At 40.4% G+C, this 144,179-nt stretch overlaps 4 protein-coding genes across 9 annotated transcripts in view; 1 reads left to right on the forward strand and 3 right to left on the reverse strand.

Moving 5' to 3' along the window:
* Positions 1-7,165: 7,165 nt before the first annotated feature.
* Positions 7,166-25,567, forward strand: LOC121372602. Of its 3 annotated transcripts, none has more exons than XM_041499035.1 (11): positions 7,166-7,231; positions 10,514-11,234; positions 13,105-13,333; positions 14,962-15,047; positions 16,928-17,013; positions 18,658-18,741; positions 19,061-19,212; positions 20,458-20,541; positions 21,200-21,344; positions 23,032-23,129; positions 24,438-25,567. In XM_041499035.1, the coding sequence occupies exons 2-11, from the start codon at positions 10,517-10,519 to the stop codon at positions 24,619-24,621; spliced, it is 1,866 nt and encodes a 621-aa protein (XP_041354969.1). In that variant the 5' UTR covers positions 7,166-7,231; positions 10,514-10,516; the 3' UTR covers positions 24,622-25,567. The 3 variants fall into 3 exon arrangements, with proteins under 3 accessions (XP_041354969.1, XP_041354952.1, XP_041354961.1); XM_041499018.1 differs by having other exon boundaries at positions 7,173-7,268; XM_041499027.1 differs by having other exon boundaries at positions 7,190-7,504.
* Positions 25,568-29,340: 3,773 nt separating this feature from the next.
* Positions 29,341-107,070, reverse strand: LOC121372619. Of its 4 annotated transcripts, XM_041499047.1 has the most exons (5): positions 70,709-70,973; positions 67,839-67,956; positions 60,685-60,773; positions 35,096-35,282; positions 29,341-29,987 (listed from the first exon to the last, which is right to left on the reverse strand). In XM_041499047.1, the coding sequence occupies exons 3-5, from the start codon at positions 60,746-60,748 to the stop codon at positions 29,786-29,788; spliced, it is 453 nt and encodes a 150-aa protein (XP_041354981.1). In that variant the 5' UTR covers positions 60,749-60,773; positions 67,839-67,956; positions 70,709-70,973; the 3' UTR covers positions 29,341-29,785. The 4 variants fall into 4 exon arrangements, with proteins under 4 accessions (XP_041354981.1, XP_041355007.1, XP_041354998.1 ...); XM_041499073.1 differs by lacking the exon at positions 67,839-67,956 and having other exon boundaries at positions 70,767-70,973; XM_041499064.1 differs by lacking the exon at positions 67,839-67,956.
* Positions 107,071-113,840: 6,770 nt separating this feature from the next.
* LOC121367392 (ADP-ribosyl cyclase/cyclic ADP-ribose hydrolase-like) lies at positions 113,841-129,815 on the reverse strand. Its single transcript, XM_041491548.1, has 8 exons — positions 129,630-129,815; positions 124,618-124,756; positions 124,243-124,330; positions 123,159-123,301; positions 122,463-122,536; positions 120,923-121,012; positions 119,765-119,851; positions 113,841-114,677 (listed from the first exon to the last, which is right to left on the reverse strand). The coding sequence occupies exons 1-8, from the start codon at positions 129,803-129,805 to the stop codon at positions 114,539-114,541; spliced, it is 936 nt and encodes a 311-aa protein (XP_041347482.1). The 5' UTR covers positions 129,806-129,815; the 3' UTR covers positions 113,841-114,538.
* A 6,053-nt stretch (positions 129,816-135,868) lies between these two features.
* Positions 135,869-144,179, reverse strand: part of LOC121372638 (serine/arginine repetitive matrix protein 2-like) — a 24,672-nt gene continuing 16,361 nt past the window's right edge. The window contains exons 11-15 of the mRNA XM_041499082.1: positions 143,452-143,571; positions 142,970-143,092; positions 142,155-142,269; positions 140,981-141,063; positions 135,869-140,341 (exon numbers count right to left, since the gene is read on the reverse strand). Coding sequence (XP_041355016.1) covers positions 137,095-140,341; positions 140,981-141,063; positions 142,155-142,269; positions 142,970-143,092; positions 143,452-143,571 — 3,688 coding nt within the window. The 3' untranslated portion in view covers positions 135,869-137,094. The remainder of the gene's footprint in view (positions 140,342-140,980; positions 141,064-142,154; positions 142,270-142,969; positions 143,093-143,451; positions 143,572-144,179) is intronic.

Consider the following 144,179-nt stretch of genomic DNA (forward strand, 5'->3'; position numbering starts at 1 on the left):
AATTGAAAAAGAAGCACTCTCTGTAGTTTTTGGCGTTAAAAACTTCAACTCGTATTTGTTCGGTCGTACATTTTGCATTGCAAATGACTATAAGCCACTACAAACACTGTTTGGAGAATCTAAAGGAACTCCAACAGTGACTTCCGCTCGTATACAGAGATGGGCATTAACTCGTTCTGCCTACAACTACACATTCAGGTATGTGTTGGGTAAGGATATTGGGCATGCTGATGTCATGAGCAGACGTCCGCAAGCTTTGAAACCTGAATCTGTGCCTATCCCTGCAGAAAATGTGTTTTTGATTAACTTTTTTTATTCTTCTGCAGTTACAGGTCAGGAATTCGAGAGTGAAACGATTCATTACGAATGGTTGGACGAATTCAGATGAACCTGAATTGAAGCCGTATCATGTTAGAAGAAATTAGCTGAGCTCTCATTGTGGAATTGTAATATGGGGATCAAGAGTAGTCGTACTCCCACAGGGACGTTCACGTGTTCTCACAATGGTACATGATTCTCACCCTGGAATCGTAAAAATAAAGATTCACAAAATAAAAGAATCGCTAAAATCGGTTCGTAAAACAGGGTTCAGCAAGTCCACACAAGCCTGAAAGAATGTCTAGGGTGGGAGTGGCAGTGAACAAAGAATCAAGACTCATTAATATAGAGTATTATGCAGCTAAAAAGGAGCATTTTAAAACTAAAAGGGGCACTTTTTCATTTTTGACAACTGCAGTTCCTCCTAATTGCGTACTCCCCTGCAGAGTGCACAAATCAGCTGGTGTGGTTGTCTCTCCTTCTTCCATCTCTCCCGTTCACGCCCCAGCGGGTCTCAAGAGCAGTAGTCTAGTCAATTTGGGCCATTGCACTACAACTGGTATACCAAAGGCAGTGGCATGTGTTATCCCGCCTATGGGATGGTGCATACAAAAGATCCCTTGCTACTAAATGGAAAAATGTAGCGGGTTTCCTCTCTAAGACTATATGTTATAATTAAGAAATGTTTGACATCCAATACCCGATGATTAATAAATCAATGTGTTTTAGTAGTGTCGTTAAATAAAACAAACGTGTTGTGCGTGTGTGTGTGTGTGTGGGGGGGGGGGGGGGGGGGGGGGGGGTCTAGTTAATTTGGAGCCATATCCACCATAAATTGAAACAGAGGTCGTATTAAAAATGTACCCGAATACACCTTGGGGAAATATGACTAATTTGCATAAATTCAATATGGCTGCCAAACATCCTGGAAACTACCTTTTTGGCCATATAACAATTACTAAGCGAGGTGTTTTAGTGATTATAAAGCTTAAAATGTATTTCTTGAGCATGTTAAATTGTACATGGGCACTCTCCTTGCATACATTCAATATGGCTGCCCAAATCCTTAGAAATTTTACCATATAAAGCATCCAACATGAACAATTTAGTTGGTTTTAAGGTCAAGATTATGCTTTGGAGGCAAGACTTCTCACAAAAATGTTTGTTGATCATAACTGATGTGATAAATTGGTCACAATTGTGTGGCCAATTCACGTCTAATGAAGGTCACTGACCAATAACGAACAGAAGCGGATATGGGGGAGGGGGTGTTCGGGTGGTTCGACACACACACACACCCTCCCTTTCGAACAAGATGCCCTTTTGATTTTTTTTTTTTTTTTTAGCACGACTGTATAATTTAGATCCACCATTTCACCCAACAATTATTCACCATGTTCGAAGCGAGCGGACAACAAAGCGCCTGAGATATAAATAGTTATTTACTAAATTAGTAAAAATAAGCTTTTATTTTGTGATGTGTGAACTGCATGAAAACGTGAAGTATTGGAAGTTGATCGGTTACCACCGGTTTCAAAACAATAAACGAATGTCACAGACTGCAGTCTTATAATGAAATGCTTTCGTTGTTGACTCGAGATAGGTCTACAGGTTTGAAAATTTGACAAAAAGTGCTCTTGGTGCCCCCATGGGCGTACGGGCTCCCATTGTTGGGGTGTGAGGTGTGTGGGGTGGGGGGCAGGCTGGGTTTTGCCCGAATTAAACGAAAATGCCCGAATATGGATAACAACATTTATTTCTATTAGCATTACTACCAAACAGCTATATATGGGTGCAAACTAATCACTACGCATGTTTACATGGATTACAACTAATTTCCCTGGTAGAATGATGGAAATACATGTTGACACATTTTGCCCGAATGTTTATATCGTTTTTGCCCGAATTTGAGGATTTACTCCTGCACTAGGTGGAACCACCCAAGTCTAATACTATACTGTAATAGTATTACCTGTGATGACATTAAAAAACATTATAATGTGTTCACTGAAAACAAAAATAAAAGAGTTTAATATCAAATCTGACAAAGGCAGGGCTTGAAATAAGGAAGTAAAATATGATCCTTGTTTAAATAGCAGGGTAATAAAAAGTATGTCTTGCTAAACAATAAAATATGGCCTTTCTAGAAATAGGAATGTTGGTGTGTGAAATATTAGGACCTCTAAGATGCCAGCATCTACGTGTGATGAACGTGTGGAAATGTTGAAAGAAAGGCACTGTCCAATTGTTTTGTTGCCAAAAAACATTTCCTCAGACCCAAGGCCAAAATCACCTTGCCCTGAATTTTTTTTTTTTTAATTCTACCACTGTTTATCAGGTTAGGGTTGCAAAACGTTTTTTCTTGTTTATAACTGCAAATATGGCCACACAATCACCAATCGCACCCCTGGCTACGCGAGCGGTGGTGTCACAACCAATTAAAGTGGGTTTTCTAACTTATTGCGTTCAACTTGCCACTAAAGCATATTATATTTAATTGGTAAAATTCACAAATTATCACATAAACTGCTCCAAGCAGAACAGTAGCAAAATAATACTATATTGCCTCTATATTTCACAATTTTCCTGAGGAGACATGCCCCTAGACACCTCGCCCCCTTCAGGAGCTAGCTTAGTTTGCCGAAGACAAACTCAAAGTTGCTCTTTTTCATAATTTTGGAACCCCATCCTTTGTTTTTTTTAAATCCTGAATCCGTCCCTGGTGTGGTAATGATGTGGCGAAGGATCAGCTAGCTTGGGTAAACCAGTCTCCATGACAGTTTTCCGTTACAATGATGACCATACTGGATCCCTACGTTCCGCCATATGCTGGTGCTTTAGATCTTGGTTTCATCCACACTGGCCGTCAGTGGGCCCATTGGGCTATTTCTTGCTTCAGTCAGTGCACCACGTCTGGTATATCAAAGGCCGAGGTATGTGTTAACCTGTCTGTGGGATGGTGCATATAAAAGATCCATTGCTGCTAATCGAAAAGAGTAGCCCAAGAAGTGGCGACAGCGGGTTTCCTCTCTCAATATATGTATGGTCTTTAACCATATGTCCGACGCCATATAACCGTAAATAAAATGTGTTGAGTGCGTCGTTAAATAAAACATTTCCTTCCTTCATCCACACTGGGTGCTGGACGTAACCCAGTGGTATAGCGCTCGCCTGATGCGCGGTCAGTTTGGGATCAATCCCCGTCGTCGTTGGGCCCATTTGGGCTATTCCGTATTCCAGCCATGCACTACGACTGGTATATCAAAGGCTCTGGTATGTGCTATCCTGTCTGTGGGATGGTACATATAAAAGATCCCTTGATGCATCAGGAAAAAATGTAGTGGGTTTCCTCTGATGACTACGTGTTAGAATTACAAAATGTTTGACATTCAATACCCGATGATTATTTAATCAATGTGCTCTAGTGGTGGTGTAAAAATTTAAAAAATATATATCTTTTCATCCACACTGGAACGGAATGGCCAGTTCTGTTTTCGGGCCTTATTCCAACTGAACATGTGCAGCACATGATACAGGTAGCCTTTTCAGGTTCAGCCACCGACGCTGCAGGACATAGGAGTTATATTTTTGGGAGGAATGGAACGATCGTCCACATAAGAACGTTCAAGGACCGACTTGCAACCCTGCAATTAAAAAAATGTCCACGGTAAAAAAACAAAAAACAACATGCCGTTGAAAAACAAAAACACCTGAATATAGTTTAAGGCAAAAAAGTGCCGTGGAGAATTAAAAACTCCACGGCAATCTTCACGGCAATCTCCACGGCTATGCCGATTGCCGTGGGCAATTGCAGGGGTTGGACTAGGAACGTAAGACGACGATGCCCGGCTGATATTGTATCAAGAAGTTCTTACACACAATGTTGACATCGTTGTGCATCAGTCGCGGAGTTGTTAAACCATTGGACTACAGGCTGGTAGGTACAGGGTTCGCAGCCCGGTACCGGCTCCAACGGTTCGTAGCCCGGTACCGGCTCCAAAACAGAGCGAGTTCTTACGGGCTCAGTGGGTAGGTGCAAGGCTACTACACCCTCTTCTCTCTCACTAACCACTAAACAACTAACCCACTGTTCTGGACAGACAGCCCAGATAACTGAGGTGTGTGCCCAGGACAGCGTGCTTGAATCTTAATTGGATATAAGCATGAACATAAGTCGAAATGAAATGTATGCGCTTTCCCAGACAGGATAGTACATACCACGGCAATTTGGTGTACCAGTTGTGAGACTGGTTGGGACAGTGGGAAATATAACTCGTAGATAACAGAATATTTTAAAGTACAAATGAGCGCCCTTTTATCTTCGGGACGAGTGGGGATAAAAATGTTGGATTTGTTTTATTATGAACATTTTATATTTCCTATTCACATAAATATTGCTGATTGTGAATGGCCTCCAAGCGTATATATGAAGTTTATGGCACAGGTTTAATACCCTGTTTAATATTATACAGATTTTCATAAAATGGCTAATAATTAATGTTTTATAATGAGCAATATTATAATTCATTACAGTAGGAAGTTTTATTAAGATGCATTCGGGCCATATTGTATTTGTTATGAATTTACGACAGTCCTCCGATACACAAATTCTACTGGGCAGATCCAATACCACTGGTGAATCCAAAAGTGTGTGTGTGTGTGGGGGGGGGGGGGGGGGGGGTCACAGTAGTACCGTGACCCCCTCCAGCTCTTAATAACGACGTTTGGGTTTTTTCTTTGAATGCATCATCCACAATAATGAATATGCACACTAAATTTTAAAATTGCCCTAAAAACGCAACTCTAAGCATCTTTGTTACACAATTTTCCGAGGAGCATGCCCCTGAACCCCCTACAGATCTCGCTCCGTTTAGAAGCTCCCGTCATTTTCCTTGGATAAACTCAAATTGCGCTTTTTAGACATCTCACATCTGGTACCCCTTACAAAATCCTTGATCCGCACCTGAAGACATTTAGAGGGAGTGTATCGTGTGGGAATGGGATGCAACCTACTTCTGTAGCTGAAATGCTAAATATATGAGTAGGCCTACTTAGCGCTTATAATTACTATTAGTCTTGTCTTCAGGTTTAGTCATATTTTTGATACGCGGTCAGTCTGGGATATGTCCTGACGTTACAATCGTACACGCAATATCTGACAAATATTTCATAAGCCAGAAAACAAAACTTTAACAGTTTTTTTTTTTTTTTTTTTAAATAGAGAATAATACATGATGAGTGTGCCGTTAGATAGGCCTACCATTTATCTCAAAACGAGTTGTTTTAAAATGTATCTAACGAGCGAAAGCGAGTTTGATACGTTTTTAAATAACGAATTGTGAGATAAATGGTATCTAACGAACACGAATGTATTATTCTATTTTTACATATCCTCAAAAACCAGGTTTTAAGCGAAATTCAACGGGTGCATGTAAGAAAACATTTATATGAATGTACATATAGATTATACGAAAATCCAGTGTGTGGTGTGGTGTGGTGTGTTGTGTTCTTTTTCTTCTTTTTCTTTTTCAAAATATTATTTTTAGTTATTTATTTATTGATCTATTTAGTTTATTTATTTAGACTATTTATTAATTTATTGAACGTTACCGGCAGCTACTGCCTTTGGGAAATCTTATCATAGAAGAAATGCCTTCTGGTCTCGGCAAAGTATTCACTGTTACTAAGTGTTAGTGTTTGTGGTTTGTTGTAGGCCTATTTCTTCACAGCACTGGTAATGGCGATAGGTCTTTTCGTTTGCAAGATGTTGCATCCTTGTAAAGTTTTCAGCATGTGAAATCAGCATGTGAAATCGGTTGAACGTTATCGTAATTCACATTCCGTGATGTCTACAACAATCACCCGTTCACGTTCAAAAACACTCGGAACGCCCCGACTGATTCCACGAATCAAACCTTAATTAGTATTGTATTCGAAACTACATTCGAGAAAAGGTGAGAACCCGTTCTTAAGCCTCAGACCACTATGCGTGGTAGTGTTGGATTTGAGAACGGGAACACTTTCACGCTTTTTCAAAAGTAAAGTGAAGTAAAGTATGTTTTATTTAACGACGCCACTAGAGCACATTGAGCTTTTTTTCAAAACGTTTAAGAACTATATATATATATATATATATATATATATATATATATATATATATATATATATATATATATATATATATATATAGCCTACAAGTCCGTGTAATGTTTTCAACTGTCGACAGACAGATCCGGGGTGGGGGGGGGGGGGGGGGGGGGGGTCGGGGTGGAATGGAGGGGATGGTTTGTATTTTGTTTGTTTTTTGTTGACGTAGTAGGCCTAAGCAGTACTCACCCCCCCCCCCCCCCATAGTCTGCAGAGGTCCGTCCGTGGATGTGTAAAAAATATATTTGACATATTTTGAGGCAAAGAAACATTTCAAATTTACTTCCCAGAATGCAGGAAAATGCATCTCCTGCATTCTAGATTTTTTAAAAATGCCCCCGGACCCCCCCCCCCCCCCCCCCCCTAGCAACTCCTGTCCTTTGGGCCGTCGATTACGCACCCCCTCACATAAATTTCTGCGTACGGGCCCCGTGCACTAATTCAAATACATGTATTTTAATATTCAATTAGGCCTACGTACAGTTTGATCTTATTAAACTTTCGCTGCGCGTACAGTAAATAACCTTGAACTGATTACTGGATTATTTGGACGTCTGGGACATACTGTATTGGCGTATTAAAAAACAATAATAATAATAATTAAATAATAATAATAATAATAACTTCATACATGGTGGAATCAGTAGCTCCGCGGTGTCCCGAATGAGACCCTGTCCTGTTAGTCACGTGATCGGAAGTGTTGTCATGGGCACGGCTTCAAAATGGCGGAAAGTAGTGGAATCGATTTGTGATTTTTAGCTATCTGGTTAGACTATCTTCGATTTGTAGCAGCATAACTTGAGGTTATTACTTCCTATCGTAATATTCTCTGTGTCCTTCTTATTGTTTGAGAACTAATGTTTGATTTTGCGGCAAACTGAATTTCTGCAATATGATCGAACTTGAAACGTTTTATTTACCATGCATCGACGTCCTGAACTGCGTTCACCTAACGACAAAACCAAGAATACGAAACAACTATTCAACATTTTTTCAGCTACGATACCTGAAGCAAAATTGACATTAAAAAAAAATCCAAGTATGTGGACGTAAAACAAGTTCCATTCTAGTAAACAAAAATAAATTATAAAGCACCCTCAAGTAAACAGGAAAGAGTGCATGCGTTTATGCTCATTAGTTTGCAAAAAAGTTCATACCATGCATGCAGGCATTGAAATAAGCATTGTGTCTGGTAACCCATTTACAGGTTACCACAAAAAATAGCCTGGTAGGCCTAACATATAGGTTACCACACCTATATCATATATGGAAATTAGAATTCAATTCCTGTTACTTTTAACGCGGACATTCTGAAATTATATCGGTGCGTGCGAACATTGGTATGAGAAACGAAATCCGGAAGTAAATTTATCTAGTGGGCGCTGCTTAAACGATGTTTGCCGAAATTACTTTACAACGGCACAATTAAGTGTGCATGAACATCGGTGCAATTTAGTACAAGAAAACGAAACGTAGAAGTAAATTCATCTAGTGGATGCTGATTAAACAAGGAAGGACCATAATTGTTTGCGAGAAAATGAAACGCGCAAGTCTGGAATGCATTGCCTGGTTTACGTTTGGAAACGAAACTACATTTTAACGTTGAAATTTTTGTCGAGAACAAAATGCCGGTCTCGACTTTTCTTACATGTGGTAACCTCTCAGTAACCTGAACGACCGTTCACAACTTGTTTCGATGCCTGTGCATGTGTGGTTTGTCATTTTCCATTTTTAAGGCCACCATATGAAAAAAAAAATGTCTTAACTATGTGCACAGTTGACGAACACTTTGTTTAAATGGAAAAATTCAGTTTGTCATGCGTTCTGGTCTGGTTCACATTTTATCTAGTCCAAACGGACGTAGAAAGAAAGTGTAGTTCTTTTGACGTCCGAAAATTGTTACATTACCCTATATATAGCTGGTATTCAAAACTTGTGGCACGTACCATGTTTCAACCGTTTGTCAACCGAAAATGGTGAAAGAATGTATAACCTACCATACTCACTAAATCCTGATTGAAGTACTTGCATCATTATTAACAAAATAAATCTTCCAATGACAACCTTCAAAACTTTCCTCACCATTTTAAATTTACTAAATAGAGGGAAGCAACTCGTCCTGCACATTAAGAAAAGTATTGACTTAATGTTCGGCTTGCACTATGTTTTACCAACACCCATTGCTAACACTTGATGTCAGTACTGATAGGCATTACATTCATACCAGTGAATAGTTTTTAAAACTGTGAAGAAAAACCTCACAAATGAATGACAAGCAGACAACAACAAATTGGATGTTGATTGCACGATCCGTGCATGAGAAAACAAACTGAATGGAGTTGAAAGCAGTTAGGGACGTTGACAATATTTAAACAGCTTCACATTGGTCAATCGTTTTGATTCTTCTCTAGGACGAGTTTTGAGAAGGGATGTAAATGTACAACAAAGGTTTATTTTGTAATTACTAATTAGCCAGTGTGTTGTTTTATTGTTTAACACAGAATCGCAGCCTCAACACTACTGAAGTATATTGATTTATTAGGGACCATCTCAAAATTTCATCACTTCTTCCTAAACAAATAATCCGCAGAAGGGGGGTGGGGGTGGATAAAAAGTTGAAAATGGAAGTATCAAAAAGTGTGTGTGTTTTATTTTTTTATTATTATTATTATTATTGTTTTTGTACATAAAATTTATTTATAAAGTGAAATTCGAAATCACAGTTAATGGAGAATTACATGAACTACACATGAATAGTATAATTATTAGTCTTGGTAATTACAGTTTGACAAGTCGGAAATTTCCTGTTTCTGAGCACATCCGGATGCAGCATAAGTCTCCAGTGAACTGAATTGACTTTTCATTTTTTTTTTATGAATCAAAATAATAAAAGTCATCTAAATACCTTTGTCATGTGTCTGTTATTTGTTTACTGACTGTAGAAAAATACATCTTGTCAATTTTGTCCTACAACTTTTGTGGCCCAAAAATAAAAATTTTAAAATTTTAAAAATTTCAACACCTTTTTGCTTGACTAAATTCATTTGGAAGGGGGAGTGGGGGTTGATAAGTATTAGAATGTTATTCGTTTAGGGAGAAGTGATGAAATTTTGAGACGGTCCCTTACTCATTGGTTATTGGATGTCAAACATTTGGTCATTTTGACATATAGTCTTAGAGAGGAAAGCCACAAACAGAACAGCACATACCATGGCCTTTTATATACCAGTCATAGTGCACTTGCTCAAATGAGAAATAACTTAATGCGCCAACGCAGTTGATAATTTTTGAGTTTGTCGATAAAAAAATATTTTGCTTATTACCCATCGATACACATACGACAGGAAGAAACCCGTCAGCACGTATTTAACCGAAACATTATTGAAAGTGGGTACTGTCAGGTTTCTTCATGTAATGTGTGTATTAGTGGTTACTATGTAAAATATTTGTTATTCGCAAGCCAAAAAATTATCAGTGTAAATGTATTTACCCCCGTAGTATCAAACTTTGAATTTTTGTCGTATTAGAGCGGAATCTTTGTCTATCACGCAGCCATTGCATGTTTTCACTATAGAGTAATCTCTGACTGAGAGAGCGATCAAATGTCCGTTTAGTTCTTGAAAGGCAGAGTACTCGGGCTATGAAAGTATTTTTACCATTATGGAGTATTTGCTTTGTTATTTTATTTTATGTCAGAATTATTTGCTGTTGCAAGTTGATCTGAATTTCAAGGGTCATTATTGTTTATTTTTATTTTACTTTTTAAAAATTATTATTATATATATTTTTTTTTTCTCCTTTTTTTGTTGACAATTGTGAGGAATCTGAGTGATTAAAATTATGTGCATTTGTTACTATTCATGTTATTTTCACTTGTGTTATGTTATTTGTACATGTAAAATATTTTACTATATTATCTGTCCAAAAAAAATAAATATATATTCATTAATTTCCAAGATTTTATGGTAACTCACATAATTTACTCTTTATATTAATTTATGTTATATTTAATCATGTTTAATATATGTATATGTATTTATATTTTTAGATCATGTCTAACCCAAGCAAAACCCCGACAGTGAAGTTGTTTCGACGACCACTGCCACCAAAAGCACTACCTCCCATTTCAGACCCTGTTGGAAGGTCGCTCATGAAAAGCGATGAATACGTATCACACACCAAACGATCCGACATTTCCAGTGGAGACTCAGCCTTTTACAAACACAGCATCAGTGACGTGCCAGACATGCAACCATATTCCCCCGTCCCGAGCTGGGTACAGAGTATCGTCTCCCCTCCACCTCCTTCTGAATCAGCTCCGACACACCAGACGTTCAACACTGGGGCCAACTTTGGTTCGCCGGTGAATACCGTCATGTCTCGTATTACACGCGATGAAATGAAGTTCATTTTGGACCCGCTCTACAGAGGAAGGACTGCACTGGGTACATACGTTGATGGAAAAGCATTAATCAAGCCGTTCCGTCCAAGAGGCCCCGAGTCGTTTCCTCTGCGTAATTTGCCACCGAATCCCGACTTGGTTCATTATTTTGATACGGACGATATGAGATATTATATACCTCCGGCTTTTACGTTGGAGCATTTTCTTTATAAACTTTCCAAGAATAACAGGATCCCGATGCACGTTGCTAAACAGGCTGTGTATTCACGAGAGAACTACAAAAAATTTACTAAGTTGTTGGCAGAGAACCTGATGGCTGAGAGAGGGGTACAAAATGAAGTTCACAAGGTTCACATGGATCCAAAAGGTAGGTATTTACCACCCCTACTTTATGAGTGAATTCTTCTGTCTCGGCAGGGGCGGGACATAGCCCAGTGGTAAAGCGCTCGCTTGATGCACGGTCTGTCTGTGATCGATCCCTGTCAATAGGGCCCATTGGGCTATTTCTCGTTCCAGCTAGTGCACCACAACTGGCATATCAAAGGCTGTAGTATGTACTACCCTGTCTGTGGGATGATGCATATAAAAGATCCCTTGCTGCTAATCGAAAAGAGTAGCCCATGAAGTGGCAACAGCAGGTTTCCTCTCTCAATATCTGTGTGGTCCTTAACCATATTTCTGACGCCATATTTAACCATAAATAAAACATGTTGAGTGCGTTTTTAAATAAAACATTTCCTTCCTTCTTTGATCTGTCTCAGCATTAAGAGAAAATTGGCTAGCTTTAGTTATTAAATGATTGTGATAGATAGAGCAGGGACCAGTGACATTGTTAGCAGGTGCTTGTAACAAAACTTGTGTACTGAACACGGCCCAGCTATGATTGTGTATTAGTTACATGATGGGGCGGGATGTAACCCAGTTGTAACACACTCACCTGATGTATGGTCAGTCAAGGATCGATCCTCATTGGTGGGCTCATTGTGTTATTTCTCATTCCAGCCAGTGCACCATGACTGGTATGTCATGGTAGGTCAATGTATGTGTTATAATGTCTGTGGGATGGTGCATATAAAATATCCCTTAATGTTAACTAAATGTAACAGGTTTCCTCTCTAAGACTGTGTGTTGGAATTACCAAATGTAATAATTAATGGTTAATCAGTCAATGTGCTCTAGTGGTGTCGGGAAGCTTGCACAGTTGAAGATTATATATATATATATATATATATATATATATATATATATATATATATATATATATATATATATATACACACGCATGCAGCAAGCTTGCACAATTGAAAACATGCATGCAGCAAGTTTGCAGAATTACTGACTAGTTTACATGAGCTAAATATCAGCTTCCAAATATTGCATTGCTTGTACTACCTTGTAACAAGCTTGTAACTACCTTGCGACAACCTAGCTGCAAGCATACATTTTTGTTTGGGTCGTTAAAGAAAACAAACTTCAGTTACATGATATGGTTTGAGGCTGATGGGTGTTTTCCTATATACTTAAAGGAAACTAATATTGAACAGGTAATAACTTTAGGTAAAATTAGTTATTTGTAGAGTATCCCAGTGTAGGCCTACATAAAACTATTATAGGTGCATGGTTCATATATTTCTATTCAGTTGCCTTTAATGGAAAGTTGATCGGTTGGTGTAAATCAATTATAACTGATGACCAAACTTCCAACTGATTCCCAGCACTAAAGCAGCCACATGTGCAGGAATTTTAGCAGGGCAGAGTCAAGACTGTTGCAAGTGAAATTGATAAGGGGGTCGAGACATGCTTCCCCAGAAAATTTGCTGGAGCAGGGAGGGGTTTAGACCCGGCCACCCCCAGCACACACGCCTGTAAAGTCTAAGGCGACTGCAATAGTGTCTTTCACTAAACAACTAAAAATGAATGCTTGCTGTAGACATGACATATGTTACGACAGAACAATGAACATAATATCAGGCCATAGGATTTCAAATTTCATGGGAAACACATTTTCAGTTCCGTGCCTTTGTGATCATGGGAACCCATCAAAAACTCTCTTTAAAAATAATTATAAATGCATGTATATTATTTTAGTTCAGTAGTCGTGCTCGATATAATAATCATGGTAAACGAAATTTTTGTGCTGTGATTTTACCAACATGTTGTGCGGAAACTATTGTTTCCGTGAAATCTAAGTCCTGTAATATCTGTTCTTAATTAATGCATACGTTTGTCCTTTAAAGTTCTTCCGCCCGCTGAGCCTCGGATACCGCAGCATCAGTTGTTGATAGAGATGGCGTCGATGATCAAGACTCACGTGCGCGAGCTGCTCAACACGGACGTGCGGTCAGTGATCAAGCCGATGCCGAAGTACAGTCCGTCGTACCGCGACGAGACCGCGCCGCACACCGAGATCATCCTGTACGAGGACGACCGCGCAGAGAGGCTCACCTTCGAAACAAAGAGCAGGCAGTAAGTGAACTGCAGGCAGTAATAGTGAACTTCAGGCAGTAAGTGAACTCATGTAGTAAGTGAACTTCAGACAGTAAGTGATCTTCAGGCAGTAAGTGATCTCCAGACAGTAAGTGAACTTCAGTCAGTAAGTGATCTTCAGACAGTAAGTGATCTTCAGACAGTAAGTGAACTTCAGTCAGTAAGTAATCTTCAGACAGTAAGTGATCTTCAGGCAGTAAGTGAACTTGGGTAGTAAGTGAACTTCAGACAGTAAGTGATCTTCAGGCAGTAAGTGAACTCGGGTAGTAAGTGAACTCGGGCAGTAAGTGATCTTCAGACAGTAAGTGATCTTCAGGCAGTAAGTGATCTTCAGGCAGTAAGTGAACTTCAGGCAGTAAGTTAACTTAAGGCAGTAAGTTAACTTAAGGCAGTAAACAACTTCAGGCAGTAAGTGAACTTCAGGCAGTAAGTGAACTGCAGGCAGTAAGTGAACTTCAAGCTGTAAATGAACTTCAGGCAGTAAATGAACTGCAGGCAGTAAGTTATCTTCAGACAGTAAGTGAACTCAGTAGTATAGTGAACTTGTGGCAGTAAGTTATCTTGAGGCAGTAAACTTCAGGCAGTAAGTGAACTTGAGCTCAAAGCAGTAAGTGAACTTCAGATGGGTTTGTCCATGCTTTCTAGGCTACGAATGAATAAATGAATATATTAATCAATCAATCAAATGCCCCAAACATGAAAAGTACATTGGCTATTGAGTGTTAGGCTATGTGAAAGTAACAATATTAACTTAGGTGCAGGATCGATCTAGCTTATTTGGCTCGCCTGCGGTGGTCCGTTGCTTCCCAGGATTGAATTACCTCAGTGGACCCATTCTCTCATTGTTTCCTCTCTAAGACTATATAATTATGTAAAAATTACCAAATGTTAGACATCCAATAGCCAGTGATTAATAAACCAATATGCTCCAGTGGTGTCATAAAGAAAACAAACTTTGATATTAACTATATGTACATTGTAACAACCAATACAGATACTTTTCAGAAATGGATCAGGAATTCTTTTTGTTTTGTGGGCGGGGATGGAGCAACGATAACAGTACTTAACTGAAAGTTGTATATTAGTGATAAAAGAAAGACATGTTTTATTTCACGACGCACTCAACACATTTTATTTATGGTTATATGGCGTCAGACACATGGTTAAGGACCACACAGATATAGAGAGAGGAAACCTGCTGTCCCCACTTCATGGGCTACTCTTTCCGATTAGCAGCAAGGGATCTTTTATATGCACCATCCCACAGACAGGGTAGTACATACCACGGCCTTTGATATACCAGTCATGGTGCACTGGCTGAAACGAGAAATAGCCCAATGGGCTCACCGACTTGGATCAATCCCACACCGACCGCACATCGAGCGAGCGCTGTACCACTGGGCTACGTCTCGCCCCCTATTAGTGATGAATGCACTTTAAAATAAGTTCAAAAAAAAACTTTTAATGTTGTGAGCAGGGGGTCAGAAACACAAATAATGTTACACCACAATTAACACATCTAAGTGATAAGTCAGTATTATTACCAATAATAACAAACTGCCATGTATAGCATTGTAATATTCATTTCTATTTTTATTCAAATTCAGATCGTCTGAGCTTCCAGGAAAAGATGCTGTGGTGCAGGCTCCCAAAACGTATTTCCAGGGTTCAGAGAGATCTGCTTCACCATTCAGTAAGTAGTGGAATAAAGTTTGTTTTGTATAACAAAACCACTATAGAGCACATTGATTTATTAATCATTGGCTGTTGGATGTCAGTAGTGGTGTCCACTGATTGATTATAGTTCGAAACTGATAGTCAAGGAAAATGCACATCTCGGACCAGTGTGAAAATTATTTTTTCTCTTTCTTGGCCTGTCCTTGACAGTGTCCGAAATAAGCACATGTCCATTTGTCCTGACGTAAACAATCTGTTTGAACAAGCTTAATATGTACCTCAATGGTTGTCCAGTGGACAGATACAAATGTATAATGCAGTTTTATTTTGTGCAATCAAAAATATTGTCCATGTATTTGAATAAAGCAAACTATTTATTTGAACAAGTAAAAATGTTAGCAGATAAGTAGATTTAACGGGTACTTGTTTGATGGTCTTGTGAAAAATTCTGCTGGTTTTTTTTCTATCTCTGCTTGAACTTCTAATCATCAGACAACTTGGGATGACAATCTAAGACAGAATGATGACAAAGTAAATACCCAATAATGACAAAAATACTGATTAAGAAAGGTGTGAAATTTTGTTTGGGTTTGCTTGTTTACATAAACAAAACAGATAATGAATACATTAATACAAGGTAACATTATGTAACATTTTAGGCACCGCCCTTATGAACACAACAATGGTGCATACATGTGTAGTTCTAATATTTTAAAAACTCATCTTAGGTTAATATACCTGTATTGTCTAATTAGTTTCTTCAGTTGGTGATGAAATTTCCTCAAGTGGATGATGAAATTTTAGTCTGTTCCCAGCACTATCAATAAGTCGTTCTTAAAAACGATTTATTTTAGAATAAAATTATGATTAAAAGTTCTGTTTCAATTTGAAAATTGAAACAATCGTTATTGAGTTCCCAGCTCTGTCAATAAGTCGTTCTTAAAAAGGTTTTATTTCAGAAATAAAATTATGATTAAAAGTTCTGTTTCAATTTGAAAATTGAAACAATCACTGTTAGTTCCATTTTCATCACTCTAGGACAAACAGGGCATCAGCTGTTGCTAGTGAGATAGCTACAAGTGTATATGGACTTTTGTATTCCAGGAGGGGAATCTAGCTCAGTTGGTAGAGCGCTCACCTGAGCTGCTTTGATCATGGGATCAAACCTCCTCAGTGGACTCATTCTCCAATTGGTTTTTCCCCATCTCAACCAGTGCCCTGTGACTGGTACATGTATATCAGAGGTTGTGGTATGTACTGCCCTACCTGTTGGAAAGTGCATACCTTGCTGATAATGGAAATATGTTGTGAGTTTCCTCTTAGACTGTGTATGCCAAAATTATTAACTGTTTAGCACCCTGTAGCCAATGATTAATAAATCAAAAGCAGACTTTAACTTTTGTATTCAAGTGCAGTATTTAAGTGCAGTAAGGGGTGGGTTGTAGCCCAGTGGTAAAGTGTTCGCTTAATGCGCAGTCCGTCTGGGATCGATCCCCGTTGGTGGGCCCATTTGGGCTGTTTCTCACTCCAGCCAGTGCACCACGACTGGTATATCAAAGGCCATATTATCCTGTCTATGGGATGGTGCATATAAAATATCACTTGCTGCTACTCAAAAAGAGTAGCCCATCCAGTGGCGACAACAGGTTTCCTCTCTCAATATCTTTGTGGTCATTAACCATACATGTATGTCCGATGCAATATAACTGTAAATAAAATGTGTTGAGTGCATCGTTAACTAAAACATAATTTCCTTCCTTCAAGTGCAGTGGTAGTACATGGTACATGTATATAGTAGTATATCGCTCTGTATACAAAAATGGTTAAAAAAGAAAACTCACCAGATATTGCAAGTTACAACAAAAACAAAAATGCTGTTGATAAATTATTTTTCAGCGTGTCCCAGTGAAGAAGTGATTAGTCCCTGTGAACTGGCTATACTCGATTCCTTGGCCAACGGTGGGACAGTGCTCAGTCTTAAGGTAAGAATCCCATGGTAAGGGGTGGAACGTAGGTTGATTGCAGAACACACTTCTGGCAATAGTATTGATCCATCTCTTTGGTGAACCCAGTGTGGGTTTTCCCAACACAAGTGCTAGCTCACTTGATGTGTGGTCGGTCTGGGATCGATCCCTGTCGGTGGGCCCATTGGGCTATTTCTTGCTCCAACCAGTGCACGACGATTGGTACATCAAAGGCCATGGTATGTGCTATCCTGTCTATGGGATGGTGCATAAAAAAAGGACAGTTGCTACTAATGGAAAAATGTAGTGGGTCTTCTCTATATGACTATGTCAAAATTACCAAATGTTTGACATCCAATAGCCGATGATTAATAAATCAAAGTAATTAAATAAAAACTGTTAACTTTTTCCCAGGTGCCCCATCCCAACCAGTATCTCCCGTCTAACATATCAAAGGAGCAGAGTCTATACATGTACATGTATATTGTATTTAGGAAAGCATATAATATTATGTAGTTTTAGGTTTTCTGGATTCCTTGCCCAATGTCATTTGCATACTTTATGATGATGAAGATATAGAGTTGGAGCAGTATGATACACATAACAATTACAGACCCATATGTCAACACAATTGTACGAGACGGGAGAGGGCTGTTCCCCTCAGTGTTGGAGCAAATCCTCAAATTTGGTGAAAAACAACAGATATTCTGGCAAAATCATCTGGTTTGAACTCTTTTCACAATGTATTTCCATTGTTCTTTTCCACAGTATTGTTTGTAATCCATGTAAAAATGTGTAGTAATTAATTTACAACCCTATATAGCTGTTTGGCAGTAGTGCTTATATGAATCAATGTTGTTATCCATATTTGGGCTCTCTCATTTAATTCGGGCAAAAATCAGAATCAGACCCCCCCCCCCCCCCCCCCCCCCCACCACCACCACCACCACCACCACCAACAAAATGGGAGCCTGTATGCCTATGGATGTCAGAATACATCAGTCAGTCATGGTGTCTTTGCCACACTCGCCGGACCCTGGCTCGAGTCACCTCCGGTCCTCCCTTTATTGATACTGATATGTAGGGGAAGGCTATAGGAAACTCTGTGTAATGCAAGTCCAGTTATGACATTAAACGTACATGTTGTTAATCAGTACCAATGCTAAACGATGCCCCTATGCGAAATGAACCTGTTGTACTTTCTTGTTTTGACATAGAGCAAAGTGGTTGACAACATGTACATGTAAGTTTAATGTGATGACTGGACTCAAGAATAATCAAACTAAAGCTCTGTGGCATCAGATTTAGGAAAAAACATGTATTTTAGACACAGTAGCTTGCGACCATTTGGTTGTCGACGATTGCCAAAACATTACATAGATTTTCCTCTAGCTGTCCTTGATGAAGATCAAGGTAGTGAGTTAGTAGTATAGCAGCAAGAAAGTTTTGTTTTACACTCTTTACAAGCAGGGTATCACATAATATGGTCTTGCTGTTTTTAGTATTATATATTAGGAATGTTTTGGTACCTTAGGAATTTTACATTAATTTAACTGTATTTGATACAGAATGATTTTGACGTCCAGTTCTGTGGTGTTAAAATTACATGTTTTACATTTGACATACGGTTTTCATTTGACGTAAGATCTTCTTTGCTTACAGGCTCACTTTATTTGCGAGCTGCCGGATATAACACCTCTGTTGAACACCTTGGTATACCTGAATATTTCCTTCAATGACTTTCAGGTGAGTCAGTACTTTCTTTTGGGGATTGTTTTAAAATTACATTTTGTTTTATTATATTTAGGGTTTTTGGAGGGGTTTGGGTTATTTTTTGTAGGGTTGTTTCTTTTGGGTGGGGTTTGTCTTATTTTTTAATATTTCATAATCATTTTAATGCCTATTATGGGTACTTAATAATAGTATGAACAGCAGAAGCAACAGCAGTAAATACATATGTCATGTAAATTATCCAGAAAGTGTAAGTTAATATATAAATTTACCGGTATGTATATCAAATTAATTATTTTATTTATTTATTTATTTAATTATTTCAACAATACAGATTTTGCCACCAGAAATAATGCATATTGAACACTTGGAAGTTCTCAAGTTACGGAACAACCCGCTGAAGGAACTGCCAGACGACATCGGTCGCTTGAAGAACTTACGTCACCTCGTCGTGTCCTTTTGTCTTCTCTCATCCTTTCCTCCTAGGTAAGCATTTATTTATAGGTGGGAGGGGGCGGGATTTAGCTCAGTCGGTTGAGTGTTCACCTGAGATGCTTGTGTCACAGGATCGAACCACCTCAGTGGATCCATTCAAGGGATTGGATTTTTTCTCGTTCCAACCAGTGCACCACAACTGGTCAAAAGTCGTGGTGTGTGCTTTCCTGTCTGTGGGAAACTGCATATAAAAGATCCCTTGCTGCTAATGAAAAAATGTAACGGGTTTCGTTTCTAAGATTATATGTCAGAATTACCTAATGTTTGACATCCAATAGCTGATGCTTAATAAATCAATGTGCTCTAGTGGTGTCGTTAAACAAAACAAACTTTAACAGTTGTCAGACAGCCAGTGAGTGCATTCAGAGCTCTCAATGCCTCCCTGACATTGATATTGATCTGACGATAATAAATTATAAATAAAAAAAATTAAAAATTAAAATTACAAAACATAATGTACACATGTACATCTGTAATTGCAGGGACCGGCCTCGGTGGCATCGTGGTTAGGCCATCGGTCTACAGGCTGGTAGGTACTGGGTTCGGATCCCAGTCGAGGCATGGGATTTTTAATCCAGATACCGACTCCAAACCCTGAGTGAGTGCTCTGCAAAGCTCAATGGGTAGGTGTAAACCACTTGCACCGATCAGTGATCCATAACTGGTTCATTGGTTTGTGCTATCCTGCCTGTGGGGAAGCGCAAATAAAAGATCCCTTGCTGCTAATCGGAAGGGGGCCCATGAAGTGGCGACAGCGGGTTTCCTCTCAAAATCTGTGTGGTCCTTAACCGTACATGTATGTCTGACGCCATATAACCGTAAATAAAATGTGTTGAGTGTGTCGTTAAATAAAACATTTCTTTCTTTCTTTCTGTAATTGCGGTGTTACATAATATGTACATGTGTGTTTTAAAATATTGTTCTTGCATGGCCTTCAAAATAAGTCACAAACAATAGGTCAGGTCCTGTATCGGTTACAACTTATCAACTTATCGACTGAGCAATATCACGTAACCACTAATAGGTTACACTGACAGCTATTTATTTCATGTCCTGTATACTCAATAGCTTATGATACTTTTGTCGTACCCTGTCACATTTTCTCTCCTGAAGATGACTGTTTGTCCCGCAAACCATTGAGACATATTATCTGTGGAGGTTTCTTCTTTTTATTTTCATCTGCATCATTTTAACTAGACTTTCTTATTTTATATCTCTTTTTATCTTTCTTTACAGTCTCTTTGATTTGGAGAAACTGGAGTTTCTAGACTTGTCATACAACAGAATCGCTTCCATCCCCAATGCCATCAGAAGACTTAAGTAAGTACATGAATATCAAACTATCACCAACAATGTTTAACTTTCTTTCTGTCCTAGTCCTTCACATTGTTTTCCCTACTGTACACCACTTAATGAGCCTGATGTAACCCACTCCTTGCCTCACCCGTCAAGTCCATTGGGCTATTTCTCGTTCCATGTTTCTCGTTTTATGTATTGATTCCAGAATATTCTGAATTGTTTCTGCTGATTATGTGGTGCGAGAACTCTGACTACTCTGTGGTTTGGTTGGGACGTAGCTCAGTGGTAAAGCACTCGATTGACTCACGGTCAGTTTTGGATACATCAGTGGGCCCACTGGGCTATTTCTCACTCCAGGCAGTGCACCATGCATGACTAGTACATCAAAGGCCGTGATATGTGCTATCCTGTCTGTGGGATGGTGCATATAAAAGATCCCATGCTACTAATGGAAAAATATAGCAGGATTCCTCTCTAAGACTATAATGTCAAAGTTACTAAATGTTTGACATCCAATAGCCGATGATTAATAGATCAATGTGCTCTAGTGGTGTCATTACACAAATGAAACTTTTTTAAAACTTGTTTCTGCTGAATAGAGGTGAGCTGTTAGAACTGTGACTCTACTCTACAACTGTTAGACGTCAGTATATTGGGTATGAGGAATGTCTACTTGTAGGAATCTGTGGTCGCTGAAGCTCGAAGGGAACCAGCTGCCGGCCATGTCAAGTGGCTGTACCCACCTCAGACTGCAGCATCTCAACGTGCAGAACAACTTCATGAATCCACTCTTCTGGACGGAGAACACGAGAAAAAAACCTCAGGTACATTTGTAACACACACGCTATTTTGTCCATGGTGGGATAGGTAACACACCGTTATGTTCACGGTGGAATAGGTAACACATATGTTGTTATGTTCACGGTGGGATAGGTAACACATACACTATTATTTTCGTGGTGGGATAGGTAACACATACCCTGTCATGTTCACGGTGGGATAGGTAACACATACACTGTTATGTTCACAGTGGGATAGGTAACACATACGTTGTTATGTTCATGGTGGGATAGGTAACACATACACTGTTATGTTCATGGTGGGATAGGTAACAAATACGCTGTTATGTTCATGGTGGGATAGGTAACACATACGCTGTTATGTTCACGGTGGGATAGGTAACACATACACTGTTATGTTCACGGTGGGATAGGTAACACATACACTGTTATGTTCACGGTGGGATAGGTAACACATACACTGTTATGTTCACGGTGGAATAGGTAACACACACACTGTTATGTTCATGGTGGGATAGGTAACACACAACTGTTATGTTCATGGTGGGATAGGTAACACATACACACTGTGGGATAGGTAACACACACACTTCACGGTGGGATAGGTAACACATACGCTGTTATGTTCACGGTGGGATAGGTAACACACAACTGTTATGTTCATGGTGGGATAGGTAACACATACGCTGTTATGTTCACGGTGGGATAGGTAACACATAGGCTGTTATGTTCACGGTGGGATAGGTAACACATAGGCTGTTATGTTCATGGTGGGATATGTATTCCTAAGTTTTTAGAAGAGAACATGATGAAGATGCTATACATGTACATGTAAAAGAAAAACAAAGAGGGCAAAACGTAAATGTATTTTCTAGATTTTCATGTTTGATGATTCAAGGGAGAGAACTCTTCTGATGTTGTTTTGTAATACAGACATTAAATTTGATAAAGCCAGTTCCTGAATTACTTTAGGTTCACACTCACACACATGCACGCACGCACGCACGCACACACACATACACACACACACACACAGACAGACACACACATGCACACACACAGACATACACACACACAAAACGTGTACATGCATGAACGTGCATGGACAAACAAACGGACAGACTTATAATTGGTATTCACTTTATATCAAGGGAGACCATTATAGTTTCTCAAAATTGTGAGAATCATAGTTGCATTCACACAAACGTAGTTTTACACAACCCAATATTCATTCTCACATTAAATTTAGAATAACATTTACATTATCAAGACGTGTTATCCAAACATGAAATGATTTGCCTGAATTTTATTTTGTTGAAACCATAAATGGTTTGTACAAAATGTCAATGCTCAGGAGCCTGAAGTCTTCTTACATTGTATTTCCATAATTTTAGTAATCATTGGCTATTGGATGTCGAACATTTGGTAATTTTGACATAGTCTTACAGAAAAAACCTCCTAAATTTGTCCATTAGTAGCAAGAGATCTTTTATATGCACCATCCCACAGACAGGATAGCACATGCCATGACATTTGATACACCAGTGACTTGTGGCTCACTGGCTGGAACGAGTAATAGCCCAATGTGACCACTGACTGGGATCAATCCCAGACAGACCGCGCATCAAGCGAGCACTGTACCACTGGGCCACGTCTTGCCCCCACTTCAAGGCATACCTGTATAATGATGAAAACGTGATGTTATTTTCAGAGGCTGGTTGATATTGCTGCTCTGACCATATACAACATGAAGCTTCATGAAGTCATCCCGGACCAGATACCTGAAGCTGTACACAAGATAATGGACAGGTAATCCAGTTTTCCCATCAACACCAGCTGTAGAATGTAGATCAGCAGTTAGAATTCTTTTCTGACACGACAGGCCACAGAATCTATTCTCCTTGGCAGGAAGGTGTCAATTATTGCCACCCAGCCCAGGCTACAAATTTTGCTCGATTCCATGTTTCCACAAATGAGACGGAATCCTAAAATTTCTATATTACATCATGTTTTTGAGTCTGGCAGAATTCTAAAAACAAAAACTGGTGCAACTATTGCCATGCTGTCAGTAGAAAGGATGCAACTATTGCCAGGCAGTCCATATAAAGGGTGCAACTATTGTCCGGATGTTAGTGTAAAAGGTGCAACTATTGTCCAGATGTCAGTATAAGGGGTGCAACTATTATCCGGATGTCGGTATAAGGGGTGAAACTATTGTCCAGATGTCAGTATAAGGGGTGCAACTATTGTCCGGATGTCAGTATAAGAGGTGCAACTATTGTCCGGATGTCAGTATAAGGGGTACAACTATTGCCAGTATAAAGTATTTCCAAATTATAGTTGATTAATTCAGTGAGTTACATGTAGGGTATTGGGTTATAATAAGTAATTATTTCTCAGAAAGGTCCATACAATTACTAGTGTCAGCTTTAACAAAATAGTTTTTCACAACTAACACTGCATTTTGGTAAGGCTATCTCAGTGTTTTTGTTTGGTTGTGTTTTTTGGGTGGGGTTGTGCATTTGTCTTTTATTGTTTGTTGTTTTCTGGTTTGTTTTTGCTGTTGGTTGTTTTTTTTGGGGGGCCCTGGGGGGGGGGGGGGGCATCAGAAAGACAGTGGCCCCCATAAAAAAATACAAAACATTTCGCATTTATAAATTTGAAAGTGGAGGAGAAGACCCTTATGTCAGTATTCCCTGATTCTTTGAGGGTTTCACTAACCCTCTTCTAACTATATTAAACTGTTACAGCTCTGACCAAAGTGTTTATTGAGACCAGTACTGAAAAGTAATGTGGAGCGGGATTTAGCCCAGTCAGTTGAATGCTCACATGAGATGCTTGCATCCATTCAACTGATTGTGTTTTTTCCAACCAGTGCACCACAACTGGTCAAAGGCCGTGGTATATGTGCTTTCCTGTCTGTGGGAAAGTGCATATAAAAGATCCCTTGCTGCATTAAGAAAAATGTAGCGTGTTTCCTCCAATGACTACCTGTCAAAATTACTAAATGTTTGCCATCCAAGAGCCAATGATTAATTACCCAATGTACTCTAGTGGTGTCTTTAAACAAAACAAACCTTTTTTAATGGTAATGTTTTATTTCTTATTACTTTTCAGTCGAGATGTGTGTGAATGCTGTCGGGGTGCCCTGTTTGGTCCGGGACTGAAGATTATCCGACCAGCGGCCAAGATGTTCGGGATCAAGTGCTTACCATTCATGTTCCGAGCGTGCTCACCAAGCTGTTTGAAAGTGTTTCAAAACAGCACCGATTCCTTGTATGACATGTTGTATGGGGATTGACCTTCTGGTGATAACAAGGAGTGGATCTAGGGTGGGTGGGCGTGTAATATCAGTGTTTGAGAACAGCACCGATTCCTTGTATGACATGTTGTATGGGGACTGATCTGCTGGTGATAACAAGGAGTGGACCTGGGGTGGGTGAGGGGGCTGTAATATCAGTGTTTTTTTCTCGTTCCAACCAGTGCACCACAACTGGTCAAAGGCCATGGTATGTGCTTTCCTGTCTGTGGGAAAGTGCATATAAAAGATCCCTTGCTACTAATGAGGAAAAGATGTAGCAGGTTTCCTCTATAAGACCTAATGTTTGACATGCAATAGCCGATGATTAATAAATCAATGTGCTCTAGTGGTGTCATTAAAGAAAACAAACTTAATTTTTTTAGTCCTGTACTGGTCCAATCATAAGAGACTATAGGTTCGGTCTTTTTCCATCTGTCTCACATACATTTTTTCTTACCAGTACCTTTTTTCCACCAATGCCTCAACATATTGATTTTGTGTATATGTAGTTGTAGTTTTATCACGTGGAATTACAGATCAAATTTGACTTTAAATTAATTGCGATTCGGGAATGGATATCAAGAGTTGTATACCTTGAACTTAGAGAAGATATGAAAATTTGTTGGACCCTGTAGGCAGTGGCGTAGCGTGGGTTGCCAGTGCCCGGGGCAAGGCAAGTATTGCACCCCCTAACTAGTGGACCGTTAGCACTGCCCGAGTCCCTTCCATCAGTCCACTGGAAGGGTTAGGAGCTACAAGTTGGTTTGGATATTAGTTGGCCGAGAGCAGCTCAGCGATTAAGACCTGGCCAGAGTTGTTATGTCTTCCTAGGTTGCCCGTTGGACCCCATCAGTCCACGCTACGCCACTGTCTTTATTGTCTTGGCAGTACACTCGGAATGCTTGTTTCCCATTGTTCCTCAAACCAGAATTAAAAGTAGGTCAGATGTTTTTGTCTTCACATTTTGAAGTCACTGTGGTATTGATGTGGAATTAACCTATATTTTAATGTAAGGATAACCTAAGGAGTTGACATATGTCTAAAACATTCGTTAGTGTGGGTTTTCAGTAGTTGTTGTTATTTTTACACATCTCGCCCAGTAGCGGATCCAGGGGTGTGCCCAAGGGTCCGGACCCTCCCCCCACCCCCTCTTTTTGAATACCGACCATAGCCTTTAAGGGGAAACATGATTACTAGTATAGTAATTGTGTAAAAGGAGAGATCAGTCATCACACTTGGAACCCCCCCCCCCCCTTCAGAAATCCTGCATCCGCGCCTGTCGCCGAAAAAAACAAAATTGAAGGGAGTACAAAAATTGAGGGGAGTGAATATAATCGATTATGCGGAGCCATTTAAGACATAATTAAATTACCATTACATTCATTTAGGAGATAACCATATGGATTTTTTATATTTAGGTGTTATTGTCTATTTGATCCCGCAAATGTCCATTTTGAGACCGAAGGCGTTAGCCTAAGGTCAAACATTAAACATTTCAGGGTATCGAATAGACAATAACACCCGCAAATCTAAAAACTCAATATGGTTATGTCCATTGTAAACTGAATCGTTTGTCAGTGGAACTAACTGTATATTTGGTATTTCTTGACAAAAATACCTGGCTACAATCTAACTGTAGACCCTTGAATCGTCAACTTCGGCTGTTCCAATTGCTAATGACGACACTTTCTAATGACGTCATTAGCTTTCCGGGTGTTATTTTCATTTGATTCCGGAAAAAGAATGTAATTAACCAATCACAATACAGAACACTCTCACCCTCAGTTTACATTACAATATAAAGTCATCCCATTGGTCCAGCCGTAGCATCGGGAGTGTGTTCATTGCTCGATGAATGTATTACAGTAAACAATACGTTATCAGGGAGCGTCATACCTGATGACGTCATTTTATATTGGCAATTTGTCTTACAGAGCGTTATGGTATTATTAGTAAGTATGTTTCAAATTTAATTATTTATAAGTATTGTCTGTTATTTCTTTTACGTTCATCTGAGTATACATGTGAGAACGGCTTTTCAGATTCACACAGTTTGTGGATGATTTTGTTTTAATTATTATTATTATTTATTTACTTTTCATACCCCGGACGATGAACGTAAACGAAATAACAGACAATCCTTAAATATTACCATATAAATCTACACTCTAAAGGGAGATAAAAAGTTACTTGACGTAGCCCAGTGGTAAAGCGCTCGCTTGATGCGCAGTCGGTCTAGGATCGATCCCCGTCGGTTGACCCATTGGGCTATTTCTCGTTCCAGCCAGTGCACCACGACTGGTATATCAAAGGCTGTGGTATGTGTTATCCTGTTTGTGGGATGGTGCATATAAGATACCTTGCTGCTAATCGAAAAGAGTAGCCCATGAAGTGGCGACAGCAGGTTTCCTCCCTCAATATCTGTGTGGTCCTTAACCATAGGTCTCACTACACAGATCACTTCCGGGTGAGAGTTGATTGATGACGGTCCACTATAGTTCCTAATTGTGACACATGTTATGGTTCACATATTCACTTCTAGAAAATGGTGAAGAATTAAAACAATATGTATGTTTAATTGTAAGCCTTTTGCCTGCATTTTGCCCATGCTATTTTGTAATATTGTGCATCGACCTTTTGGGACATGGATGTATAGTGCAAGAGACAGCCGGAGTGAATCGGTTAATGAGCCACCTGTTCGGACAGGTATTACTGCCAGATGAGGTCATATAGCAAAAAAACTAAGACGGAAATGTTCTCAATTTTGGAGTGAAAATAAATGCTTATATAATGTATGTTCGCAATGGTGTATGTTGTTAGTGCCAACGAGAACCCGTTATATTGGCAATCTTCGTTTGATGTTGGGCAATTTAACATCTGTGTAGTGAGACTATATGTCCGACGCCATATAACCGTAAATAAAATGTGTTGAGTGCGTCGTTAAATATAAAACATTTCCTTGCTTCTTGAACTAGTCTCAGTGTAGCACGAGTACTCCGACTGTAAGAGAGCTATAATCCGTCCCATCATTCTTAATTATTTTTTTTTTTTTTTTTTTTTTTAAATAATTTCAGTTTTGTTTGATGTTAGAAGAAAATTAAAAGTGTTTTGGAAATAACAAAAAAACAACAACAAACTTTCCGTGTGCAATTTGCAAATCAATCGGCTGGTTATTAACCGTCCAGATGTCCGTCTAGCTCTCTTACAGTTAGAGTAGGCTATTCGGGCTAGTCTCACGGGAGTGATGAGGGGCGAGAGGGATAGCTCCCAATAAACAGCGACGTATGTTTTTATTAGTATGCAGTGGCGGATCCAGAAAATCCATTTAGGGAGACCCCAATGACTTGAGGCGGAATGCCAAGGGAATTTTGGGGAAGGTTTGGAGGGGGGTTGTAAAAAAACTGAAAATTAATATAATTATAATAAAATTATAACCCCCGATCCGCCTCTGGTATGTTTGCTTTTGGGTGTGGAGGTTTTGTGCTCAGTTTTTGTTGGGGGATGGACGTGAGGGGGTGGGTGTTTAGATTTTTAGTTTTTTTCCCCCTATTTATCTCTCTTCATCAATATCTGAGTTTATTTTCAGGCAGTGACATTCAGTTTCATCCTCTCGAAACATTAGGATAACCATAAAGACATTGGATATTGATTTTCTAAGCAGGAAAATAATGTTATTATGTCATTTAATTAATTTAACACGAAAAAAACAAAAACAACTGTCAGCATTTACTGCAAAATATACTGCCGAGTGGGTGATGAGAGGAGAGAGCTATATCGGTAGAAAACATATTACAGGGCGGGACGTTAACAAGAAAACTTATTTTGTTTAACGACACCACTAGAGCACATTGACTTGTTAATCCAGTGGTAAAGCGTTGGCTTGATGCGTGGTCAGTTTGGGATCGATCCCCGTCGATGGGCCCATTTGGGCTATTTTCGTTGCAGTCAATGCTCAACAACTGGTATATCAAAGGCCATGATATGTGCTGTCCTGTCTGTGGGATGGTGAATATAAAAGATCCCTTGCTACTAATGGAAAACAAAATTGTAGCGGGTTTCCTCTCTAACACTATATCAGAATTACCAATGTCTGAATGAATTACCAACAGTCGATCATTAATAAATCAATGTGCTCTAGTGGTGTCATTAAAAAACAAAAACAAAAACGTGCTACAATGACTACAAACTCGGGATACCGTAGTTAATTTAATAAATTCAGTAGACCAGGTGCCACGAGTCGCATGACAACTGTTTTACATGGATTACAGCTAATATAGTGAGTTGAATGATGGAAATGCATGGAGGGAATGTTTCAGGCCAACTCATTTGTTTAACAACTCCGTCATTGTCGCCCGAATGTGAAGCTTTGCACTAGCGCCTAACTTCATAACTTCTCACTGGGGGTAAGGGGAATGAAACTGCGACCCCCCCCCCCCCCCCACCCCCCCTTGCTGGTACATATCTTCGAATTCGGGCCTATACGATGAAGATATTTCGGCAAAATTAGCTGGCCTGAAACCTATTCCATTTTCATCATTCTACTCAACAATATTAGCTGTAATCCATGTTTAAATGCGTAGTGATTGTTCGTAATCATATATATATATATATATATATAGAGAGAGAGAGAGAGAGAGAGAGAGAGAGAGAGAGAGAGAGAGAGAGAGAGAGAGAGAGAGAGAGATATGGATAGCTATTTGAAAGTATAATGCTAATATAATACAAATATAAATAAACGTTGTTATTCAGATTGGGGCAAAAATCAGTCTGCACCCACCCCCACCCCACACACACAGGGGCGTCTGAAGGAATTTGACATTGCGGAGCCGGGGGTGGGTGCGGGAGGAAATTGTCCTCTTGTTGTAGGGGGTTCGGGGGGAGTCTCCTACGAAAATTTCTCAAATTTATCTTTCTCAAGGAAAGTTAAACACTTTAAAATCGTCTCTTGCCAAATAGTTGGGGCGGCAGCTGCCTCAGCTCCGACGCCCCTGCTACAAAAAATTATAGTACGTACGCCGACGCTTTACCTTACAGTATCAACAACCAACACACGAGTTTACTAAAAGCATTTATTACACTGAAATAAACATCACAATAAGTGGAATGATAATAATAATAATAATAAACCAATAAATAAATAATTCGTGGGAATCGTGAGCAAGTGTTAGGAGTAGGTGTAAACAATATTAAAGGTAAGTATCGGGTAAACAAAGTGTAAAAAAGTTGACATCACAACCTCTTGAGCGCCGCGACTCTTGTAAACCACCTTGCCGTACAGACAGCGCCGGTAGTAGAACCCGTCTACCTCCAGACAGAACTGATCCGGCTCGCAGCAATCCCATTTTCGCCGACACGCGCCCCAGTACCTGTGGACGAGAGATCAACGTGCAAAATAATATACCGAGGAAAATAAATAAGGGAAGGAAGGAATGAAATGTTTTATTTAACGACGCACTCAACACATTTTATTTACGGTTATATGGTGTCAGAGTCAGACATATGGTTAAAGACCACACAGATATTGAGAGAGGAAACCCGCTGTCGCCACTTCATGGGCTACTCTTTTCGATTAGCAGAAAGGTTTTTTTATATGCACCATCCCACAGACAGGATAGTACATACCTCGGCCTTTGTTACACCAGTTGTGGAGCACTGGCTGGAACGAGAAATAGCCCAATGGGTCCACCGACTGGGATCGATCACAGACCGACCGTGCATCAAGAAAGCGCTTTACCACGGCCTTTGTTACACCATTTGTGAAGCGCTGGCTGGAACGAGAAATAGCCCAATGGGTCCACCGACGGGGATCGATCCTGGATCGACTGCGCATCAAGCGAACTCTTTACAACTGGGCTACGTCCCGCCTTATAAATAAGGGAATACATTCAGTCGTTATTGGCGTCGTAATGTCAGTATAAAGTACAGTTAGTAACGAAGTAATGGTGGATTGAATGTCAGTTGTGTGAGACTGAATGCCAGTAACGCCGTTAATTTCCTTTGGATGAGGGTTTTAGTTGCAGTAAGTCTTTCCAGTCTGTATTGGTGTGATCCTCAAAGGCTCGTATAGACTGGACGCGGCGCGTGCGTGCGGTCCCACTGTAGCATCTGCGGCTTGTGCTTTGGACATATAAACCATATACGATTATTTCATTGCGGCTGGATGCGCGGTCTGTGTGAGATCGATCCCCGTCGGTGGGCTTATTGGGCTATTTATCGTGCCACCCAGTGCACCACGACTGGTATATCAAAGGCCGTGGTATGTGCTATCCTGCAAGCATTGACCTTAGGTTTTTTCATTGGGGGGCCCACCGGGCTACCAGGTTATAAAATCTAGTAGCCCTCAGTAAAAATTGGTAGCCAAATAACTAAAACTACGACATTAATATGTCACAGAATGAAGTGTCTCATATGTGGCATTGTATGTATGGAGCAGGATACTGTATGTGGGTATGGACCTGTATGTGGTGTATATAAAAGATCCCTTGCTACTAATGGAAAAATGTAGCGGGTTTCCTCTGATGACTACGAGTCAGAATTACCAAATGTTTGACATCCAAACGTCCAGTGGTGTCGTTAAACAAAACAAATTTTAACCCTTTCCTGTTTGTATTGGTGTGATCCCTAAAGGATCATATTGATTGGATGCGGCGCGTGCGTGCGTTGCGACTTTTGCCACTGTCTCTTGTAGTTCGGGCATATAAACCATATAATACGATTGTTTCATTGCGGCTTGCCGCATGTATTTTGCAGACGCACGGATCCTGACTAGAAGAAGTCTATTTTGTGTAACGATACCACTAGAGCACTGATTTATTAATCATCGGCTATTGGATGTCAAACATATGGTCATTCTGACACAGTCATAGAAAGGAAACCCGCTACATTTTTTCCATTAGTAGCAAGGGATCTTTTATATGCACCATCCCACAGACAGGATAGCACATACCACGGCCTTTGATATACCAGTCGTGGTGCACCGGCTGGAACGAGAAATCGCCCAATGGGCCCACCGACGAGGATCGATTCCAAACCAACCGCGCATCAAGCGAGCGCTTTACCACTGGGCAACGTTCGACCCCTTCATTCAGATAGAATGCTCTCATTAAAATTAATGTATTGCGATGTATTTTTTAGCCGTAATTTAAATGTTGATTTGTCTTTCAATTGGAGGTGGGAGGAGGTACAATCTTTTACTGTGTGATCACCAGTGCTTGTGACAATTATAGCTTGGAAAGGAAAGGAAAGCAAATTTGGTTTAACAACACCTCGGCATATATTAAACTACGGCTATTTTGGTGTCTAACATATGGTTATTTCGACACTTGGTCGAGAGAGATGAAACCTGCTGCCGTCACATATGCTATGCTTCTAGTCAAAAATGTCTGATTTTTATTTCATCTGCACTTTCTCAGACAAGATTTGGAAAACGTTCACAGCGGTGTTGGTTGGTTGGTTGTTTGTTTGTTTTTGTTTTTTGTGTGTGTGTGTGGGGGGGGGGGGGGGGGGGGGGGGCGTTGGGGGTTGTTTTTATTGTGGTATTTTTGGGGGCTTTCTTTTTTCATTTGAAGGAGTTTATTCTTTGGGTGGGGGTTTTTTTGGGGGGATGGGGTTGTTGGACGGGGTGTTTTTTTGGAGGGAGCATGTGCGTATTTTTGTTGTTTTGTGTGTGTGGGGGGGGGGGGGGGGGTTAGGTTTTGTTATCTTCTTTTCTTCCCACTGTGCATCATGACATTGTGACCTGATTTTCAATCAGCTTGCTATGTGAAGACCACGAAAGCCATTAATCTTTCTTATGGGCTAACCGGGGTTACGCGGTCCGCGGTAACTGTTGACGAGATGCTCATCAACGTTAATGGCCCAGCACGAGACTTAATGATGGCGATAAACTTCCTTTATTATCTTCAATTTGTTGGCTGTCCTAGCAACCCCTGCAATTGCCCACGGCAATCAGCAATGCCGTGGTGATTGCCGTGTAGTTTTTAATTCCCCACGGCACTATATTCAGGTTTTCTTTTCAACGGCGTGTTTTTTTGCCGTGTACATTTTTTTAATTGCAAGGGTTGCCTAGGCACAGGCTTCATTTTGGGGGTGGGGGTTGTTTTTGGTTACTTATTTTGTAAAAAAAAAAAAAAAAAGGGGGGTGGGGTCGCGGTTCGTGGGGTTGGTTTCTGTTGCTGTTTTTCCATGGCATCGGCCCCTGCGCGTGCTATAACCTCACCGTGGTGCAGGGGTGTAACATTCTCTTTGAGAATGGCCAATACAGCACAAATTGAAGTTTAGAGTAAAAGTCAGTATCTTATCTGTGATATTTGTATTTTTGCACAGTTCTTTACACTGTTTTTATTTATATCTTGAATTTTTCTTTTGATGTTGATCATCACCTTGTTTGTTTCCATTACCATAGTCTGACACCCAATAGCCAATGTATTTTTCGTGCTGGGGTGTCGTTAAACATTCATGCATTCAGCATTCAGCATTCCATGGCATCGGTTAAACCACGCTTTTCCTGGTACACTTCAATTATCCGAGTTGTCTATCAAGTACACTAGGTTAATGGTTAGTTGAAATGCGAACCCAAAACCTACCAGCCGTAAGCTAAGATTTAAAAAAAAAAAGTAGAGTCGTAATCAAAACAAACTTTTAATAAGTTGTGATTGGGTGAGAAATGTGAAGCTATAGGCTGTATCGTCATTAGGCTATACAGCATTTAATCCAGGGTTGTCGTTACTGAAATCCTGTATGAATAGCCTAATATTGCACTGTAGAACGAGAGAGCTGATCAGGTACATGATATGCCCGTCAAAAGTAGGTCGCGGTGACCTAGTTATGTTATGCGACACACTGTCATCCCAAATTTTACTTGCATGCCAGTTTTGATGGTCCCATATGAACTGATAAGAAAGGTATGCTCCGAAAACGAAAAGTTTTCGGACGGACGGACGGACGACGCCATACCATAATAAGACAGACGTATAAAAACGGTTTGATGATCCTTTAAAAATTGGTTAGAAAACGTATGGCCTGGATAAGGATTTCCTTTGATGTGATATGTCACGGGGATCCTATAATACCCGTAACTGAATGAAACACGATTGTCCAAATATCTCTCCTAACTGTATATCTATTAGATCTCTCTGTAACAGGCAGTTATGCCCGCGTGGCTCGTCTAGGTATGATCAGAGATAAGATCTTATATAAAGTATATATTATTATAGCACGTTTAGTTCACTAGAAAACACAACAAAAACACAATACACTTTGGAATCTGTATTAACCTACGCTGACAAATGTACTGCCGCAGTAGTTAATTAACAACAACAAATAATAACAACCCAGAACTGATCACTTAATTAGTTAATCTCTAGGTGTCTAGTTACACAATATGCTAATCACTTCACCGTGACTCAACACCCACACGTGTGATAATTGAGAAACGTCCTAGGAGAACTTAATTAATAAAGGAATTACAACTCTATTCCTAACTGGTTAATTTTTAATTAACCCTTAACTACTCATTCAGTAACCTTGTAACACAGAATTAATACTGGTACCTATCACAATAAAGACAATAACCTACAGTTTACCTAGGTCCTCTAGGATGACTGGCTAAGCTTTAATAATTATTTAGACAGTGAGCCTACAGTTTACTGCGTCAGATGACCGGCAGCACCGTCTAAATAATATTGGTATAATACAGTATTAAAATATTTAAAGTCATACAATCACATCAAGGTTATACAACAGAGCAGAAATAATATATAATTACCACGTCCGGACTGAACTTATATATTTCGTTCAGTGGACGACGTCCGTTTCCCCTGCAGCCTTCCTATCTTTCTCCCCGATATCTCTAAAACCCTAGCTATTTATTATAAAATCCCAGTATCGCCTGGGATACATTGCGGCACCGAATACCTACAAGTGATATGTCCACAGCGACCAAGACGACAATTTTCCTTAGATGGCCAGACTTGCTGACGCCTAGTTCGCCGGCAATACCCCGATCGTACCGAACTAGCGGAGGTATTACGTAACTACTGGCCACATGGCCTCCGCACCTGCGCTGGGTGTGTATTAGGCACAGCTCGACCACGGTCTTGCGGGGGTATTACGTAACAAAGTGCCCACCTGTGCTTAAGTGCATATTGGAACTGCACACGGCTCTCTAAAACAATTAATATCGCCAAAGGCGAAAAGAATTTAAGAGCATGTACCGTCACATGATATAATACATGAAAAGTAGGTCGCGGTGACCTAGTTAGGGTACGCGACACACCGCCATGCATGTAGATGCATGCAAGAATTGATGAAGACGATATACTCCGGAAACGAAACATTTACAGACGGATGGACGGACGGACAACGTTAAAGACGGGCGTACCCCCCTACACACACACCCTCCACTAAGAACCCCCCCCCCCCCCCCCCCCCGAACACCCTTCAGACTTCGACCCTGATGAAAAAAGCGACCTACTTGGCGCAGCAGCGGTTTTTCTTGCCACACAGGAGTCTATCTTCGCACTGGTATGTGTTCAGACAGAATTGGTTGAGCATGCTCTTCGTACAGCGCGGGTTTGTTCCCGGGTGTCGCTGTTCACACCGCTTGCTGCAACACTCGCTATATGAAGTGCACCCTTCATTCGACCATTTGCAGTTGAATGCTGAAATGAAACGAAAATCATTTAGTGTGACAGCACCCTAGTTTTTTTGTTTTTTTAAAACTATATAGTGTATTTTTCATTATCATAGCCGGGGGGGGGGGGGGGGGGAGGGTGGTACCAAACTAAATGTGTTTTAAATTATTTGTTTAACGACACCACTAGAGCACATTGATTGATTTAGTAATCATTGGCTATTGGATGTCAAACATTTGGTCATTTTCACATATCGTCTGAGAGAAAACCCGGGGTTTTGAGGGTGGGGGGGGGGGGAGACAATTGAAATCTGACATTACTTAGACTATTGTTTAGATGATACAATTCCGTACACCAGACGTATTTCTGGTCATTTTGATCAAGCGCGTATGCAGGATTTAGCAGGGGGTGGTGGGGAGGATCTAGAATGTGGCGACCGACGTTTATAGCAGGATCGAGTTGTGCTCCCACGGAAAATATATTCAGAAAAGAACAAAAACAATTAAGAACCCCAAAACCCTCCCCTGCACATGCGCCTGCTGGTGTTTTTAATACCACATTTTCAAAAACGCAAATACATCTGACAAATATTAGTTATGAAGTTGAGCTCTAGTGTACTTTCTAAGTTATAGTTACATCATCCTTTTCCGAGAGATTTGTCTAGTTAAACCACGGTTTTTGCGGCCGTTGAGTGACGGGTGCAATGATCGAGGGCGTAGCCCGAGATCTATTACACCCGTCACTCAACGGCCGCAATAACCGTGTTCTAACAAGACAAATCTCTCGGGGGGAAAACGATGATGTAACTAGCTTGTACCACGCCCTCATTACAGATTTATATTGTAGCTTTATTAGTAATGTTAGTGAAAGTGTTACTTTTTAAAACAATGTTCTAATTTTCTTCCTGCTGAACTATATGTGACCTGTAGGCGTAACTTTCTTCGGCCATTCAGCAATCGCTAAAATTTAGGTCAGACACGCTCGTGGTCTAACTATGGGATACACCACGGGTAAAATCAAAGGGACCGACACCAAAGCGTGGTACAAGGGTATTTACCCATTTCAACGTCAGAGACTAATTTAGTTGTTCACTCTGTTGTAACTTTATCAAAATGTGTTGGAGGTTTGTAGATTGACCAAAATTCGTTTCCATTTTCATGGGTTGAAACTAGAGTCTGTGACGTTGAAACTGGTTCCCATGGGGACGCAGGGATCTTTTAGTGGTTGTAAATCAGGGCCGATATCACAGAACTAATTCCTCACCATTTTATACTGTACTGCAAATTCGTCACTGTTCGTTACTGTGGGTTTCACACAGCTAAAGTTGTAATTTCGGGTATATATTTTATAATTATTTAACCGTTTAGGACAGACCGTTAACATTAAAGCCGCACACCCTAGTTCCATCCAGCGAAAATAAATTATAATTTGGTTAATCTACAAACCTGTAACACACTTAGATCACGTTTGTATCAAATGGAGTGAAAAAGCAGGTTTTATATCGATAAATACCATGGGAATCCCCATGTCACAATTGCTTGAAATAATTTTGAAAGTTAGTATTCTGATGTCACCGGTAGATGTCGCTCGAAGCACAACAATGCCTACGTCACGACAAATTTCACAGACTTGGGGTGCGTTCCTTTCACCTCTCCTGGACATGTTCCAACTGTTCTGTCCTGGTTGTATCCCCTCTCCAGATATCGTAAGACTTAGCAAAATTATTTGTTTTAGGGGTTTGTAACGTTTTGTATTGAGGCACTTACTTGTCTGAACTTTATTGTTACTGAAAATATTCACGAACTGTGAAGAAATATCTCACAAATGAACAACAAGCAAACGACAACAAATCGGATGTTGATTGCGCGAACCGTGTACGAGAAAACAAACCGAACCAAAATGATAACGGTCACGTGGTATACCAACGTCTGTGACGTTTACACAGGAAGATTCCCTCTATAAATAGATTGGACCTCGCTTGCTTAACGGTTTTTTCTCGAGTGCGCGCGGCATTTTAAGAAATACAAAAAATGCATTCGTGGTTTTACAAACATCAGGATTACCAAAAAGCACTTCAAGTGAATGGAAATGTGTATTCTAAATAATAAAATGTAAGTAAATTGCAATTTTATTTGTGAAAAAATGGGTTTAACAGCGAAAAACAACGCCGTAATGGTTAACAACTAGCCGTAACTAGGGCGTGTCCCTTTAAAGCTACAGTCTCGAATATATTATAATTATTTATTATTTATTATTATTATTTTATTACAATTTAGACAATCAACATTAAAGCGGTAGTATTGGTACATTTAACAAATTATTTAACCATTTAAAATTCACAATCAACATTTAAACTACAGTCTCGGGTATAGTTTTGTTATTTAACCATTTAGAGTAGACATCAACATTAAAACTATAGTCTCGGGTATATTTTTATTATTTAACCATTTAAAATTCACAATCAACATTTAAACTAGTCTCGGGTATATTTTTATTATTTAACCATTTAAAGTAGACATCAACATTAAGGCTAAATTCTCGGGTATATTTTTATAACTGTGACGTGTAAGTTAACCAGAAATCGATTACTGTGTGGCGCAATCGTTAACTACGTTTTAGTACAAAAAAAAACGTTTAAATGTATTTTATACATGCTTTTTGAGAGTATGTAAGAAATAGAATATTTCATTCGTGTCCGTTAGTTAACATTTACCTTACAAGCTCGTTATCAGGATATGTTTTTTTGTTTTTTTTAAATTCGTTATCCAACGGCCACTCATGTATTATTCTCAGTGTGTGTTTTCCTCCGCCTACAAGTGTAGATTGGTCCCACATTCGCTGAACCTGCCACGGTGCGCTATCTCTGGTCATTATTCACTCGCCTGCAGGGTAGACATTTCGTTAAGATAAGACTTAGCCCCAGAGATTTGAGCTGATTAACCTTTCGCGAGTCCTCAAATAGTTAAATGTACCATATTTAAACTGATTTGCATGTTGCGGTGTTTCCTACTGACGTGAATGATACGTACCCTCGAGTGTTAACCGAGACGTAGAAGAATTTGTTTTCACCCCTCAGAATCTCGAGTTGCCTCCATTTACATACATAATCAAGATAGGCCTGTGGCGAGTCACGTGATCAGGTATCGCGCGCTATTATTCCAGTCTTTGCATTGGGGGACTGGGGGGTTTTGTTAGTTTTGTTTTGTTTGTTTGTTTGTTTGTTTGTTTTTTAAATGTAGTGTGGGTGAGAGGTATCGAATATTTTCCACCCAGTCTGAGTAAATTAAATGTTGTCAAAACCAGACTCGGAGGCATGTTCGCAGGGGCGGTTCGAATAATATTCATTTTTGGGGGGTGGGGGGGGTGGGGAGGGGGTTAAGGGAATGGATCAACTCGTTAAAATGGCAATCCAATAAAAAAAAATTAAGCTTTACAACAGAACCACATGCATATATTTAAGGGGCAGTAGTCCCCTGTCCCCAACCCACCCCACCCCTTGGATCCGCCTCTGGTCGTAAGCATACGAGACAGGGAAGCAACAAGCAAAACCTCAAATTCGGGCAACAATGACATAGATATTCGGGCAAAATGTGCTAACCTTTTCATACCTTTTCACTCTCAAAATTAATTGTAATTCATGTAAAACTGTAGTGATTCGTTTGCAACCCTGTATGGCTGTTTGATAGTCATGCTAATATAGAAATAAATAGTGTTATCCAGAATCCTGGCATTTTCGTTTAATTCAGGCAAAACTCAGCCTGCCCTCTCATGCCCCCCCCCCCCCCCCCCCCTTACAAAAAGGGAGCCCGTACGCCTACGCCTCTGGTTCTGGAGACAGTTCGCTTGTGGTCGCTCGCTGATTGGGATAAAAACAGAACTCGATTCCATCGATGTGGTGTTTCCTTTTGACGTGAATGATACTCACTCTCCAGTGTTAACCGAGACACAGTAGAATTTGTTTTCACCCCTCAGAACCGAGACAGATTCGAGAGTTGTTTCGATTTACAAACACAGCTAATCAAAATAGTCCTGTGGCGAATCACGTGATCAGATATTGCTTGTTATTATTCAATATTTGCATTGGAGGCCTGTTTAAAAAAAAAAAAAATGCAATGTGGGTGAGAGGTATCGAATATTTTGTTTTCAAAAACCACTCTGTCCTGATGAATTATTATTAAATGTCTCTGAAACCAGATTCGAAGACATGTTCAGGAGGAAGCGACTCCATGGTCGCTAGCTAAACTATACTCCGTCCCATCCTCCTTCAATTTTTTTGTTTGTAAATAATTTCAGTGATGTTTGACATAAGAAGAAAAGTAAAAGTGTTTTGGAAATAACGAAAAAAACCTTTAAAAAACAAAAAACCTAATATATTTGTGTCCAATTTAGAAAACAATCTGATCAGAAATAAAATAAGTTGTAGTAAATTCCATAGCATGAAAAAAAGGCGTTCCCCGTTGGATTCTGCGTGTCTGTCATCCATTACATTCAGTCGGTGGGCCGGCCCATTGGGCTACTAGTATTTCTCGCTCCAGCCAGTGCACCACGTACGACAGGTATACCAAAGGCCGTGATATGTGCTCTCCTGTCTATGGTATGGCGCATATGAAAGATCCTGTGCTACTAATGAAAAAAATGTAACGGGTAACTGGCATATGAAGCAGGGGGGCAAGGGGGCATGTCCCCCCCCCCCCCCACACACACACACTTTTTTTTATCCAGTTGGAGCAGCGATGGTGGGTGTGGGTGTGCGTGCGTGCGTGCGTGCGTGTGTGTGTGTGTGTGTGTGTGTGCGCGCGCCCCATCCCAACTTACACACTTTTTGGCACCTTCCTTTCTTACACTATATGTAAAAATTAACAAATGTTTCGCATTCAATAGGCGATGACCGGCCTCGGTGGCGTCGTGGTTAGGCCATCGGTCTACAGGCTGGTAGGTACTGGGTTCAGATCCCAGTCGAGGCATGGGATTTTTAATCCCGATACCGACTCCAAACCCTGAGTGAGTGCTCCGCAAGGCTCAATGGGTAGGTGTAAACCACTTGCACCGACCAGTGATCCATAATTGGTTCAACAAAGGCCATGATTTGTGCTATCCTGCTTGTGGGAAGCGCAAATAAAAGATACCTTGCTGCTAATCGGAAAGAGTAGCCCATGTGGCGACAACGGGTTTCCTCTCAAAATCTGTTTGGTCCTTAACCATAATATTATGTCTGACGCCATATAACCGTAAATAAAATGTGTTGAGTGCGTCATTAAATAAAACATTTCTTTCTTTCTTTCTTTTCAATAGGCGATGATTAATAAATCAATGTGTTCTAGACTTCTTTCATCATATACAAAAAAAAAAAAAAAAAACCTCCCACGAAACAAAACAAAACGGAAACGCTCGTCTGCTACTCTTATTGTACTTTCCGTATGCCCGTCACAACGTCGCGTCCTTCGACTTTGACCGACAATCCATATGCTTTGTGGAATTCTTTTCTTCTTTTTTTTTTTTCTTTTTTTTTTTTTTTTTTTTTTTTACACACGCTAGAGATTCTTAAAAATATCGTATGTCGAACAACAAGAGACGGATGATGTACAGGCAGAAAGCCACCTTAATAGTGAATGTGAGTGCGAGTGTGAATTTACATCCAAAAATTAAATAGTGGCCGTTTAAAAGTTTGATGCGCATTTCTAATTAATATAATTAATAAAGAAAATTCTACTCATTAAATTTGGTCGCTGGATTAGATCGAGTGGTCAAAACGAAATTAGATACGATCGGTGGCCTGACTCGGGATGGAGGGGGGGGGGGGGGGGGGGGGTAGAGTTGATAATGGGCAGAATTTTGAAAATAGCAATTACTAAAAACGTTAATAGAATTTTTTTTAAAAGAATTTAAAAAAAAGTTACAAGCCAAAATACAAAGAATTGACTGCTCGGTCGAATATTTATATAATTTGGACAGTCCAAAAATAAATAAGAGAAAGAAGAGAGGATCGGACTATTTAATAATATTTTTAAAAAGGAAGTAATTTCGACATAAAATTTTGAACGAAGGTCTAAAAGTTTAGTCCGATCTGTATGTCCACGTGAGTGGCCTTGTTAAGGCCGTTAGGGTGCACAGCTTGTAGGGACGAGATGGGTTGCATCCCGTCAAAAAAAAACCTAGATTGACAGTCAATAGAGGTTGAAGGTGTAGTGCTGTGCTGAAATACAGATCTTGAGAAGCCGGATCCGTCTGAACGAGAGAGAGTATCAGACTAGGGTATAGTCCAGTCGTCATGGGTTGGTATAGTGGTGCGGACGGAGGATACGAGATGGTATCACAATAAAACAAAGTAAAGTCTAGAAAAGAGTAGTAGGGGCCGACCCCGCTTCCAATTTCTTCTTAGAGTGGGGAGGTCAATCTTCCAGTGTTGCTAGGACAGGCTCGGACATGTAGAGACTAAACGCGAAAACCGTGGCGTTCAGACGGAGAAATGACGTGGAGGCAAGGAGTCTCGCTAAAAACGAATCCAACCTGGTGGTGCAGACTGTCGAACAGAGCCCTCAAAAGTACCCGGTCTCCGGCGGCAAATCGCCGCCTGAAACAGATTTTGCCGCCGCCTACTTTTCGTTGATGGTAAAAAAGAGGCCATGAGAATGCATCTCAGAGGTTCGATTTTTCAAATGTTTCTCGGGGAGGGCCCCCAGACCCCCCGCTTTGCCCCCTGCTATCATCACTGTTGTAGCCTGCTACTTCTTAAACTATTGAGGGCGCTGCTGTCGAAACGAGAAGCGTTCCAGCGTTCAATCAGTTCCAATGGCCCATACATCCTAGTAGAAACTTCTCTTCGCTGACATAAACAACTAAGTGAAGGATCCCCAAGTCGAGCCGCGAAAGCACGTGCAGTGTGCACAAGCGAAACAAACATGTCTTACTGCGTCGGGCTCCAGACTGGGAATGTCGTGAAAGAAAGCAATGTTTTATTTAACGACACACACAACACATTTTATTTACGGTTATACGGCATCGGACATATGGTTAAAGATCACACACGTATTGAGAGAGGAAACCAGTTGTCGCCACTTCATGGGCTACTCTTTGATTAGCAGCAAAGGATCTTTTATATGCACCATTCCACAGACAGGATAGACATACCACGGCCGTTGATGTACTAGTCGTGGTGCACTGGCTGGAGCGAGAAATAGTGCAATGGGCCCACTGTTGCGAGACTTTAGTGAATTAGGCCCCAGGACAGTCGGTTAATGGTCCAAACTCGCTCTGTGTGGGAGCCGGTACCGGGATGCGAAGCCAGTACTCACCAGCCTTAAAGGGACATTCCCGAGTTTGCTCCATTGTAAGATGTTTCTGACTAATAAAATATTTCTACGATTAAACTTACATATTAAATATATTTTCTTGTTTAGAATATCAGTGTCTGTATATTCCATGTGTTTCTGGTCGTCTTAATATTTGTAAGAAGCCCAAACTGGATTTTGTCATCAAATAATTTCGTACGTACGAAAAAATATTTTATAGGAAATAAAATGAAAATTAACCTAGTACAAATATTAGAACGATAAGAAACACGTTTAATATAAAGCCACTAATATTCTAAACAAGAAAATTTATTTAATATATAAGTTTAATCGTAGAAACATTTTATTAGTCGATAACATCTTTAAAAATTGCAGCAAACTCAGGAATGTCCCTTTAAGTGAAAATTGAATAATTGAGCCAGTAGTGTGGCGTAACCATACACAAACCGTAATGCGGAAATCCGGGTACTTATTTCGACGGTTATTATGTAGACGATTACAACCGGCGAAGTACGGCTCAGACGGAAAGTTATTATTACACGCTAAATGCTAATCGGTCAGGCGATGAAACAAACCGATCGTGGGTTATTTGGGAAATTGCTAGGGAAATCGAGTTAGCGGCTGATTAGCTACTGGAGTTACAAAAGCAGACATATAAAATGTTAATTAGTAAAATATGATCATCATGGTGGTGGTGGTGGTGGTAATGTTGATACTGTCGGAGACAATGTTGCTGTTTATGATGGTGATGATATTGATGAAAGTATTGATGATGGTCGTAGTGTTGGTTGTGGGGGTGATGGTGGTGATGATGAATGTATTCATGATGGTAGTAGTACTGATGGTGGTGTAGGTGATGATGATATTGATGAAGGTATTGATGTTGGTAGTACTGATGGTGGTGGGGCTGGTGATGATGATGAAGGTATTGATGGTGGTAGTACTGATGGTGGTGGGTGATGATGATGATGTTGATGAAGGTATTGATGGTGATGATGATGATAATCATGATGGTGGTGGTACTACTGATGGTGGTGGGGGTGATGATGATATTGATGAAGGTGTTGATGGTGGTAGTACTGATGGTGGTGGGGTGATGATGATGATGATATTGATGATGGTGGTACTACTGATGGTGGTGGTGGTGATGATGATATTGATGATGGTGGTAGTGCTGATAGTGATGACAATGACGATGATGAGGCTGTGCGTGGTTGATGATGTAGTTGCTGTTTGGGTTTTTTAATTATATGTTTTGTATATTTTATTATTTATTTGTTGATTTTCGTTTTATTTTTTGTGTGTTTGGTTGGGATTTTTTGTTTGATTTATGTGTTTGTTTGTGTCATTTGTTATTATTTGTTTGTTTTATGTGTTTGTTTGTGTCATTTGTTATTGTTTGTTTGTGTCATTTGTTATTGTTTGTTTGTTTTTGTTTTGTTTGTTTGTTTTTTGTTGTTTTGTTGGGGTTTGATTTGTTTGGTGGTATGGGGAGGGGGTAATATTGTTTGTCTTTGTTTATTACTCTTTTCTTCTTTTTCCCCCCTTCTTTTTAAGGGTTCTGGGGTATATGTTTTGATTGCTGTTTTTATGGATGGGTGAATTTTTCTCCTTTTTATTTCTCTTTTCTATCTTTTTTTTTTTTTTTAGCGTGTGTGTGTGACTCCGCCTATCCACGGCCTTAACTAGATACTAGTAATATATAGAGCGACTTCCTTAATTGCGTTATGTCTGGCATTGATCTCCCGAATCCATCCGGATGTCGCCGGATCGGTCCGATATGCGTGATGACACGGAATGTAATACCGAAACCAAATGAGAGATAACTGAACTGTCGTCCAATCGGCTTCGAGGAAAACGGCCGCCAGGGAGCGGGTTAGTAAGCCGTCTGGTTTGGGATCAGGTGTGATGGCCGCAGAAATCAAAGATCAAACGCCGCCGATAGCCGATACATTGTCCCAGGAATAATGGAGGGCAGGAGAACCATGGCGGAATTTCATTACTGCCCTATTTATCACTGTTAGTCGATGCTATCGTCTGTTAGTCTTTTAGTCTGTATCATGTTTTTCAGTCTCTTAGTTTGTCTTTTCTTTTCAGGTTATACATGGTAGAATTTTTCGTTACTGTTGTTCGTGGGTGTGCGTATGTATGCGTGCAAACGTACGTCAGTGATTATGTGTGTGTGTGTACGTACACGTGCGTGTTTGTGTGTGCATGCGTGTATTTGTGTGCGTGTTTGCGCGTGCGTTCGTGTATGTGTATGCGCGTGCGTTCGTGTGTGTGTGTGTGTGTGTGTGTGTGTGTGTTATTGTATATGCTATGGGAAGAGAGAGAGACAGAGACAGAGAGACAGAGACAGATTGAGACGTACAGAGACAGAACAAATAATTACCATTATTCGTCATACGTATGTTTTCTCCAGTGCAGGTTTCATTATTAGAGAACATAATATGCTTCATATCGTAATCACAAACCAACATGTCATCTAATAGTGCACCATTCAGACTCGTAACTACACGTTGAACATCCAGTAGAATTAACGACAGGTAGTTTTATAAAATACCTGTACAAAGAACTATGGATTTCTGCCGGATTCAATCGGATGATGGAATTACTCGACGGACATAAAATCAAATTCAATAGTGCGATTTAGTGCAGTATTGCTGATAATGGTATATTAAATACAACGGGTTAGTACAGAGGTGTACTAGTACGTTATGTCATTGCGTCAATATATTTATATATATACTCTTCAGAAAAAGATGGGAAACCTGAAATATAAAAACGTGCGTGCATTTGTGTGGATGTATGCGTGTGCACGCGTGCGTTCGTGTGTGTGTATGCGCATGCGTTCGTGTGTGTGTGTGTGTGTGTGTTATCGTATATGCTATGGGAGGAGAGACAGAGAGAGAGAGAGACAGACAGACAGACAGACAGATGAGAGACAGTGAGAGAGCGAGAGTGAGAGATAGACACAGTTTGAGAGAGAGAGAGAGAGAGAGAGAGAGAGAGAGAGAGAGAGAGAGAGAGCTGGGTGGAAAGATAAAGGGTGAATGTAGCTACTCCAGTAATTAAAAAAATATATCTATGGCAAAAACAAAAATGCTGTGGGGAAAAATCGAATATAGTCTACAGCGAAAAGGTGCCGTGAAGAATTGAAAATCAAACGGCATTGCCGATTATCGTGGGCAACTGCAGGTTTTGATGTAGGGAGAGTGAATAGAAGGGAAGAGAAAATAATTAGTTATGAACAGAGAAAGAGACGTACGGAAACAGAAAGAGAGATGAGGATAGATTGAGACATACAGAGCCAGAACAAATAATTACTATTATTCGTCATACGTATGTTTTTTCCATTACAGGTTTCATTATTAGAGAATATAATATACTTAATATCGTAATCACAAACCAACATGTCATCTGATAGTGCACCATTCAGACTCGTAACTACACGCTGAACATCCATTAGAATTAACGACAGGTAGTTTTATAAAATACCTGTACAAAGAACTATAGATTTCTGCCAGATTCAATGGGATGATGGAATTACTCGACGGACATAAAAAAAAATTCAATAGTGCGATTCTTATCAATTATTGACCGTCATTGAGGGCAATATCATGTTTTATGGACCGAAGAAATTGATATTGATTTCTTCGGTCCATAAAACATGATATTGCCCGAAATGTGGTCAATAATTGTTTTATTACATAATATCATCCATAAGATTCGTACATTCCTGCTTTGTTTATCAGAATTGAAACACGCCAACCCTTATAATTTCACGCAATGCCTTATAACGATGGGATTTAATGACGTCACGTAATCCTATGACGTTGTATGACACGCAGAGGAAAGCGGAAATAAACAGTTGAAACATTACCAAGACAAAAATCAAATTCGAGACATTATAACAAGCAAGCATGTCAAAATCATATTAAAAGCAAAATAAAACACAAAATGTAGTAAATCTGAAAATACATTTATACTGAACAGTTACCGATTACCTCCAAATGCATTTTTCTTTTTATTTGTAACATAAAATCCTGAGAGTGCCGAATTTAACTGCATTTGGAAATGCTGACCTTGTTATTGTTGTATTTGCCGAATTAAAGTCCGTATGACTATAGATGTTATCATTTTGTTGAAGGACAGCAAAAGGTTTTGTCACAAGTCTGTGCTTGTTTACATTAGAATTATTAGCAGTTGACGTTGCATTACGTTACCTACTCATTAATTGGATAGAATTTTGTCTCTTCTTCATTTTCATTGGTTAAATCTCCCAGGGCAATATCACTTTTGATGGACCGGTGAGACCGTCTCAGGGCAATACCACTATTTACGGACGGTCATGTGACTGGTTTTCGACCAATAAGAATACAGATATATTCTCATTATGTAATAAAGTGCAGTATTGCTGATAATGGTATATTAAATACAACAGGTTAGTACACAGAGGTGTACTAGTACGTTATGTCATTGCGTCAGTATATTTATATATATATATACTCTTCAAAAAAAGTAGGGGTACCTGAAATATTAAAACATATGTTTTGACCACAGACATCCTAGTAAAGAACATTCAGGTCTGTTTATCAACACACCGAAACACATTCCACAGTTTGCGCATGTATCACGTAGTTGCCCCGTACACGTGCGTGGGGTGTCATTCTCGATTTTGACAATTTCCAGGAAGGTCGATTAATCACTGTGGAGCATTATTTCTGTCAATCTTTTTCATTTTGTTGTTCATACAGTTGTTATTGTTTTGGTTTTAGTCATTTGTATTGTTTGAATTTGTGGTTTACTGATAAAAAACCGTCAACTTTGAAATTTCACTTCTGACCACAATCGTCTTTCAAGATCTACTGTAATACTACCAGATGTAATGTTTGCCCAATTAATTCACTATTATCATATAACCATTCCCCACAGCTAATATACCTTACACTTTTGGCAATTGTAAATTCTTATTAGAGTTCCCCTACTTTTTTGAAGAGTATAATTTCTTTTTCACTGATTTTATTTATTTTCATGCTTATATCCAGTTGAGAAGTACTACGTTTTTGAAGAGTATATACACACACACACACACACACACACACACACAGACACACACACATACACACACATAAACACACACACATACATACACACACACACATACATACAGACACACACACACATCCACACACACAAACACACACACACACACATACACACACACACTAACATACACAGACACACACACATCCACATACACACACACATCCACACACACACACATACATCCACACACACACATACATACATCCACGCACACACGCACACACGCACACCTGGAAATTAATTAAGCACCGCCTGAAATGCATCGCATCCATAAAGGCGCTTACAAGTAATTCTCCGTGCCAATGGAGTTTAAACCTGATATTAAATTTGTTTTTACATTTTCTGTATCTGCTGGGTATTCACCGAGATGGCGTGAATAAATTACTTATGAGAAGCACATCGGTGTGATTCCAGCTGCAGAGTTAATTGCCATACATTTCCAGAGAGACCGATAGATAGACAGACAGACAGACAGTTAGATAGATAGACAGACAGTTAGACAGACAGACAGACAGACAGTTAGATATATATAGACAGACAGACAGTTAGATAGATAGATAGATAGATAGATAGGCAAACAGATATACAGATATACACAGACAGAGACAGAGAGAGAGGGGGGGGGGCAGACAGACAGGCAGGCAGGCAGGCAGGCAGGCAGGCAGGCAGACAGGCAGACAGACAGACAGACAGACAGACATACAGAGAGACAGATAGATAGATAGATAGATAGATAGATAGATAGATAGATAAACAGACTGATGTTTTATCTGAGTCTCACCTTATGCACACAAAAATAAAATGTAAAATAAAATTAGGAGATAACCATATGGAGTTTTTAGATTTGCGGGTGTTATTGTCTATTTGATCCAGGAAATGTCATTTTTGACGTCATTAGCTTTCCGGGCGTTATTGTCTATTTGATCCCGCAAATGTCATTTTTGACGTCATTAGCTTTCCGGGTGTTATTGTCTATTTGATCCCGAAAAAAGAATGTAATTAACCAATCACAATACAGAACACACTCGCAGTCAGTTTACAATACAGTATGAAAGTACATCTAGCCATTACTTACAGGAATTATGGGATGTATAATTAATTTTTTTGTCTTCTTCCCTACAGCACGTTAAATATTGATGTCCTCTGCAAACACTCAACATTAGGAGTGTTTTGTATTCACGAAATGTTAAGAATTACTTGCGATGTATAAGGTCAAAACTAGTTGGAGCTTTAATTAAGTTTCAGGTGTACACACACACACACACACACACAACGCACGCACGCACGCACGCACACACATACACACACACACACACACAGACATACAGACATACATACATATATATATATATATATATATATATATATATATATATATATATATATATATATATATATATATATATATATATATATAATACATGTATATATATATATGCATACATACATACATACATAATATGCATATACATATACATATACATATACATATATATACATATATATATATATATATATATATATATATATTAATATATATATTATATATATATATATATATATCTTATGACAGTAACTTAGTTTTTTTTAAGAAGTTTTGTTTTGTTTATACTGGGACACACTGATTAATTAATCATCGGCTATTGGATGTCAAACATTTGGTAATTATGACTCGTAGTCATCAGAGGAAACCCACTACATTTTTCCTAATGCAGCAAGGGATCTTTTACATTCACCATCCCACAAACAGGATAGCACATGCCACGGCCTTTGATATACCAGTCGTGGTGAACTGGCTAGAACGAGAAATAGCCCAATAGCCCCCCCCCCCCCCCTCACCTTCCGACGGGGATCGATCCCAAACCGACCGCGCATCTAGCGAGCGCGTTACAACTGGGCTACGTCCCGCCCCTTAGTTTTTTTTTAAAGACGCAGACCCTAGTTTCTACTCGTGAAAATAGAAACTAGGTTATGTTAGTCTACAAACATGCAAAACATCTGGATAAAGTTACAACAGATTGAAACAAGAGTCTGTGACGTCGAAAAGGAGAAATACCCTCTAAAAATAGATTAGAGCTCATCTCAATAACCGTTATTTCTCAGAGGTACGTGTTTTTATAAAGATATAAAAAATGAATTTTTTTAGTATTAGAAAAACCAGGATGACCAGAAACACGTATGATGTACGGAACTAGATAATCTAACCAAATAAAATCTAAATAATGCCTTATTTCAGTTATCCACACAAGTACCGGTGAGGTACGTATAGGCTAATACGGCCGTCAAAAGTAGTTCGCGGTCACCTAGTAATGTTGGCATTCCTAACTGTATAATTGATAGCTAGTCTGGGTAATTCAGACTTTTTCAGCAAGGTGGACTAACAGAGACTCCAACCTGTTTCTGGCTGTCGTGCGTCCGGGGTTTGATTCGTGGAACTGGTGCAAGGAGTTCCGAGTGAAGTCACAAGACATTCCGAAAACCTCTTTCGAATACATTTTCTTTAATTCTTCGTTCAATCATTCCCAGTCTGGAGCTCGACGCGGTAAGACGTGTTTGTTTTGCTTGTGCACACTGCACGTGCTTTCGTGTGCTCGACTTGGGGATCCTTCATTTCGTTGTTTTTGTCTGCGAAATGAAGTTTTCTACTGGGATGTATGCGGCCATTGGAACTGATTGAACGTTGGAACGCTTCTCGTTTCGACAGCCTGCACCACCAGTTTGGATTCTTTTTTAGCGAGATTCCTTGCCTCCACGTCATTTCTCCGTCTGACTGTCGACTTGTTTTTTTCGTGACTCGTATGATGGCCATTCTGCAGAACACCACGGTTGTTCGCGTTTAGTTTCTACATGTCCGAGCCTGTCCTAGCAGCACTGGAAGATTGACCGCCCCACTCTAAGAAGAAATAGGAAGCGGGGTCGGCCCCATCTACTCTTTTTCTAGACTTTACCTTGCTTTATAGTGATACCATCTCGTATCCTCCGGAGTCAGCCCCGTCCGCACCACTATACCAACCCATGACGACTGGACTATATCCTAGTCTGATACTCTCTCTCGTTCCGACGAATCCGGCTTCTCAAGATCTGTATTTCAGCACAGCACTACACCTTCAACATCTATCGACTGTCAATCTAGGGGTTTTCTTGACGGGATGCAACCCATCTCGTCTCTATAAGCTGTGCACCCAAACGGCCTTAACGAGGCCACTCACGTGGGCATATCGATCGGACTTTAAACCTTTAGATCTGCGTTCAAAATTTTGTCGAAATTACATCTTTTTTTTAAATATTATTAAATAGTCCGATCCTCTCTTCTTTCTCTTATTTAATTTTGGACTGTCCTTCTAAAATGCTCCAAATTATATAAATATTCGGCCGAGCTGTCAATTCTTTTTATTTTTGGCTTGTAACTTTTTAATGTTTTTTTTATTTATTCTATTAACTTTTTTTTTACTAATTGCCATTTTGAAAATTCTGCCCATTTTCAACTCTAACCAACCCCCCCCCCCCCCCCCCCCCCCCTCCATTCCGAGTCAGGCCACAGATCTTATCGGAGGTCGGACTCGGGATGGGCGTGTTCGAAACCCTAATGGTATATGGGCACGTTAAACTAGTTATCACCATCATCTTCGTTCAATTGACGCAAGCGCATGATAGCGTCACGGAACGCTTTCTAGACTATCGGGGATTTTTTCCCCTTGGATGTATGGAAAGGAATAAAATGGCTCAATAATCATTAGAAAAATGTTTATATTATGCACTGCGATAACTTAGATTTCATAAACACCCATAGGTGAGAACACCATTCGTTACTTTTGGTAACACATACCAATGACACATATACATGTATTATCGGCTTGAAATGTGTTTGTGTTTTAAAATTATTTTGTATATTATTATTATTTAACGACGCACTCAAAACATTTTATATACGGTTATACGGCGTTGGACATATGGTTAAGGACCACACAGATATTGAGAGAGGAAACCCGTTGTTGCCACTTCATGGGCTACTTTTTTCGATTCGCAGCAAGGTATCTGTTATATGCACCATCCCACAGACAGGAAAACACATACCACGGCCTTTGATATACTAGCTGGAGCGAGAAATAGCTCAATGGGCCCATCGACGCGGATCGATCCCAGACCGACCGCACATCAAGCGAACGCTTTTACCACTGGGCTACGTTATCGGTTTGAAGGCGTATCACTGACTGGAAGAAGGATGTAGCCCAATGGTAAAACGCTCGCTTGATGCTCGGTCGGTTTGTTATTAGAAACACCAGCATGACTCGACCCCTCTATAAACTTTAGTCGTCAGTCTAGACCCCCACCCCACCCCACCCCACACACCCAACACCACCCCACCCTGCTAAACATCTGACCAGGATGACCAGAAACACGTCGGATATACGGAACTGGATAATCTAAACAATAACGTCTAAGTAATGTCAGATTTCAATATTCAAAAAACGGATTTCCTGTCAAGGACAATTTTTTTCAAAATTACCAAATGTTTGACATCCAACAGGCGATGATTAATAAATCCAGGTGCTCTAGTGGTGTCGTTAAACAAAACAAAATTTAACTCTTTAACTTTAACGACTGGCTGCCCAGAGGTATTAACCCGGTCGCGACAGCCATGCTATACAATGAAAAAAACACACGATCGAAATAAATTGATGGCACTTTGACGTATAAATTAACTTGACGAAACTGGTTGCACTGTGACGTATAGATTAACTTGACGAAACTGGTTGCACTGTGACGTATAGATTAACTTGAAGAAATTGATTGCATTGTGACGTATAGATTAACTTGAAGAAATTGATTGCACTGTGACGTGTAAATTAACTTGAAGAAATTGATTGCACTGTGACGTGTACATTAACTTGAAGAAATTGATTGCACTGTGACGTATAAATTAACTTGAAGAAACTGGTTGCACTGTGACGTGTAGATTAACTTGAAGAAACTGGTTGCACTGTGACGTATAGATTAACTTGAAGAAACTGACTGCACTGTGACGTATATATTAACTTGAAGAAACTGTTTGCACTGTGACGTATAGATTAACTTGAAGAAACTGACTGCACTGTGACGTATACATTAACTTGAAGAAACTGACTGCACTGTGACGCACAAGTAACTTCAAGAACAATGGCTGTAGCTAAGTTTCAGTTCTAAAAGACGTATACATTTGTTTCAAACCATGATAGTTGAGGATATGTCAGATATGTAATACTACATCAATGACTGCTAGAAAGAAAGAAAGAAGTGTTTTATTTAACGACGCACTCAACACATTTTATTTACGGTTATATGGCGTCAGACATATGGTTAAGAACCACACAGATTTTGAGAGGAAACCCGCTGTCGCCACTACATGGGCTACTCTTCCGATTAGCAGCAAGGGATATTTTATTTGCGCTTCCCACAGGCAGGATAGCACAAACCATGGCCTTTGTTGAACCAGTTATGGATCACTGGTCGGTGCAAGTGGTTTATACCTACCCATTGAGCCTTGCGGAGCACTCACTCAGGGTTTGGAGTCGGTATCTGGATTAAAAATCCCACGCGTCGACTGGAATCCGAACCCAGTACCTACCAGCCTGTAGACCGATGGCCTGCCACGACGCCACCGAGGCCGGTCAATGACTGCCAGATACCATTTATTAATAAAGTATCTCTGTCCCGGATCAGATCGCTGGCTATACGGAGATCAGACCCGTGACAGACATGGCTGAAGCCCAAGTGGTATAGAATGTATCAAATCAAATCCCATTGACGACAATAGTAACACATGTGGCTAAAACTCCTACCCGCAACGTATCAATCGACATATACGCCACGGATATAAATACTACCAATCCTCACCTTTAAAGTGAATCAGAAACAAAATGGGGGTCAAGCTGCTCATTTCTGAGATAAAGTGTAGCTTCTATGACTGCCCTAGTTCCGCACAAAGTTCGAGTACTTTTTTTCTTTACAGGTACCCCATACATGTTTCAAGCAAAAGCTACTTGACACATTGGTACTAGATGAAAGAAAATTGCATACATTTTTTGCCCAGATGAAACTATTTCTTTTTACAACCAACACACTCACATTTATCACCAATAACTGGACTTGTGGTGTTCAGTTCTCTATCAAAAGCTGGGTGCACCTCGAACTTTGATCCAGCCGGGAGTTATTTGGTTTAGTACATGACAAATTAATTCACGTTCAATAATGTATCAAACACGCTTAAATACTCGTTGTAAGATAAATGATATATAATGGCCACTGAAGGTAAAGGTCATATATATATATGTGTCCCATCCTCCTACAAAAATGTTTTATTGTATTAATTTCAGTTTGGATTGACGTAAAAAGAAAAGGTAAAAATTACTTTAAAAAAAAGAAGAAAAAACAACAACATTGTGTGTGTGCAATTTGAAAATCAATGTGCTCAAAAATAAATAGCGTCGTTCGGTTCCGTGTGGGAAGGACTATAGTCTCGATAAACACATACATCTCGAAACAAACGGCTGGATTTACTGAGACTCTAAACAACGTCGATTGCCGTACGTCCGAGGTGACGATTCGCGGAATTGGTCAAGGAGATCCGAGTCACTCAAGACACAGAAGAGTTTTTCCTTGACAAGCCGCTGTGTTTTTATGCTACGCCTTGAGGCCAAACAGAAATGCTGTGAAAATCGATAGATGTTCTTTTATTAAGAGCGCATCCAAAGGGGGACCCGTGACATTCACAGACAAGTCTGGGAGGCTGCATTGTCTCTGACTGGAATTCCTTCAATAATGAGTCCGGCTGTTGTCGTGGTTCATCAGAAAATACCCTCCGAGGGTTACATTTTACCTATATTTTTTAAAGGTTCAGTGTCGCCTCACAATCATTTACTAGAAGTTTGTGTTTCTTTAAGAACACCGCCAGACTGAATTGATGTATTAATTATTGGCTATTGGGTGTCAAACATTTGGTAATTCCTACATATAGTCTTTTTTGCATTAAATATGTACGTTAAAGTTAAAAAAAAAAATTGTTTTGGTTAATGACACTACTAGGGCACATTGATTTATTAACCATCGGCTATTGGATGTCAAACATTGGTAATTTAGTCTAATATAGTCCCAGAGAGGAAACCCGCTACATTTTTTTTTCATAAGCAGCAAGGGGTCTTTTGTATGCACCATCGCACAGACAGTGTAACACAGACCACGACCTTTGATATTCCAGTCGTGATGTATCGGCTGGAACGAGAAATAGTCCAATGGACCACCGACGGGATCGATCTTAGATCGACAGCGCGTCAAGCGAGCGTTTTTACCACTGGGCTACGTCTCTCCCCTCCACCCCCCTCACCCCCCCCACCCCCCACTCCCACCCCCACCCCCCACTCCCACCCACCCCCCCACACTACCACCCCCACCCCCACTCCATCATTTACTACTGCAAAGTACAAATATAACTAATTTAATAAAGTCGAAATCTCGCATTACCATATTATGAAGGGCGAGACGTAGCCCAGCGGTAAGGCGCTCTGTTGGTGCGCGGTCGGTTTGGGATCGATTCCCGTCAGTGGGCTCATTGGGCTATTCTCGTTCCAGCCAGTGCACCACTGCTGGTACATCAAATGCCGTGGTTTGTGCTATCCTGTCTACGGGATGGTGCATATAAAAGATCGCTTGCTGCTAATCAAAAAGAGTAGCCCATGAAGTGGCAACAGTGGGTTTCCTTCCTCAATATCTATGTGATCCTTAACCATATGTCTGACGCCATATAACCGTAAACGAAATGTGTGAGTGCGTCGTTAAATAAAACAGTTCCTTCTTCTTCACTTACTAATGCATAATACCAACACAACTACAGTTTTCACAGTCAAAATCTCGCATCGCCGTATTATACCATTTACTAAAGAAAAGAAAAAAAAAGCTTTATTTAACGACGCACTCAACACATTTTATTTACGGTTATATGGCGTCAGACATATGGTTAAGGACCAAACAGATTTTGAGAGGAAACCCGCTGTCGCCACTACATGGGCTGCTCTTTCCGACTAGCAGCAAGGGATATTTTATTTGCGCTTCCCACAGGCAGGATAGCACAAACCATGGCCTTTGTTGAACCAGTTATGGATCACTGGTCGGTGCGAGTGGTTTACACCTACCCACTGAGCCTTGCGGAGCACTCACTCAGGGTTTCGAGTCGGTATCTGGATTAAAAATCCCATGCCTCGACTGGGATCCGAACCCAGTACCTACCAGCCTGTAGACCGATGGCCTAACCACGACGCCACCGAGGCCGGTCATCGTTTAATAATACAAAATACAAACACACCTATAGTTTTAATTAACTCACCATACTGCTGTGTACTTTGCATTTGAAAGTCACAGTGATGTAATATTACAAACACGGCTACTATTTTAATATAAAAAATGCATTGCAGTGAGCTTATTTATTCATTCATTCATATACATGTAGATTTCTATTTAACTTTGTTTGACCCGGGTGTATGTTTTGTGCTGGTGTGTCGTTAAACATCCAATAACTTCATTGATGCATTTATTCGTGTTGCGGGGCAGGACGTAGCCCAGTGGTCTAGGGTGTATACTACCAAATCAAATCCCATAGACGACAATAGTAACATATGTGGCCAAAAAACCTACCTGCAGCGTATCAATCAACATAAACGCCACGGATATAAATACTACCACCCCTCACACTTAAAGTGAATCAGAAAAAAATGGGGGTCAAGCTGCTTGTCTCTGAGATAACGGGTAGCGTCTATGACTACCCTAGTTCCGCACAAAATTCGAGTACTTTTTTTTTGACAGGTACCCCATACATGTTTCAAGCACAAGGCTACTTGACACATTGGTACTAGATGAAATAAAATTGCATATTTGTTTTACCCAGATGAAACTATTATTTTTTTACAACCAACACACATTTATAACCAATCACAGGACTTGTGGTGTTCACTTCTCTATCAAAAGTTTTGTGCACTTCGAACTTTGACCCAGCCGGAAGTTATTTGGTTTAGTACTACCTACAGCGTTCGCTCGATGCGCGGTCGGTGTGGGGTCGATCCTCGTCGGTGGGCACATTGGGCTATTTCTCGTTCCAGCCAGTGCACCACACCATGACTGGTATATCAAAGGCCGTGGCATGTACTACCCTGTCTGTGGGATGGTGCATATAAAAGATCCCTTGCTGTTAATCGAAAAGAGTAGCCCATGATGTGGCTACAGCGGGTTTCCTCTCTCAGTATCTGTTATGGTCCTTAACCATATGTCTGACGCCATATAACCGTAAATAAAATGTTTTGAGTGCATCGTTAAATAAAAAAATTCAAAACGGCACACACGAGATGCATCCAGTATGAAGGCCCCTTAACGGATATCGGAGAGTGGCACTCAGTGGTAAGAAAATTAATTTTAATGTTATAAAGGCGCATTATCAAAACTCAGAATCTCATATTTCGCTAGTTTACACTGTATTTGTGAAATAAAGAATACTATAGCCCCAACCCCCTAGTTGAAGCCAATCCTCAAATTGGGGCAAAAAAGATAGATAATTTGGCAAAATCCTGATCCTAGTGCAGGGCGGGACATTCCTGAGTTTGCTGCAATTTTTAAGATGTTATCGACTAACAGAGACCTTTTGACGACTGTAATTACATATCAAATATATTTTTCTACATAAAATATTAGTGACTGTGTATTAAATGTGTTTTTGATCGTTCTAATATTTGTACTAGGTTAAATTTCATTATATTTCCTAAAAATTATTTGTTCGTACGTACGAAATTATTTGAAGACAAAGTCAAGTTTGGACTTCTTACAAATATTAAGACGACCAGAAACACATTGAATATACAGACACTGATATTCTAAACAAGAAAATATATTTAATATGTAAGTTTAATCGTAGAAATATTTTATTAGTCGGAAACATCTTACAATGCAGCAAACTCGGGAATGTCCCTTTAAGTCAAAACTTTCTTTAATGTGCAAGGCGAGTTGCTTCTCTCTATTTAGCAAATTTAAAATGTCGGAGAAAGGTTTGAAGGTTTTTCGTTGGAAGATTTATTTTGTTAATAATGACGCAATCAAAACCTTACTTGCAAAATCATGCCAGTTATTTGAAAAGAATTTGAAAACATTCGGGATTATGCCGAGGGTATACGAAATGATTCGGGTGAATTACGAAGTATGCCGGAAACTAATTTCAATATAAAATTTTATATAAAATTCGTTTCATGACGGAAAATAAACCCGTGATAGTATAGCCATAAAATCTGTTTGGATAATCCGTTTATTACTGCACTTTTCCCCTTGTTTTGTCAATGTTGAAATAGACCATCAAGTTCGCCTATTGCATAAATAGTCTCGACCGATATTTTTAGAATTTGTATGCTCCCGAATAACGTTATAAAAGGCGAAGTGTAATTGGTCGATTTTTATATGTTATTTATAGATGACATATCACCTGGACATGGGAGTCCATGCGATGCTGTTAGATCTACTGGCGAGACCCATTAGAGCTAATTTTAATCAGATTGTAGAAAGAACCACTTTCTTTCTACGTCCATTCGGACTAGCCTGAAACCTTTTCACTATGTATTTCCATCATTATACCCACAATATTAGTAGTAATCTATGTAAAAATGCACAGTGATTCGTTTGCAACCCTATATTAAATAGCCATTTGGCGTAATGCTAATATGAATAGCTGTTATCCTAATTCGGACATATTGTGTTTAATTTGGCAAAATTCAGCTGAAAGCCCGTACGCCTACTATCTGCATGCTGTTTTTTTCTAATTATTAATTTATGTTTTTTGTAAAAGCACTGCACACAACGAACTGTTCAGAAGTTAATATTCAATGCATGAATCGGTAAATGTCATCAATTGTTCCTTAAATGTCGCTGCAGCGTTAAACAGAAGAAAAAATGCGCTTTTAAAAGAGAATTAAAACATCCATTACCGTGCCACATTTCTCTACTCGAAGCGCCCATCCAACAAAACCGTGTGATTATTGACCTCACGTTCTGGTCAAAAATAGACGTTGCTCTTTATATAGCCGCGAATAATGACTGTTTACTTTGGCAAATAACGCAACGAACTACACTGTTTGCGCGTGGCTGGAATTCAATTGAAGGAAATGGTTAGGAGATAATGTATTGCAAATCCGACAACACAGACGACGTAATAACAAATACAAATTCATGATCTTCCCGCCGAGAGCGCTCCGACGTGGCGTTACGAAACTCCCGTTAGTGCTAGCTTTGTCTGCGTTCTGCAACAGCGAGCACCGCTAAAGTTTGCCAATAATTTTAATTGGTTTCTTTATGTCAATTCAATTTTTTACATGAAGCGTAAAACAAAAAACAAAAAATATCCCCCCCCCAAAAAACAAAACAACCAAAAATACCCCCCCCCCCAAAAAAAAAAAAAATACCCCCGAAAAACCAAAAACCAAAACAACAAATACCCCCTCAAAAAAAAAAAAATAGCGACTTTTTCCCCTGTTGAGTAGGAGAAAACTAAAATAATATAATTAAGAGAGCAGAAGCCAGCGTTCTCGGTAAATACTCTCTTTAAAACGCAACTGCAAGCTGAGTTGATTCGAACACTCCATGGCGTTTTGAAACGTTCTCTAACACAATTTATTTACGGTTATATGGCGTCAGACATAGGGTTAAGGACCATACAGATATTGAGAGAGGAAACCCGCTGTCGCCACTTCATGGGCTACTCTTTCCGTTAGCAGCGAGGGATCTTTTATATGCACCATCCCACAGACACGGGCTTTGTTACACCAGTCGTGGTGCACTGGCTGGAACAAGAAATAGCCCAATGGGCCCACCGACGGGAATCGATCCCACACCGACCGCGCATCGAGCGAACGCTGTACCACTGGGCTATATCCCGCCCCCTGTTTCTATGGGCAATGGGCAACTCATTTTACGTGCCCCTATCCACTAAGGTTCAGGCACGCCCGCCCCGGATTCAGCCTCTGGCTTCGCCAGTGACCGACTCCGGGGCGGGGCTGTTTCTATTCAACACGCGATGCCATAATCTGTTTAGAAAATATTTTAAGTAGGTTATGTTAGCTACATACGAACAGAGTTATTTTTCTTATTTATCGCTTCGCACCTGAATGTACAGATTTCTATACAACATGTTATTGGGTCATTTAGCATATAGGCGTACGGGCTCCCATGTGTTGGTTTTTGCCCGAATTAAAGGGAAAATGCCAGAATGTGGATAACAACATTTATTCATATTAGCATTACTAGGCCTACCAAACAGCTATATAGGGTTGCAGACGAATTTTGTGGGTTGAATGGTGGAAATACATGGCAAAAAGGTCTGAGCGCAACATATTGTCCTCGAATATCTCTATCATTTTTGCCCGAATTTGAAGATTTGCTCCAGCACGGTGGGGGGGGGGGGGGAGAGGCATGTCACCACCCTGCCCCCCACCCCTCTCTTGTACGCTTATGATTTAGCAGGTGAAATGTCAGTGGACTCTGTCGTAATGAAAAAGTTTGTTTTGTGTAACAACACCACTAGATCACATTGATTTATCAATCATCGGCTACTGGATGTCAAACATTCGGTAATTTTGACATATAAAATGTTTTTGTTTGTTTAACAACACCACTAGAGCATATTGATTTATTAATCACCGGCTATTGGATGTCAAACATTTGGTAATTTTGACATATAGTCTTAGAGAGGAAACCCGTTACGTTTTACCATTAGTAGCAAGGGATCTTTTATATGCACCATCCCACACAGGATAGCACATACCACGGCCTTTGATATACCAGTCGTGGTGAACTAGCTAGAGCGAGAAGTAGCCTAATGGGCCCACCGACGGGGATCGATCCTACCCCACATTTCCTCCCTTCCTTTTAGCCCAGTGGTAAAGCGCTCGCTCGATGCGCGGTCGGTCTAGGATCGATCCCCGTCGGTGGGCCCATTAGGCTACTCCCGCCCTCTGCAGTGATGAAGTACAAACCTTCTGAGGACGTCAGCCCAAGTATGAGAAGAAGAGTCACAGAAGCTTCAAACCGCAGCGCCATGGCTTCACACGTCCCTGGGGCATTTCTGAAACGGTAAGGAGGAGAAAAATAGAAACAATGCGTTTGGAAGAAAAAGGTCAGCTTGACATGTACTTTTAACCAGGTTTTATTATGGCATCATGAAACGACAAGACGTAACCGCATGTTTCCGGAAATTAAATGGATCCTTGTTTTTTTAAAAAAAGAAAAAAGAAAAAAAGAAGACAAACGTTAGATTTTTTATTATTATTAATATTAGTATTAGTATTAGTATTAGTATTTATTATTATTATTATTATTATTATTATTATTATTATTAATATTATTATTATTATTATTATTATTATTTTAAAATAAGCGAGTTCCTGGGCCCCGTCCCAAGAAGCGATCTTAGCGCTAAGATCACCTTAAATGCATATGTTATCTATGAAGTTACGGTGATCTTAGGGCTAAGATCGCTTCATGGAACGAGGCCCAGGTCGTTCTAATGTTTTTATTTAATTTGTCACAGAAGCTTATACCTAACAATAATTTCGGCCACTAAAAGGCCGTGGTATCTACTACCCTGTCTGTGGGATGGTGCATATAAAAGATCCCTTGCTGCTAATCGAAAAAGAGTAGCCCATGAAGTGGCGACAGCGGGTTTCCTCTCTCATAATCGGTATGGGCCTTAACCATATGTTTGACGCCATATAATCGTAAGTAAAATGTGTTGAGTGCGTCGTTAAATAAAACATTAAAAAAAATATATTGTTAATAGTTAAAACAAGTTGTGATTGGTTGCTCCGTACTGACGATCTGCAAACCAAATCCAAACGGTTCACTCCCTCTCTGGTGAAGTTAAATATTGTTCCCACAACAGGCGTGCTTGAACAGTTTTTTTAATAGAAGCACACCAGCAATGACGCATTACCTATACAAATCGAAACAATCTATTTACGGTTATATATGGCGTCAGACATATGTTAAGGACCACACAGATATAGAGGAAACCCGCTGTCGCCACTTCATGGGCTATTCTTTTCGATTAGCAAGGGATCTTTTATATGCACTATCCCATAGACAGGATAGCACATACCACGGCCTTTGATGTACGAGTCGTGGTGCACTGGCTGGAGCGAGAAATAGCCCAATAGGCCCACTGACGGGGATCGATCCTAAACCGACCGCGCATCAAGCGAGCGCTTTACCACTGGGCTACGACCCGCCCCTATTTAAATATGAAAAGAAAGAAAGAAATGTTTTATTTAACGACGCACTCAACACATTTTATTTACGGTTATATGGCGTCAGACATATGGTTAAGGACCATACAGATTTTTTTTAGAGGAAACCCGCTGTCGCCACTACATGGGCTACTCTTTTACGACAGGCAGCAAGGGATCTTTTATTTGCGCTTCCCACAGGCAGGATAGCACAAACCATGGCCTTTGTTGAACCAGTTATGGATCACTGGTCGGTGCAAGTGGTTTACACCTACCCATTGAGCCTTGCGGAGCACTCACTCAGGGTTTGGAGTCGATATCTGGATTAAAATTTTCATGCCTCGACTGGGATCCGAACCCAGTACCTACCAGCCGGTCATTTAAATATGAAGCGCCAACTCTAACTTTTAGTTGAATTTTAAGTTTGTTTTCGCTCATCAGATACATTTTAAATCAACTCGTTATAAAATAAATTGCATCTAATGGCAACTCAGCCAGCACCCCACGACCTGTATATCAAATACCGTGGTATGTGCTGTCCTATCTGTGGTAAAGTGCATATAAAAGATCCCTTGCTGCTAATGAAAAAAAGGTAGCGGGCTTCCTCTAAGACAACGAGTCAAACATTACCAAACGTCTGACATCCAATGACCGATAATTAATAAATTAATGTGCTTTAGTGGTTTCGTTAAACAAAACAAACGTTAACTATACCGGTCACTTGTGTAGTATTCTCTATATCACACTTATACGTTAGCAACAAACCGGCCTCGGTGGCGTCGTGGTAAGGCCATCGGTCTACAGGCTGGTAGGTACCGGGTTCGGATCCCAGTCGAGGCATGGAATTTTTAATCACTTGCACCGACGAGTGATCCATAACTGGTTCAACAAAGGCCATGGTTTGTGCTATCCTGCCTGTGGGAGGCGCAAATAAAAGATCCCTTGCTGCCAATCGCAAAGAGTAGCCCATGTAGTGGCGACAGCGGGTTTCCTCTTAAAATCTGTGTGGTCCTTAACCATATGTCTGACGCCATATAACCGTAAATAAAATGTGTTGAGTGCGTCGTTAAATAAAACATTTCTTTCTTCTTTTTTTTTCCGTTAGCAACAACTGATCTTAACAAAACACGTTGTTTCAAAAACAGATCTAGTTCTCGTATTACTCGTTACATACATTTGAAAAACAAAAGTTTTTTTTATTTAACGACGCCACTAGAGCACATTGATTTTTTTTCTCTTATCATCGGCTATTGGACGTCAAACATATGGTCATTCTGACACTGTTTTATAAAGGAAAACCGCTGTCGCCACATAGGCTACTCTTTTACAACAGGCAGCAAGGGACCTTTTATTTGCGCTTCCCACAGGCGGGATAGCACAAACCATGGCCTTTGTTTAACAAGTTATGGAACACTGGTCGGTGCAAGTGGTTTACACCTACCCATTGAGCCTTGCGGTGCACTCACTCAGGTTTTGGAGTCGGTATCTGGATTAAAAATCCCCATGCCTCGACTGGGATCCGAACCCAGTACCTACCAACCTGTAGACCGATGGCCTAACCACGACTGCACCGAGGCTGGTCGTTATAAAACAAATGACATCTAACAATCACTCCTGTAGTATTCTCAGTATAGTACACACATAACTCCCACTCCACGCCCATTCCAATGAAGGTGATTAAACCCTGCCGACACACACGCATAAATAATGGTATTTCCGTCCTTTCGCACCTCCCTTCAAAGAGTCCTACAGGTACTAAGTGAACATTATGCTGGCTGGCTGTAAATAATGTATTTGTATAATGGAACTTGGCAGTGCATTTCAGGGCAACAAACTGTTGTTTCATTATTTTAAAGCCCGTTAATGGTGTCGTTTCGTATCCATTGCATTAGGGACGTGTGCCAGTGGTATAGCGTTCGTCCGAGGTAAAGTCAGTCGTAGAAACGAATTTCAAGGTACAGCGCTCAATTGAGGTATCGGGAGTCGTAGGATCAAATATCAGTGGTACAGCGCTCAACTGAGGTATCGGGAGTCGTAGGATCAAATATCAGTGGTAGAGCACTCAACTGAGGTATCGGGAGTGGTAGAAACGAATATCAGTGGTAGAGCGCTCAACTGAGGTATCGAGAGTGGTAGAAACGAATATCAGTGGTAGAGCACTCAACTGATGTATCGAGAGTGGTAGAAACGAATATCAGTGGTAGAGCACTCAACTGAGGTATCGGGAGTGGTAGAAACGAATATCAGTGGTAGAGCGCTCAACTGAGGTATCGAGAGTGGTAGAAACGAATATCAGTGGTAGAGCGCTCAACTGAGGTATCGAGAGTGGTAGAAACGAATATCAGTGGTAGAGTACTCAACTGATGTATCGAGAGTGGTAGAAACGAATATCAGTGGTAGAGCGCTCAACTGAGGTATCGAGAGACGTAGGATCGAATTTCAGTGGTAGAGCGCTCAATTGAGGTATCGGGAGTGGTAGAAACGAATTTCAGTGGTAGAGCGCTCAACTGAAGTATCGGGAGTGGTAGAAACGAATTTCAGTGGTAGAGCGCTCAATTGATGTATCGGGAGTGGTAGAAACGAATTTCAGTGGTAGAGCTCTCAACTGAGGTATCGGGAGTGGTAGAAACGAATTTCAGTGGTAGAGCTCTCAACTGAGGTATCGAGAGTGGTAGAAACGAATATCAGTGGTAGAGCGCTCAACTGAGGTATCGAGTGAGTGGAATATCAGTGGTAAGCGCTCAACTGAGGTATCGAGAGTGGTAGAAACGAATATCAGTGGTAGAGCACTCAACTGATGTATCGGGAGTGGTAGAAACGAATATCAGTGGTAGAGCACTCAACTGATGTATCGGGAGTGGTAGAAACGAATATCAGTGGTAGAGCGCTCAACTGAGGTATCGAGAGTGGTAGAAACGAATATCAGTGGTAAAGCACTCAACTGAGGTATCGAGAGTGGTAGAAACGAATATCAGTGGTAGAGCACTCAACTGAGGTATCGAGAGTGGTAGAAACGAATATCAGTGGTAGAGCGCTCAACTGAGGTATCGAGAGTGGTAGAAACGAATATCAGTGGTAGAGCGCTCAACTGAGGTATCGAGAGTGGTAGAAACGAATATCAGTGGTAGAGCGCTCAACTGAGGTATCGAGAGTGGTAGAAACGAATATCAGTGGTAGAGTACTCAACTGATGTATCGAGAGTGGTAGAAACGAATATCAGTGGTAGAGCACTCAACTGAGGAGAAGTCATCTTCGCAAACTAAAGTGCCATACGAAATGAAGCACATGTATACTGTTTGGGATGGCACCTTGGTTTGTGCAGATGGAGGTACGGTAAGTTGTATAATCGAATCACAGTTAACCCACTGGGCTTCCTCGTTCCTTCCAGTGATTAATGACTGTTACATCAAATGACGTGGTACGTACTATCCTGTCGGTGGGAAAGTGCACACAAACGACCCATTTTCAATAGTAGCAAGGGATCTTTTATATGTCTCATCCCACAGACAGGATAGCACATACCACAGCCTTTGACATACTAATAATGGTGCACAGACTGGAACGAGAAATAGCCCAATGGGCCTACCGACGGGGATCGATGCCAAATTGACCGCGCATCAGGCGAGCTCTTACCACTGGACAATGTACCGCCCCATTATCATTTTATGTTAGGCACCAAAAAAAGAAGGAAAAAAAAGAATGTTGACTAGAATACGCCTGGTGTCGATAAACTCGTGTTGTTATTACATTATTAAAAGAGAAAATAAACTGTTGTCTTCGCTACCTGTGTACATGGTGGTCAAACCGTATGACTGGCATATCAAAAGTCATGGTATGTAATGTCCTGTTTGTGGGAAAGTGCATATAAAAGATCATTTGCTGCTAATAAAAACAATGGAGTGGGTTTCCTATAAGACTACATCTGTATGTTTGAATAATAACATTTTCCTAACATTCATTACACCATAACGTCAACATCCCATTGGTCCAGACGCCCGTTTGTTCATTTCTTGATGAACGTAAAAATTACGTCGTCAGGGAACGTCATAATATCTGATGACGTCATTTTTATATGGGCAAGTTGTTATATTGAGCTTTATTATTTATGGACCAAAATAATTTAAAATAAATTCTAATTCAACACATTTGTAAGAACGAATCTGACTGGATCCCTGCTAAAAATTTCAGGTGGTAAAATCGCCGATATACCGGTCGCAAATTTTCTGGCAGAAATACGTCATAGGTTAAGCGAGGAACAGGGTTGTTTTGTAATGACGTCATAAAGACAATTTCTGTAGGTTCATATTACGTACAGAAGTCGTTAAATACTGAGAGGTTTTTATGTCAGAAATGAACATATTATTCTTTATTAGTCGTTATTTAATCATGATAGCAGATTAAATATGTCAAATTACACATCTATGTTCGAGCCGCTAACTGTCCGACCACTCATCGTCTGTTAATGGGCTGCCTAATGACGTCACCAGCTGGTGACGTTTATAGGCTTATTCTTACTACAAATGTGACAATTTCCTATTTAAAATCAACAAGCAAACAGTTTAATTAGAATAGGGATAACCCTACTGTGTTTTCCGATTTGCGGACGTAGCAGTAGCAAATTTACCGTTTTATTGGCTCCGCTAACGCGACGCCAATAAAACTAAATTTGCGACAGTAAAACCACCGATATACGTCCGCAAATCGGAAAACACAGTAGGGTTATACCCTAAGTATGAAATTTTAGTGTTATTATTAGCAAGTATGATTCAGATTTAATTATAAGTGTTGTCTGTTATATCTTTTATGTTCATCTGGATATATGAACACCACAAAATATCATCCGCAAACTTATGTGAGAACGGCTTTGCCGATTCACACAGTTCGCGGATGACTGTTTTGTTCATACATCGATGAACGTAAAAGAAATAACAGACAATCCTTAAATAAACAAATATTTTACATGTTATACTCGATGATGTGGTGTAGTGGTTTCCTCACCACAGGTCTGCGTGATGTGCAGTGCTGTAATGTAGCGTAGGCCTATAACCCTCGCTTTCATCTGCAGCCGCTAGATAACCTGACACGGTGATAAGGAGGTCAGATGCACGTACGTCCCACCCTCCCGGTACATAACCTCTCCACAGACAAGACTCCCTCAGTGTCCCCTGCTCTCTCAGCTTGGCACACCACTTTAACTGGGCCCTCATGGACCCAAGCTAGACCGAGGGAGATAACGGAGCAGCTGGAGACCCAGAGGTGCAGTGTGCATGGACACAGTCTGACACTCACTAATCCAGCCCCAGCTATGGCCAACTAGCACAGACAGACAGAGGAGGTAAGTCATGGAAGACTGTCTGGGAGAAGAAAATCTCTGACCCAAAAACTCCAGCAGGCTAGACCCGATAGTATTGTCAAGCAGCTAGCCCAGGAGAAGATGATTCCAATCTAAAAACATCATTGGGCAGATGACACTCACTAGTCCTGGTAGACAAGTTATCTAAGAGAAGGACAAATCAGATGATAAATCACCCGGGTGGAATGGACTCGATAGCCTTGGCTGGTAACCATTCTTGGGGAGGAGGCTTAATACCCCCGAGTAAAAACATCAACCACCGAAGTTGGAAGACATCAACCATCACGGCGTGGGAGATAATCGGATGCCTATGCTTTTACAATCCTGTGGCCTTACAAGCATCATTAGAACGTCCAGTTTGACCGCAGCCAGGATGGGACGGCGCCGGGCTCCCAGTCTCAAAGGGGCCCCGCGACTGTAGAGTAGAGCTACCAGTCAACAACAACTTCGCATGATGCACTGGAATGCTGAATGAGTGCGACAAAAGAAGACAGAGCTGTAGAACTTTTTCAAAACCCAAAGCATTGACATCTGCTGTATTCAAGAGACTCACCTCAACAGCTCTCATAGATTCGTTGTCCGAGGCTATCAACTTCACTGACAAGACCGGGAAAATCGACCAAAGGGTGCAGTGGTTACACTCGTCAAGAACACACTCTCCTCTGTGGAAGCTGAAAGATCAAGTGATGCAAACACAGAATACATCACTGCAAAATTTATTCTACAACACAGGAACATCACTGTCTGCAAAATCGCTACAGCCCACCAAACAAGATGATTCAGCTTAACGACATTCAGCCTGATGATGAAAATTGGATTATAGTAGACGATTTCAACAACCACTCTCCCAGCTGGGGGTATCAAAGCCTAGATGCCAAAGGAGAAGAGGTAGACCTATGGATTACCAGCAACCATGTTATCCTAGTATACAAACCAGATGACCAACGCACATTCTACTCCAAAGCATGGCGAACCACCAGCAACCCTGATCTTGCAATTGCCACTGATGACTTCCAGAAGATCAATGCCAGAGAAGGTAGCTCGGAGGTAGTGACCATAGGCCGGTCATCCTGAAGATAAAAAAGCAAATCGATCGCACTGAAGGTAAGTCACAACCTAGCTGGAACTATAAAAAAGCAAACTGGGCTCTCTTAAAAAACTGACTGACTCTATCACCAGGAAAATCTGTATTTCAAAGCAGAGTGTTGATAAAAAAAAAAAAAAAAAGCATGCAGCTTCACAACTGTCATCATCGATGCAGTAAAGCAAACAAAACCTGATAGGAAGAAAACTAAAAACCATTCTGGAATTCCACTCTCGACAAACTGTACAAAGAGCTACGTGAGGCCAGGGATATTATGTAAAAAACTCCAAAAAAAATCGAAATATCGCTAAACACAACCAAGCCAAAACAGCAATTATCGACAAAAAGATAAAACAAACTTGGACAAGCTGGCAGAAGAAAACCTCATCCTTGAATCTAGAAAGGACACAACTCAACTTTTGCAACTCACAAAAATGCTGAATGAAAACAACACACAGAGATCCAAAACAACTCAAAACAGAGAAAGGCGCTGTCACAGGGAAAGCAGCGGCAAACAGCTTTGCCAAAGTCTACCAATCTGAAAGTGTAATCAAACTCCCATTAGATAGACTAGGGGAAGTCAGAAAAAAGATCAAAGAATTGAATAAAGCTCCAGACTCAAGAGATTAGCTTCTGTATGACAAAATGTTTGAGTCTACATGAGCTTGAAGATGCACTGAGAGAGCTCAAATAGAAGAAGGTGCCAGGCCCTGACGGAATCACAAATAAAATGCAAAAACACCTCGGACCTGGAGCAAAGCGAACCCTCTTGCATATTTTCAATCAAAGCTGGCATACAGGGAATGTCCCAGCAAAGATGGCAAACTTCATCGCCACATCCGGATTACTGATATGACGGCCGTAAAGATTGAAGGCAAAAGAAGAAGAAGATACCCGATGATAAACCAATGTGCTCTACTTTTGTTGTCATGCAAAAAAAAACTAAAAAAACCCGCTTTTAATCATCGGGTGCAAGGCTGGTGGGACATACGGCTCGCCCTGTCCAATTCCATATTAACCAATTACTAATTTTTATATGAAGTGGCTACAGCATTTGGTTAATTTTCGAGGAAATACTCGTTCTACGAGAAAAGTGGCTAAAACAAAGTTATTTCCAGTGTGAGCCTGGTGGGTGCTGACTTATCATGTTAACCCCCCCCCCACACACACACACACACACACACAGAGAGAGAGAGAGAGAGAGAGAGAGAGAGAGAGAGAGAGAGAGAGAGAGAGAGAGAGAGAGAGAGAGAGATACACACACACGCGCACACGCACACGCACGCACGCACACACACACACAGACACACACACACAGACACACACACACACACACACCACACACACACACACACACCTCTAGTCGCCATGTGTGACAGACATTTTAAAAAGAATACTGGCATCTCAAGGAAAACGGAACAAGGAATACTGAGAATATTTGAACCGACACCTAGGAATATAATTATATGGTGAGGACGAGGAACAAAACACTAACTAGAGTGTTACCACATACTGTGACGTGACGTGACGTGACGTGACGCAACTTAACCTAACGTAACGTAGCACAAATCTTCAAAGAAATAAAACGTTTTTCCTTTTTACTTTTTGCATGTGTGTTTTTTTGTTTTGTTTTTTGTTGTTTTTTTAAGACAGTGATTTAATGTTACCATCGCATCGCATAGCATAGCATAGCTCAGTATAGCATAGCATAGTTTATCTCATATCACAGCATAGCTCAGTAGAGCGTAGCATAGCGTAGCACAGCATCGCGTAGCCTAGCATAGCATAGCATAGCATTTCATAGCATAGCACAGCATAGCATAGCATAGCATAGCATAACAGCATTTCAAAGCTCAATGTAGCACGGCATACCAATACATACGTGACGTGGCGTGACGTGACGTGACGTGACGCAACTTAACGTAACGTAACGTAACGTAGCACACATTCTTTTTTTTTCTTTTTTCTTTTTAAAACTGTGATTTAATGTTTTCATGCCATCGCATCTCATAGCATAGCATAGCTCATTATAGCATAGCGCAACATAGTATAGCTAATTCTCGTATCATAGCATAGCTCAGTGTAGTGTAGCGTAGCATAGCGTAGCGCAGAATCGCATAGCATAGTATAGCACAGTATTCCATAACATAGTATAGCATTTCATAGCATAGTATAGCACAGCATAGCATAACATAGCATTTCATAGCTCATTATAGCACGGCATACCAATGCATACCATACCATTCCATAAAGTATCATAACATAACGCAACGTGACGTAACACAAGAAAACATAGGCTAAATGAGTAACACTACATGTATTCTTTAAAAGTGACTTACGTCTAAATCGTATGTCGTGTCCAATAATATAGTCCGAACTCCCATACCAGAAACTCACGTGTAAACTGAACAGACACACAGTGCAATGGAACAGCGTTGTCACACACACAGTCACAACAAATCACCCCAGCGTCTTGAAATTACCACGTCGCTCGGTTGACAGCAGTGGGGCTCATTGTTCAAAAAGCCAGTTGTTCACTGACGCTCTTCGTTGTCGACCTGGGTGTCAGAAAGCCACCATGCTCCGGATCTCTTCCTCGTGTGACTCTGGCCTTCTGTGCGGATCCGGTTTATAACGCGGTTAGCGGTGCCGACAGATCGATGCTTTAATAACGCTAGAACAGTCGGTTGTTGTTGTAATTCTCGATTTGATTAAGCGTGAAACGTGGTCGTCCACGCGGTTGCAGCGCTCCGGGCCAAGAGATGCTTTTCTATCGATCAATTTGTCAACACCTAATGAAGACGACTTTGACATTATAAATAAGTCTTGGCGCAGTTGGGATTTCAAGGTGGGTTGCAGAATGCCGCGCTAGTATTGCAGTGCGATGTAAAGGAGGTGAGATGCAGCGAGTTAGATGTTTTGTGAAAGGAATCTTTTGTGTTCTTGAAAATAGATTTCCTTTCAAAGATTTGCGTGTACAGATTTGGAAATACATTATGTCTTTGTACTTTTCGTCTTTTATTCCTCATCTTCTTCTACTTTTTGTCTCTTAAAACACATTATCTTCTTCTTCTTCTTTTCTTCTTCTTCTTCTTTATCCTCTTCTTCTAGTGTGGTTGCTACACTTCCCTTTGAAAAAGGATCAACAATTTTCAGTTCTTTCGGTGACATTTTCAGGAATACGATTTACCGCCCATATCCCCAGTCACACCCCGTCCTAAACATTATGAGGAATTTATTTCCCCCACCCCGCCCTTTTTTACTTCTATTTAACTTCTTCTCGTTGTTCTTCTTCGTCTTCTTCTTCACACCTGGCGAGTTGTTTTTGCTTTGAGGTTCTTTTTCCCTTAACACCCTCGACTGACTGCTGCAGTGTATAAATACTGAAAGTTCATGGCATTCAATATTGACTTGGATGGATTTCCCCAAATACCAAATTCCAACACTTCTAAGCATTTTGAGGAGTCTAATTTTCTCCACTTCCCCCTCCTTCTTTTTTCATTATTGCCAGTCTAGTTTTGTTTTGATTTTGTTTGTACATCCAATTAAGGTTTAAACATGCTGGTCACACACCTCAGCTATCTGGGCTGTCTGTCCATGACAGTGGGTTAGTTGTTAGTTGTTAGTGAGAGAGAAGAGGGTGTAGTGGCCCTTCACCTACCCACAGTCGTTAAAACTCGCCCTGGGTGGTAGCCGATGCCGGGCTGCGAACCCAGTACCTACAAGCCTCATGTCCGAAGGTTTAACCACGACACCACCGAGGCCGGTATTACGTACAGTCCCAGGGCCCCGTTCCACGAAGTGCTCTTAGCGTTACAATCACCTTAATTGCATTAGGTAGTTATGAACTTAAGGTGATCTTACGCTAAGATCGCTTCGTGGAACGGGAAGTTACAAGGTGGTGATTACAGTTAACGGCCTTGGTGGCGTAGTGGTTAAGCCATCGGAATTCAGGCTGGTAGGTAAAGGGTTCGCAGCCCGGTACCGGCTCCAACCCAGAGCGAGTTCTTAAGGGCTCAATGGGTACGTGTAAGATCACTACACCCTCTACTTTCTCAGTAACCACTAAGCAATTAACAACTAACCTACTGACCTGGACAGACAGCCCAGATGAGCTGTGTGCCCAGGACAATAAGTTAAAATGAAATGGTGACAATTCTTCTTCTTTCTTCTTTGTCATTGTTTTGAACATTAATTACTGGGCCGTAACCGAAAAAAGTCGATCAAAACAAATTTCAAACCCTTATTTTTGTCTACCTGGGAGCAAGACGTAGCTCAGTGGTAAAGCGCTCGCTTGATGCGCGGTCGGTTTGGGATCGATTCCCGTCAGTGGGCCCATTGGGCTATTTCTCGCTTCAGCCAGTGCACCACGACTGGTATATCAAAGGCCATGGTATGTACAACCCTGTCTGTGGGATGATGCATATAAAAAAATCCCTTGCTGTTAATCAAAAAGAGTAGCCAATGAAATGGTGACAGCGGGTTTCCTCCTTCAATATCTGTGTGGTCCTCTAACATACGTCAGACGCCATATTATAACCGTAAATAAAATATGTTGAGTGCGTCGTTAAATAAAACTTTTCCTTCCTTTTAGTCTAGCTAGAGTAAACCTGACTGTAACCCTATTCGTATTTCTTCCGCAGCCATCACCATCATTAGTTGTTTCAGATCATGATCTACTCTGATTTTATTCTTTTGTTCATCTTCTTTTCTTTTTCTTTTTTTTTATCTCTGTCTTCGTCTCGTTTTAACGAACCTTTATCTTGGAATTTTTACAGTGAATAGTAACAATTAATCAATGATTTTTGTCGGTGTTCACAACAACGTGCATACATGATTGATTAAGTGGGGTACAATGACTTTTCAAGATGACATACATATAAGTACATTCGTGGATCCGGTAAACACGTTGTCTATCTTTCTTTATCTCGATCACTCTGTCTCTCTCTCTCTCTCGCTCTCTCTCTCTCTCTCTCTCTCTCTCTCTCTCTCTCTCTCTCTCTCTCTCTCTCTCTCTCTCTCTCTCTCTCTCTGCATATATCTGTGTGTGTGTGTGTGTGCGTGTGTGTGCCCGGTTGCGTACATGCGCACACGCGTGTGTCATTTCTCTCTCTGCGTGAGTTTGTGTGCGCGTTTGTCTGTGTGTGCGTGCTTGTGTGTCATCTTTCTCCCTCTGACTTTCGTTCTCTCTCTCTGTCTCTGTGAGTGTGTGCGCTCGTGTTTGTGTGTGCGTGCGTGCGCGCGTGTGTGTCATCTTTCTGTCTGTCTGTGTGTCGGTCTGTCTCTGTCTCTGTCTCTGTCTCTGTCTCTGTCTCTCTCTCTCTCTCTCTCTCTCTCTCTCTCTCTCTCTCTCTCTCTCTCTCTCTCTCTCTCTCTCTCTCTCTCTCTCTCTCTCTCTCTCTCTCTCTCTCTCTCTTCTCTCTCTCTCTCTCTCTCTCTCTCGTGCGGGCACACACTTACAACCTGCCTTCATTTAGTAAACACCGCTGCACAGCCGACATTGTTCGAGTCGGTTGACACCAAATTGACAACTGTTAAACTTTCCTCACACTCACTTTGTCAAACCGAATCTAATCAGTGACGGGTCTGGAACGCTTCAGACTCCTCTCTTCACCAATAATGTCTCTCGTCTTCCACTTCTCAGTCATAAATTATATATATTATGTTTCCTGGAGAGCTGTAGAGCTGTAACGATACGGGAGGTCGCGATACGATACGTATCCCGATATCTGGGTCGCGATACTTAACTTTCATATCAATCATCGATAATTAAACTGTTTAGTTCAAGTTTATGAAACATGAGAACCATGAGAACCTCAATCAAAATTTAAAACATGATACAAGCTGTATTACAGGATAGTTTTGTTATCACCTGACAATAAAATGAAATTACGTTTTCATTACTCTACTGTGCATGTTTGTAAGTTCATAAGTTTCTGCCTCAACTTTTGTTTTACCAAAACTTACCAAAACATGAATGCATCGTATTGTATCGCGATACAGCTGTCCTGAATCGATTAATCAAATCGATACTGTATCGCCGTACCGTTACACCTCTAGTTTTCCGTAAGAAGGTAATGTCCGTGCCTGAATATGTGCTGTCCTGTCTGCTAGAATATGCATAATGTGCATTAGTGAAAAATGTTATAGAGGGGTGTTTGGTACTCTATAAATGGTGTGTTTATGTTTTGCAATATTTTGCACAGGGATATATATATACACACACACGCAAACACACAGAGAGGGAGAGAGAGGGAGAGAGAGAGAGAGAGAGAGAGAGAGAGAGAGAGAGAGAGAGAGAGAGAGAGAGAGAGAGAGAGAGAGAGAGAGAGAGAGAGAGAGAGAGAGAGAGAGAGAGAGAGAGAGACTGGGTGGGACAGAGCGAAAAAATTAAAATAATTGACCTACTATTTTGTTGACACCTTAGCACATTTTAAACCATAGCTATTTTACGTCTAAAACAATATTGTTATTTCGACACATGGTCGAGAGAAACCGAGAGAGGGCATCCTTCTTCTTCCACATAGCCTTCTAGCGGTAAAACAACGAGGGATATTTTATAGTCACTTTTCCAAAGACAAGACAGCACACACCAAGGACTCTGATATATCAATTGTCAAAACACTGGATGTGACGGGGAGGGGGACCCGAGTCCGTAGATGGCGATCGATCTTGTAACCCACTGCACCTCAGGCGAGCCAGCAACCGCTTAGCTACGTCCCGTCCTAAAAAAAAACTAATGCCGAGATTGCTGCTTTAAGATGGTGGCATGGAGACAATGACAGCCTGTAACCACAGAAGATCAGTTTGGTAGTTATTACGTGGTAAATGGCAATCAGTGGGGCAGAATCATAAACCGATAATCGTTACCAGGGAAATTGCGGCGGAAAGTCATTCCGAGAGTCTGGCTTCACTGAACAGCGCTTCAGCCTGTAGCAATTTAAAAAGCCAACAAAATTACATAAAAAGGAAATTCAACATGGTAATGAGGCTGGTGGTGGTGGTGATGATGATAGTGGTGATGATGATGATGATGATGATGATGATGATGATAGTGGTGGTAGTGAAGGCGATGCTGCGTTCATATTTAACATGATGGTAATAAGGATATGGGTGGTGATGATGGTGATGATGATGATGATGATGATGATGGTGATGATGATGGTGATGATGATGATGGTGATGTGGTGATGATGATGGTGATGATGGTGATGATGATGGTGATGATGATGGCAATGGTGATGGTGATGATGGTGTGTTGTTGGTAATAATGGTAATGGTAGAGATGATGGTGAATCGTCAGGGACATGAGCGTTAATTAATCTCCAGATGGTTATGGGTGCTGAACTAATCTGTACACTTAGAAATAAATATCACATGACTAGAAAGGCACGGGTACAGGGTAGGTTTTGGAGGTTTAATCCCCCCCCCCCTCCCCAACCCCACCCTGCTGATAGCGAATTTTCTTGTGGCTCTTTTTTTTTTTTAAATATAATTTCCGTATGAGCCTGATTTTACCCCTTCCCCCTAGCAAGTTCGTTCGCCAGTCTGCCCTGCACCCTGCATAAATTCCGGTGCATGCGCCTGTTAGATGTGAAAAATAGGCTACGTTTTTGGACAGAACATATCAACAGATGTTGTAAGATGGCCAAACGTACCTTTTAAAGGCGCACACTCTAGTTTGAACCCGTAAAAAATGGACACTAAGTTTAGTTAAGTTACAAACCTGTTACACATTTGGATAACGTTACAAGAGAGTGAAACAAGAGTCTGTGAAGTTGAAACGGTGACATACCGTTAAACATGGACTAAAACTCGACTCCATAACTGTTACTTCTCCGACGCACGTGCGTTTTTAAAAATATAAAAATGTATTTTCTGGTACATGTATTACAAACATCAGGATGACTACAAAAACTTCGGTTCTACGGAAATTTATAATCTAAACAATAAAATATAGGTAATGTTTGATTTCACTGATCATAAACGGTCTAATAGTGAAAAATATGCTGTAGTGTTTAAAAACTAGGGTCTGTCTCTTTAATGCACCATAATCAGGATAACCAGCGTTTTGAGCGTCCAAATCACACAAGGCACAAGCCTAAGTCTTAAAGCTGGTAGATACTGGGTTCACACCCCATTATCGGCTTTCACCCAGAGCGAGTTTTAACGACTCAGTGGGTAGATGTAAGGCCACTACACCGATTACTATCTCAATAACCACTAACTGGGAACTGGCAACTCGTTTAACGTGCCCATATCCATTGAAGGTTCAGGCACGCCCATCCCAGACTTAATCTCTGACTTTGCCGGTGATTAATTCCGGTACAGAAGGACTTAACAACTAACAACTAACCCAGGCCAGGTCTGGTTCTTATAAAACTCGAGACACTAATAGTGGTACACTGGCTGGAACGAGAAATAGCCCAATGGGCCCACCGACGGGGATCGATCCCACACCGACCGCGCATCAAGCGAGCGCTTTACAACCGGGCTACGTTCCGCCCCAGGCTTAAAGGAAGGAACTGTTTTATTTAACGACGCATTCAACACATTTTATTTACGGTTATATGGCGTAGGACATAATATGGTTAAGGACCACAGATATTGAGAAAGGAAACCCGCTGTCGCCAGTTCATGGTCTACTCTTTTCGATTAGCAGCAAGGGGATCTTTTATGTGCACCATTCCACATATCACGGCCTTTGATATACCAGTCGTGGTGCACTGGCTGGAGTGTGAAATATCCCAAATGGGCCCACCGACGGGGATCGATCCCACACCGGCCGCGCATCAAGCGAGCGCTTTACCACCGGGCTACGTCCCACCCTCCAGGTTTAAAGGCGCCAGCTGGTTGACTTTATTTAGAGGGACGGGTTCCCTGGGACCCACTCCCTGGATCAGCCGCTGAGTTATACGGTAAATTATGGGACACGATATTGTGGCTTAAATGTGCCATCTGGTTGAATATGTTTAGAGGGACAGGTGTCCTGGTTCCCACTCCCTGGATCAGCCGCTGAGTTATACGGTAAATTATGGGACACGATATTGTGGCTTAAATGTGCCATCTGGTTGAATATGTTTAGAGGGACAGGTGTCCTGGTTCCCACTCCCTGGATCCGCCGCTGAGTTATACGGTAAATTATGGGACACGATATTGTGGCTTAAAGGTGCCATTGTGGCTTAAAGGTGCCATCTCGTTGATTCACCAAGACAATGAAAACTGCGGAACCATAAACCAATTTAACCTTCGCTGCTGACATTTCCGTGGATTAGTTTACTCGCATGACACACAAAGCGCAGCGTAATAGAATCGTCCGTATTACACCCTTTTTCATCATGACATTCTTGTTAATCAATATGTTAATCACAGTGAAAGAATGTTCTCAGTTCCATTAACGGCAACTTCAAATTTCACTCCGAGCCGTGGTCTCGACTTCCTGACTTGTGATAATCGTTTATTAGTTTTAGAGAAAAGGAAAGGAAGGGAAGGTTTGTTTAACGACATCCCAGCATATCATAACAGATAGCAGTGGCGTAGCGGGTGGGGGGGGGGGGGGGGGGGGCATGCCGCCGACTCTCCCCCACCCCAATCAAAACTTTGTTTCTTATTTGTTTTACTGTATTAAATTTTATAAAACCATGCATTCATACATGCATACATACATACATACATACATACATACATACATACATACATACATACATACATACATACATGGATGCATTAATATATACATCCATCCATCCATCCATCCATCCATCCATCCATCCACACATCCACACATGCATCCATACATCCATACATAAATCAGGGCCGTAGCCAGGATTTTTTTGTGGGGGGAGCTGGGGGAGGGCGGGGGGGGGGGGGGGGGCAGATAAATTCTTGGAATGGAAGAGGGTCCAGGGGCATGATCCACGAAATTTTGAAATCTAACGGCTCTCAAATATCATTTTACAGCCATTTCAGGGAGGCTGCATATTTAAAACGTCAATATCAATAACCAGTAAATAGTCACGACGGTTCTTTGAAGCACAAACCGGCCTCGGTGGCGTCGTGGTTAGTCCATCGGTCTGCAGGCTGGTAGGTACTGGGTTCGGATCCCAGTCGAGGCATGGGATTTTTAATCCAGATACCGACTCCAAACCCTGAGTGAGTGCTCCGCAAGGCTCAATGGGTAGGTGTAAACCACTTGCACCGACCAGTGATCCATAACTGGTTCAACAAAGGCCATGATTTGTGCTATCCTGTCTGTGGAAAGCGCAAATAAAAGATCCCTTGCTGCTAATCGGAAAGAGTAGCCCATGTAGTGGCGACAGCGGGTTTCCTCTCAAAATCTGTGTGGTCCTTAACCATATGTCTGACGCCATATAACAGTAAATAAAATGTGTTGAGTGCGTCATTAATTAAAACATTTCTTTCTTTCTTTGAAGCACAACTGTCTGTACTTTCAGCCATGATCGAGTTGGTCATTTGGTTGTAAATTCCGCTGTTGTCTTCTTTGGAGCACCGCAGGAACTGCGTTCGTGATTGATTTTACGAACGTATTATTATATACAATTATTTCATAACTAGGTAAATTAAACCTATATCAGGGCAAAATATTTCACGCGAATCGCCGTTCTGTTCGCGTGTCGGTTACGCAAAATTAAATTTACGCGAACCGCAAATCGGTTACGTCATGATCTGTAAACGTTCATAAATTAAAACTTGCAAACTTCACGATTACAGGAAGTTTATTCATGCAGACATACTACTGGTATTCCGACAAATGTTTTAGACTGATTTTTAGATACTTGATGCGCAGCAAACCAGTAAACAACGTTATATTGCAACAGTTGTAACTTGCGACCAGTCTACAGTTTTAAATTTTTTTTAAAGAAATGTGCTCGGACCGCTTGTAGACATACTATTGGATTGGCTATAATTTTACATATGTTAAAAACAGTTTTAACGTAAATAGGAATCCAAAAGTGTCACAAAAATTGAACAATACTAACATCGCATAATGAGCTTTAAAAAACCCACATTTGGAACGTCACTGTAGTATATAAGTACCATCGATGAAGTGAAAGTAGCATAGCCACCGCAAATCGCAAAAAGGAATCCCTACAAATGAGTATTTATCCATTTCAAAGGCATAGCGCTCATTACGCACAGTACGTAATGCAAAAACAAAATCCGGGAATAGGTCGAGGCTGTCTGTAATTGTTCTATAAAATATCCTCTTAAAATTAATTCGAATTTTTTTTTTTTTAAATGCATCTACAGGCGTCCTGAGTTTCTAAATTTTCACAGAGGGAGGCCCCCCGAATCCCCCCGCTCGGGCACGCCTTTGGCGTGCGTAATTCTAAGACAATTTCTGGCTACGCCCCTGTATTTTGTTTCAGTACTGGGGCTAATATTCAGTTCTTTTATAATATTATTAACTTTAGCAAGCATTAAAGACATTTTTTTTTTTTTTTTTTAAATGTTTTCTTTTGTATTTGTTTTAACTTTGTTTCAGCTAAAAACTATGTATTTAAAATATAATTTCAACGTAATTTTGAGGTAACCGATCAGATAACCCATGGGTTACGCAAATATAATTCACGTAACCGAACAATTGGTTACCTAGGTAAAAACCACGTGAACCGACTTCCGGTTACCTCAGATTTCGAAATATTGTCCCCTGCTATATACAGGTCATAGGCAAGCCAATTCATTAGTAGTTAATAGTCAAAAACTCCTTACACGGTTAAGGAGAGAATTTTCTTTAAGTTTCTATAATTTTTTCAGGATTTTGTTTCTGCGGGGCAACTGCCCCCTCCCCCCCCCCCCCCAGCTACGCCCCTGTTCATACATAGTGTGGGTTGCTCCCCTCCTCAACAGTGGTCCCCCCCCCCCATCAGTCTAAAATCCTAGCTACGCCAGTGTATCTTAATCTATGCTGGAGGGGGGGGGGGGGAGGGGGGTTGTGTTTAGCGTATTATGGTTATTGCGACAACAGAGCCGTATTCGGCCACAGATAGAGTTATCTTTTCAGTTTAGTTGACGTAACTACGGAAATATATCCGTAGAAGTAGTCTGCTGTTTTACTGTAATTATTTCATGTCAGAAGTAGGAACTATCAGACTGAAGTGGACAGGGGAGCGCATATAGCCTGTATGGCCACAGACCACAATTATTTACAATACATGTGTCTGTGTAGCGAGGGCGGGGCGTAGCCCAGTGGTAAAGCGCTCACACCTGATGGATCGACCACCGTTGGTATGTCCATTAGGCTATTTCTCGTTCCAGCCAATGTACCATTTAAAAAAAAAAAATGTTTAACAACAGCACTAAAGCACACTGATTGATTAATCATCGGCTATTGGATTTAAAACATTTGGTGATTTTTACATATAGTCTTAGAGAGGAAACCCGATAGTTTTCCATTATTAGCAAGGGATCTTTTAAATGTACCATCTCACATACAGGATAGCACATACCACGGCCTTTGATATATTTACGTCGTGGTGCACTGGCTGGAGCGAAAAATATCCCAATGGGCCCACCGACGGAGATCGATCCCAAACCGACCGCGCATCAAGCGATCGCTGTACCTCTTAGAAAAATGTATTCTAAATGAGTAAATACTACATGTTTGATATACTCGAGATAGTAGGGTTCCTTTACCTACTGTACAGTTGACAAGACTCCGAGATGACGTACCGATCGTCATGATGCTGAGCCGTTACGATCGCTAGAGACAATTCCTATGCATACAAAATGAATTATTCATTCCCCTTAAACAAAATATATAGATTCTGATCGATTGACGGTGTATGATTGAACGACAGCTCGGCGTAGTTCTTGCTTGCATAATGAACCAGATTTGAGGTAAATACTGAAAGAGTGAGACAGGAATGGTTGGGGGTAGGAGGAGAAAGGGAGAGGGAGAGAGAGAGAGAGAGAGAGAGAGAGAGAGAGAGAGAGAGAGAGAGAGAGAGAGAGAGAGAGAGAGAGAGAGAGAGAGAGAGAGAGAGAGAGAGAGAGAGAGAGAGAGAGAGAGAGAGAGAGAGAGAGAAAATAGACGGGGAAAGGGAGAGACAGACAGAGCCATGGATCCTACGACACATCACACCTCGTGCGAGTGCTCTGGCACCGAACTGTCCATAACACGACTTGGTAATATCTTGTTTGTCTGTCTGTCTGTCTCTGTCTGTCTCTCTCTCTCTCTCTCTCTCTCTCTCTCTCTCTCTCTCTCTCTCTCTCTCTCTCTCTCTCTCTCTCTCTCTCTCTCTCTCTCTCTCTCTCTCTCTCCCCCCCCCCTCTTAGCGCTAAGACTGCGTCGTGGAACGGGAGCACCAGACAGTGGTTAGTAAGAGAGAAGTCGGTGTAGTAGTGGTCTTACTACCCGCCCACCGAATCGTTAAGCTCGCTCCGGGTGGGAGCCAGCACCGGGATACGAACCTAGTCCCTACCAGACTAAGTCCGACAGTTTAACCACTACACCACCAATCCAATTTATAAGGCAGGTCAGGGGCCTAATTCACAAAGCTCTCTTAGGCTCTACTAGATAACAAAGCATCCTCTTTGCAAACCTTTTTACATTGCACTGCGAGATCGCAGAGTTGTAAGAGTTAAGTGAATTAGGCCCCTGGTCAGGTCAGGTCAGGTCAGGTCAGATCAGAGGGTTTTACGTGCACATTCAGAGCAAGCTGTTGTAGCGCACGCCCGTCAAGGGCGCAGGTGCCGTCCTCGGTCGGCTCTTCCGTCCAGGACAGGAACGGGGTGGGGTGGATGGGAGAGGAGACCGCCTGCACTGGTAGGTGCAAGAGAGCACCAGCAGTCCGACCGGAGTCGGTAACAGGCGGGGGGGGGTTTGGATGATGGTTTTGGTGCTATGGAATTTGGACTGTCTCGTAGGATTAAGAAGGAAAGAAATGTTTTATTTAACGACGCACTCAACACATTTTATTGACGGTTATATGGCGCCAGACATATGGTTAAGTCCCGTAGGATTAATGCCAAAGGGAAATAAGGCCTGTAGTCTACGCTCGCCTTAAATTCCCCAAGACCGGCCTCGGTGGTGTAGTGGTTAGGCCATCGGACTGGTAGGCTGGTAGGTACAGGGTTCGCAGCCCGGTATCGGCTCCAACGCAGAGCGAGTTCTTAAGAAGTGTAAGGCCATTACACACTCTTCTCTCTCACTAACCACTAACCAACTAACAACTAACCCACTGCCCTGGACAGACAGCCCAAATAGCTGAGGTGTGTTCCCAGGACAGCGTGCTTGAACCTTAATTGGATGTAAGCACGAACATAAGGAAAGAAGGAAGGAAATGTTTTATTTAACGACGCACTCAACACATTTTATTTACGGTTATATGGCGTCGGACATATGGTTAAGGACCACGCAGATATTGAGAGAGGAAACCCGCAGTCGCCACTTCATGGGCTACTCTTCCGCACGGACATAAGTTGAAATAAAATGAAAAATTCCCCCAAGCCTCTATCTTTTTCAGTTCAGGACGTGTTGTGCGCGCGTGTGATTTATTGATGACACGATGCAGTCATTGGGTTATGTATTCGGTGGGTCATTAAAGAACATCCCGATATTGGGTTTTGTCACGCACTGCCCAGAAACCTAAGGTTCCCATTGGACGGCCCGATTTCTCAATGGAAAAAAAATAAAGAGTGAAAGATTTAATCGACGGTCTTCAGGGAAACAGGTCATCGGAACCTTCAATCAGATATCACAACAGAGCAAATTATCTTCTTTATGGTTGTTGGGTTTTGGGGTTTTTTTTAAATGTATTTCTTTTTTAATATTTTTCAACCTAATTTCTAAGATGTGCCTGAATGACAGAGCTGTACCAGGAAGTGCTAAAATTTAAAAAAAAACAAAAACAAAAAAACAAACACCCACCCACCATACCGCTAAAGCACATTGATTGATTAATAATCGGCTATTAGAATGAATGAATGAATGAATGAATGAATGAATGAATGAATGATTGAATGAATGAATGAATGAATGAATGAATGAATGAATAAATGAAAGAATGAATGGGTGTTTAACGACACCCCAGCACAAAAATACACATCGGCTATTGGGTGTCAAAAAAGGTAAAAGCCGCTATTGGATACCAAACATTTGGTAATTTCAACATATAGTCTTAGAGAAGAAACCCGTTACATTTCTTTTTCAATTGTAGCAAGGGGTGTTTTATAAGCACCAACCCATAGACAGGATAGCACATATCACGGCCTTTCATATACCAGTCGTGGTGCAGTGGCTGGAACGAGAAATAGCCCAATGGGCCCACCGACGGGGATCGATCCGAGACTCACTGCGTGTCAGGCGAGCGCTTTACCGCAGGGCTACATCCCGCCTCTAAAAGATCAAATAGCCATGGTCCTGTTCCACGACTGGCATTTCACAGGTCGTGTTGTTTCTGAGGATGAGCACATTGATTTATTAATTATCGGCTATTGGTTGTCAAACATTTGGTAATTTTGACATTTAGTCTTAGAGAGGAAACACGCTACACGTTTCCATTAGTAGCAATGGATCTTTTATAAGCACCAACCCACAGACAGGATAGCACATACCACGGCCTTTGTTATATACTAGTCGTGGTGCACTGGCTGGAACGTGAAATAGCCCGATGGGCCCACCGACGAGGATCGATCCCAGACCGACCGCGCATCAAGCGAGCGCTTTACCACTGGTCTACGTCCCGTCCTCGCCTCTAAAAGGTCAAAGTGCATGGTCATGCTACACGACTGGTATTTCACAGGTTGTGTTGTTTTTGAGGAAGGTGCACACAGTCGGCTTTCTTAGGACTTAATAGGATCAGCCTGGATCTAGCTTAGTTGATAAAGTGCGGGCCTGAATTGCTTGCGTTGTAGGATCGAACCGCCTCAGGGGAGCCAATTCTCTGATTTGGGTTATTCCCGTCCCAACCAGTGCGCCTATCAAATATCAAAAGCCTTGACCTGAGCTTTTCTGACTATGGTACAATGCATAACAAAGATGCCTTGGTGCTAATGGAAAATTAAAAAATGTAGCTGGTTTCCTCTAAGACAGTAAAGCAAGACGTAGCCCAGTGGTAAAGCGCTCGCCTGATGCGCGGTCGGTCTAGGATCGATCCCCAGTGGTGGGCCCATTAGGCTATTTCTTATTCCAGCCAGTGCAGCACGACTGGTATATCAAAGCCGTGGTATGTGATACCCTGTCTGTGGGACAGTGCATATGAAAGATCACTTGCTAGCGATGGAAAAAAATGTAGCGGGTTTCCTCTCTAAGACAATTTGTCAGAATTACTATATATCTGACATCCAATAGCCGTTTTCTAATAAATCAATGTGCTCTAGTGGGGTCGTTAAACAAACCAAACTTTAACGTTTTCTTTCAGACAGCAGCCTACGTGTTAAAATTTAACAAATGTTAACATCCAATAGCCGATGGTTAAATCATTTGGTATATTGCACAAAACAAATTAAAATAAACAAATTAATTTGTTTTAATTGACTAAACAAACAAAAGAACAAAGGAACAAATAAATAAATAAATAAATAAATGCACTGAACTTATATGCCACCCCTAAAATGGTCATTGCAAATATACTGCATGAAATGTATGTATGTATGTATGTATGTATGTATGTATGTATGTATGTATGATGTATGTATGTATGTATGTATCTATATTAACCGGCCTCGGTGGCGCAGAGGTTAAGCCATCGGACTGCAGAGCGAGTTCTTAAGGGTTCAATGGGTAGGTGTAAGGCCACGACACCCTCTTCTCTCTCACTAACCACTAACTAACTAACAACTAACCCACTGTCCTGATAACTGAGGTGTGTCCCCAAGACATTCTGATACTGTTTTCTAGAGGAAACCCGCTATCGCCACATAGGCTACTCTTTTACGACAGGCAGCAAGGGATCTTTTATTTGCGCTTCCCACAGGCAGGATAGCACAAACCATGGCCTTTGTTGAACCAGTTATGGATCACTGGTCGGTGCAAGTGGTTACACCTACCCATTGAGACTTGCGGAGCACTCACTCAGGGTTTGGAGTCGGTATCTGGATTAAAAATCCCATGCCTCAACTGGGATCCGAACCCAGTACCCACCAGCCTGTAGACCGATGGCCTAACCACGACGCCACCGAAGCACTGAAGTCATGAGAAGTCGTCTAAGGAAAATGAAGCAAATGAAGTACGGTATTAAAGAAATGAAGTACGGTATTAAAGAAATGAAGTACGGTATTAAAGAAATAATACGGTATTAAAGAAATGAAGTACGGTATTAAAGAAATGAAGTACGGTATTAAAGAAATAATACGGTATTAAAGAAATAAAGTACGGTATTAAAGAAATAAAGTATGGTATTAAAGAAAAAAAGAAAGAGAAACATGCCAAAAGAAGACTAAAAAAAAAGAGAAGAAAAAAAAAACAAGAAGAAAGATAACTGCAAGCTCGGTGATCGGAAAAGAGTAATTATTGCCAAAGAGCAATTACTTAGACGGATCACATCGGATGAAGATGCTTTCTTCGGGAGCATATAGATTTTTTCAATCTTATGAGAGCTTCATTAGCCATTTCTATTTAACGCCATTTCCACCGTTAATACGACGTGAAGAACAGATTGCCAGAGGAGGAACTTTTTTATACGGAAACCTGACGCTTCAAAGATATAATTTTTGATGACGTCATTGCATTGTACTCCGCGGGTGTTCGTTCTCTTCTGTTTACAGGGAAGTAGGTTTTTGAGTGACAAAAATAGAGAACTACATACACAGGCGCACACGCGCACACACGCACAAACACACACATACAGACATACACAGACATACACACACACACACACACACACACACACACAGACATATATACACACACAGACACGCACATACAGACATATACACACATACACACATACAGACATATACAGAGAGAGAGAGAGAGAGAGAGAGAGAGAGAGAGAGAGAGAGAGAGAGAGAGAGAGAGAGAGAGAGAGAGAGAGAGAGAGAGAGAGAGATTTAGCACATTTTAATCTACGCCTATTTGGGAACTTTTTTGGGGGGTGGGGGAGCAGAGACGAAAACAGATACGAGATACTCTTAGCGAATAATAGTCATCTCGCGATACATGAAGTTACAAACAAAGTATCGAAAACATATGTCGATCGAAATTGTATGACGGTACAGCATACAACAGCAACAACAACAGAAAATAATATTAACTTTCAATTTACAACGATCTATACCGCCCGACCGGCCTCGGTGGCGTCGTGGCAGGCCATCGGTCTACAGGCTGGTAGGTACTGGGTTCGGATCCCAGTCGAGGCATGGGATTTTTAATCCAGATACCGACTCCAAACCCTGAGTGAGTGCTCCGCAAGGCTCAATGGGTAGGTGTAAACAACTTGCACCGACCAGTGATCCATAACTGGTTCAACAAAGGCCATGGCTTGTGCTATCATGCCTGTGGGAAGCGCAAATAAAAGATCCCTTGCTGCTAATCGGAAGAGCAGCCCATGTAGAGGCGACAGCGGGTTTCCTCTCAAAATCTGTGTGGTCCTTAACCATATGTCTGACGCCATATAACCTTAAATAAAATGTGTTGAGTGCGTCGTTAAATAAAAAAAAAAAATCTTTCTATACCGCCCGACAAAAATAAACGCTAATAATAATCATTTAGGTTTTTTTAGACTATTTAAACGTATTCTGTTCGAATCCCACTCACTGGTGTGTCTTTTAACATCATCAATGTCTTGTAAACATGTTAGGACCATTTTGACAGACTATTTACCAAATGAACTCTATTATGACGTCATATATACACGCAACATGAAAATATTTGAGGGCGGGACATAGCGCAGTGGTAAAGCGTTCGCTTGATGCGCGGTCGGTCTAGGATCGATCCCCGTCGGTGGACCCATTGGGCTATTTCTCGTTCCAGCCAGGGCATCACGACTGGTATATCAAAGGCCGTGGTATGTGTTGTGGGAAAGTGCATATAAAAGATGCCTTGCTGCATTAGGAAAAACGTAACGGGTTTCCTCCGCCTAAACTCCGTACTGTAGGAAGACGAACACCAAACAAGACTTCATGACTAAGTAACATATATCTTAGAGAGGAAACCCGCTATATTTTTTTTTCTACTAATGGAAAAATGTAACTGGTTTCCTCTCCAAGACTATATGTCAAAATTACCAAATGTTTGACATCCAATAGCCGATGATTAATTAATCAATGTTATCTAGCGGTGTCTTTAAACCAAAACAAACTTTAACATGTCAAAATTACCAAATGTTTGACATCCAATAGCTGATGATTAATTAATCAATGTGCTCTAGTGGTGTCTTTAAACCAAAACAAACTTTAACATGTCAAAATTACCAAATGTTTGACATCCAATAGCTGATGATTAATTAATCAATGTGATCCAGTGGCGTCGTTAAACAAAACAAACTTTAACTTTCTAAAAATATTTGCGTTTGTTTTGTTGTATAGTATACACAGCGCAGATCAATAAACTGGACGGACAGGCGAGTGTTAATACATGCCTGTTATTGTAACTGTTCAGATAGATGCTTCACTTTGTGGTATTAATAGGAAAGTGATCTGTTTAACACGACTATCGATTATGGAGAACATGCACAAAATATGCACACACAATCTGTCAGATATAACGAAGCAATGCTATTCAAAATCCAGCTACTGTGTTCTGTATGCAAGGTGGGTTTTTTAGCGAACATCCTGGCTGTTTTGGTGGGGTATTTTTAATTGTTAGGAGCGGGACGTAGCCCAGTGATAAAGCGTTCGCTTGATGCGCGGTCGGTCTGAGATCGATCCCCGTCGGTGGACCCTCTTAAACCGGTAACGGTTTGATTGATACTCGTCTTTTCGTATTCATTTTGACATTAAGCGCCAAAACCAGTATAGTCAGCGCTTTGTAGGGTGTTTTGGTTTTTTGTTTAACGACACCGCTAGAGCACATTGATTTATTAATCATCGGCTTTTGGGTGTCAAACATTTGGTAATTCTGACATGTAGTCTTAGAGAGGAAACCTGCTACAGTTTTTTTTTTTAGTAGTAGCAAGGGATCTTTTATATGCACCATCCCATAGACAGGATAATACATACCACGACCTTTGATATACCAGTCGTGAAGTATACTGGTATCCCCAAGTGGTGTTGTTAAACAAAACAAACATACTGGTATCCTTAAGAATTTTTATTTTTTTTAAAGTCGAAGAATCCGCCCCTTGAAAATATTTGTATTTAGAGTGACATTAACATTACAGGTTTTATTTTTAAAATTTGACTTGACACCCATGGCTTTGACATTGGGAATTTTAGCATCGTTTTATCAAAAATTGGAAATTTTCAGTTTCATTTAAAAAATATCGTATAAAGCTAAGTTAGAATTTAAAAAGTAATGCCATATATGTACTTATGTTTATTGAAATAAATAATATATATATATATATATATATATATATATATATATATATATATATATATATACATATATATATAATGCACAATGCATTACAAAACGTTATTGGGGAGGGAAGGTTTATCAGGTGAATGAGATTTACATTCAGATTGGGAATGTTTTACTCACAAATTGGGAATAACAAATGACATGACCTCTATAGAATGGTGGGGAATGGTGCCCATTACCGGAGTCTAGAAACATAGGTGATAAAACCCTGCATCATTTAGGTTAGAGCAATCATTGTGGTCCAATTTGAAGAACATTCTTTATAATGGAATAAAAGAAAATGGGGGAAAAGTCGAAGAATTCTTCCCTTTAAAATATTCGTATTTAGAGAGTTAGAGCAATTAGTTTGGTCCATTTTAATCGAAAATTCGAAGAATTCGTCCCTTTAAACTATTCGTATTTAGAGAGAGACATTAACTTTACTCTAGTTAGAGCAATTATTCTGGGTTTAAGGAATCTCGTGCATATTTCATGACCAGAGTGAATTCCGCTTGTATTCGAGTCAGCCCGGAGCTCATCGATTTTCCCGGCGAAATAATAGTTCATCATACGCGGCGATTGTGTGCACAAACCATGGAGAAAATGAAATAATTGCAACCCGAGACATGCAAGCTACAGCAAAATGGTCGTTAAAAAAATTTAAAAAAAAAAAAAAAAAAAAAAAAAAAAAAAAAACCCAACCTCGGTCGAATATAAATCTTTATTAACGCTGTCTGTCTGTGCACAGTGTAGGGATGAGCTATATTGTACAATTTAGTACGATTCAAAGAGCAATTAATACGTGTTTCCGGTACTGAGATACCAGTAACTTCCGTAAATGTCGGTAATTTCCGTAATTCAAGTCAGTCGGAAACCTTAATCACATAAATTGGATTTCGTTTTTTTTTTCTTTTTTTTTTTTCTTTTTTTTTTTTGTGGAGTGCAGGTGTGAGTAGGAGTGTTTATTTTGTTTTTATTTCGTCTAAAGTCTCAAAGTCAAAGATGTGATAAAGGAAGGGTCCACAATTATTAAATAAGCTTTGGTACACCGACCACCGAACATGATCCATATAGAGGCGGGACGTGGGCCCATTGGGCTATATTTTATTCCAGCCAGTGCACTACGACTGGTACACCAAAAGCCGTGGTATGTGCTATCCTGTCTTTGGGATAGTGCATAAAAAAGATTCCTTGCTGCTAATGAAAAAATACAGCGGGTTTTCCCTCTATGACTATGTCACAATTATCAAATGTTTGACATCCAACGGGTCCACCGACGGGGATCGATCCTAGGAAGACCGCGCATTAGGCGAGCGCTTTACGACTGGGCAACGTTCCGCTCTCCTGTTAACCTAATAAAAAAATTTTTAAAAATCCCCGCTAACACGCTGTAATTTTTATATCCCATGACTATTGATTTTCGTATCAGATTCTGCAAAAAACGATTCTCATATTTGTAAACAGTGGTTTCCATTACAACACTGATTTACATTTTAGAAAAAAAAAAAAAAAAGTTTTATGTCGATAACCACCTGGTTTTGATATCGATATGATTAGTATTTTTCTATAAAGTGATTTTCATTTCCATAAGATTCCATATATTTTATAAACAGGAATATTCATTTCCATATGTAGCGCTATCCATATTCATAAACGACGCATTTCACAGTCATAAGAGTGGCTTAATCTCCATAATCTAAAGGCTCACACAGACAATACGTGCGTACGTCGGTCTAACTGTTACGTCTGCCGTTTGCGTTTTGGACATATAAAAAGAAAGAAATGTTTTATTTAACGACGCACTCAACACATTTTATTTACGGTTATATGGCGTCAGACATATGGTTAAGGACCACACAGATTTTCAGAGGAAACCCGGTGTCGCCACTACATGGGCTACTCTTTCCGATTAACAGCAAGGGATCTTTTATTTGCGCTTCCCACAGGGATGATAGCACAAACCATGGCCTTTGTTGAACCAGTTATGGATCACTGGTCGGTGGAAGTGGCTTACACCTACCCATAGAGCCTTGCGGAGCACTCACTCAGGGTTTGGAGTCGGTATCTGGATTAAAAATCCCATGCCTCGACTGGGATCCGAACCCAGTACCTACCAGCCTGTAGACCGATGGACTAACCACTACGCCACCGAGGCCGGTTTTTGGGCATATAAAGCATATACGATTATTTCATTGCGGCTGTCCGCATGCGTTTTGTAGACACACACATCGCACACATCCGGTTTAGACGCTCGCATTAAAGTTTAGTTAATTTACAAATCTGTAACTCAGTTAGATAAAGTTACAATAGAGTGAAAGAAGAGTGTGGCGTTAAAACTGGGAAATATCATTAAAAATAGACTAGAACTCGAATCAATAACCGTTACTTCTCAAACGCACGTGCGTTTTTAAAAAGATGAAAAATGTATTTGTTTTTGGTATTAGAAACTCCAGGATGACCAGAAACACTTTGGTTCTACGGAAATGGATAATGTATAATCTAAAGAATAAAATATAAGTAATGTTTTCTTTCAGTGATCATAAACCACTTTAATAGTAATATATATATATATATTTATATACATACATACATACATAGAGAGAGAGAGAGAGAGAGAGAGAGAGAGAGAGAGAGAGAGAGAGAGAGAGAGAGAGGGAGAGAGAGAGAGAGAGAGAGAGAGAGAGAGAGAGAGAGAGAGAGAGAGAGAGAGAGAGAGAGAGAGAGAGAGAGAGAGAGAGAGAGAGGAGAGAGAGAGAGAGAGAGAGAGGTGGGGGGGGGGGGGATCTATATAGAGGATTCGTCACATTCGCTACTCGTGTTTTTTAATATGTAAAATATCAACCGAGTCTATGTTAATCGGTATTTGTCGACAAATACCGATTAACTAGACGAGGTTGATATTTTACATATTAAAAAACACGAGTAGCGAATTCTATTTATCCTATAACACTTCTAAAATAACATTCTAATTACTTTTTTTTTAGTAAATCACAGTACGAAAGTCGCCGCCATCGATAATATGACGTCATCACGATTAGCACAGATTAGTTTGACGTCACGCATTTTAAACACATCTTTCAAAACGTTACGCTCAGGTTACACAGGTCTTGTAAGTAAATGACCCATCCACAGCAACAAATTACCTAGAGACCTTGCAGATTTGCATACCATTATTAACCGGGATAATAAAGTAAATTATCACATGGGTTTATGACATGGATATCATGGGTAAGTTATAGGATAAATATATATATATATATATATATATGCTGTAGTGTTTAAAAACTAGGGTCTGTCCCTGTCCCATTAAGACTAATGTATTTCGATGTATTTCGATTTTATTTGTTTAACCAGACCGCACGCACGCGCTACATCCAGTCTATATGAGCCCCAAGTTGCGGTTTTTGTGATTTCTAAATCCATAACCTGTGATTCCCGTATTCCGTATCCACAATTCGTGATACCTATAATTATCCTAAACCTTAATACTCTTACCTATAAAGGAGTGATTTCCAAGTTCATAAACAGTGATTTTTAAATCCATAAACACTGATTTTCATATGCCTAAATATTACCATATGCGAGTGCGAGTGCGAACAATTTTTAAATGCTCATATACCACTAGAGTTTCGAGCATGTCCGTTCCGGGGCTTGTCTCTGGATAGCCAGGGGCTTGTCCCGGGACAGAAAAAAATTAAGAGGACAATTTTGAAATTTACATCCCAAAATTAAATAGTGGGCCTTTAAAATTTTGATGCGCATCTCTAATTAATATAATTAATAAAGAAAATTCTACTCATTAAATTTGGTCGCTAAATTAGATCGGGTGGTCAAAAAGAAATTAGATAAGATCGGTGGCCTGACTCGGGATGGAGGGGGGTAGGGGTATTGTTGAAAATTGGCAGAATTTTGAAAATAGCAATTAGTAAAAAAGTTAATAGAATTTAAGAACAAGAAAAGTTACAAGCCAAAAATAAAAGGAATTGACTGCTCGGTTGAATATTTATATAATTTGGAGCATTTTAGAAGGACAGTCCAAAACTAAATAAGAGAAAGAAAAGAGAATCGGACTATTTAATAATATTAAAAAAAAGAAAGAAGTAATTTCGACATAAACGTTTGAACGAAGGTCTAAAAGTTTAAAGTCCTATTTATATGTCCACGTGAGTGGCCTCGTTAAGGCCGTTAGGGTGCACAGCTTGTAGGGACAAGATGGGTTGCATCCCGTCAAGAAAACCCCTATATTGACAGTCAATAGACGTTGAAGGTGTAGTGCTGTGCTGAAATACAGATCTTGAGAAGCCGGATCCGTCTGAACGAGAGAGAGAATCAGACTAGGGTATAGTCCAGTCGTCATGGGTTGGTATAGTGGTGCGGACGGGCCCGACTCCGGAGGATACGAGATGGTATCACAATAAAACAAAGTAGTCTAGAAAAATAGTAGGGGCCGACTCCGCTTCCTATTTCTTCTTAGAGTGCAGAATGGCCGTCATACGAGTCACGAAAAAAACAAGTCAACATAGTCAGACGGAGAAATGACGTGGAGGCGAGGAATCTCGCTAAAAAAGAATCCAACCTGATGGTGCAGACTGTCGAAACGAGAAGCGTTCCAGCGTTCAATCAGTTCCAATGGCCGCATACATCCCAGTAGAAAACTTCACTTCGTTGACAAAAACAACGAAGTGAAGGATCCCCAAGTCGAGCACACGAAAGCACGTGCAATGTGCACAAGCGAAACAAACACGTCTTGCCGCGAGGAGCTCCAGACTGGGAATGTTACCATATGCGAGTAGCTCAAGGAGTGGCGGCACCGTGAAGTAGAGTGTGTTTTGTTTAACGACACCACTCAGCTATTGGGTGTCAATCATTTGGTAATTCTGATACGTAGTCATCAAAGGAAACCCGCTACATTTTTTTCTGATGCAGCAAGGGGTCTTTTTATGCACTTTCCCACAAACAGAAAAGCACATACCAAGACCTTTGTCCATTTGTGGTGCACTGGTTGGAACGAGAAAAAACCCACAATCAGTTATTGTTTTCAATGAGTAAGCATTGTAAATGTGATAACGGATTTATATTTAGACCATTGGAAAAGATATCCGCTGCACTATCATACTGAATATTCATTTCAGAAAACAACGAACGGTCATTCAAGTGGATTTTGCACAGATCCAGAACAACATACATCACTTATTTTTTTTTTTTTTTAAACATTTAACTTTTTTTTTGGGGGGGGGGGGGTGGGGTGGGGGGGGGGGGGGGGGGGGTCAGTAGTGTATCATCCCACCGCTAAAAATATAATGGGTATATCTAAATACAAATGCATCTATCGTATGTAGGCACTGCTTGGCCGAATCATAGGCACATTTATTTTAGTCCTTGGTCAATAAACGAAAAAACTAATTTTGGGGCCGAATTCTTCCAGAATGATTTTTGACGAATGGTGGGTCATAATAGTCGAATAAACGCAGTTTTTAGTACATAACAGACAGGAACCACTCACACAGTGTATCTTCCACTCTATAAATATCAGAACCATTTCTGGAAGTCAGAATGTGAGGCAACGAACGCCATACAAGAACGCGCTATAGTGATGAAAACATTGATATACATCTTCTGACATCTATATCACCCCACCCCTCCAAATAGAATGTGTACAACACAAATGCATCTATCGTACGTAGGCACTGCATGAGCGAATCATAGGCACATTTAATTTAGTCCTTAGCCGAAATATTTGGTCAGTAATCGAGAAAACAAATTTTATGAGGACGGTCGATATTAGAGCATATCTCTGACGAAATCGTTAACCAATGAGTTAAAGTTTGTTTTCGTTTAACGACACAACTAGAGCATATTGATTAATTAATCACCGACTATTGGATGTGAACCATTTGATAATTCTGACACCTAGTTATTTTTTTCATTAGCAACAAGTGATCTTTTATATGCACTTTCTCACAGACAGGATAGCATATATCACGGCCTTTGAACAGTTGTGGTGCACTGGTTGGAACGAGAAAAAAATCAATTGAATGGGTTCACCTAGGTGGTTCGATCCTGCGACGCAAGCACCTCAGGCGAGCACTCAACCCACAGAGCTACTCGAGCTTACCTACAACCTGTGATAAATAAACAGCAATTATATATATATATATATATATATATATATATATATATATATATATGTAGAGAGAGAGAGAGAGAGAGAGAGAGAGAGAGAGAGAGAGAGAGAGAGAGAGAGAGAGAGAGAGAGAGAGAGAGAGAGAGAGAGAGAGAGAGAGAGAGAGAGAGAGAGAGAGAGAGAGAGAGAGAGAGAGAGAGAGAGAGAGAGAGACAGACAGACAGACAGACAGACAGAGATTTAGTTATTTTTAAATTTATTTATTTATTTATTTATTTTTTAATTGCTGTTTATTTTTCTTTGGAATGGGATTTAATCCAGTGGTATATGTCTAGAAAGGTGGCTTGCGGTCAGTGGCTTAGATAAGACAGTTTGTGTGGGAGTGGGAGTGTACGTACTTTTCTATTGAACGTGGACCGACTCAACAAAACTCAACTAAATATTAATCGGGTATTACAATTTGCCACAATTGCGTTAACCTTGTTCACCGTTATTGCTGTTGTTCATTTGTCATTAGGGGGAGTGTCGGCTCAGTAGTATAGCCTTCGCCTAAACTCCGTACTGTAGGAAAAGAAAGAAAGAAATGTTTTATTTAACGACGCACTCAACACATTTTATTTACGGTTATATGGCGTCAGACATATGGTTAAGGACCACACAGATTTTGAGAGGAAACCCGCTGTCGCCATTACATGGGCTACTCTTCCGATTGGCAGCAAGGGATCTTTTATTTGCGCTTCCCACAGGCAGGATAGCACAAACCATGGCCTTTGTTGAACCAGTTATGGATCACTGGTCGGTGCAAGTGGTTTACACCTACCCATTGAGCCTTGCGGAGCACTCACTCAGGATTTGGAGTCGGTATCTGGATTAAAAATCCCATGCCTCGACTGGGATCCGAACCCAGTACCTACCAGCCTGTAGATCGATGGCCTGCCACGACGCCACCGAGGCCGGTGCCGTACTGTAGGAAGACGAAGGCCAAACAAGACTTCACGACTAAGTAGTATATATCTTAGCGAGGAAACCCGCTATATTTGTTTCTACTAATGGAAAAATGTAACTTGTTTCATCTCCAAGACTATATGTCAAAATTACCAAATGTTTGACATCCATCTAGTTCCAATTTCTCTTTAAATATTTTATAATTAGTTCCTTTGCTGGTCGTAAAGATGTCATTTCTCCATGTTTGTAGATACTGATCAGACAGTCGTCTCTTCACAACTATTTTTAACCACTCCACTGATTTAAATGACTGCTGGTCCCAAACGTTATTCAATCCAAGTTGGTAAAATAGATTTCTGATGTTAATTATCCATTTATAGTGTGTACCGAATTATTTGGTAAGCCTTTACAGATGGTTTTAGACTTTTAGCCGTTTAACAGCCGTGCCCAAAAGCAAATTATTCTTAGATGTATTTTCAGAGATAGAGGTGTTCTTCCATATTCACCATATAACATATATATTGGAGTACTTTTCCTGACAGGCGCTAAATATAGTAAGAATTGAATCTGAATCTTTTCTATAATATTTATATTTTCAAATCCCCAAATTTCAAAGTCATATAGTAATATAGGAACAACTATTGTCTGAAACAGCTGAAGTCTATGTTCTATTGACAAATGAAGTTCATTTGGCTTTTTTTAAATGAAAAACATGGCTTTTTTTTTTGCTTGTTGTGTTAAATATTTTTTTGCATAAATTAAATTTGTTACTTTTTTCAAACCAAATACCTACATATTTGTATTCATTCATGTTTTCTAGTATTTGATTACCCAAATAAAATATTTTCTTATAGTCTTTCTTTGTTCCACCACATATCCCAATCTTGTTCTTTAATGTGTTTATCGATAGGTTCTATGTTTTAAATAAGTATCATAAGCAGTGCATCATAGTACAGTGTCATCTGCATACAACATAACAATACATCAATAACATCAATACCGAATAGCGTACCGATACCAAGGTAAATCAATCGAAAAATACCCACATCGATACCGAACCTGAAATTTCAATACCTCCCAAACTGGGCCCCGTTCCACGAAGCGATCTTAGCGCTAAGATCATCTTAAAGGGATATTCCTGAGTTTGCTGCATTGTAAGATGTCCCCGACTAATAAAATATTACTACGATTAAACTTACATATTAAATATATTTTCTGGTTTAGAATATCAGTGTCTGTATATTCAATGTGTTTCTGGTCGTCTTAATATGTGTAAGAAGCCCAAACTGGATTTTGTTTTCAAATAATTTCGCACGTACGAAAAAATTATATTTTTGGAAATAAATGAAATTTAAACTAGTACAAATATTAGAACGATCAGAAACACGTTTAATATACAGCCACTAATATTTTATGCAGACAAATATATTTCATATGTAATTACAATCGTTAAAAAGTCTCTGTTAGTTGACAACATCTTAAAAATTGCACAAAATACATTAGGTAATTATACACTTAAGGTGATCTTAGCACTAAGATCGCTTCGTGGAACGGGGCCCTGGCTCTACTTAGACGTACGTGCATGTTCAGGATGACTGGTGTTTCAGTTAATGTTTTGTTGTTTTGCTGGTGTTTCTTGTGGTGTTGTAATTATCAGTGGTGTTGTAATTATCAGTGGGTTTTAATTGAGTTTTAAAAAGTTTGTTTTGTTGAACGATACCACTAGAGCACATTATTTTATTAATCATCGGCTATTGGATGTCAACCATTTGGTAATTTTTTACATATAGTCTTAAAGAGGAAATCCCGCTACATGTTTCCATTAGTATCAAGGGATGTTTTATAGGCGCCAATCCACATACAGAATAGCACATACCACGGCCTTTGATATACCAGTTGTGGTGTACTGGATAGAAGGAGAAATACGTTTGTTTCAATTCAGTTACCTGTACATACTAATCACTATAATTGCATTTTAAGTTTAAGCATTTCTTGTTTTAGGTCTCGTTTTACGAAGCGATCTTAGCGTTAAGATCGCTTCGTAAAAGGGGCCCGGGTGGTTCCTGTCCAATAACCATAAGCTACTTAATGCTGCAGTAATTTTGGTGGCCATTTTAATATTCGACGTGTATACTATTTCGGACAATATAATTGGTTTGAATCTGTTTTTCTGTTCCACATTCGACCACTGGCCATGCCAGAGATTGGGTGTGGGAGAGACGTGCCTGAACCTTAATTGGACAGAGGCACGTTAATAGAGTTTACGATTACGATTATAAATCTGAACGACTAAACCGTAATACAAGATCAGGGTTGTATCTCTGGCTGCACAATGCAGAGTCGAATGGGCATCTGACTAATTAGTGGGTTAATGCCATGAATATCTATCTAGTGCCTCATCTACAGAGCAACCACTCCCGAGGAGATCTTTAACTGGGTATTTGATTCCTCTTGCACCGCCAAAAAGAGGACTGCCACTCCCAGACTAGTTTACTAAATCCACACTAGCACCGGCCAGTTGATGAGAATACGAACAGCTGTGATGACATGCATTCACGAATCACTGTCATAACAGTGATGATATCAGGTGTTCGCGAAAGGTGAGCATATCCTGCCCCACCGGTGACACCCGTCATGAGTACTGCCACCACGGCTGTCCTGCCCCACCGGTGGCACCCGTCATGAGTGCTGCCACCACGGCTGTCCTGTCCCACCGGTGACACCCGTCATGAGTACTGCCACCACGACTGTCCTGTCCCACCGGTGACACCCGTCATGAGTACTGCCACCACGGCTGTCCTGCCCCACCGGTGACACCCGTCATGAGTACTGCCACCACGGCTGTCCTGCCCCACCGGTGACACCCGTCATGAGTACTGCCACACCGGTGACACCCGTCATGAGCACTGTCACCACAGCTGTCAAGTCTGTCACTTCATGAAAAACGATGGGAAAATAATAATTGTGCAAGAGTTTCATCAAAGAGATGAACAGTTCAAAATATTGAATAGCACCAGTCGCCATTTTGGTCAGTGGTGTATCGTATTTAGTAGACATATCCTCCAAATGTCTACCATAAAACGCTTTGGATGCCCTAATGTAATAATTTGTTTTGTTTAACGACACCACTGGAGCACATTGATTAATTTATCATCGGCTATTGTATGTCAAACATTTGATAATTCTGACACCTAGTTATTTTTCATTAGCAGTGTGACGGAACATGCTCTTAATTTTGTTTTCGCCTGTGGCGATATTAATTGTTTTAGAGGGCCGTGTGCAGTTCCAATATGCACTTAAGCCCAGGTGGGCACTTAGTTACGTAATACCTCCGCTGCGCGACGGCGATCGAGCTGTTCCAATACACACCCAGCCCAGATATGGAGGCCATGTGCCAGTAGTTACGTAATAACTCCGGTAGTGCTGTTTATGACCAGGGGATTGCTCGCGGAATGGCGACAGCCAGTTTGGTCTTCTAAGAGAAAAATGCGTCTCTAGGAGTTGGGGAAATATCTCATGATACGTGAGGTACCGCGTTGTGCCCCCAGGCGATATTCGGTTTTATGATAAATAGCTAGGGTTTTAGAGATATGGGGGAGAAACATATCGGAAGGCTTCCAGGGAACACGTCCGTTTGGACTTGGTAAATATTATTTCTGCTCTGTTGTATAACCTTGATGTGATTGATGTGACTTTAAATAGTTTAATACTGTATTATACCAATATTATTTAGACGGTGCTGCCGGTCATCTGACGCAGTAAACTGTAGGGTCACTGTTCTATATATATAAAGCTTAACCAGTCATCCTAGAGGACATAGGTAAACTGTAGGTTATTGTCTTTATTGTGATAGGTACCAGTATTAATTCTGTATTACAAGGTTACTGAATGAGTAGTTAAAGGTTAATTAAAAATTAACCAGTTAGGAATAGAGTTGTAATTCCTTTATTAATTAAGTTCCCCTGGAAGCGTTTCTCAATTATCACACGTGTGGGTGTTGTGTCACGGTGAAGTGATTAGCATATTGTGTAAACTAGACACCTAGAAATTAACTAATTAAGTGATCAGTTCTGGGTTGTTATTATTTGTTGTTGTTAATTAACTACTGCGGCAGTACATTTGTCAGCGTAGGTTAATACAGATTCCAAAGTGTATTGTGTTTTTGTTGTGTTTTCTAGTGAACTAAACGTACTATATAATATATACTTTATATAAGATCTTATCTCTGTTCATACCTAGAGACGAGCCACACGGGTATAACTGCCTGTTACAGAGAGATCTAATAGATATACGGTTAGGAGAGATATTTGGACAATCGTGTTTCATTCAGTTACGGGTATTATAGGATCCCCGTGACAAGCAGCAAGGGGTCTTTTATATGCACTTTCCCACAGACAGGATAACACATACCATGGCCTTTGAACAGTTGTGGTGCACTGGTTGGAACACGAAAAAAATCAGATGCCCTAATATAATAGTTTGTTTTGATTAACGACACCACTGGAGCACACTGATTAATTAATCATCGGCTACTGGATGTTGAACATTTGGTCATTCTGACTTGTAATCATCAGACGAAACCCACTACATTTATCCTAATGCAGTAAGGGATATTGTATATGCACGTTCCCACAGACAGGAAAGCACATACCACGGCCTTTGACCAGTTGTGGTGCACTGGTTGGAACGTAAAAAAAACAATCAGTTGAATGGATCCACCGAGGGCGTTCGATCCTGCGACGCAAGCACCTCAGGCGAGCATCAACCTACTGAGCTAAGTCTAGGCCTTTGCGAGAACCTTGACTACATGTTCTTTATACGCTGTGGTGAATACCTTGCATTGGCTATGCGTATGTTCAATATATAGGTTGTTGCGAGTACCCGGTAACTATAGCAAGAAAGAAATGTTATGGAACACGGAAATTGTTAGAGAAAAAACCCGCTGCAGCCAGTCCATGGGCTACTCTTATCAATTAGCAGCAAAGGAAGGAAATGTTTTATTTAACGACGCACTCAACACATTTTATTTACGGTTATATGGCGTCAGACATATGGTTAAGGACCACACAGATTTTGAGAGGAAACCCGTTGTCGCCACTACATGGGCTACTCTTTCCGATTAGTAGCACCCCTGGATGCCCTAAGGAGTCCCTGGATTACATAACTTTGATGGAACAACTTCTGCGCCAGAATGATATGGCGATATGGAGACTCTAAACCCTGGATCAAGAGGTATATTCCAGATCCGTGGAAGATAGAAAGGTATTTATATTTTCGTTCGCCGTTCTTTGTAACAAATACCCCATTGACTAAGGAAAGGAGTTTGTCCTTAAGCTTTGCGTGGGGGACTCTTATATGTATCGTTTCAATTTTGTATTGCTTTAAGCTACAGGTTTATCAGCACAGCAGATATTCGCACAGTGTGTGTGTGTGTGTGTGTGTGTGTGTGTGTGTGTGTGTGTGTGTATATATATATATGAGAGAGAGAGAGAGAGAGAGAGAGAGAGAGAGAGAGAGAGAGAGAGAGAGAGAGGGGGGGGGAGAGGAGAGAGAGGGAGAGGGAGAGAGAGAGACAAACACACACAAGAGAATTCGATTATCAAAGTGTACGTCCATCAAATATATATATTTTTTTTTAAAACCTTAGTGAAAACGCACCAATCATATGTCGTCAAGACAAGAAATAATAGTACATATAACTGGGGTGGGGGTTATAATTAGATGTTATCTTGTAGGCGTCAGTTTAAGTAACCTAAAAATCAAAAATAACTGTTAGAATTATTGTGAAAGACGAAATGGTTTACAATGTGTTAATTTTGATCTGGATTGAGAGTGAATGATTTGAAGTAAATCTTTAGAATCTATAGGTGATTAATACCACAATTGTAGTCAGAACAATGGTCAGTCTTTAAGACAAGGATTTTGGTGGTGCATTTGCTGGACCCAGCGATGTACCACGCACTCTCTGTATGGTATAGCGTGTATCCAAATTTAGCATAGTGTAATTATTTTGAATATTATATATTTTGTAGGCTTGAAAATTAGCATCGATTTTAGCGTCTGGCGAGTATGGTACCAGTTAAAAAGGAAACACACTGAAACTGAATCAATCGTGACAAAACACACCGCGTCTCTGCTGGCGCGAACAACAGCAGCAGACGACAAAACACACCGCGTCTCTGCTGGCGCGAACAACAGCAGCAGACGACATAGAAAATGCATTATATTTTGACAACACCAGACTCGGCTTCTGTGGTTTTTGGCCAGATCTTTCAAAAAAAATAGAGCTCAAAACGTACTGCAGACATTGCATTTATTTTTAAAATCTGGAAGTCGTTGGCTTATTGGAATGGATTGGATACGCCATAATTATCTAGTAGACTTCCTTTTTGACAACTGTTATTCAATGAACTATGGTAAAAAAAAGTAATCATATTTAATTAGCTTATAGTATTCTGGGACAAAATCAAAATCTATCTTGTAGGTTTAACACACTAACGTCAGCGCATGCGCGCATATAAAAATAACGATGGAATTTCCCGGCACTACAGGAATTATTTCAAAGAGAAGAAGAGAATAGATATTTAACGACATCCCAGCACGAACAATACATCGGCTATTGGGTGTCAAACTATGGCAAATGCGAATTATTTCAAAGGTCAGTTAATTGATTGTCGTCTCATTTGTTTTAAGTTTAAGCGATTTGCATAAATAAGAACAGATCAGATTTTACATCTTAACATGATGACATAACCGTCCACATGTTACTGTAATAAACAATATGCCGTTGTGTAACGACCTGAACATAATAAAGTTCTGTTCTGTTGAGGGTTTTTGTTTCAGATTTTTTTTTTTTCGATATTTATTTTATTAGAAGCCTATTACTGTTGTATTTACAGCAGTGTTCGAGATTAAAAAATTTGGGCAGTATCCCAGTTGGATACTAACATTTCAAAATCTGGTATCCCACCTGATAATTTAGTATCCCACTTAAATGAAATTCATAAATAACATCGTAACAAACGTGAACGACGCTGTTACTTAACTTCATTAGTAAATGATGACTTTCATTGTTTCAGCAAAAAAAAAAAACGCAGGATTAAAAAAACAAAAACAACATTATATGGTATCCCGGTGGGATACTGGGTTATTGAAGTCTGGTATCCAAAATTAAATTCTTGTATCCCCGGGATATTGGGATACCGTTAATCTCGAACACTGATTTACAGTATCCAAATTAAACGCACATATCTGCGTGCACAACACACACACACACACACACACACACACACACACACACAGAGGAGCGCGCGCATTATTACTTTTTACTGAAGCAGAAAATGTTTTAGGCTATTGTCCGTTTGCGTCAAAAGGAAACCGATCAATTGGTATGTAAACTGTATAGGTAAAGTATTCTTTTCTAATATAGATTTTAAGGCGGTTGATGGAACATCCAAGGCAATATGAACGACAAAACTAATACATAATCAGAGCCATATCTCTGTATAATGCAGTCGAATTGGGATTTGGCAAAATAGTGGATGATTCCATGGATCTCTATCTGGTGCCTCGCCTATAGGAAGACAGCCACTCTCGAGGAAATCCTTTAATGGATATTGCGCAACTCTTGTATCGCCACAAGGTGTATGTCATCCCTCTTGCATCGCCACAAGGTGTATGTCATCCCTCTTGCATCGCCACAAGGTGTATGTCATCCCTCTTGCATCGCCACAAGGTGTATGTCATCCCTCTTGCATCGCCACAAAGAGGAAAACCAATCCCAGATTAGTTTATTAAAGCACGCGCAGATCTATCTTTAGTTTCTTTGTACTGCATGTACCGGCCTCGGTGGCGTCGTGGTTAGGCCATCGGTCTACAGGCTAGTAGGTACTGGGTTTGGATCCTAGTCGAGGCATGGGATTTTTAATCCAGATACCGACTCCAAACCCTGAGTGAGTGCTCCGCAAGGCTCAATGGGTAGGTGTAAACCACTTGCACCGACCAGTGATCCATAACTGGTTAAACAAAGGCCATGGTTTGTGCTATCCTGCCTGTGGAAAGCGCAAATAAAAGATCCCTTGCTGCTAATCGGAAAGAGTAGCCCATATAGTGGCGACAGCGGGTTTCCTCTCAAAATCTGTGTGGTCCTTAACCATATGTCTGACGCCATATAACCGTAAATAAAATGTGTTGAGTGCGTCGTTAAATAAAACATTTCTTTCTTTCTTGTACTGCATTATCTTTTACTTCATAGACAATGCAAGTAAAGTTGCATACATTGGCTGTTCTAGCCTTTTTTCTTCACCCCTGTATTACAAATTAGATTTAATTTGTGTAATTTAATGGTGTAACTTTTTTTATATTTTTTTATTGGATTTCTTTTTCAAAAAAATGTCATTTGAGTTGGTTTGGGTTTAAAACTTAAGGTCTTTATACGAGTTTTAACTCTTCATTATGAAGTTACATGCCAATTTATCGGTTATGGTTTCCTGTTGAATCAAACGGACTATATACGGTGAGCTCGTTATTATTCAACAAAGCACATTCTAGTTAAAGGGACATTCCTGAGTTTGCTGCATTGTAAGATGTTTCCGAAAACTAAAATATTTCTACGATTAAACTTACATATTAAATATATTTTCTTGTTTAGAATGTCTGTGTCTGTATATTCAGTGTGTTTCTGGTCGTCTTAATATTTGTAAGAAGCCGAAACTGGATTTAGTCTTCAAATAACTTCGTACGAAAGAAAAAGCTATATTTTAGGAAATAAAATGAAATTTAACCTAGTACAAATATAAGAACGATCAGAAACACGTTTAATATACAGCCACTAATATTTTATGCAGAAAAATATATTTGATATGTAATTACAATCGTTAAAAAGTCTCTGTTAGTCGATAACATCTTAAACATTGCAGCAAACTCAGGAATGTCCCTTTAAATTTCAATGTGATAATTGAAGGGCTAGTTGAATTTGATAAGGGCCAGTAAGATTTTTCTTGAACTGACCCTGCTGGTGACCATGGTTTCCATGTTAATTTCCAACCCTGTTTTGTAGGCCAAAACAAAAACCCAAACAACATTGAGGGGTGGGACGTAGCGCAGTGGTAAAGCGTTCGATTGATGCGCGGTCGGATTGGGATCGATCCCCGTCGGTGGGTCCATTAGGATATTTCTCACTCCAGCCAGTGCACCACGACTGGTACATCAAAGGCCGTGGTATGTGCTATCCTGTCTATGGGATGGTGCATATAAAAGATCCCTTGTTGATAATCGAAAAGAGTAGCCCATGAAGTGGCGACAGCGGGTTTCCTCCCTCAATATCTGTGTGGTTCTTAACGGTATGTTCGACGCCATATAACCGTAAATAAAATGTGTTGAGTGCGTCGTTAAATAAAACATTTCCTTCCAACAACATTGAAATCTACAAAACAAAAAACCAGATTGTGGACATAATGATTACTAAAATCATTGGTGTTTGTGCTACTGCTGCTGCTGCTGCCGCCGCTGCTGCTGCTGCTGCTGCTGTAGCCTGAGTACTCTGACTTAACAGAGCTAGACGGACATTTGGAAGGTTATATGGTGTGACGGAACATGCTCTTATCTTTTCGCCTGTGGCGATGTTAATTGTTTTAGAGGGCCGTGTGCAGCTTGGTTACGTAATACCCCCGCGCGACGGTGGTAGAGCTGCGTTCCAATACACACTTAGACCAGATGTGGAGGCCATGTGGAGAGTGGTTACGTAATACCTCCGCGCGACCATGGTATCTCTCGCGAACTAGGCGACGACCAGTCTAGGCTTGTAAGGAAATATACCGTCTCAGGGAGTTGTGGAAATATCACATGATAGGTGAGGTACCGCGTTGTGCCCCCAGGCGATATTCGCTGTCTCTGAGATTTTTGAATAAATAGATAGGATTTTAGATATATCGGGGAGAAACAGTGGAAGTATCCAGGGGTACGGACGTCGTCCACTGAACGAACTATATAAGTTCAGTCCGGACTGGTAAATATATTTTTCTGCTCTGTTGTATAACCTTGATGTGATTGATGTGACTTTAAATATTTTAATACTGTATTATACCAATATTATTTAGACAGTGTCTCCGGTAATCTGACGAAGTAAATTGTAGGCTTCACTGTTCTAAAATATTAAAGCTTAGCCAGTCATCCTAGAGGACCTAGGTAAACTGTAGGTTATTGTCTTTATTGGGATATGTACCAGTATTAATTCTGTATTACAAGGTTACTGAATGAGTAGTTAATTGTTAATTGAAAATTAACCATTAAGGAATAGAGTTGAAATTCCTTTATTAATTAAGTTCCCCTGGCAGCGTTTCTCAATTATCACACGTGTGTGTGTGTGTATCACGGTGAAGTGATTAGAATATTGTGTAAACTAGACACCTAGTGATTAACTAATTAAGTGATTAGTTCTGGGTTATTATATTGTTGTTGTTAATTAAGTACTGCGGCAAGTACATTTGTCAGCGTAGTGTTAATACAGATTCCAAAGTGTATTGTGTTTTGTTGTGTTTTCTAGTGAACTAAACGTGCTATATATATATATATATATATATATATATATATATATATATATATATATATATATATATATATAGATATATATATTTATTTATTTATATAAGATCTTATCTCTGATATACCTAGAGCCGAGCCACTCGGGCATTAGACTGCCCGATACAGAGAGATCAAATAGATATACAGTTAGGAGAGATATTTGGATAATCGTGTTTTATTCAGTTACGGGTATTATAGGATCCTCGTGACATATGGCTAAATAACCATCCAAATGTCCGTCTAGCCCTCTTACAGTCAAGAGTACTCGGGCTACTGCTGCTGCTGCTGCTGCTGCTGCTGCTGCTGCTGTTGTTACCACTACTACTACACCCACGATTACTACTAGGCTAATAACAAATTATATTTTTATATCATGAAGGAAACAAAGACAGCAAGAAGAGGGCACAAAAATCAACAACAACAACGACAACCCTAATTCAATGAAATGAACGTACCTCGATATCGCTGTTGTGGTTTCTCTCCCTATCCACCCAGAGGCATGGATGACCTACTGCGATCAGAGAGTAACTGGAGCAGACGACACGAAAATAAGGTCTGTCGTTCGCGCGGGATCTTCTCTCGGTTTTTTCCCGCCAGTAGAGCGGGCAGGCGGAATCGCGTGAAGAGCCACAGCAGATCAATAAATGCCTTCAACGACGACTTGGTGATGCGTACAGTTTGACGAGTGAGGGAATTAGAAAATAATCGTGTGTGTCCACCTTACGGAATCCCTGTACACAGGCTTTGAACGACATTTAGAGTCGTATTCCATGTGAGTGGATTTTGGTATGGCGCGGGCGCGGTTGCAGTTTTGTTTTGTTTGGGGTTTTTTCAGGGCAGGGTGGTGGTGGTGCAGCGTCAGATAAGGACACTGACAGTTTTCCAAAATACAATAACATGTATGATATCGAGGGTTTTCTTGGAACCAGCACCCTCCCCCTGGATTGGCACCTTCCGACGTGGATGCGGTACGCATAAAACGAGCTCGTGAAATCATTGCTATTGATTTTCTGATGCATGCTGCCGTTTTTTTAGCGAGGGTCGGTCGTGGCCCAGTGGCAAAGCCCTCGCCAGGTGCGCGGTCGGTCCAGGTTCGATCCCCGTCGGTGGGACCATTGGACTATTTCTCGTTCCAGCCAGTGCACCACGACTGGTATATCAAAGGCCGTGGTATGTGCTATCCTGTCTGTGGGATGGTGCATATGAAAGATATCCCAAATGTTTGACATCCAAAAGCCGATGATTGATTAATGTGATGTCGTAAAACAAAACAAACTTGAACTTATCCACGTACCGAGACCCGCACCTTGAAAATGGACCTTATTTGTGTCTAATGGAAACAAAACGAAAAACAAAATGTTTTATTTAACGACTCTCTCAACATTTTAATTACAGTTATATCTGACGTAGGGTTATGAACCACAGAGTGGAAATCCGTTGTCGCCACGCAATCACTGGCTACTCCTTTCGATTAACTACAAGGGATCTTTCATTCGCACTATCACACTGACAGTACACACATGAATTTTGTTAAACCAGAGAATAAACCAATGGATTCATCGAGGGGAATCGATCCTATGACCCATGAATACCGGAGACGTTACCTTGATGACCGGCGTCGTGGTTAATCCATCGGATATAAGACTGGTAGGTACTAGGTTCGCAGCCCGGTACAGGCTCCCACCCAGAGCGAGTTTTAACGACTCGGTGGGTAGGTGTAAGACCACTACACCCTCTTCTCTCTGACTAACAGCTAACAACTAACCCACCGTCCAGATAGCTGAGGTGTGTGCCCAAGACAGCGTGTATGAACCTTAATTGGATAGAAGTACGAAAATAAGATGAAATGAAATGAAACTTGCGAAAGAAAGAAATGTTTTATTTAACGACGCACTCAACACATTTTATTTACGGTTATATGGCGTCAGACATATGGTTAAGGACCACACAGATTTTGAGAGGAAACCCGCTGTCGCCACTACATGGGCTACTCTTCCGATTAGCAGCAAGGGATCTTTTATTTGCGCTTCCCACAGGCAGGATAGCACAAACCATGGCCTTTGTTGAACCAGTTATGGATCACTGGTCGGTGCAAGTTGTTTACACCTACCTATTGAGCCTTGCGGAGCACTCACTCAAGGTTTGGAGTCGGTATCTGGATTATAAATCCCATGCCTCGACTGGGATCCGAACCCAGTACCTACCAGCCTGTAAACCGATGGCCTGTCACGACGCCACCGAGGCCGGTCGAAACTTGCGAATTCAGTATAGACAACATTACAATAACCACCGGTTGTCTGAGCAGGTATTGAACAATTCGACACGCATGTCATTCAAACACAGACAGTTGATGGTAATGCCCATGGCTATATTGACAGGGCAGTGGAAGAAACATGCAAATGTAGACGTATTCACAGCGGCATCGTGCTATACAAGCATAAAGAGAGTTACCGTGCTTGAGGATAATCGAATACTGGGATCCGCGGTGGACAAAATAAAAGCGTTATCTGCTTATTGTGGTGTGGAACTGTATTGTCGGGAAAAGAAAAGAAAAAAATGTCGCATATTGTGAAATTGTAATAATGTAGACTCAAATGTAAAAAAAAAACCAGAAGAAAAAAGAACGGAATGTATGTTTAAATACTCCCCCTACCTCTCCCCCCCCCCCCCCCCCCCCCCCCCGCCTGCCCTCAGCCTCAACGCGTTGTTTAATGACGATGAAAGGAAGGAAATATAGCCTACGTGTGTTTAACGTCTCTTCAGCACTCTTTTATAGAACGGCTACCAGTGGCGGATCCAGGAAATCCATTTGGGAGGGGGGGGGGGAGGAGGAATGACATGAGCCGGGAATGCCAAGGGATCTTTGGGGGAGGTTTAGAGGGGGGTAAAAATTAATATATAATAAAATTGTCGCAAAATTTAGTCTCACCCCACCCACCCCCCTAGATCCGCCTCTGGCTATTAGAAATGGTAATTGTGGGATTTGGTGTAGAGGATGAGAGGATGAAAAATGTAGCCCACTGGTAAAGTGCCCGCCTTATGCGCGGTCGGTCTAGGATTGATCCCGCGTCGGTGCTATTTCTCGCTCTAGCCAGTGCGCCACGACTGGTTACAGTTTGTTTTGTTTAACGACACCACTGGAGCACATTGATTAATTAATCATCGCCTGTTGGATGTCAAACATTTGACAATTCTAACACCGGGAAACCCGCTACATTTGTCCCAAACCCACCGCGCATCAAGCGAGCGCTATACCACTGGCCTACGTCACACCCCTCACACGACTGGTACACCAAAGGCTGTGGTATGTGCCATCCTGTCTGTGGGATTGTGCATGTAAAATATCCCTTGCTACTAATGGAAAAATATAGCGGGTTTCGTCTCTAAGACTATATGTCAAAATGTATCACGTTTGACAACCAATAGCCGACGATTAATAAATCAATGTTCTCTAGTGGTGTCGTTAAACAAAACAAACTTTTAACTTTATGTTGTGGAACAGGTTGTTATTTTACAATAGTAGCTATGGATATTTCGGGTGCAGGGCCTGGACAGCATATACGACATTACATGAAAAGCAACGTATGGAGAATAAGATGGAATGACTATTAACCGCATTGTTCCTCGGAGAAAGACAAGGCAGCACTTACCACAGTCATTAATAACCAGTCATGTATCGCTGGTGAACACGGAAGTTTACAGTGTCGTCTTATCGTATGGGCACACTGGACAGTTGTACAGGGGCCCTGCGATTTTAGGGGCCCCGAAATTCAATTTGAAAAATAAACATTAAGGGTGGGGGTAGGGACCCCAGTATATCGCTTTACCCGGGGGCCTGAAATATTCTTAAGACGGTCCTGGAGTTACTACTAGTATATGACACTCATCTATAAAATTCACTCTCGCTTAATTGTTTAACAACACCACTAGAGCACATAGATTTATTAATCATCGGCTATTGGACGTCAAACATTTGGTAATTTTGACGTATAGTCTTAGAAAACCCGCTACATTTTTCCATTAGTAGCAAGACATCTTTTATACCCACGTTCTCACAGACAGGATAGCACATACCACAGCCTTTGATATACACGTTGTGGTGCATTGGCTGGAACGAGAAATATCATAACTGGCCCAGCGATAGAGGTCGATCCTAGACCGACCACGCATCAGACGAACACTTTGCCACAGGCCTACGTCCCATCCCCACTACCTAATATTTAAAACAAAAACTCGAAAAGTCGGGAAAATCTTGTTTATATAGCATCTGTTTAGCTTCATGTCTGGCTAATAAACCTAAGAAACAGTACTAATAATACTACTAGATAAGAATCAATGTTCAAACCTTCCGGACTCCTCGACATAGGGGGCGGGATGTAGCCCATTGGTAAAGCGTTAGCATGATGAGCAAGCGGTCCGGGATCGATCCCCGTCGGTGGGCCCATTGGGCTATTTCTCATTCCAGCCAGTGCACCACGACTGGTATATCAAAGGCCGTGGTATGTGCTATCCTGTCTATGGGATGGTGCATATAAAATATCCATTGCTGCTAATCGAAAAGAGTAGCCCATGAAGTGGCGACAGCGGGTTTCCTCTCTCAATATCTGTGTGGTCCTTAACCATGTTTGACGCCATATAATCGTATATAAAATGTGTTGGGTGCGTCGTTAAATAAAACATTTCTTTCTTTCAGTTTAGGAAAAAGGCTTATGGGCTATTTATACTTCCATTATTACCAGACAGCAGTATAGAGTTCCAATCGAACCACTGCACATCGCGTTTTAAATGGATTACAACTAATATAGTGATTAGAATAATGGATATACATCGTTAATAGGTTGCATGCCTGTAGGGTCTCCACGAGTACTCGAGTACTCGATCACGGGTCGAGTCTGGCAAGACTCGAGTCTGTTCACAAGACTCGAGTACCCGTACAAATGAGACAATGTAGAACATTAACTTCAGCAGTAACTAACCAGTAATACAAGTTACACAATAATCAAATGATCATGTAGTAGTTTCTCTTTTCAATCTAGCCATCCATCCGTCACAATACTGAATGCATCAGGGGTTGTCAAAAATAGAAAGAAATATATTGTTTATGTATTCTCTGGTTAACTGGAAAACATTAATTTTTTTCAAAACAAAGATGGGCGGAAACAAGTACTTTCGCGGGCTGACTGGGATCGAGAGCGCAAAGCAAAATTTCTAGGGGGTTCGAGGGTATGCTTTCCCGTAACATTTTTAAAACTAGATGTCCTGAAAAGCAATTTCCTGCATTCTATAAGGGAAATTCATATCTGCCTTAAGATTTACAACCAATAATGTTTTTGATTCAGAATTATTTAGGGGGCTAGGGCCCCCACTCCCCACCCAAACCCCCAGGGTCGGATTTAGACCTCGGGGGGCCCCGAGGCAGGGGCCTTGGGCACTTTAGATTCGGGGGCCCTCAACATAAAAATTAAATTACATGACAAATAAAATTCATTTTTTTATTTGTCATGTAATTTAATGAAACTAATTTTATAATTATTAGATTTTTTTAAAAAGGATGTCCTTAGTCTGGGGGGCCCCTTTGGCAGGGGTCCAGGGGCAATTGCCCCTTTTCCCCCTTATTAATCCGGCACTGCAAACCCCACCCCCGCTCCACCGTGCCGGCAATGGCATAGCTTTCATCACTACCTTCCGGCTATAACGTCTTTGCCTACGATCATGAAGACACTGATTTCTACATAAGTAACGCTAGTATTTTTTTGATATAAAGATGATGCAAGACGACAGTTGATTGGACGATTGTGATGACGTAATTACTAGTAGTCGTCTGCATACTTCCTTCTCCAGGTGATCCAAACACAGAACCGACAAGACATCTCTGTAAATAAATAATTATATGAAAATTCAGTTATCAACATGTATACATTAATTAGTTTAGGAAAAGGGTCTGGTCGTAGCCCAGTGGTAAGGCGCTCGCTTGATGCGCGGTCGGTGTGTGATCGATCCCCGTCGGTGGGCCCATTGGGCTATTTCTTGTTCCAGCCAGTGCAACACAACTGGTATATGAAAGGTCGTGGTATGTACTACCCTGTCTGTGGGATGGTGCATACAAAAGATCCCTTGCTGCTAATTGAAAAAGAGTAGCCCATGAAGTGGCGACAGCGGGTTTCCTCTCTCAATATCTGTGTGGTCCTTAACCATATGTTTGACGCCATATAATCGTATATAAAATGTGTTGAGTGCGTCGTTAAATAAAACATTTCTTTCTTTCAGTTTAGGAAAAAGGCGTATGGGCTATTTATACTTCCATTATTACCAGACAGCAGTATAGAGTTCCAATCGAACCACTGCACATCACGTTTTAAATGGATTACAACTAATATAGTGATTAGAATAATGGATATACATCGTTAATAGGTTGCATGCCTGTAGGGTCTCCACGAGTACTCGAGTACTCGATCACGGGTCGAGTCTGGCAAGACTCGAGTCTGTTCACAAGACTCGAGTACCCGTACAAATGAGACAATGTAGAACATTAACTTCAGCAGTAACTAACCAGTAATACAAGTTACACAATAATCAAATGATCATGTAGTAGTTTCTCTTTTCAATCTGGCCATCCATCCGTCACAATACTGAATGCATCAGGGGTTGTCAAAAATAGAAAGAAATATATTGTTTATGTATTCTCTGGTTAACTGGAAAACATTAATTTTTTTCAAAACAAACGTTTAATTTTTGTAACAATTGCAGAGGCGGATCTGGGGGGGGGGGGGGGGGGGGGCGGACCCCCCCCCCTTAATATTTTGCAATAGTTATAATTTTATTATATATTTTCATTTTTTTTACGATACCCCTTCAAACCTCCTCCCCCAAAGTTCCCTTGGCATTCCACATCATGTCACTGCCCCTCCCCTAAATGGATTTTCTGGATCCTCCACTGAATTGCCTGATTAATGGGACATAAAAAAAACACCCTATCTTTTAATAACCTTTTTTAATCATGAAAACTCTTGCATTCATTATGCACCAACTTTTAATCGACTTTTAAATCAGTTTAAATCTTGAATTACAGTGAGCTATGCAGGCACGGCGGAAACCATCTTCATAAATCAAGGCTAATATTCGTTCCTCGTATTCAGCCTTGATACATGTAGTCAAGATTACTGATATCCACTACTAGCGCCCTCTATTGGAAGAAAATTTGTAACACCGATTATGTCCCTTACACGATGACATCGCTGACCAATCACAGCATCGGTAACATGTGACAATCATGAAAGCAATATCAAAAATTAACCGCCGGCCGCTGACGCTGCCATCTTTGTTTACAATAACAAGGAAATCTATAAGGAGCGTTGCGATTCGTTGCAATCAGATCTTATCGCATCCAATGAAATTGAAGCATTTTGTGGCACGATTTCTTGACATGTATCAAGGCTGAATACGAGGAACGAATATTAGCCTTGATTTATGAAGATGGGCGGAAACAAGTACTTTCGCGGGCTGACTGGGATCGAGAGCGCAAAGCAAAATTTCTAGGGGGTTCGAGGGTATGCTTTCCCGTAACATTTTTAAAACTAGATGTCCTGAAAAGCAATTTCCTGCATTCTATAAGGGAAATTCATATCTGCCTTAAGATTTACAACCAATAATGTTTTTGATTCAGAATTATTTAGGGGGCTAGGGCCCCCACTCCCCACCCAAACCCCCAGGGTCGGATTTAGACCTCGGGGGGCCCCGAGGCAGGGGCCCTGGGCACTTTAGATTCGGGGGCCCTCAACATAAAAATTAAATTACATGACAAATAAAATTCATTTTTTTATTTGTCATGTAATTTAATGAAACTAATTTTATAATTATTAGATTTTTTTTAAAAGGATGTCCTTAGTCTGGGGGGCCCCTTTGGCAGGGGTCCAGGGGCAATTGCCCCTTTTCCCCCTTATTAATCCGGCACTGCAAACCCCACCCCCGCTCCACCGTGCCGGCAATGGCATAGCTTTCATCACTACCTTCCGGCTATAACGTCTTTGCCTACCATCATGAAGACACTGATTTCTACATAAGTAACGCTAGTATTGATATAAAGATGATGCAAGACGACAGTTGATTGGACGATTGTGATGACGTAATTACTAGTAGTCGTCTGCATACTTCCTTCTCCAGGTGATCCAAACACAGAACCGACAAGACATCTCTGTAAATAAATAATTATATGAAAATTCAGTTATCAACATGTATACATTAATTAGTTTAGGAAAAGGGTCTGGTCGTAGCCCAGTGGTAAGGCGCTCGCTTGATGCGCGGTCGGTGTGTGATCGATCCCCGTCGGTGGGCCCATTGGGCTATTTCTTGTTCCAGCCAGTGCAACACAACTGGTATATGAAAGGTCGTGGTATGTACTACCCTGTCTGTGGGATGGTGCATACAAAAGATCCCTTGCTGCTAATTGAAAAAGAGTAGCCCATGAAGTGGCGACAGCGGGTTTCCTCTCTCAATATCTGTGTGGTCCTTAACCATATGTTTGACGCCATATAATCGTATATAAAATGTGTTGAGTGCGTCGTTAAATAAAACATTTCTTTCTTTCAGTTTAGGAAAAAGGCGTATGGGCTATTTATACTTCCATTATTACCAGACAGCAGTATAGAGTTCCAATCGAACCACTGCACATCACGTTTTAAATGGATTACAACTAATATAGTGATTAGAATAATGGATATACATCGTTAATAGGTTGCATGCCTGTAGGGTCTCCACGAGTACTCGAGTACTCGATCACGGGTCGAGTCTGGCAAGACTCGAGTCTGTTCACAAGACTCGAGTACCCGTACAAATGAGACAATGTAGAACATTAACTTCAGCAGTAACTAACCAGTAATACAAGTTACACAATAATCAAATGATCATGTAGTAGTTTCTCTTTTCAATCTGGCCATCCATCCGTCACAATACTGAATGCATCAGCTGGTTTTTAAATGAAATTCAATAGCATGATTTCGGATTCATGTTCTGCGCTGAAATTAAGATGCATATATTTTACTTTATTCTTTAGTTTCATTATCATAGATCTAGTAGTAAGTGTCGGGTACTCGGGTCCGGGTCGAGTTTGACCCTCGAGTACTCCGAGTCCAATAGTTTGGACTGGTGGAGGCCCTACATGCCAGGTTCCGTATTCATAAACGTATTCAAGTCAAAGTATGATACTTATATAAATACTTTAAGTATGTCGATAAATATCATACATTGATTTAGTACGTTTATGAATACGGAGCCTGGGGCCTAATTCACTAAACGCTCGCAACTTTGCGATCTCGCAGTGCAATGCTAAACTACTTGCAAAGAGGATGCTTTGTTGTCTAGCAGAACCTAAGAGAGCTTTGTGAATTAGGCCGGTCATCATACGGACTACAAGTACATCTCGGTCGATTTACGAATCATAATGATGGACAAACATCAATGAATCTGATTAAAATCAGCTCTAAAGACCAGGATCCATATTCACAAAACATCGTAAGCCTAGTTTTACACGTAAACGTAAATCTACAACTGAAGAGCTATTCACGAAACAACGAAAACGTAAGTTACGTGTAAAGTTGGACGTAAATATAAGAGTACCTCCGGTTACAACTAACGCTGCACGTAAGTCGTATACATATAATAAATCAAGCACGATCGCCGTTATTTACTATTATTTACGGAAACTGGCAGCATTTCCAATAAATGAAGCAGTTTGCGATGGCGAACGCCCGCGGATTTAACATATTTTTGTTGGTGATCGAACGGATGTTTTCCACTCGGCCAATTTCTCCTGAGTTATCTTTTCCTTTTTAAGAAATGTCCTCAAGTTCGTACCAAAACGCGGATCCTCACCAATACCAAAATGTCATGGTTCGCCGTTCGCGATGTTATTGTTAGCAGACGACAAACGAAATTGAGTTTTGCGCATTTGTTATTTACCCGGTAGCCATCGTTTCTAATGGGTTTTCTTTTTAATTTCTCCGATGAGAGTGTTAAATCGTAGATTTACGTCCAACTAAGTGACGTTTACATTTACGACCGTCTCTGAGAATAAGGTGCTTCTTGCACGTAAACGTAAATCTACGGCAGACGTAAGTGCTAGTCGTAGACATAAATTTACACCTTTTTGTGAATATGGGTCCTGGATCCATATTCACAATACATCGTAAGCCTAGTTTTACACGTAAACGTAAATCTACGACTGAAGAGCTATTCACGAAACAACGAAAACGTAAGTTACGTGTAAAGTTGGACGTAAATATAAGAGTGCCTCAGGTTGCAACTAACGCTGCACGTAAGTTGTGTACATATAATAAATCAAGCACGATCGCCGTTATTTACTATTATTTACGGAAACTGGAAGCATTTCCAATAAATGAAGCAGTTGCGATGGCGAACTCCCACGGATTGAACATATTTTTGTTGGTGATCGAACGGATGTTTTCGACTCGGCCAAATTTTCCTCCTGAGTTATCTTTTCCTTTTTAAGAAATGTCCTCAAGTTCGTGCCAAAACGCGGAGCCCCACCAATACTAAAAAGCCATGCTTCCACTGTTCGCGATGTTATTGTTAGCAGACGACAAACAAAATTGCGTTTTGCGCATTTGTTATTTACCCGGTAGCCATCGTTTCTAATGTGTTTTTATTAATTACTCCAGTGAGAGTGTTAAATCGTAGCTTTATGTCCAACTAAGTTACGTTTACATTTACGACCGTCTTTGAGAATAAGGTGCTTCTTGCACGTAAACGTAAATCTACGGCAGACGTAAGTGCTAGTCGTAGACGTAAATTGACACCTTTTTGTGAATATGGGTCCAGCAGAGCTGAATTTAATGAGATTGGGGATTAGTCAAGTTCCAAAACTCTGACTACTGAATTAATTGTGACTAAAATAATTATCTCCCATGTACCCGATTATCTCAATGAAAACGTTTGTTTTGTTTAACGACACCACTAGAGCACATTGATTTATTAATCATCGGCTATTGGGTGTCAAACATATGGTTATTTTTGAGTCATAGAGAGGAAACCCGCTACATGTTTCCATTAGTAGCAAGGGATCTTTTATATGTACTATCCCACAGACAGGATAGTACATACCACGGCCGTTGATATACCAGTCGTGGTGCACTGGCTGTGACGAGAAATAGCCCAATGGGCCCACCGACGGGGATCGATCCCAAACCGACCGCGCATCAAGCGAGCGCTTTACCACTGGGCTACGTCCCGCACCTCATTATCCATGGATTACAACTAATATAGTCTCGCTCCAGCCAGTGCACCACGACTGGTACATCAAAGGCCGTGGTATGTGCTATCCTGTCTATGGGATGGTGCATATAAAAGATCCCTTGCTGCCAATCGAAAAGAGTAGCTCCTGAAGTGGCGACAGCGGGTTTCCTCCTTCAATATCTGTGTGGTCCTTAACCATATGTCTGACGCCATATAGCCGTAAATAAAATGTGTTGAGTGCGTCGTTAAATAAAACATTTCTTTCTTTTACAACTAATATAGTGGTTAGAATTATGGATATACATGGTTAATAGGTTGCATGCCAGGGGCTAATTCACTAAACTCTCGCAACTTTGCGATCTCGCACTGCAATGCTAAAAGACTTGCAAAGAGGATGCTTTGTTGTCTAGCACAACCTAAGAGAGCTTTGTGAATTAAGCCCCAGGGCCCCGTTCCACGAAGCGATCTTAGCCCTAAGATTACCGTAGGCGCATAACTACCCTATGCATTTAAGTTGATCTTAGGGCTAAGATCGCTTCGTGGAACGGGGCCCAGGTAATTTTGCCCGAATATCTATTATTTTGCACGTATTTGAGAATTTGTTCCAGCACACGTACGCTTATGGTTGGGGAAAATTCCAGAAATAATCATACGGACTAAAAGTACAGCTCGGTCGATTTACGAATCATAATGATGAAAAAAACATCATTCTGGTTAAAATGAGATTGGGGAACACATCGACTTGTACAAACTTGTGTCGGATGCATTGGTAGCGTACGCTTAGTCAAGTTCCACAACTCTGACCACTGAATTAATTGTGACTAAAAGAATTACCTCCCATGTACCCGATTAATTCAATGAAAGAAGTTTGTTTTGCTTCGGTGTTTTGCTTCGGTGGCGCAGTGATTAAGCCATCTGACTACAGACTGGTAGGTACAGGGTTCGCAGCCAGGTATCAGCTCCAACCCAGAGCGAGTTCCTAAGGGCTCAATGGGTAGGTGTAAGATCACTACGCCCTCTTCTCTCTCATTAACGACTAACCAACGGACAACTAACCCACTGTCCTGGACAGACAGCCCAGACAGCTGAGGTGTGTGCCCAGGACAGCGTGCTTGAAGCGTAATTGAATATAAGCACGAAAATAAAAGTTAAAATTGAAAATGTTTTGTTTAATACCACTGGAGCACATTGATTTATTAATCATCAGCTACTGGATGTCAAAGATATGATCATTTTGACACGGTCATAGAGAGGAAACCCGCTACATTTTTCCATTAGTAGCAAGGGATCTTTTATATGCACCATCCCACAGACAGGATAGCACATAGCACAGCCTTTGATATACCAGTCGTGGTGCACTGACTGTGCAATCTGATTAAAATTAGCTCTACTGGGTCTCACCAGTAGATCTAACAGCATTGCATGGACTCCCATGTCCAGGTGACATTTCATCTATAAATAACAATTTAAATATCAACCAATTACACTTCGCCTTTTCTAACGTTATTCGGGAGCATACAAATTCTAAAAATATCGGTCGAGACTATTTATGCAATAGGCGAACTTGTTGGTCTATTTCAACATTGAAAAAACAGGGGGGAAAGTGCAATTGTATACTAGCATAAACAGATTTTATGGCTATACCATCACGGGTTTTTTTCTGTCTTGAAACGAATTTTATATAAAATTTTATATTGAAATTAGTTTCAGCCGAATCATTTCGTATACCCTCGGCATAATCCCGAATGTTTTCAAATTCTTTTCAAATCACTGGCATGATTTTGCAAGTAAGGTTTTGATTGGTCGAATGAAAGGTCAACTGGACATGAGCTCCAACGTGCTGCTGTTAGATGCACATGTAATAGTGGAGCTAATTTTAATTAGATTGCTGACTGTGACGAGAACTAGCCCAATGGGCCCACCGACGGGGATCAATCCCAGACTGACCGCGAGTCAAGCTAGCATTTTACCACTGGGCTACGTTCCACCCCTGATTATCTCAATGAGTATTCTAAAACTGCATGTACGTACGTCGGTTCGTCTGTACAGCTCGATGTGATGTTTTTGTCTGTCAGTAGAGATTTCAGAGCAAGTATGGAATCACTGCCGCACGTCTCTCTGAAAGAAAAGAAGGAAAATGTTTTATTTAACGACGCACTCAACACATTTTATTTACGGTTATATGGCATCAGACATATGGTTAAAGACCACACAGATATTGAGAAAGGAAACCCGCTGTCGCCACTTTATGGGCTACTCTTTTCAATTAGCAGCAATGGGATCTTTTATATGCACCATCCCACAGACAGGGTAGTACATACCACGGCCTTTGATATACCAGTCGTGGTGCACTGGCTGGAACGAGAAATAGCCCAATGGGCCCACCGACGGGGATCGATCCTAGACCGACCGAGCATCGAGCGGGCACTTTACCACTGGGTTACGTCCCGCCCCCTCTCAAAGAAATGAATCAGGTTACAGGGCCGTATTTAATGGGGGCGAGGTTGGGAGGTTCGGGGGAGGGGAGGGTGAGCAGTTGTCTGACTGAATACTATACGTGTACGAATCGGTGGGGCTAGCTCTGGCACTCGCAAAATTCGCCAACTGCCAATTTTAAAAACAATTGGCAAATTTTATTTCACTTTGGCGAAAAAAATTAATGTAATTAGTGATATTCTGTGGGGGAAAATAAAGTGGATTTGTGCAGCGTTTTAAGTTTTAATACATAATTCCAATCACCACCAGAGCTAGCCTAGAAATGTGATATTTTAGTTCGATAAGACTACCGTGCCAGCTTTGGTGTGTTTCCTTCTTTTGATGTTTGTTTGTTTGTTTGTTTGTTTGTTGTTGTCATTGTTTTGGGCGGTTGAGGATAGGTCTTTTGTTTGTTTTGTTTGTTGTTTGTTTGTTTGTTCTTGTTTCTTGTTGTTTTGTTGTGGGTTTTTCTGGTGGTTTTATTTTTTATTTTTTTATTTTTTGGTGTGGGTGGTTGGGGGTTGTTGTTGACATAGATGACGTATATTTGCTAGCACTGCAAAATTGACGAAAGTAAGAAAACTAATGATGATCTTTTTCTAAATGGATAAGTAATAAAACTGCAATCGAGATAAAAGCTTTAAAAATCTGTATTTCATGACTACTATACAAACGTCGACAATGAGACGGGTAAACTACATAACAGGTACGTACTTCTTGTCTTCTCCGGGTATCGTCACCATCAGGATGTTCAACTTCGACAATGAGGAACTCAGGTTCGGAACTTCCCAGGTAGCAAAAAATCTGTCAAATGATAAACAGTAGTAGTAGTAGTAGTAGTAGTAGTAGTAGTAGTAGTAGTAGTAGTAGTAGTAGTAGTAGTAGTAGTAGTAGTAGTAGTAGTAGTAGTGTACGTTGTATTATTATTATTATTATTATTATTATTATTACTAGTAGTAGTAGTAGTAGTAGCAGCAGCAGTAGTAGTAGTAGTAGCAGTAGTGTACATATTATTATTATTACTAGTAGTAGTAGTAGTAATAGTAGTAGTAGAAGTAGTAGTAATAGTAGTAGTAGTAGTAGTGTACATATTATTAGTATTTCTAGTAGTAGTAGTAATAGTAGTAGTAGTAATAGTAGTAGTAGTAGTTGTAGTGTACATATTATTATTATTACTAGTAGTAGTAGTAATAGTAGTAGTAGTAATAATAGTATTAGTAGTAATAGTAGTAGTAGTAATAGTAGTAGTAGTAGTAATAGTAGTAGTAGTTGTAGTAATAGTAGTAGTAGTAGTTGTAGTGTACATATTATTATTATTACTAGTAGTAGTAGTAATAGTAGTAGTAGTAATAGTAGTAGTAGTAGTAATAGTAGTAGTAGTAGTAATAGTAGTAGTAGTAGTAGTAGTAGTAGTAGTAGTAATAGTAGTAGTAGAAGTAGCAGTAATAGTAGTAGTAGTAATAGTAATAGTAGTAGTAGTAATAGTAGTAATAGTAGTAGTAATAGTAGTAGTAGTAGTAATAGTAGTAGTAGTAATAGTAGTAATAGTAATAGTAGTAGTAGTAGTAGTAATAGTAGTGGTAGTAGTAGTAGTAGTAGTGTACATATTATTATTATTATTACTAGTAGTAGTAGTAATAGTAGCAGTAGTAATAGTAGTAGTAGTAATAGTAGTAGTAGTAGTAGTAGTAATAGTAGTAGTAGAAGTAGTAGTAATAGTAGTAGTAGTAATAGTAGTAGTAGTAGTAATAGTAGTAGTAATAGTAGTAGTAGTAGTAGTAGTGATAGTAGTAGAAGTAGTAATAGTAGTAGTAATAGTAGTAGTAGTGGTAGTGGTAGTAGCAGTAGTAGTAGTGGTAGTAGTAGTATTAATAGCAGTAGTAGTAGTAGTAGTAGTATAGTAGTAGTAGTAGTAATATAAGTAGTAGCATTAGTAGTAGTAGTAGTACAAGTAGTAGAAGTAGTAGTAGTAGTACAAATAGTAGTAGTAGTAGTTGTTGATGTTGTTGTTGAAGTAGTAGAAATAGCAGTAGTAGTAGTGGTAGTAGTAGTAGTAGTGGTAGTAGTAGTAGTAGTAGTCATAATATTATTATGGTGGTGGTTGTGGTGATATATATAGTAAATTCATTGTACGTTTCTGTAGTGAGTCATATTTAAAATGCTATTTATTTATTACTGTATAAGTTAAATTATGACAAAACTATAATATACTAGTTTCCATACTACGAGATATAAAGCAGGGCGTCGTACGTACGAATTTGCTATGAATGCCGGACTTCGTGACGCGTTTATCATCAGCGAGGCTTCACCTCTGGCTTCACAGGCGAACTGAGAAGAAAAAGGTGAAAACTCTTCAAACATCTGTTACATACATTATATACATGTATTTAGAAACATTTTCACAGCTTTGTCTACACAGGGTACTCATCGTCGCTTATTCCCTCCACCGAGTCATTGGCGTAGGCAGTATTTTATATTGGGGCCATCCAAATTTGGAGCGGCTGGAGAAGAGGTGGGAGCACCACATTGACTATAAGTCATTTTGGCCACAGGTCAATATAAAAGATGGTGGGGAAGAAAAGAAGAATTGATTGAGCCCCCCCCCCCCCCCCCCCCCCCCATCAGTGTCTCAACTACAAGTATACACTGGAAAAAGTTACTTTTACGAAGGTTAACGTTAAACCCCTGCCCTTGACATACGGGTTTGTTCATTATACTCTCTGTCAGTCTCTCTGTCTGTCTCTCTGTCTCTCCTCTCTCTCTCTCTCTCTCTCTCTCTCTCTCTCTCTCTCTCTCTCTCTCTCTCTCTCTCTCTCTCTCTCTCTCTCTCTCTGTGTGTGTGTGTATATATGTGTTTGTTTGTGTATGTCTATATGTGTCTGTATATCTGTGTGTGTGTCTGTCTGTCAGTCAGTCAGTCTGTATATATTTACGACACCAATATGTGTACATTTTTCGACGCGCTGGCCCAGAAGGAGTACTCTGCGTTCCACGGACATGATGACGTGTCGCTGAAGCCCGGACAGTCAGACCCGAAAATCATCCCGGGATCGTCAGACTGGGCGCAGAACCGCAGACCGTCTATCAGGTAACCTGCCAATACAGACCACTTTGTATAAGAAATCACGTCTACGAAACGAATGGAATATCTCGCTAACGACATACCACTATATTTTAAAATATGGTTAATATTTTGATGTCTAACATGAACATTTGGTATATGAGAAAGAGAGGGGGAGGGGAGCGAAAGTGAGAGGGAAAGAATGTAAGACAGAAAGAGAGACAGACAGAGAGAGAGGGGGGGATAGAAAGGGAGAAAAAGGGTGAGGGAAAGAATGTAAGAGACAAAGATAGAGGGTGAAGAGAAAGGGAGAGAGATAGGGGGTGGAGAGAAAGGAGAGAGTGAGGGAGAGAATGTAAGAGACAAAGGGAAAGAGAGGGGGTGAAGAGAAAAGAGAGAGAGGAACACAAAGGGAAGGAGAGAGGTGGTGAAGAGAAGAGTGAGAGAGAGAGAGAGAGAGAGAGAGAGAGAGAGAGAGAGAGAGAGAGAGAGAGGGAGGGGGAGGGGAGGCAGGGAGAAGGGGGGAGAGAGAGAGAGGGAGGGAGAAGGGGAGAGAGATAGAGAGAGAGAGGGGGAGGGGGAGAGAGAGAGAGAGAGAGAGAGAGAGGGGGGGATAGTTGGAGAGAGAAACAGACAGTCAGTCTGCTGACACTACATAAGCTGCTCCTTTCTAAGAGAAGCCATACATCTTTTACTTGTATTCTTCCAGTTATAAGACAGTACATATCACAACTATCAACCGTTTGTCTCAGCTGTCTTCATAGCATACGACATACACGTAGTACCCTGCCACAACGTCTTTTAGTTGTTATATCGAACAATGGTGCCTCATGGTTCGAAAATTACTGAAGCTGATCTATTATTAGCTATTAATTTTTTTTTTTTAAATACACTCGAGATGGCAACTTTAACTAGTGAGAAAGACGTCTACTACAAAAGTAATTAGCTTACGAGTCTCTGGAAGATTTACTACCTGTCATGGTGTCTTCCAAAGTTACCATCCGGGAAGTGGCCCTGCTGTACTTGTGCACGATACTGTACACCCCTGTCCAGAACAATCTCTAAACGAAGAAATATAAAAAATAAACCATCATTGATAAAAAGAAAAGAAGAAAAAGCACCTTTAAAATTAAGAAATAAATACTACAAAGATAATTATTTTCATATATTAAGATACAGTTTGTTGTTGTTGTTGTTGTTTTGTTTTTTTGGGGGTGGGTGGGTGGGGTGTTGTTGGAGGGCGTGGGGAGAGGGTTTTGTTTTTCTGTGTCATATTTCATATCATATTTTGTTCTTTGAGGTGTCATTCAACTAATGGAGTCACTGTGGCATACTTATAATTAATTACCTTTATGGAAGTGACGTCATGCCGCGTCAGACGGACAAAATTGTCAAAACTACCTAGCGAGATGTTGCACTGTTTTCTGTGACTAAACGACTTGATAAACGTCTCAGTAACTTCACTACAGTTTCGTTTTGTGGATTTCCTGAAATGAATTTTTATTTTAATCGATAGACAGACAGACAGACAGACAGACATATAGATAGATAGGGTTAGATACATACATACATACATACATATATACATACATCAATACATACATGCATGTGGTTCAGTTAAAGAGCATCCTTTTTATAGATGCCTCGATGCGCATCGTGGTTAGTCTTGCAATTTGCGGGCGATTCGGTGCACACACACAGACAGACAGACACCCAGACAGATACACAAACAATAGATAGATAGATAGATAGATAGATAGACAGACAGACATACATACATACAGACAGACAGACAGACAGACAGACAGACAGACAGATAGATAGACAGATAGATAGATAGATAGATAGATAGATAGATAGATAGATAGATAGGGTTAGATACATACATACATACATACATACATGTGGTTCAGTTAAAGAGCATCCTTTTTATGGATGCCTCGATGCGCATCGTGGTTAGTCTTGCAATTTGCGGGCGATTCGGTGCCACAGGTTCGAGTCCCAGCAACGGCATGGGACAATTTGTGAGGCCAGAAAGGATTTAATTATCCCCTGCGCCAGTGCGTTAATATCTATGTATGTAACAGTCAACCTCGGCATACATACAATATATTATATAGATATTCATACATCAATACATACTAGCCAGTGCCAGGTCTGCCCACTGTTTCATGTACGTAAGCGGGATCGACCGCGTAGATTGTAGGCTCCATGCATGTGGTTGAGTTAAAGAGCATCCTTTTTACGGATACCTCGATAGCTCAGAGCGCATCGTGGTTAGTCTTGCAATTTGCGGGCGATTCGGTGCCACAGGTTCGAGTCCCAGCAACGGCATGGGACAATTTGTGAGGCCAGAGAGGATTTAATTATTTCCTGCGCCTGTGCGTTAATATCTGTGTATGTAACAGTCAACATCAACATACTTACAATATATTATATAGATATTCATACATCAATACATACATACATCAATACATACATACATACATACATACATACATACATACATACATACATACATACATACATACATACATACATACATACATACATAAATACATACATACATACAAACATACACATACATAGATATAGTTAGATAGATATAGTTAGGTAGTCAGTCAAACACAGATATACATACAGACAGATAGGAATAAAGATACATACGTACGTACGTACGTATGTGAGTAGATATCTAGATAGACAGACATACAGACAGATAGCTAGGTAGGTAGATAGATAGATAGACAGACACACAGACAGACAGATCGATAGACAATCAGATCGATAGACAGATAGATAGATAGATAGATAGATAGATAGATAGATAGATAGATATGTAATTGCTAAACGATTTCCTTTCACAACAATATTTTTGTTTTTTTTAAGTTAAAGACCCACCCAGTGCTGCTGTCGGGTCGTAGCGCAACGGTCTGTGATTTGTAAATGTGTAAAGCCGATTTTGCATGTGCAAAGGCGTACGGGCTCCCATTTTTGTAGGGGGAAGGGGTTATGCTGGCTCTTGCCCGAATTAAACAAAAATGCCCGAATCTGGATAGCAACATTTATTCATATTAGCTTTACTACCAAACAGTTACAAATTAATCACTATGCATTTTTACATGGATTTTCAGGGTAGAAAGATGGAAATAGATGGTAAAAAAGTCTCAGGTCAGCATATTTCGCCCGAATATTTGTATGAATTTTGACCGAATTTGAGGTTTTGCCCAAGCACTTGGGGGGGGGGGGGGGGGGGGGGGGGGGGGGTTGGGGGGGCAGTTGCCCCCCCCCCCCCCCCCCCCCCCGCCTCGTACACGTATGTCCATGTATACTGGGCGGGACGTATGTCAGAATCACTAAATATTTCACATCCAATAGCCGATGATAAATTATTAAATGTGATCTAGTGGTGTCGTTAAACAAAACAACCAAAAACTAAATGTTTGACAAAAAACAGCCAATAATTAATAAATCAATGTGCTCTAGTAGTGTCGTTGAACAAAACAAACTTTAACTCTAAGACTATATGTCAGAATCACCAACTGTTTGACATACAACAGCCGTTAACTATAAATAAATGTGCTCTAGTGGTGTCGTTGAGCAAAACAAACTTTAAGACTATATGTCAGAATCATTAAATGTTTGACAACAGCCGATAATGAATAAATCAATGTGCTCTAGTGGTGTCGTTGAACAAAACAAACTTTAACTCTAAGACTATGTCAGAATCACCAAATGTTTGACATACAACAGCTGATAACTATAAATCAATGTGCTCTAGTGGTGTCGTTGAGCAAAACAAACTTTAAGACTATATGTCAGAATCACTAAATGTTTGACAATAGCCGATAATTAATAAATCAATGTGCTCTAGTGGTGTCGTTGAACAAAACAAACTTTAACTCTAAGACTGTCAGAATCACCAAATGTTTGACATACAACAGCTGATAACTATAAATCAATGTGCTCTAGTGGTGTCGTTGAACAAAACAAACTTTAACTCTAAGACTATGTCAGAATCACCAACTGTTTGACAACAGCCGATAATTAATAAATCAATGTGCTCTAGTGGTGTCGTTGAACAAAACAAACTTTAACTCTAAGACTGTCAGAATCACCAAATGTTTGACATACAACAGCTGATAACTATAAATCAATGTGCTCTAGTGGTGTCGTTGAACAAAACAAACTTTAACTCTAAGACTGTCAGAATCACCAAATGTTTGACAACAGCCGATAATTAATAAATCAATGTGCTCTAGTGGTAGCGTTAAACAAAATAAACTTTAACTTTCTTCTTCTGGCTCAACGGTGTGTATTGGTCATTAAGTGTACCGGCCTCGGTGGCGTCGTAGTTAGGCCATCGGTCTACAGGCTGGTAGGTACTGGGTTCGGATTCGGATGGTATCTGCTGTCTTGCCTGTGGGATGTTGCATATAAAATATCCTTTGCTACTAATGGAAACATGTGGCGGGTTTCCTCTCTAAGACTATATGTGAGAAGCTCTAAGACTATATGTGAGAAGCACTAAATGTTTCACATCCAATAGCCGATAATTAATTGTTCAATGTGCTCTAGTGTTGTCGTTAAACAAAACAACCAAACACTAAATGTCTGACATAATAGCTAATAATTAATAAATCAATGTGCTCTAGTGGTGTCGTTGAGCAAAACAAACTTTAACTTTAAGACTATGTCAGAATCACCAAATGTTTGACATCCAACAGCCAATAATTAATAAATTAATGTGCTCTAGTGGTGTCGTTAAACAAAACAAACTTTTAACTCTCTTCTGGCTCAACGGTATGCGATTTCTACTGGCCATTAAGTGTAAACCCATGTGCACTGGTCGCACGGTGCAAATGATAAACCTTTGCACATAATGCATATTGCAGACTTCGCCGTGAAAACTAAACATATGGGAGTAACTAGTTACTCCTCTGACCTAGATACACCTGATATCAGCCCTGTTTTGACAATGAGTCGTGAGTGCATGTCACCAGAACTTCATTTCTCCCAAAGAGGACTGCCCGGTGCGAGTTTTGATTTAGTAAACTAGTGTGGGAGTGGCAAAGAATGAATGAATGTTTAACGACACCCCGGCAAAAAAAAACAAAAAACAACAACAACACCATTGGCTATTGGTAGTCACTGGCAGTCCTCTTTCAGCAATGCATGGGTGTACTGTCCAGCAAAGGATCTCCAAGGTGGTGGCTGTCCTCCTATAGACGGTGGATTATATAGAGATACATGGAATCAACCACTATTTTGCCAAATGCCCATTCGTCTCTGTATTGCGTAGAGATACAGTTTCGACCACGGATAATGGATTTCTCGTTCAGATTTATGGGGATCCATTTAATAAATATAATTTATATAATAATTACCATACTGAGCATTAAAGAGACATTCCTGAGTTTGCTGCATGGTAAGATGTTTCCGACTAATAAAATATTTCTACGATTAAACTTACGTATTAAATATATTTTCTTGTTTAGAATATCAGTGTCTGTATATTCAATGTGTTTCTGGTCGTCTTAATATTTATAAGAAGCCCAAACTGGATTTTGTCTTAGGAAATAAAATGAAATTTTACCTTTTACAAATATTAGAACGATCAGAAACACGTTTAATATACGGCCACTAATATTTTATGCAGAAAAAACATATTTAATATGTAATTACACTCGTCAAAAAGTCTCTGTTAGTCGATAGCATCTTAAAAATGGCAGCAAACTCAGGAATGTCCCTTCAATATTAATCCTCTTGTAGCACTTTAACAAAAATCATATGCGAATATAGACGGCCTAAGACGCAATTTTTTCGCATCTGAATAACAAAATTGCCATTTATGAATGATTATGCATGACTGTTTCAAGGTTGGATTGTTTTAATCCAGAAAATGTTTAAGTGGTTCTTTCTTTCTTTTTTTGCAGACGCCATCCCAATATTTCCGCATTTTTTCCCTAGATGACACAACCACCCCGTCTACGTCCAGATTATGGGCATGTGCGACCAGCATAATGTTTGCCCGCCTTTCCAACTTTCCGGTTCAGTTGCTAAATATAGAGCACAGTAATGTCTGGCGTGTCGTCACTACCGGTGTAATTTTGACAAGCGTTATTAGAAAATGGCCTACACACTATTTTGTCCTTCATCATAAATATTTTCCACACATATATACATTTTAGGAAATAAAGTGAAGTTTGACCTACATGTAGTACAAAGACTATAACGATCAGAAACACATTTAATATGCAGCCACTGATATAGTTTGTTGACAGATGCATTTAATATGCAATTGTAGTCCGTGTGTACGCTCCTGTGACGATTTGAATAAGTTTAACAAACTGCACTTACCTGTTATCACAAAATGCGTCTGGATTGACAAACTGTTGATATATTTCACACCTGCCTCTTACAATATCTCGGATACTGGGCGTGGTTCCCAGGGGTCCAAGGCAACGCCCGTGGGAAGGGCAGGGAACGTAGCTGAGAGTTAATAATACAAGCAACGGGAGCAGTTTTGCGGTCATGTTTCCTCTCAGTGAAATACTGGTCTGCTATGTAATGTGTGTCTTCCGCGTCTTGCATTACATTGCCAGTGTAATTTGTAAATATCAGTGGGATTATTGGGCCTCCCGTTTGTGGTTAAGGTTGGGGGGGAGGGGTCCAGTCGGACATCAGGGAGAGGGTGGGGGGGGGGAGGATGACGTTTCTGTCCAAGATAAATCCACAAATGTGTTTAGTCTTTCACGAGGTTCCGTATTCATAAACAGTTTGTTTTTATTTAACGACACCACTAGAGCACATTGATTTATTAATCATCAGCTATTGGATGTCAAACTTTTGATAATGTTGAGTCTTAGAGAGGAATCCCGCTACAATTTTCCATTAGTAGCAAGGAATCTTTTATATGCACCATCCCATAAACAGGGTAGCACATACCACGGCCTTTCATATAGCACTGGCTGGAACGAGAAATAGCCCATGGGCCAACCGACGGGGATCGATCCCAAACAGACCGCGCATCAAGCGAGCGCTTTACCACTGGGTTACGTCCCGCCCCCATATTCATAAACGTACCAAAGTCCAAGTATGATAGCCTGCTTGAAGTATTTTGATAAATATCATACGTGGACCTAGGTACGTTTTATGAATACGGGTCCTCCTTCTCGACCCAGTTAGAATACAAACGTCTCTTCAAAAACTATTTTCATGGGCATAGTCCAGAGTCAGACCGCCGATCTTATCGGAGGCCGGACTCGGGATAGGCGTGTTCGAAACCCTAGCGGTATATGGACACGTTAAACCAGTTAAAGAGACATTCCTGAGTTTACTGCATTGCAAGGTGTTTCCGACTAATAAAATATTTCTACGATTAAGCCTACATGGTAAATATATTTTCTTGTTTAGAATATCAGTGTCTGTATATTCAATGCGTTTCTGGTCGTCTTAATATTTGTAAGAAGCCCAAACTGGATTTTGTCTTCAAATAATGTCAATATATTTTAGGAAATACAATGAAATTTAACCTAATACAAATATTAGAACGATCAGAAACACGTTTAATATATAGCCACTAATATTTTATGCAGAAAAATATATTTGATATGCAATTACAACCGTTAAAAAGTCTCTGTTAGTCGATAACATCTTAAACATTGAAGCAAACTCAGGAATGTCCCTTTAATAACAATAATAATAACCATGAGCATAGCCAAAATATCAAGGCCGTACCAAACGATAATGCCAGTAATCGGGTTTCAGTGAAAGTTAGTTTAGCACATACCACGGACTTTGAGGTTTCATAGAAAGAAAGTAGAAAAAAAAAAGGAAACACGTTACACGACAGTGGGGCTTCCGCCATATAAACTACTCCTACCGTTAAAGTAGCAACGGGTATTTTAATCAATTCCCCATGGATCTGACGGTACATACTACGGTCTTTCATATACTGGTACCAGTCGTTGGGAACTGATTAGGTCGGTGCGGGGGTGGGGTGGGATGGGGGCATAATCCGTCGTGAGCAATTGTTCCATCGCTTCTTTGGTAAGATCTCTACCAACTGATCAAATCCCACCCCATTTAGCCGAAGAAGAACCTTAGTTCTTATGCTTCGATTGCTTGTTTTTTAACCTAAGCACGCCACCCACCCCCTCCATTTTATGCTAGGTACGACCCTGTGTCAACTTTCTTCGTGTTTCAGTGGTAGGCCCTACAGCAGAATTCCTAAACTGGCTTTAGTTTCCGAGTAACTTGAACCAACGGTACGTAGGTTTGAGTGTTAAGCAAATCTACAAACACTACATCTGGTTAAACAGGACCTGCCGCCGAATAAAATTCATTAACCCACTTTACATTCAATGCCATTTTTAGAACACAGTCGTTTACCTTTCTTTTTTATTATTTATCTCGGATACTGGGCGTGGTTCCCAGGGGTCCAAGGCAACGCCCGTGGGAAGGGCAGGGAACGTAGCTGAGAGTTAATAATACAAGCAACGGGAGCAGTTTTGCGGTCATGTTTCCACTCAGTGAAATACTGGTCTGCTATGTAATGTGTGTCTTCCGCGTCTTGCATTACATTGCCAGTGTAATTTGTAAATATCAGTGGGATTATTGGGCCTCCCGTTTGTGGTTAAGGTTGGGGAGGGGGGGGGGGGGGGAGGGGTCCAGTCGGACATCAGGGGGAGGGTAAGGGGGGGAGGATGAACTTTCTGTCCAAGATAAATCCACAAATGTGTTTAGTCTTTCACGAGGTTCCGTATTCATAAACAGTTTGTTTTTGTTTAACGACACCACTAGAGCACACTGATTTATTAATCATCAGCTATTGGATGTCAAAAATTTGATAATTTTGACAGTCTTGGAGAGGAATCCCGCTACAATTTTCCATTAGTAGCAAGGGATCTTTTATATGCACCATCCCATAAACAGGGTAGCACATACCACGGCCTTTCATATAGCACTGGCTGGAACGAGAAATAGCCCATGGGCCAACCGACGGGGATCGATCCCAAACAGACCGCGCATCAAGCGAGTGCTTTACCATTGGGTTACGTCCCGCCCCCATATTCATAAACGTACTAAAGTCCAAGTATGATAGCCTGCTTGAAGTATTTTGATAAATATCATACGTGGACCTAGGTACGTTTTATGAATACGGGTCCTCCTTCTCGACCCAGTTAAAATACAAACGTCTCTTCAAAAACTATTTTCATGGGCATAGTCCAGAGTCAGACCGCCGATCTTATCGGAGGCCGGACTCGGGATAGGCGTGTTCGAAACCCTAGCGGTATATGGACACGTTAAACCAGTTAAAGAGACATTCCTGAGTTTACTGCACTGCAAGGTGTTTCCGACTAATAAAATATTTCTACGATTTAGCCTACATGGTAAATATATTTTCTTGTTTAGAATATCAGTGTCTGTATATTCAATGCGTTTCTGGTCGTCTTAATATTTGTAAGAAGCCCAAACTGGATTTTGTCTTCAAATAATGTCAGTATATTTTAGGAAATACAATGAAATTTAACCTAATACAAATATTAGAACGATTAGAAACACGTTTAATATATAGCCACTAATATTTTATGCAGAAAAATATATTTGATATGCAATTACAATCGTTAAAAAGTCTCTGTTAGTCGATAACATCTTAAACATTGAAGCAAACTCAGGAATGTCCCTTTAATAATAATAATAATAACCATGAGCATAGCCAAAATATCTAGGCCGTATCAAACGATAATGCCAGTCATCGGGTTTCAATGAAAGTTAGTTTAGCACATACCACGGACTTTGTGGTTTCATAGAAAGAAAGTAGAAAAAGAAAATAAGGAAACACGTTACACGACAGTGGGGCTGCCGCCATATAAACTACTCCTACCGTTAAGGTAGCAAAGGGTATTTTAATCAATTCCCCATGGATATGACGGTACATACTACGGTCTTTCATATACTGGTACCAGTCGTTGGGAACTGATTAGGTCGGTGCGGGGGTGGGGTGGGATGGGGGCATAATCCGTCGTGAGCAATTGTTCCATCGCTTCTTTGGTAAGATCTCTACCAACTGATCAAATCCCACCCCATTTAGCCGAAGAAGAACCTTAGTTTTTGTGCTTCGATTGCTTGTTTTTTTAACCTAAGCACGCCACCCACCCCCTCCATTTTATGCTAAGTACGACCCTGTATTAACTTTCTTCGTGTTTCAGTGGTACAGCAGAATTCATACAATGGCTTTACTTTCCGAGTAACTTGAACCAAAAGTACGTAGGTTTGAGTGTTAAGCAAATCTCCAAACACTACACCTGGTTAAACAGGACCTGCCGCCGAATAAAATTCATTGACCCACTTTACATTCATTGCCATTTTTAGAACATGGTCATTTACCTTTCTTTTTTATTATTTAATTTAAAAATAATTATTATTATTATTATTATTATTTTGCCTTACTTGCTGCTAAGTAAGTAAAGTTGTAAAGCGCGGCCGGCCTGGGATCGATCCCCATCGGTGGACCCACCGGGCTATTTCTCGTTCCAGCTAGTACACCACGACTTGTATATCAAAGGCCGTGGTATGTGCTATCCTGTCTGCGGGATGGTGTCTATAAAAGATCACTTGTTCCTAATAGAAAAATGTCACTAAGACTATGTCAGAATTACCAAAATTCCGACATCCAATAGCCGATGATTAATAAATCAATGTGCTCTAATGGTGTTGTGACGGAACATGCTCTTAATTTTGTTTTCGCCTGTGGCGATATTAATTGTTTTAGAGGGCCGTGTGCAGTTCCAATATGCACTTAAGTCCAGGTGGGCACTTTGTTACGTAATACTCTCTCTCTAATACACACCCAGTCCAGGTGTGGAGGCCATGTGGCCAGTAGTTACGTAATACCTCCGCTAGTTCGGTACGATCGGGGTATTGCTGGCGGACTAGGCGTCAGCAAGTCTGGCGATCTAAGAAAAATATGCCGGCTTGGTCGCTGTGGAAATATCACTTGATAGGAGGAGGAACGCGTTGTACCCCCTGGCAATATTCGGATTTTTATGATAAATAGCTAGGGTTTTAGAGATATCGGGGAGAAACATATCGGAAGGCTTCCAGGGAGCGCGTCCGTTTGGACTTGGTAATTATATATTATTTCTGCTCTTTGTATAACCTTGATGTGATTGTATGACTTTAAATATTTTAATACTGTATTAGACCAATATTATTTAGACGGTGCTGCCGGTAATCTGACGCAGTAAACTGTAGGCTCACTGTTCTAATATATATATAGCTTAACCAGTCATCCTAGAGGACTTAGGTAAACTGTAGGTTATTGTCTTTATTGTGATAGGTACCAGTATTAATTCTGTGTTACAAGGTTACTGAATGAGTAGTTAAGGGTTAATTAAAAATTAACCAGTTAGGAATAGTTGTAATTCCTTTATTAATTAAGTTCCCCTGGCAGCGTTTCTCAATTATCACACGTTACTGAATGAGTAGTAAGGGTTAATTAAAAATTAACCAGTTAGGAATAGAGTTGTAATTCCTTTATTAATTAAGTTCCCCTGGAAGCGTTTCTCAATTATCACACGTGTGGGTGTTGTGTCACGGTGAAGTGATTAACATATTGTGTAAACTAGACACCTAGAGATTAACTAATTAAGTGATCAGTTCTGGGTTGTTATTATTTAACTACTGCGGCAGTACATTTGTCAGCGTAGGTTAATACAGATTCCAAAGTGTATTGTTTTTGTTGTGTTTTCTAGTGAACTAAACGTGCTATAATAATATATACTTTATATAAGATCTCATCTCTGATCATACCTAGACGAGCCACGCGGGTTGAACTGCCCGTTACAGAGATATCTAATAGATATACAGTTGGGAGAGTTATTTGGATAATCGTGTTTCATTCAGTTACGGGTATTATAGGATCCTCGTGACAGGTGTCGTTAAAAACACACACATTATTTTATTTGCTAAATACAAACTAAGGTCCTACATGTAAATAAATTTATATTTATATAAAATAAAAAAAGTTTTTGTTTAACGACACATTTAAAACATATATTTATTCACCATCGGCTATTCGATGTTAAAAACATTTGATAATTCCGACAGAAAATCCCTTTTATTTTTTCTTTAGCAGCAGGGGATTTTTTTTTTTTATCACTTTCTCACTGACAGCATAGCACATACCACGGCCTTTTATAAACCAGACGTGGGGCACTGGTTAGAACGGGAAAGAATGGGTCTGTAGAAGACAAAAAGAAGCAGAATAGCAAAGCGGAGGGGCTCTATCTCCACCCCCCCCCCCCCCCCAATAATTCTGATTCAAAAATATTACCGATAGTAAATCATAAGGCAGAGATGAATTTTACTTGTAGAATGCAGTGTTTAAATTATTATGGGAAGCATACCCTTGGACCCCCTAGAAACTTTGCTTTGCGCCCTCGATAGCGGGTTTCCTCTCGAAGACTACAAGACAAAATTACCAAATGTTTGACATCCAACAACCGATGATTAATAAATCAAAGTGCTCTAGTGGTGTCGTTAATTTTTTTTTTTTTTTTTTATTAAAATAAAATTAAACAGAAACAAGACAAAACAATGAGAATTACTTTAATACTGTCATGAAATCAAGACATTGTTACCATTTACAATCACAAGCAAGAAATCGGGATGAGCACACCCTCCTCCATCCCCCCCCCCCACCAAAAAAACAACAACAAAAAAACAAAAAAAAGCTGAAAATAATGTTGTTTCCGTTGTCAAAATTTCAATCGTTAAACACGCTGTACAAAAATGTACAACTGACGTGAGATACTGGGTTTTAATTTACTCTCCTGTATATTCTGTATTCCCAATAACGAGTAAATATTGTTTCTCCTACACCCACCCCGGTCTTTGATACATTCGCCGAGTGTTCGGACGATGCGATTTACCATAGTTTGACACCCAGTGGCCGATGTGTTTTTCGTGCTGGGATGTCGTTAAACATTCATTCATTCGGACGATGCGCCCAAGATAGACGTGCTTGAACCTTCAGCGGTCAAATAGTTGATTACTCCTACTTTTCCTTTCACGCAAGTGCTACGCCAAGTATTACAAACTTTATTCGAAAACAAGGTTGACGTAGTCATTCTAAATTATTTTCAGTACATACACTATACAGCTGCAGTCAGAAAATTGCAAGAATTACAACACTATTCAAGGGAGTTAACTCCGTGGTCCTTTTATTACTCTTTTTATTAAAAAAAGGAACTTAAATGCACCTTTATTGGAAAACAAAAGACACGTAATGCACAATTCGTAAATTTAGCTTGCTATGCGCCAGAGCAAAACATTTAGCACAATGATCACAATTCAGTGGCATCATGGTTAAGCCATCGGACATAAAGCTGGTAGGTACAGGGTTCGCAGCCCGGTACCGGCTCTCACCCTCTTCTCTCTCACTAACAACTAACCCACTGTCCTGGACAGACAACCTAGATAGCTGAGGTGTGTGCCCAGGACAGTGTGCTAGAACCTTAATTGGATATAAGCACAAAAATCAGTTGGTATGAAAAATGAAAATGAAATTCGTAAATTTGGCTCGCTATGCACTTTGGTCTGTGCTTATAAAACCTTTAGAGTGCAGACTCGATCTCAAATGAAGGAAGGAAATGTTTTATTTAACGACGCACTCAACACTTTTTATTTACGGTTTTATGGCGTATATGACATTATTGTCTCAAGAGTCTATTAAGAGTCTCAAGACTATTAGTCTCGAGTCTAGACTCTAAAGGTTTTATAAGCGCCAGGCCTTATCGTACAGACTTTCATTAACTGTTCAGCTTGTCTTTAGTTTGCCCTCAGCAATCCACTGTTGTTTCTTGTTCTGCTTTAGAGTGGACAGGAAGTTCTCGTACTCGTCTAACGTCGCTTTGCTTCTTTCCACTCCTCCGACTACAACATTTTTCTCCCCTTGAACTTCACTAGATTTAAAATCAGACTTGCCGATAGTACTTGTGGCAAGGCTTTTCATTTTCTTTGGCTGTGAGGATGATGGACGTGGTGATGGTGATGAGGAGGAGGAGGAGGAGGAAGAAGAGGATCTCCTTTTGCCCTTTACTGCTCGACCAGAACTATCTCTTCTACTGGACTCACTTCCATGGACTCTTCCTCCGCTGGATGATACAAAAACATTCCTTCCATAGCTGATGTGTTCATTGAAGCATTTTATAGGTTTTTTACTGTTATCAGTACTACTAGGACTCTTAAATGTGGATCCACTTTGTGTTCTCTCTTTAGACCTACTAGAACTCCTGTCCTTAGATCCACTACGACCTTTGTTGTTAGATCTACTATAGCTCCTTTCTTTGGATCTACTATGAGCCCTGTTTTTAGATCTATTGTGACTCCTATGTCTGGATCTACTCCGAGTTCTCGGTTTGCTGTAACTTCCATCATGACCGCTCTCTCTTGACCTGCTCTGACTGCTATACTTCGATGCACTTCGTTCTCCATCTTTAGATCTTTTTGTTCCTTCAGAATGCCGTCTGCTTTGATTCTCACGACTTCTGCTTCTGACATCAATTTCTTCTTTGTGAACTCTCTCACCAGCTCCTTCATCTGAGCTATAATCATCAGCATACCTGTCTCTGAAATCCATTCTCTGCCTGTATCCACTTTTGGCATCCTTTATCTCGTCTTTACCCACAAACTGCTTTCCACTTCTGTAGTCAAATGGCTTCTTTGCACTTTGGATTAAATCGGGGAGATTGCTCTTTCTGTTTTCATCAAGGTGGATTCTGTGTTTCTGACCTGCGATATATCTCGATTCACTGTCTGCTTCTGGACTCTTACTTTTCGGTTTGTCAGCAGACTCTTTACTTCTTCTAGTAAAAGCCTGCCGATTTTTGATATCTCTGGCAGGAGATGATGACGATTCTGAGTCAGATGATGAACTCGAGGAAGAACTGGAGCTGCTGCTGCTGGATGATGAACTACTACTACTGGAGCTGGAGGATTTGGAATGCTTCATACCATCTTTGCATCCCACTCTCGAATCTGTAGCTTTCCTTCTATTCTGGTATAAATCCTTTTCTCTGTCAAGGGCTTTCTCAGGACGAACTTCAACTTGGATATTGTCCCAAGCTTTATTTCCAGAACGCTTCGTCCATGAGATTTGTTCTTGAGCATGTGCAGCATCAACAGGAGAATCCCACTTAGAAGGGACTGTGAATGAAGGCCTCAGAGGCAAAACCAGCTCTGGATAACTCTCATGTGGATCCGACTGACTGCTTTTTGCAGACTTGTTATCCACATGATCTAGATTCATACGGCACGTTGAGGTGCCATCATCAACTCTTTCTCTTAGTGCTCGATTAAACGTACGTTGTACAGTCTGAACATCATATTTTTGATGGATAGCCATTACGGACTGACTAAGATCATCCAGCTCCCTCTTTGACACTTTCGCTGTACTTTCCACGGGTAATAATCTGAAACGACGTGGTTCACTCCATTCACCTCTCCTCTGCTGAGAACCTAGTCTTTCATCATCTTCTCCCATTGTATCCGTGTGCAAAATCCGAGAATCAGGTGACTCACTTTTGTCAGTCTTTCTAAGATCTTGAACCCTGCCTTTTTGTGGACCTGGACTCTCTCTACACCTATCGCTTTCTTTTACAGTACGTGGACTGTTTTGATATTTGTCCTTTCTTTCATGTGTTCCCCTTTCAGAATGAGGGCCGTCTCTATATTTGTAACTTTTGCATCTTTCCCTCTCAGAATGTGGACTCTCTCTGTATCTGTACCTTCCATCATGCCTGTCCTTTTCAGAATCTGGACTGGCTCTGTGTCTACCACATTCTTCATGTCTACCCTGTTCAGAATTGGAACTCTCTCCAACTGTATAGCTTCCGATTTTTCTTAGCCTTTCAGAATTTGAATCATCTCTGTAGCTACCTGCATCAGCATAGCTACTAAAGTCGTAATTCTTTTTCTGTATATCCTGCTCATACCTCCTGTCTTTTCCATGAAATGGACTATCAACTGCAAATATTTTTCTTCCATTTCTTTCGAACTGACTGTGTTTAGACTTCTCAGGACTTTTGCTTCCATAAGAGTCACGGTGGTCACTACGTTTTGATTCTATCTGCAGGATTCCAGAATAATTTTCCCCGATAGGCGAGTCATCAGGGTTTTTCCTTTTTGGCAATTCTGATAGAGACTTATTTGTATTGTGCATTGTGTATTTCCACTGATGCTTAGAAGATTCGGGTGACTTGGCGTTTCTTTCAGACACCTCTCGTGTGCTTTCTCCTGTGTGCCATGAAGTGTCTTCGACATGTGATCTTGGTGGGGACTGGTTCACGGAATCACGACGCCAGTCTCTTTCCCTCAGACGAGACTGCGGCGAGCTATTCACATCATACTTAGACAACCACTTCTCCTCCAGATTCTGCTCTTCCTTCACATTCAAATCTCCATACAGATATTCGTCTACATCGAATGGACTCTTACTCTTACTGAGGCGAGATTCATCATTTTTCCTACCAACATCAAAATCAGAAGATTTTCTTGATGACATCCTTTCACTTTTGGGCGATGAACTTGGCAACCTTTTACCACGGTCTGGGGAATTGACGTTCCGTTCAAGAAATGGAATATGCTGCCTCTGAGTTCGTCTATCGTCATCTTTTTCATACCAGTGCTCATAGCTGGGTGCCAGAGATTTTTTTCTTGTTTTTTCTACATAGTAATCATCTTCATCTTTTCCTTGCAGTTTTCTTGAATATTTATCACCTTCTTTTTTTCCTCTCTGTTTTTCAGAATAATCATCCCCCTCTCTTCTTCTTGGTTTTTCTGATGATACATCTTCGTTCCTTCGCCGCTGTTCTGCATCATGATCTACGTCGTCTCTCCTGTGTGCTCTGGGTGCCTCAATGTTCCAGTGGTGTTCTTTCATTCTGTCCTTTCTGTGACTGATTCTGTCATCCAAGCCGTGTGACAGCCTGTCGGGACTCTGGTGACGGCGTTTGTACGGTGGAGAGACGGAATCTGGAGAACGTTTTCGTTTCTGACTGCCACGACTGAAAATTTAAAAAACAAAAACGTTAATCATTTTAACAACAGTTAGAAATTATCAAGTTTTATTATCTTTTTTCTCTCTTTTTTTAAAAAATAATCAACCAAGTTTTCAAGATACTTAACTTTTTTTTTTTTTTCATATAAATTTGATTTTGAGCTTCTACAAAAAACAGATTGATTTTTAATATTTGTTATCCATCACATTTTCCAGGACCTTTTTTTCAGGATATTCAAAGATTTTCTGCTATCATTACTAATATTAGTGTTTATTTGTGAATTAACCAACTTTCCTTGTTATTTTACTTTGGGGAGTGGGGTGGGGGGAAATAGGGTCATATTCCGTAATTACATTACCCATATGAACCCTGTGAAAACGTCTTTTATATGTGCAACATGGAAAAGAAAGGAATGTTTGCATAATACCACCTCAGCACATGTTTTAACCATGGCTATTTTAGTGTCCAGCATATGCTCAAAAGAAAGTTGGAGAGAGAAGAAACCTGCAATGGGAATGAAAAACATCTAAGTACCAAATGGGCAATCGATGCAATGCTCCATCAATGCACCTTAAACAAATGCTCTACCAAGTGAGTTAAGTCCTGCCCTACAAGTGCAGCATGGATTGATGATGAAAACATTACCTAGACTTCTGTGTTCTGTTAGGTGATGAACTTCTTTTCCTGGAGCTGTCCCTACATGCCGATTTCTTTGCCTTTAATCGGTGCTGAAAAAAATACAGAAAGGTATGTGTAATGGCACCATCAGAGCACATTGATTTATTAAGCATCGGCTATTGGATGTCAAATATTTCGTAATTAGGACAGTCGCCAGAGGATAAAATCAGAAATGCTTTTCAGTAAATTTTAATTACACACTCAATAAATGTTTATATGTCAAGATTAAGAACTACAAAGATAATTAGAAAGGAAACCTGCTGCTACCACTCCATGGGCTACCCTTTTCAATTAGCAGCAAGGGATCTTTTATATGAAGAATCCCAGACAAGATAGTACATACCAGTCTTTATTCCCACCAGTTGTGGTGCACTGGTCAAAATGAGTCTCCAAAGGAAAGCTACTACATTTTTCTAATTAATAACAAGGGATCTTTTATATGCATATTCCCACAGACAGGACAGCACATACCATGGCTTTAAAGCTATGATACAGCAGTCAAGGAGCACTGGCTGGGAAGGAAAAACCCCAATCTGAATCAGAGAATGGATCTAACAAGGAGCTACGATTCCACAACAAAAGCATGTCGGACGAGCGCTCTACCGACTGAGCTAGATTCCGCCCCTGGATTGACAAGAGAAAAAACCTGTTTTATAGCGAACGATTGTAAAGCTTCTTGAGCATCTGCTACACTTTTTCTTTAGTAGTAAGGGATCTCTTATCAGAATCAGAGAATGGATACAACAAGGTGCTTCGATTCCACTACGAAAGCATCTCAGGGAAGCACTCGACTGACCAAGCTAAAGAGTTTGTTTTGTTTAATGACACCACTAGAGCACATTGATTTATTAATCATCGGCTATTGGATGTCAAACATTTGGTAATTCTGACATACGGTCTTATAGAGGAAACCCGCTACATTTTTCCATCAGTAGCAAAAGATCTTTACATGCACCATACCACAGACAGGACAGTACATACCACAGCCTTTGATATACTAGTCGTGAAGAACTGGCTGGAAAGAGAAATAGCCTGATGGGCCCACCGACAGGGACTGACCACAAACCAACCATGCAACAAGTGAGTGCTTTACCACTGGGCTACATCCCGCCCCAGATTAATATAGAGATCCGTAACAAACCTGTTTGACAGTGAGTGATTCCAGAGCTTCTTTAGCGTCAGGTCTCTGCGGGGTGAGTAGGACCGCCTTTCTGTACATCTCCTCGGCGTCCTCCAGGTCGCCCGTCTCCTCGTCTCTAAACACATCAAGGAAAGGAATGTTTTGTTTACAGACACCTCAGCACATTATTCAGCAGCAGGACCCAACATGTAAAACTTAAAACCTCATTTGAAACAGAAACTTGGCAGAAACCCTGTGTACAAATAATTACAATAGATATTTCCCACACCAATTAATTCAAATAATCACTACTTGGAACATCACTATTAGAAACCCACATGTGAATCCACCCACAACATTCATAGCAGCAGTCAGACCTACAACAGCATGATGCTGTGTGACTGCCTTAAAGGATTATTTGTCTTTTTCAAGGCAGATCACCATAAACAAAATAGCAATGCAGTGTTTCTGCCAGAAAGAACGTTTTGGGTATGACCCTATGGGACTGAATACCACCACAATCAACTCTCCCAGAAAGAAAATGGGTTAGGGTTAAGAAAATTATACAGTAATGATAAAGAGTAATTACTTTTGTCAAAAGGTTAACTTTAAAAATAAAACAATCTTCAAAATGTTTTGGGTATGGCGCCATACCCATTTTACCCTCTGGCAGAAACACTGCAATGAAACCCTGCCAGTTTATTGAAACTATAGTTTATATGCTTCTATTTTGATATATCACAGGGAGACTTAACACCCACCGAGTTATTTGTACAGTAATAAAAATCTGTCACACCCATGTGAATAAAGCTATTCTCATGACCGGAAGTACTCACACTTTTCCTTTGACCACCAGCGTCTCATACAGATATTTTCTGGCATTCACATGTCGAGAATTCACCAACAGAGCTTCTTCAAAATCTTCAATGGCTCGTGAGTAACTCTCGTTGTTGGCGTATCTGATAAAATGATATATGCCTTTCTATAAAATCCACTACCCAAGGAATCGGTGATTTAAAAAATGTATTAGCGACAATTAAAACTTTACTTTAAGTTAATACAATTTTAAAAAAAATAAATAAAAAATTGGATGTCACCTAAAGAGAGAGATATAGCTTAAAAACACTAGCATTGGGGGATGGGGGTGGGGTAGGGGACAGGATATTCATATTTTTAAAATAGACTTAACTGCAACATTTGACACACAAAAATTCACTAGCCATCAGGCATGGCAATAGTAGTTATTTACTAGCCCGACATTGAATATCACTAGCCATGGGAGTGGGGCTACCATAATCTAGAAGCCCTGGTAACTTACAGTGCTCCTCTGGCCACCAACGCTTCAACGTTCTTCTCATCTATCTGAAGAGCCTTGTTGAGATGCTGCATAGCCTCCAGTTGTCTCCCTTTCTTGAACATTAACACTCCCTGAGCAACACTGAACAAATGAGAAGGAAACTCTGTTTAACATCGACCTCAGTGGTGTCGTGATTAAGCGAGTAGTGAGTTTTAACGACTCAAGTGGGTTGGTATAAGACCACTACATCATCTTCTCTCTCACTAACAAATCAACTCACTGTCCTGAACAGACAGCCCAGATAGCTATGGTGACTTCCCGTCAAAAAAATATTACGGTCATTTCAACACTTCATTGAGACAGAGTGTTAAAATAAAGCTTGTTTTGTTTAATGACACCACTAGAGCACACTGATTAATTCATTATCAGCTAATTTATGTCAAATATTTGGTAATTTAGAGGAAACTTGCTACATTGATCTATCCATTAGCAGCAACAAGGAATCTTTTATATGCATTTTTCCACTCCTCCCACTTTTTCAATTCTAGATTAGGACCTAATAAATCAATGTTCTATAGTGGTGTTGCTACACAAAACAAACTTTAACTTTTTAATTACATAATTATTCAAGGGAGTTAATTTACAGTCATTTTTTCCTTTGAGCCAAAAAGCAATTGCAATGAAGGATTTTCAATAAATTTTAGAAACTTTTACTGCAAATGAGTATTTCACTACAACTTGGCAAAACA

Source organism: Gigantopelta aegis, chromosome 1 (genome assembly GCF_016097555.1).
Source record: "Gigantopelta aegis isolate Gae_Host chromosome 1, Gae_host_genome, whole genome shotgun sequence".
NCBI lineage: Eukaryota > Metazoa > Mollusca > Gastropoda > Neomphalida > Peltospiridae > Gigantopelta > Gigantopelta aegis.

Bases quoted from the DNA above. Each gene is read 5' to 3' on its own strand.
- LOC121372602 (XM_041499035.1), top strand. From the start codon at position 10,517: ATGTCTAACCCAAGCAAAACCCCGACAGTGAAGTTGTTTCGACGACCA. The intron at 17,014-18,657 runs GTAAGAATCCCA...CTTTGCTTACAG, and splicing joins GGACAGTGCTCAGTCTTAAG to GCTCACTTTATTTGCGAGCT. The intron at 21,345-23,031 runs GTACATTTGTAA...TGTTATTTTCAG, and splicing joins ACACGAGAAAAAAACCTCAG to AGGCTGGTTGATATTGCTGC.
- LOC121372619 (XM_041499073.1), bottom strand. From the start codon at position 60,748: ATGGCGCTGCGGTTTGAAGCTTCTGTGACTCTTCTTCTCATACTTGGG. The intron at 35,283-60,684 runs GTTTGTACTTCA...GTTTCATTTCAG, and splicing joins TGGGCTGACGTCCTCAGAAG to CATTCAACTGCAAATGGTCG. The intron at 29,988-35,095 runs GTAGGTCGCTTT...TCTCGTCCACAG, and splicing joins AAAAACCGCTGCTGCGCCAA to GTACTGGGGCGCGTGTCGGC.
- LOC121367392 (XM_041491548.1), bottom strand. From the start codon at position 129,805: ATGACCGCAAAACTGCTCCCGTTGCTTGTATTATTAACTCTCAGCTAC. The intron at 124,757-129,629 runs GTAAGTGCAGTT...AATTCATTTCAG, and splicing joins GACGCATTTTGTGATAACAG to GAAATCCACAAAACGAAACT. The intron at 119,852-120,922 runs GTACGTACCTGT...CTTTTCTTTCAG, and splicing joins ATACCCGGAGAAGACAAGAA to AGAGACGTGCGGCAGTGATT.